Source organism: Lytechinus pictus, chromosome 10, assembly GCF_037042905.1.
Source record: "Lytechinus pictus isolate F3 Inbred chromosome 10, Lp3.0, whole genome shotgun sequence".
Classification (NCBI taxonomy): domain Eukaryota; kingdom Metazoa; phylum Echinodermata; class Echinoidea; order Temnopleuroida; family Toxopneustidae; genus Lytechinus; species Lytechinus pictus.
In genome coordinates this window covers 6,277,352-6,411,602 of record NC_087254.1, presented here as the reverse complement: position 1 = coordinate 6,411,602, position 134,251 = coordinate 6,277,352, and the positions used below count along the sequence as shown (strand labels likewise).

General features: G+C 36.5%; 6 protein-coding genes and 1 long non-coding RNA gene across 13 annotated transcripts in view; 3 read left to right on the top strand and 4 right to left on the bottom strand.

Moving 5' to 3' along the window:
• Positions 1-7,368, top strand: part of LOC129269785 (decapping and exoribonuclease protein-like) — a 15,646-nt gene extending 8,278 nt beyond the window's left edge. For both annotated transcript variants that reach the window (XM_064105201.1, XM_064105200.1), the window contains exons 6-7: positions 6,571-6,656; positions 7,177-7,368. In XM_064105201.1, the coding sequence (XP_063961271.1) occupies positions 6,571-6,656; positions 7,177-7,291 (201 nt within the window). In that variant the 3' untranslated portion in view covers positions 7,292-7,368. The remainder of the gene's footprint in view (positions 1-6,570; positions 6,657-7,176) is intronic.
• A 7,988-nt stretch (positions 7,369-15,356) lies between these two features.
• Positions 15,357-22,789, top strand: LOC129269783 (decapping and exoribonuclease protein-like). Its single transcript, XM_064106112.1, has 6 exons — positions 15,357-15,786; positions 17,655-17,863; positions 18,773-19,025; positions 19,969-20,107; positions 20,827-20,912; positions 21,895-22,789. The coding sequence occupies exons 1-6, from the start codon at positions 15,479-15,481 to the stop codon at positions 22,052-22,054; spliced, it is 1,155 nt and encodes a 384-aa protein (XP_063962182.1). The 5' UTR covers positions 15,357-15,478; the 3' UTR covers positions 22,055-22,789.
• A 1,084-nt stretch (positions 22,790-23,873) lies between these two features.
• LOC129269659 (kinesin-like protein KIF19) lies at positions 23,874-60,943 on the bottom strand. The gene is made up of 19 exons (XM_064105903.1): positions 60,836-60,943; positions 60,546-60,656; positions 55,256-55,343; positions 48,468-48,604; positions 46,890-47,015; positions 45,858-46,058; positions 45,121-45,378; positions 43,581-43,722; positions 42,719-42,893; positions 41,602-41,687; positions 40,457-40,650; positions 39,712-39,793; positions 38,732-38,863; positions 35,793-35,926; positions 34,819-34,967; positions 32,407-33,076; positions 31,240-31,384; positions 30,599-30,709; positions 23,874-29,065 (listed from the first exon to the last, which is right to left on the bottom strand). Exons 1-19 carry the CDS (start codon positions 60,941-60,943, stop codon positions 28,869-28,871), a joined length of 3,246 nt encoding a protein of 1,081 aa, XP_063961973.1. The 3' UTR covers positions 23,874-28,868.
• A 1,886-nt stretch (positions 60,944-62,829) lies between these two features.
• On the bottom strand, positions 62,830-68,032 carry LOC135155621 (uncharacterized protein K02A2.6-like). The gene is made up of 2 exons (XM_064105199.1): positions 63,678-68,032; positions 62,830-63,474 (listed from the first exon to the last, which is right to left on the bottom strand). Exons 1-2 carry the CDS (start codon positions 67,650-67,652, stop codon positions 63,463-63,465), a joined length of 3,987 nt encoding a protein of 1,328 aa, XP_063961269.1. The 5' UTR covers positions 67,653-68,032; the 3' UTR covers positions 62,830-63,462.
• Positions 68,033-73,790: 5,758 nt separating this feature from the next.
• On the bottom strand, positions 73,791-78,435 carry LOC129269782 (uncharacterized). The gene is made up of 4 exons (XR_008585436.2): positions 78,037-78,435; positions 76,843-77,226; positions 74,473-75,485; positions 73,791-74,431 (listed from the first exon to the last, which is right to left on the bottom strand). It is a non-coding gene; the product is annotated as an uncharacterized LOC129269782 (long non-coding RNA).
• Positions 78,436-86,106: 7,671 nt separating this feature from the next.
• Positions 86,107-106,834, top strand: LOC129269016 (protein Njmu-R1-like). 2 transcript variants are annotated; one of them, XM_064105197.1, is made up of 10 exons: positions 86,107-86,234; positions 90,983-91,087; positions 92,404-92,529; positions 93,030-93,190; positions 93,976-94,031; positions 94,321-94,437; positions 96,155-96,219; positions 98,152-98,345; positions 99,797-99,971; positions 101,669-106,834. In XM_064105197.1, exons 1-10 carry the CDS (start codon positions 86,125-86,127, stop codon positions 101,823-101,825), a joined length of 1,266 nt encoding a protein of 421 aa, XP_063961267.1. In that variant the 5' UTR covers positions 86,107-86,124; the 3' UTR covers positions 101,826-106,834. The 2 variants fall into 2 exon arrangements, with proteins under 2 accessions (XP_063961267.1, XP_063961268.1); XM_064105198.1 differs by lacking the exon at positions 90,983-91,087 and having other exon boundaries at positions 86,124-86,234.
• A 2,741-nt stretch (positions 106,835-109,575) lies between these two features.
• LOC129269014 (dynein intermediate chain 3, ciliary) lies at positions 109,576-123,496 on the bottom strand. 5 transcript variants are annotated; one of them, XM_064105196.1, is made up of 15 exons: positions 123,438-123,496; positions 120,598-120,815; positions 119,286-119,447; positions 118,539-118,657; positions 117,719-117,861; positions 116,800-116,913; positions 115,716-115,855; positions 114,449-114,571; positions 113,766-113,945; positions 112,653-112,696; positions 111,943-112,078; positions 111,271-111,513; positions 110,661-110,819; positions 110,268-110,330; positions 109,576-109,744 (listed from the first exon to the last, which is right to left on the bottom strand). In XM_064105196.1, exons 2-14 carry the CDS (start codon positions 120,778-120,780, stop codon positions 110,280-110,282), a joined length of 1,797 nt encoding a protein of 598 aa, XP_063961266.1. In that variant the 5' UTR covers positions 120,781-120,815; positions 123,438-123,496; the 3' UTR covers positions 109,576-109,744; positions 110,268-110,279. The 5 variants fall into 5 exon arrangements, with proteins under 5 accessions (XP_063961266.1, XP_063961262.1, XP_063961263.1 ...); XM_064105192.1 differs by having other exon boundaries at positions 123,400-123,489; XM_064105193.1 differs by having other exon boundaries at positions 120,598-120,836; positions 123,400-123,485.
• Between the last annotated feature and the right edge of the window lie 10,755 nt (positions 123,497-134,251).

Genomic DNA, 134,251 nt, shown 5'->3' with positions numbered 1-134,251 from the left:
GGCATTGATTGTAGTTTGAACATGAACTATGCACAATTGAATGACACAAGTTCACTTAGTGATAGCATTTTCAGACGAAGAAAAAACGGAGTACTTGGATGTCTATAATTAGAATTTGTTATAAGTCGTATTGCCCTTTTCTGCAATACTCTCAATTTATCAAGATAAGACTTGAAAGTGTTTCCCCAGGCAACATTACAACATGTCAAATAAGGTAGAACAATACTATTGTATATTGTTATCAGTATCATTTCAGGCAAAATTGATTTTAACTTATAAATAACACCTACACTGCGAGACACCTTTGTGCAGACAGCATCTAGATGATTTTTCCAGGATAGGTGCTCATCGATATATAACCCAAGAAACAAAATATTTGCACTTGGTTCAACATCATGACCCCTATATGAAGACGAGATAACCCAATGTGATGGCACAAGCCCATATCTTCACACTTTCATTGGAATACAAAGGAACAGGAAACCTTGCGACATTAAGTAATAAAGGAGATGGGAAACCAGTTACAGTAATAACACTTTTACTAACCCAACTTAGGGGCAAACCTCATTTACAGTGCGCGGCCATCGTAAGGGCCGATAAGACGTCATCCCTCGCAGAGGGCGACTTAACACAAAACACATCAAACACAATAACATACTGGCGCAACCACTTTTTCCTCCTATCTTTTCATTTGAATTATGTCGATCAAAAACCACTTGGCTGAGATAACAATTGCTTTCTAAACAAACATCAAATTACTCAGTAACAAAAGTAAAACAAGACTACATCTGTGGCTATCTTGCCAAACCGTGGATTCTGGAGAAAAATTACCAAAGCACATACTAGTAGGCCTGCGAGGATGGTATCACATATAAATCAAATGGAGTTAAGAGCTAAATCAGCATCGATACAAAGAGTAGGCCATTACCATGGTTACAACAAATCTAAGTGAAAAGTACAATGTATCTTTGAATTTTAGGCAATAAACATAAATGAATAAAACACCACCATCTCATCTACCCTTCAATCTGTAGTAAAAACCACACCAAATGATCTATCAACAGGACCTTTAATAAGCTAATGTAAAGATGGGGAAAAATATAGACAACCCTTAATACATTCCTATATGCTAAAAAGGCTTAACTCTGTAAAACAGTAACACATATGTAGCATGATTTAGTATGACATGACAAAGGATGAATACAAAACAGGCATTGCTATACCAAAAACATCCATACACACAATCATTGTGAACACCATAGATAATATGAAAGCGATAAAGGCATTGCTATACAAAATACATATATAATCACAATTATTGCAAACACATCAAATGCTATAAGCCTACGCAACAATAAATACATTAAATACCAATACTAAAAAATGTCACATGCATTATACAATTGTTAAATGTAAAATATAATGCACGAGTAAAAACACTGTCTGGCATACAAAAGACAAATAATCCTAGCACAGTTAGCACATAAACAATCTAATACTATGATTTCCTAAATTTGAGGACGTGTAAGAATATGGAGGCTCACAAAACCTGCCAAACAAAAGGTAGCCTTGACACATAATAACAAACACTATTTATAATCCAAACAAATAGATAAACAGGGGGCCAGTAAGATCAAATAAAACTGAAATAAAAATGGTCAAGTATAAAACACGAACATGTACAAATTTTTCCATTAGTAAAAAGGATAGGTAAAAATACAATGGGAAACCAGCCAGCCTCCATAGTACAGTTATGGAACATACAATGTCTAAAGGTAAACCTAAGTGCCACGAAAACTAAAAAAAATTAATAGCAGATTACTGGACTACAATAACTATGGAGAGTAAAAGATGTACTGATGAATCGTCGATAAATTACCAACATAAAATAGCTGATAGAAAAAGGGGCATTAAGGCTCCCACTATATTACACCCTCATACTAATATCCCAACATTAAATAAAAACCAGTATGACATTAAAACATGTGAATGAAAGATGAAAAGTAATTATAAATTTCGGGCTACCAACTCATCACTGAGATGGAAATTGGCAAAATAACCAATAACTTTATCCATAGCTATGTGAAATAAACAACAATCTAACACCTTAATAAATTTATGGTGCACAAGGATACAATTTATTAAACAATAATCAAAACAATGATATACATGGTCCATTAGTGCATTACATGTATATAGGTATAAGCAAAGACTGAAAACATACAACTAAAAAAAACAGTGTAAAGATCAAATGCATATAAAAATCACATCACACAAAGATGGCAAAAAAAAAACACAAACAAGAGTGGGACAGGGGAAGAAGAAAACAGAAGAATTGCAGTCTATACTGTCCATATCAGTATGATGCTAAAAACATAACATACAACATCAGGAATGAGTCCTCTGTTAAAGCTCATGTATTCGTGTCACAGAAAGAATGTGAAGAAACGTTGAAGCATAGTCCATGTCCAACATTTCCAACAAGGTCATTTCTCAGTCGGCAATCTAGCAATGGGTCCTGCACGATTTAAAGTCAAATATCCGGAGGACGTCCTGGGGGGAGTCCAATATGTTCTCCAACAGGGTGACATGGCCGACTCTGTGAAGCCATCATGAGGGCAGACGTGAAGGACACAATTGTGTCTGACCACCTGAACTGAGGATCCAACATCTCGAAGCACCAGGGATCACTGGTAGGACCTGAAGCATCATCAGGGACATCACCAGGAGAATCCGGGGGCCGACCAGGAGGGTCATCAATCCATAGGGTACAAGGTTGAGGAGTCATATGATGATGCTCGGCGACGGTGACATTGTGCATGGGAGGAACACAAGAACCCTTGACCACAGGAGTCGAAAGAGGAAGGGTATTCAGGTGACACCAACTGTTATCACACAATGTAAGGTCCAATGACTGACTACGATCAGGTTGAGATACAGCAACAATATCAGATGAGTCATGGACTGAACAGTTACTATGGTATAAAGATGCATGATCAGGAGCCGATGGCTGTTGAGGTGTTTTAAGTTCACTGATGGGCTCCGCGGCTATAGGATGTCTGTCTGACTCAACAACGGGTTCGATGTCTCCAAGGACTTCACTTGTAGATGACCGGTCTGCAACAGCAGGATGGGCTCGTTCACAATTACAGGATTCCGGAGTTGAAACACGATAAGATTGGTCGATGCCATCGGACGTAGAGTCAGGTAAGCCGGCAGCAAGCGCATCGGATAAAGGGATGGCCGAAGGACCGTACGGATACGATGGCCATCACCGAATGATACTGCGCGCTTAGCCGGGCGGATAAACACGTCATGCAATTCCATGAATGGAATTCCAGCCTGTACAGCAACATCCAAAGACTCTACCACTAATTCTTTGAAGAGAAACTGTCTGTTGTCCCTTGTAAATGTGAGACAGGTCTCACCTACAATCGCAAGAGGTGAGGAATTGTCAGTAGGTTGAAAGGATAGGGAAGTGGCGGTTATCTCGGCCCCAAGGTCTTGGACCACAGAACGTTGAATCAAATTCTCCGCAGAACCACAGACAATGCTCACACGGACACACCGATCACCATGGAACAGTTCCACGAAGGGAGTCACGGGGGCCTGATTAGGCACAACGAATGAACTAGCCACAGACCTATGTGGCGTACTGTGAGGACCTTGGACCTCATCTGACTCTGATGATCGTCCATTGCACCAGTGAGGGTCTCCCTGAATCGCTGACTCTGACTTCGAGTCATCAAAGCAACCAAGATGTAAACTAGGATCTATGGAGGAACGATCCACGGCATACGATGAACAGTCAACATATTCAGTAGGAATACAGCCTGGAACATGATCACAACCAGGGTCATGATCGACAATCAACTCATTGCAGGTATCACTACAAGTCTGGAAATTGGTGTAGCCGAGAATGCTAGCGGCCTTGCGAGCTCGAGTAATCATGTGCCTTTCATGGTCAGGCAAGAATGGACAGTCACCAATATGGTGGCGGTAACCATGCCGACTAGCATTAAGACAAAGTGGGCACACAACTTGGTTTACGTTAGGCCTATGATGAACTAAGGCGGGCTTAGGACTAGTCTGAATCGATGTAGGTGTAATGCTATAACTATTGGTATCCTGGATATGTTCAGGACTCGACCTATACTGATAGTAAGGTACATCACAACAGGCATCGCACTTGTGGTTATCATTTACGTCATTATAGGCAGATCTATCATACATCTCTTTACTAGACCTACTACCGATATCATCTCTCGATTCATGATCATCGTACACGACTTGATGATCGTTAAGCTTATGGCTTAAGTGTACGTGTAAAACTCTAATCTGATTCTGAGGATATTCGCTATGTAGATCTAGGCATGACTTTTGTCTGGAATCATCCAACTTATAAGTAACTCGATCACAATGAAAACTGTCATAATCTTCTGGTTCACTCTCATCAACATAATCATCTTCTGGGTCATTCTCATGATCATCTTCTGATTCATTCTCAACCTCATAGACATAATCATCTCCCGATTCTGGTTCATTCTCCTCATCATAATATTGTTCATTCTCATCACCATAATTATCTTCTGGTTCATTCTCCACTTCATAATCATCGTCTGGTTTATTCTCATTCACACAATTACGACCATTAGGACTGGCCCTGTCACCGACAGGTTCAACATCATCCACACAATGAAATCTACTAATTTTACTATGTCTAACTCTAATTTCTTGATTTACTGTGTAATTTCTTGATTTACTGATTGTGTAATTACTTGATTTACTAATTGCATGACTAGAAATGTTTTGAATCTCTGACAGAAAAGTACAAGAACCAACTTGACTGGGGCGGCCTCGCTCTCGGGCCTGGGGGCGAGGTCTTGACCTCGGTGAGGGAACAGCCATTTAAAGGACTGTATGTGGGACTACGGCACTGAGGTAGTAAAAAATTGTTACACCTATCACGACACATTTTTGCCGACCAACTGGTAGCTCGGATAGCATGAATCCCATCGGTGAGCGGAGCAGGCAAGGTTCAAATCCCAGCTGTCACCACGACATTAAGTAATAAAGGAGATGGGAAACCAGTTACAGTAATAACACTTTTACTAACCCAACTTAGGGGCAAACCTCATTTACAGTGCGCGGCCATCGTAAGGGCCGATAAGACGTCATCCCTCGCAGAGGGCGACTTAACACAAAACACATCAAACACAATAACATACTGGCGTTGGTTGGATGACCAATGGCAAAAAATCCTCAAGCTTTCACGCCAGTGATTAGACAATCAAGAACCAGCAAAGCTTCATGCAGGACCATGTTAATTTGGTGAGTCAATGGTGCATCTCAAATGACGTTACGCCTAAACCCGAAAAGTGCAAAGTCATGCAAGTGTCCTTCCTGAAGGTCCCTCCACCCCAGCTATACATCACAATCAAGGATTGTCACTTGGAACGTGTCAACTCGTTAACCCTTCTTAGTGTGATGATTCGTTCAGATCTCAAGTGGGATGATCAAGTCCAACACATGATTTCACGCTCTTCAAGAAGACTGTATATCCTCTGCATTCTAAAGAAATTTGGTGTTGATAAGCATGATCTCGTAAATATCTACAAAGTGTACATTCGTCCACTGTTGGAGTTTGGTGTTCCGGTTTGGGGATCTGCAATCACTAAAACACAAAGTGACGAAATTGAAAGACTCAAAAAACAAGCTCTTCGTATGATTTTGTATCCGTCATCTCTTTCATACTCTCAACAACTCACTCTTTTTGGCCTCCCTTTATTATGTGAACGCAGAAAGGATCTCATCTTGAGTTTTGGACTTGGTCTTCTCAAATCTCACCGCCATCGAGACATGTTACCCCCCACACGTCAATCTGTTTCGCAACACAGTTCGGCCCTGCGTAATGCGCATCTTCTGGACTTACCGCAATGCAGAACTCAGAGATACAAGAACTCAACTATCCCTCATGTCACAGCATTATTGAATGCTGCTCTGTGATATGTGCCTCTGTATATGCCATTGGACTCAATTTCAACCCTTGTTCATGTTTTTATATAATTTGTGTGTAGAAGTATGACATTGTTTTCTTCCCTTCACCCTTCACCTCCTTTTTCATAACTTACAAAAGTTCCCCCCCCCCCCTCAGTTTACATTGAAATCAATCAACATAATACATATCCCAATATTTTTGTGTGTTTTTATCGGTCATTCTATTTTCTCTTTATATAGCATTATCCCCTTAATTATATTTCTGTAATGTGTAGAACCTCGAGTGCAACATTTAATCTTACTATTATGTTCTTATTATATTTTGTTAATTCGTAGGTATATAATTTAATGTATTTTTCCTTTTTTTTCTGTTAACTTTGTATGTGTCAGTCTTCGGACTGTTTTACAATGTCTTTCATAATAAACCGAATTGAATTGAATTGAAATATAACTATTGAAAACAAAAATAAGTGAATACTTCTCTCTTACTCTCCTCAACAGAACACAATAAAATCCAGCCGGAGGAAATACAATATTTATCTTATGAAATTATTATTTTTATTTCTCGCACAGGGTATGTGGGATGGTGCCGTCTGCTTTAACTTTGCCAATCAGCTTCTGTTGTACATCAAGGAAATTGTGACAATAGATGATCCTAAGTGAGTTAGTTACCTTTAATTCCTTCTAATATTTTAAAGATGATTTTTAAATCAGTACATTTATTCTACAAGTATTCCCTTTTTGGGGTTTATTTTGTAATATTTTGTAGCTACAGTAGAGTTGCTACGTTTAATTAAAGGAATAAGAAATTGAATTGACATTTTTGTAACATTTAATGCAAAAGAACAAAATCACTGTAAACCACTAGAACTATGATAGTTATATAGATTTTTATGTAGGAAGTAAAATATTTTTTGACCATTGGCACTGTATGAATGCCTACTGTGAATTATCATTTATATGATTTTTTTTTCAATTAATTTCATATGAAATACAATGGGAGTATCAATTTGATCACAAACTCAAGTAGAAATAGTTATGAAATTATGAAAATGAATTTCACAAAACTTTCAAATGTAAATGTTTGATCGATAGAAATGATAATCAGGTATAGTTGAATAGATGCTCAATTAATATCTAATTATTTCTTTATTTTCTATCTCACTCTCACTATTGCAGGGTTGTATACATGCTAGAGAGAGCTCCGGGGTCATCAGAGGTCACTTGTAAACTACATGCAGAAGGAGATGAACAGTTTTTATCTAAAGAATATATTGATTCATTCAATAGTTAGTTTTATCAGGAAGTAAACTTACTGCATAATCTTTTTTTCCCAATTTTAAAAAAAAACCATATACATGTAATTGTCTTCCACAATGATATAACATGAATGTTTAAGGAAAATAAAAGGGGGGGTAATTTGATTGATTATTATTTTGGCTTAAGTAAACTAAGCGATGATATCCACTTTTATTTTTCTTGATGGTAGATATATATATATATATATATATATAATGTGAGAAAATCAATTGCCCAACATATGTATGAAATCCTTGTCGGGCAGTGTAATTTTCTCATCCTTTTTTTATTGACGTTTTTATTACATTAACTTAATACAATAAATTATCTATTCTCAAATGCCAAGATTTGGATCCCACAAAGTTACTTTTTGTCTACTTTTCCATTTTCTTTGATATTCAAAGATTTGGTGACCTGCACAACATTATGTATGATCCAATATGTAGGGGAAGGCGGGGTAAGTTGAGCATAGGGGCAAGTTGAGCCACCACCCCTAGGCCAATAATGAATGAGTCAGACATTGTGGTGGTGTCATGTATTGATGACCCATTACATAACCTTTAACCCCACCACATTGTTTTCAACTTTGAAACAAAAAGTAATTTTTTAGAGGGAAAAATACAAATTTCAGCAAAAAAAGTAAAAAAGGGTGTGAAATAGATAAGTGCTTTTTACCCGCACACATCTTTGAATATAATAAAGAAATAAGAACAATATTGTTTGTCCAGGTATGGATTCTCATTCTTGTCATAGTCTTTTAGATGATGGATGCATAAGAAATGTGTGGATGTGAAAATATCGCATTAAGTTCGGACTGGGGTAATTTGAGCCAGCCAACATGGGACAAGTTGAGCCATAGTAATTTTTATGGTAATGTATAATAATTAAAAAAAAAACTTAAAAAGCCATTGATATGCAGGCAGAAAGGAGCAAATTCACATGACAATTCTTTTACTTTTAGAGGATGTTAGTATTTATATATCTGGTAAACGCATTGATCAACGAAATACTGTTAAATATCTGGGAATGTACCTTGATCCAAAGTTAAAATGGAATATACATATTGACGAAATGTGCACTAAAATTAGTAAGGTAGTCAGCTTTCTGGCCCGTCTTAGACATTTTATATCAGAATCCAATCTTAAGATAGTTTACAATTCTATTATCCTTCCACTTTTTGATTATGCAGATATTGTTTATGATTCGGCAAGCAAAAAATACACTGACCGTTTGCAAAAATTACAAAATAGGGCCGGACGTCTCATTTTAAAAATAAATCCGTTTAATCACGTTTCAAACAATGATATTCATATCAAATTAGGATGGCAGTCTCTCAAATCAAGGCGTAAATCACATTTAAACATAATGGTATACAAATCCCTTCATAACTTAGCCCCACCTTATTTAGAAGAGTATTTCCAATATTGTAATTATTCGTATTCTCTCCGATCGCAAGGAAATATTAAAATTCCCAAACCCAAGAGTGAATGCTGTCGAAGAACGTTCTTATATAGAGGATCACGAGGATATAATGATCTACCATCTACAATAAAATTATCAAATAGCCTATTTACTTTTTATAAAAATTTAAATCAGATAATTCAGCCTTGCCCTGACCTTTAAAAGAAATACTAGCGACAAGTGGGTGGGTGGGGGGAGGGAGGGGGGTCGCGTTAGGGTATAGATGTATTCTTTTGCATTCTTTTTGTTGTTTTTCATTATTGTTTAGCTCAATTATTTCTAATGTATAATTCTATTTTATATAATATACACTAACTGTTGTTATGTTATGTTATGTACAGTAACTGTTGTTACGTATTCTCTGGACCCCAGGGAAGAACAGTTTTGTTATATTAACAAAGCTGAGTGGGTTTGTCCAGCCATCTCACTATACTTTTGATTTTATTATGTACATACATTTACCTTGTATTGTTTTTAACATTGTGATATGGAAAATAAATACCAATACCAAGACCAATACCAATAGAGAACTAACAAGTGAAAAGACTTAAAATGAAAAATTTACATTATGGCTCTTCCTGCAAACATTTTGTACATAGTTTTTGTGGCTCAACTAACCCCAGAAGGTGGCACAATTTACCCCATAGATGGGGCAAGTTGAGCCATTTGACATCGTGTTTTTCAAAGGTCACAATGACTTTCAGTGTGGGGGTAGAAAGTTATATATAGGTGAAAAATATTTCTCAAGAATCAAATCTAAAGGCTAGGTACTTATTTCTACAATATTATTAGTCATATCAATTCTAACATGTAAAATGCAATAAGTGTCACAACCTACCCCGCCTTCCCCTACATGTATTTTTATTTTATAACGTGTTTTTATTGTCTTCTCTCAAAATCAGATATACAATAACAATATCAGTCTTATAAACAAATTATACAATAAATGAAACAAGTATTATCACAGAATTATACATTTGTACAATGATAATTGAGAAAGGAAAATATAAATGATAATGAAGAATCTGAAATACGAGAGAAAAGCAATGATAAAAATAAACAGATGAAGTGAGTCCACCATCCCCACAAACCTTCTTTTCCTTTTTGAAAAATTATATTATAACTTCCTCATATATAGATAAATTAATTCAAATGACATATGTAGTTCATAAATCATTTTACTTGATTCTACTAATGTAAAAATAAACAAGACAGGCAAAAAATAAACAATGAATCAATTCTATTACCCTTAAACATAATCATTCATAATCTGAATGAAAGTATGTAAAACATAATCTTGATAGTGTAACAAACCTTAAATAATCACACATCACAAAATATACAGTTTTTATTTGTGCTGTTATATCTATGATATACCTATATAATACATACTTGTATATATACATATTCTATAGATAAATATTATTTTCTTTTGAGGAAGTTGAAAAAATAACAAATAAGCAAACAAAAACATAATAAACAAAACACAGAAGCAAACATAAACAAAACCCAGAAGGAAGACAAAAAAAATAAACACAAAAGCCCCTCCAAACAACCCATTGTATGTCGGTGCCCCCCTGCCCTCTACCCCTCCCCTATCCTCTTCGCCGTCACAACCTTCCCGTTCCCGTGTGTGGGGGCAGAAAACCTTTTTTCTCTAAATGGTAAGAAAGAAGTATATATACATTCACAAAATGCACACATACATTTATATACACATACATTTTCATGCTATGAATTAGCATTCATTGTAATTGTATTATTTTCTTTTTTATTTATTTTTTGTTGTTGCACATCTAGCTCTCCCTAAAATCCTCCCAACATTCTCATTTTCTTAAGTGAAGGGGGTATTTTTTTCTATTTAATGCCAACTTTCTTTCTTCAAATTCAACTTCTTTAAATTTACGTTTGATTTTATTTAAATTTATTTCTAAATTATTTTCTCTACCACCGAAAACCAAATACTTTTGATGCAATATTATTTATTGATACAATATTTTTACCTAATAAAAAAGCTATGTCAGGGTCATCAGGAATTGTAGATCTCTATCTTTTCTCATCTTTCTCTTCCAGCTGACCGGAAGTGTATCATAAATCTTACAAATCAATTTAAAAATCATTTTAATCCTCATCGTTGAAAGCATTCATATGATCTTAAATATCTATTACTATCCATTATATGGTTCAATTTGTATAATACTATGCATGGATTATGTTAACCTCAATATTCCAAAGTCTGTGGGGAAGCCAAAAACTTTGCCGACAGTGTTCTCTCTCTCCCCCCTCTCTCTCTTTCTCTCCCAAAATTGTGAGTCCACAATTGCAAAGATCTTGTACTTTTATTCGATATGATTGCTTCATGAAACAATTTGTCAGTGTGCTTACTCATTGAGCAGCAACTAATGTGCATGTATGTATATAATATTCACATTCTGAATAATAAATCGAAACTAGTTGAAAGGAATGATTAATTCGTTTATTATCTATATATATATCTATATATATATATATATATATATATATATATATATATATATATACTTTTTAGAATAAATTAAATAAAGTTGGTGCATATTGTTAAATATTCCAATTGCATTTACATCAAGAACTAAAATATAAGGCATTCTATTTTTCATCTTGTTGACATGTGTAATGTATCTGTTCTATTTTGAATAGTGTTCAAAATGTATATTCACATCCTAATTTGAATTATTGACACTGCCTACTTATTATCATGAAAGGAGAAGCAAGTCCAAATAAAATTTGTTTTAGAGGGAAAAAAAAAATCAAGACAGGAAGATGAAGGCGAAAGTTTTAACAATATCAGACAAAAGATCAGAAAGTTTTGATTTATTAACAAATTGTAAAAACTTATAATCATTATACCTATCGCCATTATATGATGTGTTATAGCGCCACCTTGTGACGCTAGCTAGTTCGGTACCAAAATATTATTCCTCACCCCTTTTCGGCGCCGTGTTGTAAAGACAATGTTTCCTCAATAAATGGTAGGACCAAATATAATTATTGTGATCGTTGTGTCATCCCTACTGTCGTATAGAAACTTCAAATTGACCAATTTTTTTTAATCTCAGGTAGGGACTACCATTCCATTTGCTCCAATAAAGATAGCTATTTTTTATTATTTTTTAATTTAATTCAAAATATATTTTTCTTTCGGATGAGGTGCTGCTGTTGCGACGAAATAGTAGGCTAGTTAGTATTCTACTAACTTTTAAGTTTTTTTTTCTCAAAAAATATTAGCATGCCTTTCTACACTAATTGATTTAGTCAGGCACCCGCGGGTTGTACACCAAATTTAAGATTTGTACATTGCAATAATCTTTTTGTGATGATGATCATTAAAGAGTCATTTATATTTTGGAAATGATATAGGCCTGCCTTTTCCCTGCATTGTTCATTCTAAGTACGTTTCATGTATTTCTATATTTCCATTATAGCCTCATTCAAAGTTCCCTATTTTTCATTCGTTTTCATTATCTTTCAATTTGCCACCTCTTTCTCTCTCCCTCTCTATCTTTCTTGGCTTCCAAATCTAAATAATTTTATTATTTTCCTTCTCTCATTATTACTGTTTTTTCTTCCCCATTTAACCAAGTATGCCTAATGCCCGACTTTTTACCTTTTTTTTTGAGGGGGGAGGTGGATGACATGAGTGGAAAATACCATACAAATTAACCATTTGAAATATAAAATATTTTTCAAATTATTCAAATCCTTTAAAACGAACTAAAAATATATGCCAAAAAGCTGCCATTAAATTTATTAAAACGGCACCGCTACATGAACTCATGAAGAGATTGAATAAATAATGGATGCACAGGTCGAGAATAAATTATAGAGAAAGAAATGAGTCGATAATAATGATGGTGGTAATTAGCGATTGCCCCAAGTAGCAGCCCCCCCCCCCCTGCTTCACCCACAAAACAAATGTTGCTTTAAGAGTGATTCAGTGTTACAGCCTTTTTTTAACAAATTTCGATTCATTGTAATGTATTGAAATAATACTTTAGGCCTATTTCTTATCTAATAAGTTCCATTCCCCTTAAATTCTCTTCTCTCTTAACATTCAATATTCTACTAGCCCTTTGCAGGACGAAACTGGGATTCCCCCCCCCTCTTCAACCTAATGGCAATGCAAAAGGGATAGAAAGATCTACCATAAATCCTTAATTAATTTTTGGGGTGGGTATAACAAACTGGGACCTATATATATATATTTAAAGCGATTTCTTCTCATTTATTTCCAAAAATGACTTCAATTACTTCACTTCGCAATACGTCTACCATGGCAGCCCCCCCCCCCCCCGAAACTCTTTTAAGCAGATGGTAATCTGGTAACCTTTGGAAAAGGATCATATTATAAAGGAGGAGTCGGAGAATATGGCGGTATTGCACATGCACCCAAAAATATTGTTTATTATTTTATTTTTGGAACATCGAAATTCATCTGATAGATATCCACCCCCCCCCCCCCCCCTTCCCCGGTTATTTCGCTAGGCCGCTAGCAATTTTCCGTCCATGCGTTCCCAAACATCAAAATTTTAAAGAACATCACAGTTTCAAACTTTACAACATAGTTTAGAGACTAATGCATCTCTATGAATATGCGTTATAACCAAAAACAATGTGTACACAAGTGCACGGTGCATGGAATCGTCATGCATAGACCACGTACCGGTACCGATATCTGTGTAAGATATGAAACCACCGATAGGTTCGGAAAACTCCCTAGTAACTAGTAGGCTAAGCCTATAGCTAGTATAGTACCGTACGACTCGAGGATTCTTGTGTATAAGTCAAAGATATCATTGAAAATACACGACTGGCCATGCTCAGGCTGCACTTGGAGCTTATTTTTCGAAAAGGATAGAATTGATTTATCAGATGTCGAATGATGTGCTGCTGACAGTGCTGTTGTGACGAAATGTAACGGTAGGCTAATTAATTAATAACTTTAACGTTATTACTTATTAGGGCCAACGTTCGTCTCTTTTTTTTCTCCAAAAATATACGGTAATACACTAATTTAATCGGACGCCCGGGTAGTACACCATGGCTAGACACTCGACAGTATCTAAAGTTAGACAGCTGGCAGCCGTCTGTTAATGTTTCGAGGAGGTTTTAAACTTTTTTAAAAAAATCTGTAATTGGTGAGTGAAGCCAACGGAGTTCAGCGGAACAACAGATACCGATATAGATTTTAACAGAGACCGAAGCTTTTGGTCTAGAGAGGATCTAGGATCGTAGACGTAGGCCTAGTTTAGCGGAAATTAATAATGGTACCAAAAGTTGATGGTAGATCTAGGTCCACATTTTATGAGACCAAAAGCTTCAGTCAGAAATTGTCAAATTATGTTAAATTGTTATTTGTGTCTCGTATATATATTAGAAGCTCTTGGACTGTCTAATAGTAAGACAAGTAACGGTCATGATTATAGGCTACCCGCTCATAGATCCGCCACTGCGATCTTCGTCGGGGGGGGGGGGGGGCCCGCGGGGCGGGGATGTTGGAGTTTTATCCCCCCCCCCCCTCTCCAGTCTCCTTTTTAGGGAGTCCAAGAGGGGGGGGGGGTTAAACAAACCCCTGAATTGCCCGGAGATCCATCACGGCCGGGATAGCCTACACAGGGGGAATGAAATCCTAATTTTTTTTAAGTGATTCTTAGTGGTGTAATTGTAAAAAAAAATAGGGTCAGTTATAAGTATAGATCTCTATATACCCTTTTTGGTTCACATGTGTGTTTTTAATACATATCTTTTTACTAGTATTTCTAATTTTTTTAAAGTCTTTCTTTTCATGTAATTTCTTTTCCAAGAATCTTTGAAAAAGCAACAGCAACACAAATTAATTAACAAACCGGGCCGGTGTCGGTTGAAAGAAACCCGGACATCATCTATGTAATGTTTTTATTACGAATTTTCCAGGTCCTATCGTAAAGCAATTTCTTATTTTGTACCAAATATGGAATCGTTCACGCATGGTAGATTACATGAAAAGGTCGACTTAGGCGTGGCAGAAACCATTTTAGCGCAATTAAATTCACAGGTGAATCTGAATCCACTCTCAAAACTAAACAATGAGTACAAAACAAATTACAATGATGATCGAGGCATTCATCGCTTATAAATTCTCCGTATATTTATCATTTATTTATTTATGTTTTCTTTATAAAAAGCAGGGTAGTCCTATTCAAGCCATCTATACTTGAATATATCATATTACGTATCAAAATAGAGAGGACAATCTTGATTTCATTTTAAATCATTTGCCAATACTGAAGGATTCCCTTTCTTTGGGGGGAGGGGTGGGGTGTTGTTGCTAGACGTACTGATCGAATACGAATAGCGACAGGTGCAAAGTTTACAATTGAATAACATCCACTTGACCGTTTTAACACGGATAGAACTTGGTTTAATTTTACGAGACTTCATCACAGACAGTGCATGCCCTTTGTGTCCCATCTATAGATGATCTGTAAATAACATTCCTCAATGTACTCCATGAATAGCTAGGCAACGTCGTCCATTGCATTCAGATTACATTGAGCTCTGCGATGTGTTTGTGATCTAATCATTCAAATGTGCGAGTATTAATAACCTTCAGATGAAACCGAATGTTGTCATGAATAGCAATAGCTATATTCACTGTTATTAGACTCAGTTCTTAGAGGAATGCAATAAGTAACCCCATGCAACAATGAGTGACAAGAAGTGGGGAAAGGACGCCATTGAAGGCTTCTCCAAACACGTCCACCTCGGGAACTTCTCTCTCGATGAAAATCGGAACTACTGCAACGATCACAGGAATCGTAGATTCTTCGTCGATCCGGGACCGTGGCCCAAGCTGGACCTTCTTCCAGGTCATTCGGACTTTGTTGACCGCGACCGTGGGGATGGTGGCGCCGAAGTGAAGTCGCTGGATGCCTTGATGAGATGGATGCGTGATCACCAAGATGAGCTGCAACGGAGGAAGATCTTGGAGACTCGGGAAGATGGTACAAAAAGGTATTGTGCTTTTAGAAACTTTCGGAAGAAGCTCGGTTGAGTCTAATTTGAATTCTCATAATATATTTATCTGATAATCGAATGCATTATAAGCTCAATTTTTTTAATTATTGTTAGCATTTTGTACTCTACTGATCATTATCTACTTACTACTTTGAATCGGAAGAACAAAAATTATGTAACTCTTACGTTGATTGATTGATTGATTGATTGATTGATTGATTGATTGATTGATTGATTGATTGATTGATTGATTGATTGATTGATTGATTGATTGATTGATTGATTGATTGATTGATTGATTGATTGATTGATTGATTGATTGATTGATTGGTTGGTTGGTTGATTGATTATTTCATTTCAAGTTAAAATAAGGCGAATTATAACACAACATAATGGAATGAAATGGGAACCTATTGGAAAGCATAGCTTATAAGTTGTTAATAATGGTTCCCTCGAATAAATAGTTTACTGTTGTGAATGTTGATCAATACAATATCTTTAAAGTGAATAGAAACATGGGTCTATATAGAAGTAGGCCTATAATTAGGGGCGGATGCATGATTTACCGAAAGAAAATCCACTTGAAATAAAAAATAATGAGCAAAAAAAGTTAGGCATAGCTATCACTCACGGGAAATATTTTTCGGTTAAAAAATGATAAGCAAGAGAGAAAAGGGGGTCTATATTGTTCTTCATATTTATGTACCTTTGTCAGACTTTGTTAGGGTCAATTTATATTAGGTTGAATGATCCATGATTTTCAAAGAAGACATCAAGGGCCCGTTTCATTAAGAGATACTTTGGTAACTGCTCTTTTGGCAATTTACAATCAAAATCAAGGTTTCCATGGAAGTTAAAATAATGGCAAATTTACAAATATAACTGTCAGTTTTTATGGAACGTGCCCCTGAAGTTGAACTAGTCTTTCACGCAGACTCAGAGGCTGCAGTTGCATAATTAAGCCCCCCCCCCCCCTCTACAATATCGCTTCTTTTAAATTTCTGTTTGTAAGATTACTGCATCTTTCTTATATTCCAAAAGATTATCATTTTCATTGATAACATTTCAGGGGCGGCGGAACATATTTTCGTGTGTTTTGGGTAAAACATATAGGCCTATGTCAAAATGGGCATTTTGGTGCAAACGGATGTTTTCACCATGGGATTATCATCTGCGTGAAGTTGAGTGTTTTGTAGTAATTAAGTTGAGCAAAGCCTTTTCGAAGTGATTTCTTTTGGACATTTCATGTTAAGACATGGAAATTGATCGTTCCGAGTAGTTTTTGTAATCATGAAACAGATCATCTGTTGTGTATCTAACTAAGGAATTACAGCGAGCGCGAAGCGCAAGCTGAAATTTATAATATACTGACGAGAAAAGGAACCTATAAAGAACTACATTTAGTCACACATGAATATGATTCATATCTCACCAATCGAGTAAATGCGAGCGCGAAACGCGAGCTGAAAATTTGATATTCTAGGCATTTTTTTGTAACCATGAACAGCATGAGTACCTTACTAAACATTAATTAATGCGAGTGCAACATGCGAGCAAAAAAATTTGATATTCCACCTGAAAACTGGACTCGCTAAGCATATTTGTACAATAATTGATGCGAGCGCGAGCCAAAAATTTGGTGATTTTCTAGCCTAACATATGTTATGTATTTTACTTCGAAAAGGGTACCGGTATTTCATTTTCAAAATGGGCATGTTTTATTTTGAAAAAAGGGCATTTTCCATTTTGAAAAATGGACATTTTGCATGGGACAAGTGCCACCTGCCCCCTCCCCCCAGTACCCCGCCCCTACCCCTTCTTCAAAATGGTATACAATTTCAACCTCACTCGTTATACCCAAATAGATTGGCCATGGATTTCGTCACCCGGAGGGGCGCGTTGCACGACCTCTTCAAGTCGCCCCATCTCAACGATCGCACAGAGTATCTTGTTACATTCTTCAATGGAACTTACTATCTGGAACAGCTCGAGCTGCCGGGTCGGCGAGACAATCCCAACGATCCAGATGGCACTCAAATGTACAGCGGGAAAAAGTTTGCCCAGTATTGCAGTGGTAAGTGTGTTATTGTAGGATCTTATTTTGGGCGGGTTTTACAAGAATATATTTGCAATGTTCATTGTTAATCTGCCATCATGGTCATAACTGTGTAGGCCAACTGTCTGAATGATTTTTATGAATATCATTTCCATTTTCCATATTGCAAGGAAATGTTTGCAATCAATTTGAATATTTCTGTTGCAATTTTACAATTTACAGATCAATTATCACAGATAAGTTTGGACTCCTTGTTTGCATGAAACAAATCGACAATCTATCACAAATTTGCAATTTATTGCAAGACATTATGATTGATTTGGGAACCTAAAATAGATTAGCAATTGATCGAAAGTTCATTACAACGCCCCCAACAAAGACGTAGGCCTTTCAATATTTACGGAAAGTGTTAATTCAAGCCATAATTTGCATTCTCTTATTATCCTTGTAATCTTTATAAAAAAAAATCGAAAGTATTGTTTGTGCATGCACGATTCTTTAAATAATAATAATAAAAGTTACATTCATGTAGCGCTTCATACGTTGGTTTCTAAGTGCTTTACATTGCAATTATTAATACCCCGGTAAAAGGATCTATCACTGTTCCACGCATACAGTGAACCATCTTCACTCCCTGGGGAGTATCCTGGCCAGGCAACCGTTTATTGGTGCTCGTGCCAATCTAATCACATTGACCTTCACATCCTACCTGGTACCCATTTAACACCTGGGTGGAGAGTGACCCGGAGAGTGACAAACGTAGATAAGTGCCTTGCCAAAGGACATTATTAGCGCCGGGTGGGATTCTAACCCCCGACCCTTGGTTTAAGAGCCAAGAGACTGAACCACTACACCGCACGACACCTCCACCAAGAAGAAACTCCACTAATTCTTTCTGTTAACAGTGCTAATTATTCTTTTCTCCAGTCCAAGAAAGTGAGGACACGCCAGAACCTACACAACCAATCAACGACAACCTCTCGTACGAGGCCGTCATGGCGGCACGATGCGGCGGCGACTTCAAAGTCCTCTTCGGCGTCGAGATCCACGCCGAACTCAAACACAATCCAGATATTTCATCAACATATCGTGGAATGCATCATCTCAATTATGTCAACATCAGAACGGCCAGAGACTTCAACGCATTGACCGACTTGCAATATTCAAAGGCTTTCTTCCGGTTAGAATTTTTCAGGATATGATTTGTATACAAGCTAACGCTTGTAAAATCTTCGTTAGTATATATGCATATGTTTAAATTGAGTTTGAAGTTTATTTCATTTTGAAGTGACAAGATTAATTTTTCAAAGTTTTTAAGTGTCGTTTGTATTTGTTTTATATGTTTTATGCTTTTCGTTTCATCTTGAATTTTTTTAGTAACAGATGATTTCGTAATTGTGCCTGGCTAAATTTGAAAAAAATTGGAGCAGAAGTCGTTAAATATTACTTACAACACTTGATTCTTATATCATAATGCGATGTGCGCTATATAAGGACTGTTAAATATTATTTGTAGTAGTATATTTATCATCATCATCATTATTATTATTATCGTCATCACTTTTATTATTATCATCTTTAATACCTTTTTTTTTTATCTGTTAGTTTTCCCCGCCCATATACATGTACATTTTCATCGGCCAAATTCATTCACCTAGATTTTCATCATTAAAAAAATGTTACCATCTTGAACTCTGTGTTTAGTTCTCGTAGACATAATTAATTTTGCTAATCATTTTCTTACTTTATCGTTTATTTTACCTTTGTGTCAGTTAATTGTGTGTTGATGTCATTATGTTGATTTGGTGAAACGGTATTCCCGCCCCTCCGAACAAATTTTGATAGGAATTTAATGTGTAGGAAATTACCTAGTAACTCTGACGCCATGTTAGTTAATCTTGGGTTATTTAATCATAAACAAATTGTCTTCTTTATGGCCAATGAATGTATTGATTTCGCTCAATTTTTAATAAAATAAATGTATTGGTCACAACGAATTAACTTTCGCTGCTGTTACAGTGTTCTGCTCGGAGTTAGTGAAATAAAAATATTCAAAATCGAATTAAAAACGTGTTAAAAGATGAATGAAATTAATCAGACTTTCTATGAATTTCATCAAAAAGGAAGAAGCTGTTTCAGTTTTGGTCTCAGAACCACATTGCTGGTATCCCACGTGTGATCCTGGGCTGGCGGGACGATGAACGTCACGTGATCACGAGAGTGGAAACATACAAGACTGAAGACATTCCTGACTTTCCCTTGGTAAATATCAGATAATATTTATAATCGACTGTTAAAAACGTATGATGGTCTATTTGCGTATGAAATGGTTTCGTTTGATAGCTATGCACTTCTTTATTTTCACAATTTTACATTTCCGAGGAATATAAATTAGATGACAAAGACTAATTTTCCCTACTGACAGAATAAATAGATCATACAGTCTTGGTAATACATTCTTGAAATTTTACTCATATTTTCGGAAATTCTTGAGGATTGTCGTTTATTGATCTTTTGTGTTTGGTTCCGTGAAATTCGACGTTTCATTGAATCGCGTTCTTCATATCCTAAGCAATAGCTAATGGTTTGGTTTTTGACGTTTTTAATGTTTTGAAGATGGACGCAAGACGAACAATTAGTTGTTGCTACACTCTTGGCGATACCACATTAATTCATAATAATTTTTTTTATATCGCATTCTTTATGAATTATGAATTAGAATTCATAAAGAATTCTATGTTTTTTCTTCTTCAGTTTATTTAAATTTCTGTGATTTTATATTTTTGACGGTATAATTTAGGAGTTTTTTTTTGTGAATTGATTAAAATGAAAAGCACTTTTTCAAACCGATTTTTTTCTTCAAATTAATGAAAATAGAAAAACAAATCATCAAAGCCATTGGTATTTGTTATCATCCTTACGTATCGATATCTTGTCTTTAACAGTTTCTATAATATGCCCTGTTTGATTTTATTTCTAAGTGTACATGGAAACCTGCTAAATACTACAGGACGATGCAGACGCTTCTATCTGAAATCACTCGGCTGGTGGCAGAAGACGACGCCGGGTAGGTAGATTGATTGCTTCGTCCGACTTTGTCTGACTTAATATCATTTGTTTGTTGATTATTTATTCATTCTAAGAACAACTCGTATTATGCGTAAACACAAAATGTGGAAACTTTTCATAGTATGCATATAGTATTCATATTTAACCAACGTACACGACACGTTTGATCGTGGATTGGAGTTTGGATGAAAGGGTTGTAGAAAATGGTAGAAATGGTAGTAATTCGGTATTAAAATTTCAAAAGTTCATAATTATCAATATTCCTCCGATAGTTAAAATCGGTGCCTTTTTATAGAACCCCTATTATCGTAATTTCTACCTCTTTTGGGTGTAACACTTTGAAATTTACCTAAACTCGGTAAAAGTGAAAAAAATTCTTAACCGCAGTGATATTGTAACAATTATGTGCAAGGCAACAATTTTTTTAATTTGAATTATTATATTTACTCTAATCTAAACACTGGTAGGTGACTGAAATTTCGTTTGGCGTTTTCTTGCTTTTATTCTGAACGGCAAATGAGATTATTCAACTTGTCTCGGCATTATATACAATTTTAAAATGTGTCAATTGTTCTAAGTTTTCTTTTCTATCTGTCATTCCTAATGCGAAATTAACATTTGTGTATTTTTTAATATATATTCCATCTATTTTTGTCTTCTCTCTGATCTCTTCTTCCTCTCCTAAATTGTTTCGTTAATGCATGTTTTTCTTTTTTAAGGAGTATATCGACACCCGCCCGACTTTAAACAAAATTATTCATTTTTCATTTACTATTCTACTTCCCTTTTCTTTTCCTTCTTCCTGATCTCTTCTCTTCCTTTCTTAAATTGTTTCGTTAATGCATGTTTTTCTTTTTTAAGGAGTATATCGACACCCGCCCGTCTTAAAAAAAATAATCTCTTTTCATTAACTATTCTACTTCCCTTTCAGGGAGTTTTCCTACGTCATAATTTCACCGTTTCTCTTTTCTATATTTCAGTGCCGTCTTTCATCTCGTGTTGGAAGAGGTCGAGAGCGCGCCATATCCAGTTTTGGCGGGAAAACTCTGCAGTCGGACATTCACGGTGAAGAGACTAGCACGTGGTTCCCACAGGATCGTGAAGGACTGGTTCATCAGGGAGGTACTCAATTTCAAGTAACCATCGTGGTGATTGCTATCGAACTTAACACAACTTCAAGATAAGGCTGCTTTTTTATTTCTAGTTAGAAACTGATCGGCTTTTCTATAGGGATAGGGGCCTACCTCGTATCTTAAAGGTGGAAGTTACTTTCACCACGTCCTGAAATATAAACACTGAATCGCATACACGATGGTTACATGCATGCACGATGGAGGGAAGACTGAAATATTTACAATACAACGAGAAACCTACAAGCAGTATGGTGCTGTTAATATAATATAAAATGTGACCTCATGGTTTCATGTGTTGCTAGAGTTACAAAATATAACTCTGAAGTATTTTTATTTGTTTTGTATAAACGTTACGCTCATATCCACAGCTTGTCTTCAATATTTAGACAATATGCCCTGCACTTTAATAGCGAATTGTTCGCATTTCTTCTATTCTTCATGCTCATAACTCATAACTTAATATTTGTCCTTACCACCATTTTCTCTCCGTATTTATCGTTTATGTGCAATTTATTTATTTACTTCAATGTTGTTGACATTTAGTGATGTAGCATATAACCTGTAAATTTATATGCAAGTATTTACTTTAGTTCTTTTGATGTTTGATGATGTAGCATAACCATGGGTATCTATTGCAAATGTTAACATAGTACCCATATTGTTTAATTTAATTTTGTTGATGCTTGGTGATATATCATAACCCATAATTTATGTGCAATTAATTTACTTTAATTTTTTTTAATGTTTGGTGATATATATATATATATATATATATATATATATATATATATATATATATATATAAATATACCATGGATATCTATAGTAGATGTTAACATAGTACCCATATTGTTTAATTTAATTTTGGTGATGTTTAGTGATATATATACCATCGATGTCTATAATAGATGTTGTTAACATAGTACCCATATTGGAGAGCTCGTGCCTTTTCTGCCACTCTCTCTCTCTCTCTACGTCATATGGCCCATATTATGAAAGGTGGTTTGACTAAGGACATGGTCTAACACTGTGCTACAATTATGGAAAGCCAAAAATGTCCAATCTTGTTTACATGGTATGTTTTCTATGTTTACTGTAGGCCTACCCTTTCTCAGTTATTTACAGTAGAGACAGGTCTCTCATGTACCCTTCCAAGACAGTTAAGAATGATTCGAGAGTTTAATGAGCTGATTTATTGAACCTCTACTGTTAAAGATTTATTTCACACTTGACTGAGTATCCATCACTGGCGTACAAATGGGGGACTCTTGCCCCCCCCCCTAAAAAAATTAAGACCAAGAAAAAAAAAGGAAAGGGATAAGGGTAAAATATGACATTTTCTGAATATTATGTCAAAATCTATCACAAACTTGGATTTTTTGATTTTTTTGCTCACTCACATCTTTTTATATCGAGCCCCCTCAAAGTGTTGGGCTCATTACGCCACTGCTACCCATAGTTAAACCACATCTTTAGACCAGAGTTTAAATCAATCCCGACTTCAGAATAAGAGCCTTTGTCTGCTTTCCCTCTCTCTCTCTCTCTCTTTTCTGTTTCAACACTCAATTCAATCATTCCCTCTCCTCTCTCGCTCTCTTTTGGTAAATTCTCAATTTTCTCCCCTCTCCTCTCTTTCACTCCTCTCTCTTCTCTCCCTATTTTCTATCTTAATCTAATTCACTCTCGAACTCTCCTCTCAAATTTATATCAAAATTGTTCTTCACCTCGAATCAATGTGCCAATAGAATTCTTAATACCATCATACCAACTATATCACCAAGTGAGATCTTGCAGGGCTGCTGAAAAAAAGTAACAAAGGAAAACAATTCCATGAAATGCTCTCTTTATTTCATTACTATTTACATTCTCACATCGAACATATGTATATTTCATTCATTTGATAAAAACTAACGAAAGTAGTTAGTGATTAATACTGATTAAGTACAGATCGATAGAGTACAGGTTTGTAGAGTTAGTTTTACATGAATATATTTCACACAGATTCAGCCTGATCTTGGGTTTTATCAAGACTGGGCTCCGTAACACAAAGGTTAGCGACGAAACGCCAATTTGAAAGAGCAATTCAGATTGGTTCCTATATAGCCAGTCTCCTGAGCAAAATGCGCATGCAAGGATGGTCTTGATAGGCCATTTCATTTAGCGATTAATCACCAACCTCTGTGTTACGGGGCCCAGATAAATAATAAATGAACAGAAAAATCATGATCGTTGCAGCATGATCACCTTTTAAAATACTTCAGTATAAAAAGTAAGTAAGCTACGAGTACGAATCTATTTAGTGTAGATTGCATTTAAGTGAAAGTGTTTTTTTTTTAATGTTTGTTGCAAATAAAGTTGAACTTTGCGCTTACCATTCAATCACCCCAATTTTATTATTCATTTACAATCTACAGTTTAACATTCACAGAATGTATGAAGTATCAATGCAAATTAGTGAGAGTAGAAGATAAAGAGTTAAGGGACAAAGAAAAGAGAGTGATGAGAGAAATATCTCTTACCTGAGTGAAATAAATTTGATGCAATAGAAAAAATAAAGAAAACAAGCAATACAATTTCTCGATCCATTATAGCATATAAAACAGGATCTATTACAAAAGTGAAAGTTTCCAATACAATGGAAGCCTCACACGAACTACTGTACTCACAAACCCAAATGAAATTCCCAAATCTTGCTATGTTTTCATCAGACACGTCACAAAGCAACCCCTTAAAAACATCACTTGCTATGAACAGACCTGTCATCCATTTGGCACTGAAAAAAAATGGGTCGATCAAACTTCACACGCTCCTGATAACTACGGTATGTGTGCTCAATTTTTATAATTTTATACAAATCTTACAACACATCTTGAAATCACAGAGAGGAAACCAAAGTATGGAAGTATTATATGAGAAGAAATAAGAGGCATAGTTTTAAGGCACCAGGAAAAAAATGCTGCTTATTTTAGATGGAAAAAACAAGATGGAACATATGAAAACAAAAGATATTCCAAGTAACTGCAAAAAAGATCAAATTAAATGCAAGAATTAATAAATTTATTGATGTTTTCTACTGAATTAGTATACAACATCCATAATATATTTACTAGGAGTTTCTGCTGTGTAATGTCACACTACGATTTCAAAGGCTGAATATAATGATAAGAGTTAAAGACGTTTCTACCCTGTTTTCCTACTGCTAATCTAAATGGTACATACTCTAGAGATAAGTTCAGTTGTGGCAGTAAATGAAAAATTGTCGTGAAAATGATTAATAATAGATTAGTACTATCATGAATTATCATTATCATGGATTACCATATATTATCATTATCACTTACATGAAAAGATCCAATCGAGAAATCATCTGATAGTCAATTCTTGTTTTCTGATGAATTTCAATAAACTTATTCAAGCGATCACATGTTAATCGGCACTTTCTTTGGAACCCCACAGACACTATCGACGGTACTTTTCTGCACATTATTTTACAAGACTTTGCATACATGTACATGCCAAATCAATTGAAATCCTATTGGTTTTTACAAATGAATGACTTTCAAAGGGTACAACTCCTGGCAAAACTAAAGGTTTGTCTTTGACAATGTGGACATTTCTGAACCAATTTCACTCACTAGAATGTTGCATTTGAAATTTATGAATTACACATCACAATATGAATATCAGCTTATTATCACTCTAACTGACATAGTTATAGTACTCAAAGATCTGGAACATGGTACTCGTCCACAACTGAAACTTATCTCTGAACACATTGAAATGTAGCCTGTGTATTTGCTCAAGGCTAACAAATTAACACACACACAAAGAATCTGGAATGTTGATACTAGTACTAGTTCAAGACCATTTTTTTAAAAGAAACAACTTCTTCTAAGCAACAATAATGCAGCAACATAGATGTACTTGAAGGTATAGTGTATGATTTCAATAAACATGAATTGGAATCACTGTTTTTTTTTTATAGAAAAAAAAAAGTCAAAGTGGGATGACAAGACTTAGAAGACACTTTAAAGACCATGATAAAGAACGGAAGCAGCAAAGAAAGAGAATGGCTAAAAATTACTGACATGAACATCTAATTATAGATACAAAAAGTTCATGCAGTCGTGTTCAATTAATTGTTTTAAATACAAATACAATCATGGTTTAAATCTTATTAATTCGTAAAAAAAGATTAAATCTACACAAATTTACAATGGAATCTTCATGATATAAAAGAGAAACTCTAACATCTAATCACTCCTAGAATCAGATTATATTATATCAATAGCGGAAGAATTATTGGAATAATTTGCTGTAGTACAATACTGGAAATGCCGTGCCGACAAGGATTGCGTTTCATTTTTTAATTTACATCTTAGAATTTTCGGGACAGAAAATCGTATTTAAACGTGATTTGCAACATTTTGGAAATCTGCTTGAAACTTGAAAGGATACAAAAGTATACCCTACTGACCAAATTAATATAATATAAAAGCCATTGGCCAAGTAATATAATAATAATAATAATAACTATCATCTTCGTGGAATTACATACCTATTTTTTTAAATCTAACATGAAATGAATTATTTCTTCACAACACATAAAATCTAATGGTGAAACAAATTATTTCTTCACTTTTTACCTGGAATAATGGTGAATTATTTCTTTATATCTTAAATGGAATCATGATTAATCATTACTTTACTTCTCACATGGAATAAAGGTGAATTATTTCTTTATGTCTTACATCGGATAATGGTGAATTACTTCTCCACATTACCTACATGGAAAAAACATGAATTATTTTTATATATCTCACATGGAATTATGAAATATATGTCTACATCTAGTTTGGAATAATGGTGAATTATTTCTATACATCTTATCTGGAACAATGGTGAATTATTTTTCCATATTACATGGACCAATAGTAAAAAAAAAATATCTACAATATGTTGTACTTGGCTGGCTCAAGAATTCTACAAACACAGACATACAGGCAAGACGAGACAGGAAGATTCCATTCAAAGACATTTACATTTCTAATCTTAAACCATTTCATTCAAATAAATTCTTATCTCTGGCAAGTGAATAAAAAGTCAATAGCATTTTTTGCATTACCTTCACAAGCCAAGGAATTCATACCTCGTATAATTTCATTCAGTATTAAGCAAGCAAAGTGAATATGATTAAATTACAAATCTTAATTAGATGCAAAGAAAAAAAAAAAGCACATTTGTTCTAAGCCACTGACAGGAAGGCGAAACGCCTTCATTTTTAGAGAAGAATTTTTCCTTGGAAAGTTTGAAAGACTCGTCTGCTAAATTACTTATACTGATCATTCAAAAAAAGAATGAAAATTATCAAACTGTACATTTTTACACACAATGATCATAAAAAAATCATGCTCATATATTTTTGTTCCGAGAGCAAGTCAAATAAATACTCCTATTATGAAATAAACGTTTAAATCAAAATGACATTCTATGTCATATTTTATTTTTACAAATAATCGCATTGAAGCATAAATATTGCTAGACTATAGATTTAAAGCCTCTAAGGCAATCATCAATATTTCATTTACATCATATCAATATATTTTAATACATTGAAATAGAAGTAATTATGAAACTAACCTCTTTCATTATCCTGGGTATTGATACAGATCAAAATTACTAATCCAGAAATAATTTATTCTAGTAGTGTTGTTCCATGATTAAAGTACATGCAATACTTGTACTATTGACAATTGAGGGATATCGATTGTGATCCGTAGCGACCATGTATGCTCCATGACTCCAAGAAATCATTTGTCTATCATGAATTATCATTGTCCTTATCAGCAGACCTGCCAACCTCTGGGAATGAAAAACTGTATTCTGTGATTAAAAAAAATGTATTTTTCCCCCAAAAAGTGTATTTCATAATAAAATGCTTGGCGCACTCGCTCATCGCGGCGCTCAAGCTGCATGCAAGCTAAAATGCGCACTGCTCTTGCAGATGAAAAAAAAAAACATTAAAACATGTGTATATCTTCACCCTGGTTTGAACAAAATGATTGAAAAAAAAAAAAAAGTTACCTGAAATTACATTGATCTAATAACCATATTTGTGCACGTTTTATGAAATAGAGACATATAGAGATCATTTTTCTCAATAAATTACGATTTATTAAAAAAAAAAAAAAAAACGTACTAAATACGGCTAAAACGTACTGGTTGGCAGGACTGTATCAGGTGCAGGTATAAAATGTAAAACAGCCAGATCAGAACATGTCTGATCTGATCCACTCATCTTCCGTAGAATATCAATGTCTGGGCAACATATTCGTCTTCAGGGAAAAATCTTTGTGTGGTCGTGGACAGGACTCGAAGACACTCTGTCCAATTATTTAATCTCAAACTGGGTAATCCTCAAGCTACGCACGTGATTTGTAAGGACAGTGGATCGATCCGTAACGAGCATAGGGCTCAATGTAGCAGTTTCTTTTTTATGAGTCTTGAATTATTCCGCTGCTTGGTTACGTAAAATGTGTTGGGTGAATCTTTGAGAGCATTGAAGGTATTGGCAGTGATGACATCATGTACAAAAATAAACTGTAAGGGCAGTGGAGTGATCTGTAATGACCATGGAGTGCATGTTTTATCTAGCCGTTTCTTTCTCATAAAACTTCATTCATTCCATTGCTTGGTTATGCGAAAATCAAATTGTTGGTTGAATACTAGACAGCCTTGAAGCTTTGGCAGTGACGACGTCATGAATATAATCAAACTAAGCTACAGATTTCAGCCTCTAAAGACACCACCCAGGACCCCGCTCACAGCTTCCTGCCGATGCCGACGGTCTTGCGTGGGACGGCCAGCCCCGACACCGAGAGACTTCCCTTGCGAACCTGGGATGGGATAGCGACGGGCTTGACGGGGGCGCCACCCCTAGCGGGTTTGGTTGCAGGGATGGGGGTGCTCCTGTCGGAGAGCGCGTCGTGGTTCGACATCACGCCGGATGGTTGGGCTCCTACAGTGGGGAAGAAGTTAACAGCAAACAGAAAAATACAGAATTAATTCTAATAATATATTTTATATATTCAGAGATAAAGCCTGAATAGCTTTCATTTTATGGATCATTTTGAGATTGTCAAACAAACCGAATGCAGGTTAAGAAAATATTAAACAAACATAATTGTTTTTCCTTGGTTTGAAAAAAAAACTCACAATATACTGTCCAAAGTACTTTTGACAATGACAGTAAAAATACTCGCCTGACCTCTAAATTTTTTTCAATTCTCATAATTGTGCTGTTATTCAATTGTTTTGTATCAACTAGCAGTACTTTTTAAAAGTAGCCTGATCAACAATTTATTTCTTTTGATCATGCCCTGGACAGGTGATCTACATTTCAAAGTTTTCATATCATTCAACTTTATTCTTTTGTGCAACCATCGGTCTAGTCTTCATTGTTAAATAACAGCAAAGAATTCATTCAACTCATACAGCCAAGGAATGCATAACTTCTGTTTCTCCTGCAGTTGTTCCCCCAATGTATTGCTCACCAAGCAACCAACAGCCAATTAAACTTAAGCAGAAAAAAATATCATTATAAACAACCATACTTCACTGCACTGATAAGGAAGACTTCATCTAGTGTGGAAATACAGGATTTTTACCAGCCCCTCAACTGAGCAAGAGACTCTTTACTGTGGATTATTACACATTGGATTTTCATCAGTTATATTCTTCATCATACTGAATTGAGAAACGGCTATTAGTTTCATCCTTCTGATATCTATTTTAAAATGTCCATCACTTGTGTTATCCAAGTGACAGTTGTGTAATATGAATTAGGAGAACACTTTGATAACCTTGATGACCTTGGTGAACCCCATATTCTGTAAATCAACATCGCACTTCTGTTAACGGACACCGTACCATCAGGATCTGGATGTGATTTGGATATTGAACCCCTTTTGCACATTTGGAGAACTACCATTTTCTGTATCAAGCACTTGAAGACAGGTGAGTGTATTCAGTTTTGTTCTGTGAGCTAGAGACCCAAATTATTACAGCTTCAGTTTATGGAAAAAAAAAATGCTCATACACACTTTTACTGTTGTGTAATCTTATCTGATTTAGACACCAACAATGCTCATTCTAATTGTGTTTCTTATTCCCAGAAAGTTATGAATAAAATGACAAATTGAACCTCTACTAGGCTAGGCACTGGCACTAGATTTGTGCTGTAGACATGTGACCAAAATCCTTATTTTTTACTAGTTAGGAAATTTTGAGGTAAGTTTTGAGCAATGTCTGTGATAATGCTGATAAGAATACATGTATATTAAGGTAGAGTCTAATGCTTTTTAGTAGAAATGCTGTTTCATTTCATTTTTTTTTTTTTAGTTCCTACCTCTACTGTTTGAGATTAGTGTAACAATTGGCTCTCCATATTTACTCCATAATTTTAGACCAGAGTTTTAATTAAACCAGAGTTAGGAAAATGGGTCATTGTAATGACTATCAAAAACCAATATCTTGGAAAGAGAGGACATACCTTTGTATCTTTTGACAACAGTTTGCCCCTTGCCCCTGTCTGCTCCGATCTGTCGTACTGTGGATGGGGGCGTGGTCTTCCGTACCATCAGCGTACCAATGTCTTGTTCTCCTGTTAACAGCAACGTTAAATGAATTATTTCAATAATCATCATATTTCTTAAAAACCTGACTTTCCACTCTGAAATCTCGAGCCAGAAACATATTTATTAAAATGATGCTGTTATTTTGTGAGTTTATGATCATGTTTAAAAAAATGATTGTGTAATCTTTAATAAAGAAACTAATGCCTGTAAATTCTTAAAGAATTATAAAGATGTAAATTAATATATAGATACAAATGCGAACTCACATAAATAAAATGCAGTAAGAAATAAAATAGAGTTGATACTATAAATTAACATAATCAATCTACACATTAATTTCAAATGATACATGTTAGAGAAAATAAATAAAATGTGTATGATTAATGTTTATAAATATCATGACACAAATTGAAACATTTAAATTTCTGGTCTTAATTTCCAGAATTTAATTTCTATCAAATGAGTTTCACCATGTCATCTTTTAAAAACACGTTTTAATTTTCGTCACTTTCTTCAGAAAGAATACAGAGCAATGCCTTTGTCTTGGTCTTCTTACCTGCTTGATTTACTTGATACCGTTTATTTGGTTTGCTGCCCTCGCCTGGGACGTTGAAAGACGTGGATTGTGGAACAATCCTCCGAGGGGATATCTGTGCGACAGCTCCACCTCGTCTAGCAGTAGGTTTCGGGATCAGGGATAACTGAATGCAAAAAATATAGAAAGAAAGTGATAAGGTTATATACACACAGTTGAGCATAAATTGATGCAAAAAGTATTGTTTGATGCAAATCTGTTTCAAAAGCAGATATCAACAGTTTCCCTTGATATGTCTTTGTAAAATGAAAATACATGCTTTGGAAAGAGACAAATGTTTACAAAGGTGACCCAATACATGTATCTATAGTTCTCCAGTGGAAAATTTGCAATCTTAGTTTTAAGACATGGTGCATGGTAATGGTTTTGATAGTGTTTTAAGCTCAGAGAATGATTACAGGGGGGGCGTTTCATCAACATTTTTCGCCGACAACTTGTCAGATCTGACAACTTTTCGTGATTTTGATTGGCTGAGAAGCACTGTTACTATAGTAACTGTCGGATAAAACAGAACTTGTTGGATAAAACGTCCGACAAGTCCTTTCATGAAATGCTCCCAAGGACAATTATTAGTAGTATTAAGTTTGCCATGTAATACTATCTTTTGGCTGAATTTAAAAACTTCCCATGGGAGCAATTGTCTCTGGAGGAAATGCCATTGAATCATGTACAAATGTCACAGATTTTACAGGGTTTTCAAGTTCCCCTGATTGTCGGGAAGACTTGCTGAAAAACTTACCCAATCTGAGAGTGAAAAACTGCAAATTTTCAATATCTCCCTAATCATAATTGAGCTCTTCCTTTGGATTATATGTTATGTAAAGATCTCCCTAGTCTAAGTAAATTCTCCCTAAAACGTAAATACGAAATACAGCTCTGCTTTTAAAAGAAAATGTGTGGAACATGTGCAAGAGAACATTTCGACAAGATACTTTGGATAGTATCTCCTGGGGCCAATCGTAGAAAGATCTACATTTAATCACAACTTGCGAAAAATCAAATGCAAATCCTAAATTGGTGCTCCAGATTGGTTGAAAATCAAGTTGCGTTTGATTGTATCTCTTTCTGCAACTGGCCCCTGAGGGGGTAGTGGTCGATGTAACATGCCGTGTAATAATCTTAACATACCTGGTCCAATGAGTCTCTCTTCTGTCGTTTCTCAGCCACACTCCTTGCGAACCTCGACGGTTGCTTGTTCTTCAAGGAAGTAGTATGGTTATCATGTGATCTCGTTTCATACGATCTCACCGACGACAGATCATCAAAGTCACTCACATGTGATTCAATCGGTGAGCTTGTATAGAGCGTCCTACTGATCTGGGAAAGTCGACTGTGCATAAGTCGGCTATCCTGATTCAGTCTGGGTTCCGCGACTTCCTCTAAGGCTCGCAAGGACGCGAACCCTCTGTCGTGGAGATTCATTTTCTCCAGTCTGGAGTATTTCTCACTCCCTTTCTGGGATGTCCGCTTGCGGGCGGCCACGGCGGCAATGTTCTTGGTCCTTTGCACGATTTCCTTGCGGTTGATGTCGGATTCAGACTCGCTGAGGTTGAGCTCCTTGAAGGACTTGATGGGGTGCGCCGAGATGCCGTTGGGCGGGGTGTAGGGGCGCTTGGTAGGGTGTTTGGTGGTCCCGTGAGAGCCGAGGTCAACCAGACTCTCGTGTTTGGTGATCGGAGGGGTGTAGGGTGACTCTACCATCACCCTTGGGATAGGTCCTGCTGCTCCGCTCTCTCTCAGCTGCCTGGTCCTCGGGCTGGGCTGGAACACCCGCGGCTGACCAGAGGCGGCAGGTTTACTGCAAATGGAAGACAATCAAAATCATTCTAATGCATTTTCATATCTTGAAAACTATCAATAATTTGAATATCAATGCAGCTTTGCATTGTTCATCATAATGCACTTCAGTCAATTTTTGCTGTTGTCTTTAACCCTAAATAGATGGGCTAATTCGATGCCTCAGAAGACAGGGGGGGGCTGATTCAGCCCCCTTATGATCTCAGCCGTTGATCAAGCGATCGGGACGAAAATAGGCACGCGCATTAACCATGGCATAAACTACAAAGCTACAAGACCAAATTCTGTGAAAAATCTCATTAGTAATTTATTATGTGAAAAATCACAAGTTTGCTCTTATTAACTAAATAATGCCCCTAAAATGCTAATTTTTGGTTCACAGACTTTTTATAGGAATCTCATCAAATGTACTTTTAAAAAATTTCAACATCACATTTATTTTCTCATGTACTATATTGTTTTCTAAATTTCTTAAGCATATCTTTGGTTTTTTTTATAACTTTTTTTGTTTCTATTGTTTTTCAAAGGAAATTGTCGATGACTTTATTTTGACCATAAACAAGATGAAATTAATTGATTTTAATCAGAAAAAGGAAAAATAATGATACATTTATGAAATCTGGCTAAATACACGTACACTATTTACATTGGATTTGTACACAAATTCACGTTTTTGAGCAATTTTGGGTCTGCATGCATTTACGACGTGTAATTTCGGAACCGCGTACACGGGGGTCGCAACTTTGGTCTCAAAAGTTGTGCGAGAGTTGAAGGTAAAAAGTCAGCGAGCGACGTTGTCAAAAAAATTTGCGCAACAAATATATTGCGAAAAAAATGGAGGGGGGCTAAATCAGCCCCCCCCCCGTCTTATTAGGGTTTATATTCTTATTTCTCAGTTACACTTCTGTCACAGATATAAAGATATCTATCTCCCCTCCCCTCTCTTGTGCTTTCTATTTCCTTTTTTTTTGGCCTCTGTCTACATTTAATGCTTCACCATCTTTCTGGTTTCCATGGCTTCATTCTTCCTTTCCTTTCCATTCCCCCTCCCCTACTTTCTCCATTACGTTACCCCCCCCCCCACCACTCCCGGGAAAGCATGGCTATAAATCTGACAAGGTACCTTGACCAGTTTACTACTGAATTCTGAAATTCCCATTTGCTTCATACAGGGACCACCTGGGCCCCATCTTACAAAGCGTTACGATCGATCTGATCAACCTCAAGTATATAGAAATCCATCTATGTCATAATTTTTTGTTCAGGAATTTTGCACAAGCTCCTTTGAAAACAAAGAGAAGCATACTGCATTGTCAAGAAAGCAGTGAATGTTTGAATATACATTCATATCCAGAATTTTTTTTGAACAAACATCCATTTCATATGTTGACTTTGCTGGCTTTCCATAGTTGCGATTGATCGAGTCGATCGCAACTCTTTGTAAGATGGGCCCGTGGGCCCCGTCTTACATAGAGTTACGATCGATCCGATCAACCTCAAGTATATGGAAATCCATCAATGTCATAATTTTTTGCTTACGAAATTTGCACAAGGTCCTTTGAAAACAAAGAGAAGCATACTGAATTGTCAAGAAAACAGTGCATGTATGATATACATCATATCTGGAAAATATTTTGAACAAACATGTACATTAGATGTTGACGTTGCTGGCTTTCCATAGTTGTGGTTGATCGGATCAATCGTAACTCTTCCAGTAGGCAAAGGGGTCAATTGCGATCTTACCTTTCAGAATGTGCATGCTGCCTCTTGGTGGCTGGTTTGCTTTGTTTGATCTCGACGGATTCCTTCTCCGGTGAGTTGCTTTCTTCTCTCTCTTCCTGCAGCTGTCTTGCCGTCTTCCTCAAGTTGTATGTCGACGATGCTTTTGTGACCTATTGCAATCAATCAAACAAGGTTATCCTTTATTAGTTTGATTTATTCAACATAGACAGACATAGACAGAGCAATATAAGAGTCACATGGAGTCATAAGGATGCCAGGAATGGAAAAGATTAGCTGAATAAATGTAACATCTAGGTCTTCCATTCTAATCCCTGAGACTTTACAGACCATGTGAAATAATAATAATAACATGTCCATTTATATAGCGCAGTTACTATGTGCATATACTCAACTGCGCTTTTGATACTTGGTATCATATCACTACCCCGGCTGTAGCTAAGCCGCCATATTAATAGGCGCTAAAGCGTTCAAGGAATAAATCCTACCGGGTACCCATTCGCCTCACCTGGGTCGAGTGCAGCACAATGTGGATAAATTTCTTGCCGAGGGAAATTACGCCATGGCTGGGATTCGAACCCACGACCCTCTGTTTCAAAGTTCGGAGACTAATCCACTGGGCCACAACGCTCCACATTAGAGATTATTGTGGAATTAGGGATTATATTCCGCATACCTACTAAGAATTTTGCTGTAGGATATAATCACCTCTTGATTTCATGTGACGAGGCAAACTATCACTTTTTCGGCAAGCTGGATGTACTCGCTATCTTTCCTCAGCTTTGCTTCGGAAAGATAGCGACATCCAGCTTGCCTTGTAAGTGATAGTTTGCCCATCACCTTCATTAACCGATTATATGCTTACTGAGAAGACCAATTGATGTTAGACCACAGTGGTTTAGTCCATGAGGTAAAAGACTTTCTGAAAAGTATTCCAACTGCTAGACCAAGTGAACGTGAACTAAATTTAAACTGACCTTCATGCCTTCCATGTTGAGATGTAGATGCATAGATGAGTGCGCTCTCATGTCTTCATATAGATCCTCGTTAACCCCCATAGCGTACTTATCATACAACTCTTCCAGCTCCATCGGCACTGGGAGACTGTGCTCTGTATTAGGGTGAAATAAATAACCTGGATCACCGCACTGAATTACAAGATAGCACGGTCCAAACTGATAACACTGGCTCCACTCAGATCCACTTAGCACTTAGAACTTTTAGCAAGCCGTTTATCACCATTACCAGAATTTGTCATTCACCACTATCGTCATTGCCATCATCATCACCAGGACCACCATCATCATCATTATCGTCGTCGTCACCATCATCATCCTCATCATCCTCACCATTATCATCATCATCATCACATTGTCATCATCGTCACCATCATCATCATCCACCATGACCATCATCGTCGTCATCATCTTCATCAACACCACCATCATCATCATCCTCCTCATTGTCAGCATCTTGCTCACCTGTTATGAGTCTTTGTTGTTCACTGAAGATCTGGGGCGGTATTCTGAAAACGTTCTTATCTTAATTTTGTTCTTATCTACGTCACGATCTCAAATTGGTATTCTGAAAACGTTCTTATCTTTTTCTTATCTTGCTAAACATCCTATGCTGAGCGCGTAAATGCATTACTCGCGCATATAATACAAAAGCGCGCTTAAAAGATAAGAACAAAATGAAGATAAGTGGTATTCTGAAAACGTTCTTATCTTTTCTCTTTCTTATCTTTCACGATATTTATGATGATATTTAAGATAGCTAGAGGGTTATCACATCTCACGATGTCCGCGTTCTTTCTTGCTCAAACTCGATGGTCACTAGTAGTAACAAGTACCCACAAGTATTCCTCCCACCCTTTCTTTCACTCACCCTTTATTTTCCCGTCTCTGTTTTCTATCCCTTTTTTCTTTCTTTCTTTCTTTATTTATTTTCTCTTTTTCTTCCTTTCTATGTGTCTGTCTTTTTTCCTTTCTTTAAGTTCATTCTTCTTTTATATTTTTTGTTTTATTCTTTTGAATCTTTTAATTTCTTAACTTTTCTTTTGCTTTGTTTCATTTATTCTTCATCGTTCTTCCTTTTTTATTTTCCCTTTTCATTTTATCCCTTTCTTTCTTTTCTTGAATAAGTCTTTATTTCTGCTTTTATTCTTTCCCCTTTCTCTCTTCCTTTCCTTTTCATTTTCTTTCTTCCGTCACATTTTTGTAATCTTTTAATTTCTTCCTTATTTTTTTCTTTCATTCTTTCGTCCTTATATGTGCTTTTCCTTTTTTTCCCCTTTTTCTTTCTTTCTTCCTTCCCTTAATATTATTTTTCCCCTTATTTTTTTTTCTTATTTTTTTCTTTTTCTTTTTGGGTTCTTTTTTTTTCTTTTTTCGTTCATTCGTTTGTTCTTTCTTTCATTTTTTTTCTTCAATTTCTGCTTCCTGACACTCTTGTGTCTTATTTACTTTCTTTTTTGTGTTTCATTCTTTATTCGCTCATTCTTTTTCGTTCATTCTTTATTTACTCTCTTTCTTTACTTTCCTCTCTGTGTCTTTCTTCTATCAATTAAAAAAAAATCTTTTTCTTAATTCTTTCCATTAATGTTTTTTCGTTTTCTTTTTTTATTCATTCTTCACTTTTCGTTCCTTTTCTTTATTTGAATTTACCTCTCTTTCTTTTTATCTTTCTGTAATCTTTATTTTTGGTTTAATTTTGCTTTCATTTTTTTCTCTCTCATCTTTATTTCTTTGTTTCATTTTCCTCTCTTCCTTCACTTTTTACATTTTTTTATTCTTTCGTTTTCTCTTTCTCTCACACTGTCTTTTTTTTTCAAACTTTTTTCTTTTTCGCTTCTTCATTACTTCATTTTATCCTTTTTAAATCTTTTTTATTTTGTCCTTTTACTTTTTTCCTTTAAGTTTCTTTCTTTTCTTTCTTTATTTTTTCTTCCTCACTTTATCATTGATAATCGTTCTATTTCTTTTTCCTTATTTTTTTTCATTTTTTTTTCTTAAGTCCTTTTTGATTGCTTACTTTCGTTTACTCTTTACTTCTTTCATTATTTTCTGCTTTGTTCATTTCATCTTTTTTTTTTAATTTCTGCTTCATTCTGACACCTTTCTGTCTACTTACTTTCTTTCTTCATATTTTATTCTTTATTCGTACCTGCTTTATTTACTTTTTTTCTTTCTTTATTTTGTGCACGTGTCTCGAAATAATAATCAGTCATTGCGTATAAAATGCCTATTTCGCGCAATGCGCCAGAAACAGTGTACGCACAGCGCCCATGATATTCTCTTGACATAAGGAACGCTTCTATTGGTTAAACTGCCAATATAAAGCGCATTTTGATTGGTAATATCCTAAAAATGGGCGTGTTGAAGATAAGAAGGAGGCAGTCCTTACAAAGATAAGAACGCGTTAAGAAGATTTTCAGAATACCGATTTACAATGATTTTAGCGTCTTCTTATCTCAATGAGATAAGATAAAAGATAAGAACAAAGATAAGAACGTTTTCAGAATACCACCCCAGATCACAGACCTGATTGTGTTTTTCATATCTTAGAATTATACTCTCTTTCTGTTCACAGACATGCCTGTCCATCAGAGCTTGTGATTTCAGTTCGGTATTTCAGTTTCGGTTCGGTATCTGAAGATCATCATCATCATCACTGTTGTCACCATCATCGTCATCATCACTATCACCATCATCATCGTCATCACCATCATCACCACCGCCATCATCATCATCGTCATCATCACTATCATCATCAACACCACCATCATCAACACCACCATCATCATCATCAACACCACCATCATCACCACCATCATCATCATCACCATCATCCTCACCATCATCATCATCAACACCACCATCATCATCCTCCTCCTCATCGTCAGCATCTTGCTCACCTGTTATGAGTCTGCGTTGTTCACTGATGATCTGATCACAGACCTGTTTGTGTTTTTCATATCTTAGAATGATACTCTCTTTCTGTTCACAGACATGCCTGTCCATCAGAGCTCGTGATTTCAGTTCGGTATCTGAAGATTGTGCAATCACCTGGCTCAGGAAAACAACTCAAACTCATTGCTTTTCAAATGGGCAATTCAATAAAATATATACATCTGCCCCTCAATATGTGGGACCTTCCAGAAATGATTTGTCTCTGTTTCTTGGTTCATATGAAGAAGTGAAACGCCATCAAAATTATGGTTAGATCAGTTAGTGAAATGAAATAAATATGGAGAAAAACCAGTGTTGAATGTACAAAAATTGCCTCAAAACACACGTCATTCTATTCATAAGATTCTTCTTTAATTGTATGAATCTGCAATAGATTTAATTCTATTAATTAGCTATTTGCTTTACTGGTATGGCTTGCTCTATCTGTGCATCGAAAAAATACTTTTTTATCCCTTGAATGATTGAAGAGTATTTTACAGGAAGGAAAGATAAATGTATAAGTCAACCTTAATCAAGTTGAATAGTTGCAAAACTCGAAGGCATTTGAAGTTATCTTTTCTTTATATTCTATAATTGTTTTTTATAATTCATAAATCAATTTTTTTAAATTCATTTCTCCAGTTCCAACAGATTTGGCTCAGGAAAGATTAGCTGTAAATAGGAATGATTAATAATAAGGTATTGTGTTACATCCCCACCAGGATGTAGCTGGGAATTTCCAGGATGATACTTGTAGTGACTCAAGATTTCTATTTATATCTAAGTAGCTGTTTGTAATGTACGTGTATATAATATTTGCTATCTAAAAGAACTGTTGCTGGCCTAGCGCCATGAGCGTCTCTGGACGGTGTGCGCGCTATATAAAATATCACTATTATTATTATTATTATTATTATTATTATTATTATTATTAAATAAAGGATACTCTCAATCTCCAACTCATGAACTTTACAGAGCATTTCTAACAGTTCTCTCTGCTCGCCACTGGTAATCTTCCTTGGAAGAACCTGGATAAAAACCAAAACAGCAAATTACTTCAAGATAAACAATCATGACAATGATTAAAGCTTACTTTATCAGATATATTAATCGGGATCAATCAATTATTTGCTTGAAATACTGTGAAGTTGTGAAATCTCCAACTTTTAAAGTATAATTGTCATGCCTAATTTTTAATTTTAAGAAGGTTGTTTAACTGTTAGGAACTAGATAAGCAAGTATAATTACTACATCTGGATTATTACTAATATATTACAATTCCAGGAATCTGGATCACATGAAAACAATTTGCATAAATTTCATTTCCCTTTCTCATCTGAAACCACAAAATTTATTAAACAAGACATTTTTCTTATCTAAAACATCATACCTGTTTTTAGGTTATACACATTCATATAATAGTTACATGCACTTTTAGGGGATTTCACAAAAACTTAATATAGGCTTTGATTGTATGTCAAGCTGATATATCTCACCAGACAAAAATTTGATTTCTTATTTTCGGGGGCTACATTTCATGACCAATTGCTGAAATCTCCAATGTTGGATAAGCTTTAGTATTACAACGAATGGCGAATTTCAGGGGCTCCTCATTTTGAGGGATCTTTTTGAGCATTTCGGAGGTGAAATTGTCCCGAGCAGCCATGTAATATTTTTTCCCTGTATCTCACCTCTTCAAGCTTGTTTGCAGCTACACGGACATTCTCCAGGTGTTTCTCAAGCTTCTTCCTCTCCGATTCCTTCTGCTTCCTGGCTAAGACAGATGTAGTAAGACTGTCCCTGGCCAACATGATCTCCTCAGGCTCGGCTTCAGGGGAGTATGAACCGTTGCTATCGGTCTCGAGGTCCTTCTCAAGGGCACGCTCTGTTCAGTGAAAATGGGGTCAGAAATATCCATTCATTTTACTAGTGAAATGTGCAATGTGGTTTCATGAAAGAGACATGGCAGGAGTGTTGTAGTCCGGTAGGTACTGTGGAGTTGTAAGGCCGGTACTTCCTAGTCACGAGGCAGTTGGAGAAAACCTCGCCCATAGACTTAGTACACATGACTCTGACCGAGGCCAAGTCCAAGGCCGGCTAAATGTGGCCTAAAGGGTCGCCTTGACTATATCCCTTAAACTAGTCAAGGCCGGTACTTCCAAGTCACGGGGCAGTTGGAGAAAACCATCTCCCATAGACTTTGTACACATGACTCGGACAGAGGCCGAGGACGACATTATGTAGCCTCGACTACATCCCTAAAACTTGGCTCATTCTGAAGATCTTGATCTTGATTGAATACATGGAAACAGAGTAATGGTCTCCATGGTGCCGTGGGATGCAGATGTTTTCAGAATCTTTTATTGAAATTGGTTACTTGTGTACAAAACTTGCGGTGCAATATTCATATTATATTGGATATATCATATTTTGACGTCATTGAGTGTCATTGTGCTCTATGCTGCGCATTGCATTGCTTTCATTGTTGTACGCGTTGTATATTTCACGCAGCACACTAGACTGTTGAATACGGTCTCATATTCAACGGCAAGCTTTGTACAGGAGCCTATGGGATATTCGTCAGATTTCGGTCCTTTTAGGGATATGCTCTGGTACTGCACGGGCAATTGATGCAGACCAAAAATTTGTGTTTTTAAATGTATCGCTAAAACACTCTATATAGATGATAATGTGCCGTATTGCAGGGTCCAATAAATATTGATCATGAAAGACAATGATTACATTGCATACGTCATAGCTTGGGATGCGAGGCATATTCCTCTTGTGAGAGCCAATATACGTGGGGTGGGGAAGTCTAGATTAAAATCCTCCTTACCTTTGTCCTTGTTATCCATGTCCAGACTACTAGTTACTCCCCTCAATTTACTGGGAGCATGTTGTCTCAGTCTATCCTGTTCGAAACTGCAATAAGAGGGGGAAAGGGAGGAAAAAATGAACATAATGTGATCTGATAAAAGCACCTTTCCCAGAGAATACAAATGGCTGTTTAGGGCATAAAGCCATTTACAAAGATTGGTTTTCAGATGCTTATTGAACATTATTTTCTTATTATTGTTATTATCTAGGTTTTTCTTGTTGTAGAATAGACTTCCTCAGCTAATTAGGATATCTCTCTACCTCTAAATACTCCTATAATGCCAGTTATATATTTACTCTTTTCTGTCTTGACATCATTTGGGTTTAGAAGTTACTTATCACTCTCCATTCTTGTCCCTTTTTTTGCCTCCCCACTCTCCCCCGCCCAAACCAACACAAAAAAAAGGACAGCAAATGACAATTTACTCAGCTAGAACAATTTGGTATCCACTCAGGCTCTATTGATAATTCGCATGTATCATCCATAAGTTTCTCTGTGTCATATCCATCTGAATTTCAAAGTTATGAATTACCCCACCATTCTCTTTCAATTCCCAATACCTTGAATAGTTTAATACTTCGCTGAGGCGGCTTGGTATCTATCAGCCTCTAAGGATAACTCCTGTAAAGTATCCTGTTCAACATCCATTAGTTTCTGCCTGAAGTCTATCTGAGTTTGGACATTCCCAATCGACCCAACGTTTTCCATATCTACCTCCCAAACTACGACTAGATTTACTTACTCAGCTACAGTAAGACGGCTTGGTATCTATCGGCCTCTAATGATACATGTAACTCCCACGTATCCTGTTCAATATCATAAGTTTCTGCCTGATGTCCATCTGAGTTTGGACATTACCAATCAACCCAACCATTTCGATATATACCTCTCAAACTATGACTAAATTTACTTACTCAGCTAAGACGGCTTGGTATCTATCGGCCTCTAATGATAACTCCCATGTATCTTGCTCAACATCCATAAGCTCTGTCTGATGTCCATCTGAGTTTGGACGTTACCAATCAACCCAACCTTTTCCATATATACCTCCCAAACTACGACTAGATTTACTTACTCGGCTAAGACGGCTTGGTATCTATCGGCCTCCAATGATAACTCCCATGTATCTTGCTCAACATCCATAAGCTTCTGTCTGATGTCCATCTGAGTTTGGAAGTTACTGATCAGCTGGTGCCTAAGATGGTCCATCTCCTCTCGGCTCTGCTGAGTAGAGGACAACTCTAGTCCAGCTAAACACAAAATGCACAACACAAATTGTCAGTTTTACATGAAACATAATATTTTACAAATGGTACCTTCCAGTGATAATTCATCGCAGTGCTACTAGAACCCTGTCTCGAATTTTAGAAGTTTGAGGGCATCTTAGAAAATGCTGTATTTTAAAAACTATGATTAGAAATTATGATAACATCATACTGTCAATGGGATGATCTACATAGCATTAAGGAGTGCAATATTCCAATGTTCATAATTTACTTATTATTCATTGATTTTTTATACTCAATTTTGTTGATCTTATTCTCTGGTTTTTCTGCTTTCACACAAGCTAACTTGTTCCGAAGGTTTCATTTTCCTTTTAAATTTTCTATGCACCTCAATCATTTTGCAGAGTGGATTTGGCACTTAATCATTATTATTACATGTACCAGGCACCAGGCCCCACCAGGATGTAGCTGGGAATTTCAATGGAGATGATGCAGGATGGTACTTGTAGTGATTTAAGATTTCTATTTATATCTTTATTTGTAGTTGTTTATAATATATACGTGTATGAAATAGTTGTATCCAAAGGACCTGTTGCTGCGCTAGCGCCATGAGCGTCTCCGGACGGTGGGTGCGCTCAAGAAGATATCACTATTATTATTATTATTTATAAAATGCCTTGTTAATTAGAAATCTAAGACACAATGACTTACAATGTGAGCTCTTCGCCTTGAGAGGATCGATCTGGTGGTCTGCTATCTTTCCTTTCAGTCTCTCAATCTCTTGCTTCAGCTCTGTGATGATGTTGGTATACTGGGCGATGTGGTAGTTCACATTCATCCGGTTTGGTTTCACCTGTGATTGGAATCAACATTACAATTACATTGAGAGCGTTGTTAGTCTGCACTCCCCCAATAGTTATATCTGGAGGAGAGACTTGCGGGTCATAGTGATTCAGTTCGCTTTTCGCCTCCTATGCACAGATGACGCCAAACCACTAATAATAATAATTTGCAATGAAATATTCTTTTTTATTCTGTTGAAGTAACCCCCGTAGGAACTGGTCGGCAAAGCTTTCCGCCAAGCTGGTTAGGTCTAAGTTAATCACACACAGTGGCCAACCTAACAGACGACAGAAATCACTCTCGGGCCTTTTCTATTCAAATGGAGATAATGGCTGAGCAGAGATTAAAACTCACAACCTCAAAATCAAGGGCCCAATGCCCTTGACCACTAGACTATATGATCCGTACGTAATTAATTGAAAGCTGTGAAGATCTCTGCTTGAAATACATGTGTTAATTCCTTGAACGCTTATTAAGCGCCTGATCAGAGTACTGTAAAATTGGAAATTTTTCGCGGATTTCGCGGCAAGATCGGCGAGCGGAATTGCGTGTATAGTTTTGGCAAAGAGACTGCATAATTTGACCTGTAGAGGGTGACATTTAAGCAAGCAAGCATGAGCTCCAAAATCACATGCATCGCGAGAATTTGTTCCAAAGCAATGCGATCATTTTTTTAACAGTCACAGATCGGTATTTAAATTATGATTTTGGTTGAAATATAAATTGTTTTTGCTGTTTGACTTTGATTGGTGAGTGTTTAGATCTGTTTAGTTTTTAAGACGTTGGGTCGATCGCCTAGCACAGTGCTCAGGTTTGATTGATCCCATGCATGCACTTTGAATAGCCTTAATCCCGCCAGTCATTACCCGGTGCTTGGCCGTCCATACCAGGCCAGCAGCGCCTCCGTTTTGCCTTCCCCGATGTCTGCCCCGCAAAGAAAAGTTGCGCTAAATGTCACAAAAGCTCATGATTGGATCAAAACAATGCTGAATTACGCCGCTTTAGAGCTAGAATTATGATCAGAAAATACAATTTTGTCGCTGAAATATTAATTAAAACCATTCACAGATGGGGAAGAAGGAAGTGACTTTTTGATTAAGGAGTGTGCAGCGCGAATTCAAGAACCCGCCAAGCGCGAAAAAATTAATCCCGCGAAAATAACAGCGTTTACAGTAGTCATGCTAAAGCTGGGGAAATAGTATGCAGCGCTTAGAAAAATTGAATTAAGCGCTATATACAAATCTTGCAAAATATAATTATCATTAAGAAAGTTTTTCAAGTGATAATTGAAACCGTGCCAAGACCTAAAGTGAAACTATCCAGGTCGTATTATGTAAGTCCTAGCATAAGCATCAAACCCTGTTTCAGTGCAGATTAATCCATGCATTGTACGACCGGTTGTAAATACCTTGAGTTTGATCTTCTTGGCCCTATCGGCATACAGCAAGGTGTTCTTGGACTCCTCAAAGAGGTAATCTGCAGGACTGATATTGGCTATCATGACGGTGTAGCAATTCCCACCCAGAGAGTCCTTGAGCAGTCTCGTCAGTTTGCTGTCGCGGTAGTTCACGTACTTGCCACCGAGGCACAGGGCGTTGATGCAGTTGCCCAGAGCCAGCAGCGAGCGGTTGATGTGAGCGCCCTCTATCATCCTTTTGCCACGATTCTGACAGGAATAGTGATGATGAAAATGATAATGATGATGATATAAATCACACCATCAGATTTAACATGGAAGATGTATCAGCATGCAAATTTCAAGTTCCTTGGACCTTGCGTCATTGAGATCACTAGCGAAGACCACCCAGGCCCAAAACCCCCCCAAAAAAAAATATATATATATATATAATTTTTAAAAAAAATTTCATGGACCAAATTAGCCCCCAGTAAGGCAGTATAGTTAGGGTTAAAGTTTTAAAAACATGCTTACAGCTATGTGGACTTTCTCTTATATTCCTTATCTCTTTAGTCTTTTTTCTCTGGCTTTAATGGCAGCAGATCATTTTCTTCTCTTTAATTCCTCACAAGGGTTAAGCAATATTTATACAAATCGAGATACCAAAGAAGAAAACAGACAGAATGAGACTCTGAACATTTCTGGACATAAATACCCCTTTTAGCATCCTATCCAAGGGACAAACTAACCTTTGTCTGCGAGGCCCTCTCAGACCCAGCCAGGTCAATCATGAAGAGCTTGCCAATCTTGACCTGCTGACCGATGCCTCGGACCCGGCTCCTCTCCTTGACCGTGACCTGGAGCACGGCGTGGGAGCGGGAGGAGGTCTTGTTCGCTGCCGTCGGCTCCTGGGTGCGCTCCTTGTTGCCTTGCATCAACAGGTTCATAATCTGTCAACCAATCACAAACAAGGCTTGATTATAAAGAAATCTTAAACAAATCATGCATCAAATTCTACATTAAATCATATGGGCAGGTCCCTCGGAGAGGACCTTAAGCCATCGGTCCTCTGGTTGCTTGCTTACAAGCATTCATGCTTTCTTAGCAGTCAGGTAAGACACAATGCCATTTCACTGTTCATATTGTTTGCACACAATGATGGGCCCGTCAAAATCATTGTCTAATCTCGTGAGATCCACCAATGGATAAAATAATTAAACAACGATAATCAATATAACTATTAAGCAAAAAAATTGGGCATTAGCTGATTTCAATCATAAAAATCATGATCCTAAAGCTGATGATCTGAATGACGAGTGAGTGTTGCTATGATACGGGCCAAGTTGTATCAAAAATTTTCTTGGCCTACAATTCTGATGCCATCTTACTGGTCAGAAGCCATACTCCAATATACTTATTTCACCATTACAGTCTCAACCATCAGAACCCATGCAGGAAAAAAAATCCTCAAATCATCATCTTATTTGTATGTCCGATCCCCGCTTTTCTCCTTTCTTACCTCAATTCAGGAACTGTGCGAGCCAAAATAATTGTAAAACTTTTTTTTCTTTTGGGGGGGGGGGGGCTTTTCATATGAAGAAGAAAACTTAGATGAATAATTTCAGGAGAGTCCCACATGTGGGATTGACATAATCATGGAATGCCAGCAGTAAAAAATCACAAAAGCTAAAATTGAGAAAATTCATATACACTGGCACAGATCCTAATCACGCAGAGCAAATATTTCCCAGTAATTGGTTTCAGTCAAGAGAGTCTCTCACCTCTGTGGTTGATGTGGTAGAGATCTGCTTGATCCCGGCTACTTGGACGTTGCCCGACGCATCCTCTCTGAGATCTAAGAATCCGGACGACGGAAAGAGGAGATCCCGGATCATCTCATTGTAGATCTACAGTGTAAAGACAAAGTGTAGGATATTTTATAAGTATTGAAGGAAGTCAGTCAGTTCGAGGGCAGGACAAGGCTTTAGCCTATGCCATCTCGGGAACCATGAATATAGAAGCGCTTCCAGACTTCTCTATCCAGCATGGATGTCCTCAGTTCGTTAATGCTATCAAGGCCCGAGTCTTCCTTCAGAGCACTGATATAAGTGGCCCGACTTCTCCCCTCTTCTCGCTGTGCCTTGTTTAGGCTCCCAGAGGATGAGAGGATTTGCAGATAGTTCAGCATGTCGGACACATTGGCCCGAATTCACAAAGGTGGTTTTTAAAACCATCGGTTGAACCCATGGTTTATGCAAATTTCCTGTATAAATTACGCTTATTTACTGCATATATTACAAAATGTCCCATGCTGATGCGCGCTTTTGTCAGTGTGCCAAATTGACGCCTGTTGCCATGGTTAAGTACGCTATTTTATTCATTAGTCCACTATTTGAAGAGTGGACTTGTTAATTCAAAACAGTGGACTCATGAATAAAATAGTGTACTTAACCATGGCAACAGGCGTCAATTTGGCGCACTGTGACAAAAGCGCGCATCAGCAATGGACATTTTTTAATATGCGCAGTAAACAAGCGTAATTTACCCTGGAAAATCTACATAAACCATGGGTTCAACCAATGGTTTTAAAAACCACCTTCGTGAGTTAGGGCCAATGACCTGCCAACCTTTTCTTTCTCGCCCGTACTTTGACAGATACTTCTGGCAAACCACCACACAGATTGAAAGAGGGGACTACAATTACATGTATACGCAATATAGCATTGAGTTAACAAAACAAGGAACTTTCATTTTATTTTCTGAATGAACCATTTTAAAAACATACAAAATGAATAATTTATTCAAAAGAAAAATACAAAAGCTTCAAGTCACTTTGGGTAGTATATATTAGAATTGACAGTCACAGAGTAGTATGCAAGAGTTTTGGAGCTCACTCTCTACCTGATTTTCTTTTTCTTAATAGTATGTGACATTGGTGTTTATTCCATAAATAAACACATTATCTATATTCAATATCAATAGCTTCATTTAGTCAAAAAGACTAGTGCAGTCAATAAAATCATTGCAGTTGCTTGATAACGTACCTTCCTGTGCATATTGCACGACCCCTGACCAAAAGAAATGGCCTCCAGGGTCCCATTTCACAAAGACTATTTATGATACCTAAAAAAAAACAATTTCTATCGCATATTTACAGTCAGCCAATCAAATGGAACAATTTCAGTAGCTTTTAACAGTTATTGCAAAATTGCTATTACAACAAGTTTTATGAAACAGGGCTGACATGCAGCATCTGCATCCTAATACCACGATTTCATTGCATAAATTCAAAGCGTGACTCCAATGAAAATGATGATTGAAAAGTAATGTTTCTTGAATAATCTCATCGTCTTGCTTACCTCCAGATATGACATGGTGACAGAGAATATTTTTTCTTCTTTCTTTGATTCCATCTCCGTGAAGAGGTCGTTGAGAGCTTGAGCCATGATCCCGGGTTCGTTGTCCGTGCCAAGCATAGTATACGTCTTACCAGCACCTGTGATTAGGATGAGAAAGAATTTCGAAGAAAATAACTTAAAGGAGAATGAAAACTTTAGAACAAGATAGCTTGTGTGCCACAGAAAAATCAAAGAAACAGATCAACGAAAGTTTGAGAAAAATTGGACAAATAATGAGAAGGTTATGAGCATTTGAATATTGCGATCACTAATGCTATGGAGATCCTCATATTGGCAATGCGACAAAGATGTGTGATGTCACCTATTAATAACTTCCCCCATTACTTTAGATGTATTTCACTTAAATTGCCTCTTTTATCACATTTATCAGTAGATCATGTGTTCTTTCTATAGGGGGGCATGTAATACAGATTTTTAAAGAGCACATCATGGATAAAGAGTTTGTATCACCATAAGAAAAAGCAAAAAGAGACATTTTGGGGGTATTTTATAGTCCATCAAAAGGAAAGTTGTTCACATGTGACATCACACATCCTTGTTGCATTGCCGATGGGAGGAACGCCATAGCATTAGTGATTGCAATATTCAAATGCTCATAACTTTCTCATTGTTTGTCCGATTTTTCTCAAACTTTCGTTGATCTGTTTCTTTGATTTTTCTGTTTCGACTATTAAAAGCCTTACTTATTCTGAAGGTTTCATTCCCCTTTAAATAAGTAACCAAATCATATTAAACAGAAAGACTAGTATTGTGAGAGATTGTGCTTTGGTTAGTTCGTCACCTGGGCCCCCCGTCTTACAAACAGTTGCGATTGATCCGATCAGCCACAACTATGGAAAGCCAGCAACATCAACATCTAAAATGCATCTTTGTTCAAAATATTTTCTAGTTATGAAGTATATTCATACATTCATCATTTTCTTGAAAATTCAGTGTGTTCCTCTTTGTTTACAAAGAGCATTATGCAAATTTCCTGAAGGAAAAATTATGACAATGATGGATTTCCATATACATGTAGTTGAAGTTGATTGGATCAATCACAGATCTTTCTTAATAATTAAAAAAAGTCTAGTGATAAAATGGAAACTACTTCTCACAACAAAGTACTAAATATGGTTCCTTTTCTCTCTCTCTCTGAGATATATTTTGCATATATTTTTTAAGGTAAAAAAATGGATAGATCCAACCCAAGGGAATTAAATCAGACAATATCAAGATTACAAACAAATACTATTTAAAAAAAAATAATTGCAACCATCACATTTTTTCAAGATATAAAAAGATTTTATTTGAAATAATTTACCACAAAGACATAGATGGAAGGAAAGAAAAGAGTAGGCTATGTCTTTGTCGTCACACTGATTTTCACAATTTCAATAATTACCACATAAACATTATTGCAAAGTGAAAATATATGAAATAGTTTCTTGTATTTTAGTATTTCTGGTTCTAAATATACTTTAGAAATTATATGCATGGTAAATAAACCTTAACCACTGTGACTTTTCTTGATGCAAGTTTCATCATATTTTTCAAAGCATTGCAAATTTATCTCTTGCTTTCGATTTCTTACCATTATTTCATATTTCAAGCTTCAGATTGTAAGTGATGTGTATCTAGGACAACCAGTCAACCTTTTTGTTAGTTACATGTTTATGACTTCATATGATTGTACGTCAGGGTTTTTACAGTGTAGGTGTGAGATTCAACAAGATGAAAACCACCTGTCTCTTTATAGACTTATACCGTGTTTACACTTAATCGGCAATTGGTTCTGAACCAAATGCCGATGCAGAATCGGCATTTGGATTGCGTTTACACGTTGTTACACGATGCAAAAACCTGAAATGATACGCATACCTACAATATACATCATAATAAAGACAACGCTGGATCAGTTCGCTTACAATTACGTCACAATGGTAAAGTAATTGAAATGCGCACAAATTGCCGGTGCAGAATCGGCTTTCTGTTTACACGTAGTAAAAAAGCCGATTCTGCATCGGCTCGCGGTTCAGAACCTACTACTTTGGTGGTGCAAATTGCCGGTTCTGAACCGCGAGCCGATTCAAGTTGCTCGCGTTTACACGCTATGAAAAAGCCGATGCTGAATCGGCTCGCGGTTCAGAACCGCGAACCGAAAATGCCGATTAAGTGTAAACACGGTAAATATCGATAAAAATATACATTCATTTCAAGATTTAAACAACTGAGAATGAATTCTAAACATGTAGGATAATTTCATTATCTTTATCAAGCTAAAGAATCGTAAAGGCATCATTAGGACAAGCCTGGATATTTTTTCTTTTGTGTGATTGTTCATACTTCCATAAAACGTGGAAATAAGGGTAGGTTTTCATGATTCATTAAATCTGAATGCTTCTTCAGATCCTGCAACGGTCTGACTGAGCGTAACAAAATCAATGATTTGATATGTTTCGATCGGGCAAAAAGACAAAGACAAAGCATGACACAACGTTTTTGTGATGAAGAGATTATTTGAGAGATTTACAGATAAAGTTGCTTTTTCATCAATTTCATATAGCAGTCATGAATAAAAGAAGCCATTCTCGAATATAATGAGCCATCGAATCTATTGATAACTAAAACATTAGCTACCACTACAAAATCAATGTGATAGCAAACATTTTCTTTGAATCCTTTATTATTTTCAAATCACAGCATGATAGATGATTATCTATATCATATCGTTGGAAAAATCTCATTTCTCAATATGTTGACATTTTTTAAAGCCAGCACAGAGTCGGCTTTTTTTTAATTATGGCGATGCATGGTAGCATATAGTGTCTGAAAAAAAGTTTCCTAATTCCTGTAGAAAACTTTTTTCATAGGAAAAACAAGGTTGCTATTTATGTCACAAATCTCAACAGGGCTTCTCCTTTAGAGGACCACATGTTTTCTTCTTTTTTTAAAAACTTTTAACATAAGGGCTTTTAAAGCTAAATGAACGTAGTTGCAGTAAAACACTGATTTCGTGAGAAAGTCTGTAAAACCAAGGTAAAGTATTAATATATCATCGTGGATCTAGATCTGGTACAGTTACATAAACTGAACTTTGTGAAATCATAATATCTAGCTAAAAAACGATCACACTGAAGATTGCCAGATAGGCACACGTGGGACAGTGTATTATTATTGCTGGAATAAAGACCCGACGGAAGTGACCAAATCCGCGCTTATTTTGCTTATTTCTCAGCAATTACACAATTTCTTCCAGAATCCTTTGGCACATATTTTTTATTCATACAAACAGACACTTCGGTGATCATTATATTAAATTCTGTAAAAAGTCATTTTGAGATCGTTCCCACAACTGGAATTTATCTTTAATAACCAACTGCCGACACATTTCCTACACATGTACATGTAGCTGCAGATGGGCCTTTGTATCAAAACCAACTACTTTCCTAGATCATGATTCCATGTTACAAAAAAATAAATCAATAGAAAAACAAGTAACGGGTAAACATGAAATGATTGAAAATTCTACTCATTGTTGAAACACGCATTCAAGTCCTGTTCAATGGGCATATAATGAAATAATTTGCCAATAATGCTGCAAGGACGATTATACTTCTCCACCTGCTTTGCAAGCGACGATCGGGAGAATGTTAAACTAGGTGCTTAGCAGGTGTTTTTTTGACGTATTGTACAAACGTGAGCAATACACCCACCCAACCCCCGCATAATCATAATACATGGAATGTGAGAGGGCAGAAGAGAAAATGGAGGAGTAATACAAGAAAAGGGAAAAAAGAACATGGGTAGCAAGACAATATTGATAGAGAGAATATAATGTTGCTATATTGGATTAGAATATTAAAGATATGGAATGACAAAATGAGAAATGTATCGAAAAAAGCAACCAAAAAAAAGAGCAATGAAACAGAATGGAGGGAAAAACAGAGAAGAGGATAAGGCAAGAGGACACAATAAGAGAAGGAAAGAGAGACACCTATCAACAGAAATAAAGGATTTGAAGTCAAGGATTGTGAAAGTGACAGTGTGTGACAAAGCAATGCAAACTTTAATAAAGAAAGGTGATGACACGACAAGAAAAAACACAACACAGAAAGTGATATACAGTACAATGTTTTAGTTTTAAAGTACAATACTGTATTTATAAGAAAGAAAACAGGAGAATGAGGCAAGGATAAATTGAAAAAAAAATGTATTTCAGGAGACAATGATATGCATACATGTACATGGATATTATATGTGTGTGTTTACAAAGAAATAGAAGCAGAGAGAGAGAGAGAGACATCTTTACAAAGAAATAAACGGCAGAGAGAGAAAGAGATACGATGATGGCTCAATGAGGAGACGATATATACACAGTGGCGAATCTAGCTTTTTGCTATAAAGAGAGAGGTTTGACAAGTTAGTTTGACCCAATAACGATGAACTGCGGTGTATTGCATCCTACTCCCCCCCCCCCCCATAGATCCACCACTGATCTGCATGCACGATTCCAGTAAACAGGGAAGGGGAGTTTGATCCCACACTCCTTTTTTCATTACTTTTATGGAGCCCGAGGTGGGGGTTCAAAACCCTAACCCCCCCCCTTATGCCCCTAGATCGGCCACTGATACAGTATGGATATCATATGTGTTTGTAAACATAGAAATAACATGCCGAAGGAAGGAAAGAGAAAGAGAGAGAGAGATAGATGACTGGACCAGGGCCCCGTCTTACAAAGAGTTACAATTGATCCAATCAATCGTAACTCTATGGAAATCCATCAGTGTCATAATCTTTTCTACAGGATATTTGCAAAATGTCCTTTGTAAACAAAGGAGAACACACCAAATTGTCAAGAAATCAATGAATTCATGGATATACATTCATATCTAGAAAATCTTTTGAACAAACATGCATTTTAATGTTGACTTTGCTGGCTTTCCGTAGTTGCGATTGATCGGATTAACGCAACTAATCTTTGGCAGATGGAGAGATGAATAGAGCGAATGACGATGGTCGGAAATGACAGCATGTGAAATTGGTGTGATTGGCCCGTGCCTTATTTGTGAAATCACACAGGAGCATGAAGACGAAGGCAACGGGGCGGCATTTATCGCATCATATCCCATCCATCCTTGGATCGATTTGTAACAGGTGATTTAACAGCCACCGAGGATAAATGTCACAAACATGCAAAGTCTTAGCGCGCACTGCCAAGCAAAAATTCTCCTTTAATTCAACCTCAAAAGGACATCTAAAGGATTTCTTCATTTTATCCATTTGACTGATGTTCGACTTTAGGGGTGTGTTCAGAAAAGTAGGTCAAAACAATCTGAATCACTACTGCTGTACAAATGTAATGATATTTATGAGGAGGGGAAAGGAAAACACATCAAATATTATTGTACATAATTGATTTCCCAGCAATTCCTTTGTAATTTGAATCAATCTACATGTTGTAAATACAGTATGTATGTCTGCCATAAAAACAAACCTACATGTACAAGCATTTGTTGACTCTTTGGAGGTTCTGGCTCATAATTTTCTACATCTTTGTGATTGTAAATGATTCTGATGCTTTTTAATGTTTCTGAATAAATTCAATGCATTATCTCTGAGATATATAGTCCTCTTTTTGTAGAAAAGAATTAATTAAGAAGCTATGAAGTTTACCTTGTTCATAAGTTGTGTTTTTGCAAAGGGAGTGGGGAGCAGAAGGTAAGTCATTCTACATGTAGGAAGTTATTTATTCATATGAGTTGGGTTTTTTTATCAAAGGGAGCAGGCATGGGTGGAAAGTAAATATTAAAGCGACCTTTAATTGACAAATCATGGGGAAATCAAGGCTAATCTCGGAACAGAGAAGGGATTCAAGTCTTTCACTAGGCCGCATGCCTGGGGGTGTTATGTAATAGACGCTGGCATGTCTGGGAGGTCTATAGGAGAGCAATTAGTAGACTAACCAACCAGAAGTAAACTGCGTGTTTTCACTTTTGAAACACTTCACAGAGGTTATTTATTTTGGTTTAGCAATCAAGAGACATGCTTTGAGTCTAGGAATTGGGATTGTTGGAAACTGGAACTGCGATGATCCGAAGTAAATAACCATCAAGAGTTCGGTCAAATTCGTGCTGTACGAACTTTTATCGCATTAGTCCGACCGGCGCTCATGACAGACAGATTATATTATGCAAGTCAATTGGCCTTTGGCAAATTTCGTATTGAATCAATTTCCCCATGATTTGTCAGTGGCTGGGCCCTTTAACTCAAATGCAAGAAATTATACAATGGAGCTCACTCTCATACTTATAGGACCCCAGATTCTTATATTGCATTTCATTCACTGAAGACTCATAACAGTGAAGACTGTTTTTTGGCAAGTCCAAATTCCAAACATGAAGACAGCAAATATTGATATAAAGTAATACAAACAAAACACTGTATATAATCATAAAAACAAATATAAGGAATTTATGCAGTTTTATCCAATTAGAAATTGCAAATCATTTATTCAGACATTTACTGACATTCATTCAGTATTAGATAGCAAAAACAAGTGGAAACTTCTCTTATCAAATCAAAAGCCTATATACTGTGTACATCACTTGATAACTTCTGCAGTGGCTATTTTTTCTTTGTAGAGAAATCCTACAAAATTGAGTGATAGAAGACTGAATTGCAAGTGCTCTGGCTATCAAGCATAAAGCACAATACATAATTTTTTCAATAAATTGCGAGAGGTATACCTGTCGCTCCATAAGCAAAGACAGTAGCATTGTATCCCTCAGTCACACGCTGTATAAGGCCCTTGGTTGTTATAGAATATACCTCCTCCTGAAAAACATAAAGAATAAGAATACATGTATATAAAATACCCTATTCTTATACAGTCTAGAGAATGAGAGTCTAGAAAGAGTAAATTAAAAATTCTTCATAATGACTTCACACTCAAGTGCCATCACAGTTGGCTCGTCACAATTTCAAGGTTTATATTTAATAATTTGTTTTTTTTTAGATGTAATTTAATTTTGTTAATATACAGGGTTCATGTGCATATATGTACAAATTACTCTTTCCCATTAACGATAATTGCCCAGACACTATTTATATCACTATTCGGGTCCGGTCATATTAATGAATAATTAAATTTCACTCTATCGCAGACAGGCTCCAATGGAGCGCTCAAACACTTTCAAATATTTCATCCTTGGGAATTGTCGGGGCTTTTTTTTTATCCAAACAGTAAAACCCAACCCTGAAACAATACCCATATACGGCAATATTTGCCGTGTTTCCATGGTAACAGAGCCACGCCAGACAAAATGCAATGCCATCGGGTTATCAACTTGATTAAAATTTGATCTTCGATGCCAGCAGATAATGAAATTCAGGGCTATGTGTTCCCAGCTATTAAAGCAATCAATGAAGAGAGCTGTATTTCACAAAGTTGTATTTCACAATTACTGGAAGTCAATAACCAATTTTTTTAAACAATAGACAGGAAGAAAATATAGATGTTTGATTCTCACAGATCGTATTGATCAACTGTTATCAATCAATATCAAATTCATGTGTTGGTCACACGTGATACAATGGCAAAATAATTGGTTGAGAAAATTGCATAAGATTTTATCTTGTTTTGGTTTCCTCTTTTAATATGAACATCTAAAGGATGTTCTGCTTTTAAAATGAAGTCCGTTTTCACCAAATTTTGCACGGAGTCACTTTGATGAAAGACAAATATGCAGAATATAATATAAATTTTATGTGTTTATTCTTTTTCTTTCTATAGGAATTTGAATTTGCCATAATTTGATAACGGGTTAACATGTTGTGCATGTACTGTAATCAAGAGATCTCGGCATCTCATGGTTTCACTGTAGAAAGTCTTTGTCATATTTATTTAAAAAAACTCTAGATTACCAAATTGTAAACTAAAAGTAAAGAAAGTATTCAAAGTGGGGGCCCATTTATTTGTTTAAATTATAATTAACAGTACCTTTTTGTGGGGGGAAAAAATCATTCTCCAAAATGTCCATGAGCTGGAAATTTGCATCAAAATGAAACAGAAAAATTATGTGTATTGCTGTATTAAAGAACCTTGTAATTTCCATTAAAATTTTCAAAGCTGAAGAAGGTATATTATCCTGGAAAAATTATTACGGAAAGAGGTTTCAAGTTTCAAGTTTACTTTTATTGATTTCAAATCCAAACAGAGGATTACAACCATAATAAAATTAACAATTTTTTTACAAATTATTGAACATAAGTTATAATGAGGTTTAAACTAAAAATACCAGCTTCATCATGTACATGTAGCTCCTGTACTCAACCCCTGCCCCGGGCCCCCACCCCCCCCCCCCAAAAAAAAGGCATGTCTTTCAAAATTAATATGAGAGGCTCATTACAGCACCCAAAACATGGCATTCATTTCCTTTTTAAAAAGAAATTCAGCCAAATTGAAAAAAGGGGGGAATACACCAAAAAGATGTCAAACAAGATGGGTATAATATGGAAAGAGACAAGTGATGATTTGCTAAATGTTTTTAAGATGAGAGTTAACGTGTAATCACTTATATTACATCCATCAATTCCTAAAGAGCCATCCACATTTGATGGGATTCCATGGTTACTATTAAAGTAAACAGAAAAGTCCTCCTCACTTTTCAATAAAACTGTGGTTAGAGTGAAAATAATGAATCATTCGCACTTAGATCATCATACTTTCATTGATCTCCTCCTGAATAAACATGGCGGAGGATGGTTGCTATGGACACAGCTGTCGAGATGAAGCTCCAGCTATTGCCATGATGGGATGATTTCTATTAATCACTTATTATGTAAAAGGCCCAAACCGCTCACTTCAAAAGAAGCGCTAAGAGCTTGGAGTACCGGTATTTCAAAAAAAGGCATATATCTGAGATTGATGGCAGTTATAAAAAAAAATCTGTAACAACAGGAAATTTTTTTTTTCATTTTCGGAAGGTATTTTTCACAACTGCCTACAGGTAAATCTGCAACATTAATGTTAGATAAGCTTTTACATTGCAGTGAATGAGGATTTTCTGGGACTCTTTTTTTTTTTTCAAACTATTTTCCAGGCCTCTTTTGAGAATTTCGCGGGCAAAATCACCCCGAGCACTCAACATAATTTTTCCCAGGTAGCAAATATGATTCTATCCCCTAGGGGATACTGAAATTAATTTTCATTGCTGAAACATGCCAGCTGTGATAAGGACAAAATTACATGGGGGGGGGGGCTGAGGCGAATAGCTCCCGAAAAGCTCAACAGAGCCCTGGAAATCCCCATTCAGGATTCCAAGCTTTCAAAAAAACCAAAAAAAATCGCTGATTTTTCCCTGATGAAGTTTAAAAATTCCCTGATAATTATTTAAACTCATTCCGAGTTTCGCATGTTTTCTAAGTTGTTGCAGTGTAATAACATGTTTTTTCAGTATAAAAACAATAATGTAAAACTAATTAGTACCACCATAACCAGTCATTCAATGGATGCTGTTTGGATATGCAACAAAGTATAACAGAGTCTGACTGACTACCGTGCTTTCAACTTTTGGGCTGATAAAAAAATCCCTGATTTTTCCCCTCATTTGATGCATTTTTTCCTGATTTGAGGTATTTTTTATCAAATTCCCTGATTTTTCCCTGACTGGAAAAAAGTAAAATAATTTTTCCCCGATTTCCCTGATGGGCTGGGAACCCTGCCATTCATCAAGGCTTATCCAATGTTGCAGATTTAGATAGCAAATGGGGAAAAGTCGCCCCTGAAAATTAAAAAAAAAAAATTTATTGCCTGGCTGTGATCGTTATCTGGCTAGCAGAAGGGTGGTGGTTTCGCATGAGCTCTGATTTGTCGATGCCTGTGCAGCTGGCAAAAGGTGTTAGCTCAAGCGCACGTCACACAAAATGTATAACGCACTAGAAAGTCAACACTTTCTACCAGCCAAAAACTCTAGAATCATGAAGTCTTTCTCTTTTTTTTTAATCAATGTATTTATTTTGTACATCGTACATGTATCACCTGCAAAAAAGTTAACTACTGTGAAGATGTAAATTGCTAAAGTTAACATTATTATTTCTTTCCTCCTTACTATAGGCAAACCCCTCGTCCTACTTTGGAGGGTTTTGTGCTATCATGACAAAATACATAAGGTGGTTTCAAACCGGTTTCAATCACAAGAATCCCCGTTAAATTACGAGAACATTTTTAGGCTAAAAAATACCCATTAATTATTCCTGCATTCACACCGCCCTGAAACATACCCTTCGGGATAAATTCCTGAAGTTAGGAGCATGCGCAGTATGGTCTAATAAGCAGGCAAGGCGCGAGATTCTAAACCACTAGCCCAGCAGCCACCCACGGCGCCCGCGCCCAACGACACGCTGGGCTAAAAGTTCCCGTAAATTGCTTTACATTGCCAAAATACCTGCGACCTTGGAAAAATCTCTGCGAAAGTTCTCGTAATTTCGCCAAGTACCTACTATTTAGCAGGTATTTTCTTTCGGGGAAATTACGCGTAGTTTGCTTTCACATTACCAAAATACCTGGTATTTTCTGATCGGGGTAAATTTCCCGATCAGAGAATACCTGGAACTGACGAACTTTGAGGCGGTCTGAAACCACCTTTAGTCTACCATAGCATCCAATCCATCTTCTTGCACATGTCTCAAGAAGGTTGTTGGCTTTTCTGCTGAAGTGGATTATTGCATTATGAATTGACGGAATTCATTAAGGTTCCCTCAATATCAATGTAAACGTTGAGACAGGCTGGCGGACAGATGAAAATAGGAAACCTCTATTTCAATGTTGACCCACTCTATCTATCACTAGATTACAATATGTACACATTGACGGCGTGACAAATGTAGATCAGGGCCCCATTTCACAAAGAGTTGCGATAGATACAAATCACACTCATATTGAGATTGATCTCAAATTCCTGTCCCGTAAGTACACAAAATTTAGATCAATCGCAAGATGAGACTGATTTGAATCTATTGTAACTCTTTGTAAGACATGGCCCAGTACTTTTCATTTGATTCACATCTTTATTACATGCCTTTATCCGCTATCCACTACCTCATTCACTCGTTTGTTCTATTAATTTGTTGAAATGATGGATGGATTGGATAGTTTGACACAGAAACTGAATTGAAATCTTCAAAAATGAATTGCTTGGTTTTAACTTCAAAAGTACAGGGTGTACAAGAAAGTATGAGACATTGATTCTTGTTCAATTAATTTGCAGACTATTTACTTACTGTAGAGTATTAAAGTCATAGCCAAAATGAATATTTGCTTTAAGCAAATTTTACCAATACCATTTAATTCACTTTTTAAAGAAAGTTCAATAAAACTACTCACTTGATGTTGTCAATAACTGGCGTTTTACAGGCAAAGGTTTGATTGGTTATAAAACATCTGTTACACTGTTCATATTTATTTATCTCCTCGGCCTTTATTTGTTAGGCATAATTATGAGAAATCGGAAGTACAAAGAGAAAACAAACTTTCTACACCAGCAAGGAGTTACCAGCAGCTTTTAAAAATCATTTTAACACAGGTATCCCCTGTGTCACTTACAGAAGAAACTTTGTTATGGTTAAATTCCATGGTCTGTGTCTGTAAAAGTAACATTTGTCAGTATAGGCCTACATAAATATAATAATAGCATTCATCCTGGTAATTAAATTTGTACGAATAGACTTTAATTAGATGCTTCAAGATGTAGAAAGTAGTATAATGGTCAATGGATCAGAGAAAACAAGGAAGAGAACTGGGTGATCTTTATAATTATGTACCCTTTCATACTCAATAACACAAATGAAAAGGCTGTTGGTATTATAATGTAAATAGGAGCTACAGTACATGTACATGTACATGTAGCACTGTCTTGTTCCTGGGCATACCTCCCCCCTATATTTACCTTTCAGACATTTTTCTTTTCTTTTATTGGGGATGCAGTGATAATAATATTGACAGAAGATAATTCTATGAGAAATGATGGTGCATCTTACCTGTGTACTGGTTTCATCAAATGCTCTATCAAAGACATAGTGTTTCTCTCTGGATCTCTTAGCTCTGAGGACATCATCAGGGTCATCTGTCGGATCCCTCAAGATAACAACCTGAGGAGCAGAAACAAAAAATAATTATAGCGCTTAAAACATAACTTTATCAGAAGTCTCTAAGTGCTCTACATTAATGCAGCGTAATTGCACTGGCTTTAGCAGAGCAGCTATTACATGTACTGTATGTGCACTGTGTTTCAAGGAAACAGATCCTACCAGGTACCCATTAACCTCACCTGACCTGGGTCGAGTGTAGCACAATGTGGGTAAATTTCTTTCTGAAGGAGAACATGCCATGGCTTGGAATCGAACCCACTTCCCTCAGATTGAAAGACAAGAGTCATAACCACAAGACCACGGCACCCCCACACATATACAAATGATACAGTACACAATATTAAAGAGTATTAGTAAAAAATATGCACAAGATACCTCTGGGACAGCTCTGAGTGACACACCTGAGGTGTAGCCGAGGGCACTTGGACTGTTTCATAGGTTACAACTGTAGAGAATTATTCAAATGCCCAAGCAGAATGATGTGCATTATTTGTTTTATATGATAGTGAATAAGTGATAGTGGATCCTTGTTATTTGATAAACCATCCTAATCCAAAAACCATGACAGGTCAATAGAACTAGTCGTCAGTACCAGTCAATGGCAAATTTCCCTATCGACTGGTCACATTGTATTTTTCAATTCAACCAGCCATTTGATGACAGCATTGTTCAAAAAAAAAAAGTGTTTTGCAAGACAATGTATACATGTGCATGTAGTACATGATTTCTAATTATTTTAAAAAGTGGTTGTTATCAATAAAACTATTTTTAGAAAAGAGAAAAAAAAAATCTGAAAAACAATTTTTACATTCGACTCATCTACATGTACAGGTCGTGATGACGTGATCTGACATGTTTCCTGAAAGCTCTGTAGAAGATATCACTGGCTCTCTTCCAGAAGAAAATGCCAGATCGACTTTGTTGAAACGAATCAATATTTCAGCCTGGACTACACTTGTAGTACTATATTAAGCACACATTAAAAATGGACATTAAAAGTGGAGCACTACTGCGAACATACAAACAGTACCAGATGTTCACGTATGCCAATTTTGACTTGCATGCAAACCCCCCCCCCCAATAATTACACATGAATTTACATTGTAATATCTATAATTTTCACAAGCTGGTACATGTACAAGTTTGTGTAGGTCTGTTATTTTCCCCAATGATGCTTCTCAATTTTTAATTTAGTTTTTAAAAAATAAATCACAATATTGATGCAAAATAAGACTTTAAAACATAAAATATCACATTTTCCTTATTACTAATAGTATGTAAATCATCTCACGTCATGAGATAGATAAATGTTCCCTTCACCCCCCTCACTGTTCCATCCCACAATATCCTATTATCTCTGATGTAAGGGTAATATATAGCATCTGAATTTTAATAATACATGTAGCATCTGAATATTGCATCAAATTTCAATTCAACCAATTGATTTCGTTTTTACGTATTTAATTCCGATATATTTATAGCTGTATTCTTTCCTTGAGTGAATTTCATCTAACAAATTAAACTGTCGGCTGATCAATCAATCATATACACACGTCATCTGTATGCTAAATACATTTTTTTCAATTATTAAATGGGAATTAGGAAAAGGATCCTCTTATGTGATTAAAATCTCAAACATCATATCATCCCACAAACAAATATCTTTGCAGTTGTGAGTGACAAGTCCCCTACTGCAACAAAAATGACAAATGAAAAGTGGTGAGAGTCATAAACTATTGATTATAGCAGAAAAATATTTAAAATGGGGGAAAAAATTGATAGATTTGTAAATCAAACTGACAGCAAGTAAATTACATACTGTACATGGTGTATTATAGAAATAGATTATGTAAAGATCTTTGCATTAGTTAGTAATATTTGTAATTTGTACAAAATAATGAAACACATATATTTCAATCATTCTCCATGACTTTCCACCCGTATTTTGTGTCTCTTCACATTAGGTATCATCTTCCTGATTATCATTTAAATTCCTGTTCTATATGTAGTTATTTTTAATAAAGAATAATACATTTGAGGAATGAAATACAGATTCTTGTCTTGATGTGGTTGTATACCAATAATCAAATATCAGCATGAACAGAAACTTTTAAGCGACCTTTAATTGACAAATGTAACATACTCAGAAGATCACGTCATGACACAAGCTCTGCCAGTTCAAGTGTGTTTAATGCGCAATGCGACTTCGCTAACGCTACACAGTAAATTCAATCATGCGGACACCTGTTGGTGCTATGTCGGTAACCATGACAATCACATACCTTACACTGCTTCCCCTTTTAACAAGTGGATTCTCCGACACTGTATAAATTCGCAATGTTTTGAAAATAACATAATATACCAGCAAGTAATCTGAACAGTAAATTTCACAATTCAATATCATGTTTCCCTTTTTTTTAAAGTAGGCTATGCATCTTATAGCTATTTGTTTTAGAAAATGTTTAACATGAAGAGCAATAGTTTCTTTTGGTTATTGAGGGTAATATGACTCAAAAGTAGCAAATATTATTCGTCTGATAAAGTAGTTTTGCAGATCAAATGGGTTTTCCAATTTCTCTATTATTTTAAAGTCTATAATATCCGCAATCTGACATTTCTTTATAAATGCTCATGAGTATCAAATAAATCATAATTTCATGTATAAATGCAATGTACTTCACGGTTGATTCTTTATAGTAATAATATACTGAATAAAACTTTTAACTTTTCAAACTCTCTATCCTTCCTTCTAATAGATCAATACATTTTAACAGAGATATAAGTCTGTTTATGTATTATAAAATAATCATACTGTTGTATATGCTTGAAATTAAATATTCCACATATAATTATCTCACCTTGCTTGCATGTCGTGTTATAAATTACACGTGTTAACACTTGTTAACTCATGCTTTATTTTGAATAAATTAACCTGTCAATTGGTTTACGGAGTCTATGTGATCTTCGAGGTGGATGTGGTGAAAGTTTTTGAGTAACCCCGGGTGTAGCCCCTGGCTGTACATCTGTACTTAGGCCGCTTGTACTTTTGACTGGGGATTTCTCTATTCCCACTTCAGAATTTAACTGCCGAGACTGTGCGGAGTCTGGCAATGAAATTAAATCAAAACTATCATCCAAATCTGCATGATCACTAGACTCTGGCAAACACTCTTGGTTATCACTTGCTTTTAACATGTGATTTACATGAACACTTCGAACTCTACCACTTATATCAACTAGATACCTTCTACTTCCACAAACAGTAACAACTTCTCCCAACTCCCATTTACCTTCTTTGTGTGGGGGAGCAAGGATACGAACGTTCTCACCAACATCAAATGAACGATACCTACGACTACCCTTGAAATATCTCTTTTGACTTGATTGTTTGTTTTCTACTTTTTGAGATAGATCTGGTAAAATCAAACTTAGTCTTGTTCTAAGCCTTCTCTTCATCAAAAGCTCAGCTGGTGTAAAACCAGTAGTTGATTGAGGAGTAGTACGATACTTCAACAGAAAATTGGCTAGTCTTCGCTTCATACTAAACTTAGAACTACCATCAAACACTTGCTTTTTCAAAGCTTCTTTCACTACTCTTACTGTTCTTTCTGCAGCTCCGTTAGATGCTGGATGGTAAGTGGGAACTAAAATATGCCTAATTCCATTTTGTTTCATGAAAGTTTGAAATGCTGCAGAACGAAATTGAGGCCCATTGTCTGAAACTAACTGTTCGGGTAAACCATGACAAGCAAAAATGGACCTGAGTTCATTCATTGTTTTCTCAGTTGTTGTATTAGTACCCATATGAATTACTTCTATCCACTTAGAGTGACTATCTATGAGAACAAGAAAATGCTCACTATCAAACTCACAAAAATCTACATGGACTCTCTGAAATGGTCTAGCTGGCCAACGCCATGTTTCTAACGGTACTCTTGGTGGTTTGCTTCTGACATTTTGACAAACAGAACATCTACTAGAAATTTGCTCAATTTCTTTGTCAATACCAGGCCAAAACATAAATCCTCTAGCAACAGCTTTCATCGCTACAACACCTGAGTGCTGAGAATGAAGTTCATCAAGTAACTTATGTCTCAATGACTTGGGTATTATCACTCTATGTCCCCATTTGACACAACCCTGATCACATGACAACTCAAACCTTCTACTGTGATATGGTTTCAACTCATCATTCATTGGTTCTGTTTCTGACCAACCATATAAAGTTTGTTCATACACTTGTTTCAAAACAGAGTCTTTCTGAGTTTCTGCAGCAATCTCTGTTGCTGTTACTGGAAAGTTACTGTCTACAACATCAGTAACATAGATACTACCTTCTGTACCATCTTCAGAATCTTCGTGAGGCAAACGAGATAACGCATCTGCGACAGCGTTCTCCTTAGAACTGAGATACTCTATGTTGTAGTCATACTGCGAAAGAAGTATTGCCCACCGCTGCATTCTTGATGCTGCCATTGTCGGAATCGATGACTTAGGACCCAACAAATGAAGTAGCGGCTTGTGATCAGTGATGAGCGTAAAGTTTCTACCTAGCAGATACTGATGAAACTTCTTGATACCGAAAATGATACCCAACGCTTCTTTCTCAATCTGAGCGTAATTACGCTCACTCTTCGTCAAGGTGCGTGATGCAAATGCGATTGGCTTTGTTTCTCCATTATCCATTACATGACTTATCACTGCTCCGACACCGTAGCTAGATGCATCACAAGACATCTTCAATTCACGCCTGTTATCATAGTGAACGAGAAGTGCATCACTGGTTAACATTCGCTTGCATTTCTCATATGCTTCCTGTTGGGCTTTCGACCATTCCCATTTCTGTTCCTTCTGTAGTAACTTATGGAGCGGTGCTAACACTGACGCAAGATCCGGTAGAAATCGCGAATAGAACTGAACCATCCCCAAAAATGATCTTAGCTCGGTCACATTCTTTGGCTTAGGAGCATTGATGATTGGCTCAATTTTCTCTTTGACTGGTTGAAGCCCCTGTGAGCTTACTTTCAACCCTAAGTACACCACTTCACTTTCCACAAAGGCACATTTGCTCCTTTTTAGCTTCACATTATGATCATTCAAACGCTTCAATACTTGCGCGAGCACATCAAGATTTTCATCCACTGTGGTTGTAGCTATCAATACATCATCTTGATTACACAAGCAATGGGGGATACCTTGAAGAATCTTATCCATTGTCGCTTGGAAGATCTTCGGTGAGGACTTAATTCCATATGGTAGTTTTGTGTAGGAATACAATCCCATATGCGTGTTGATAGTAAGATACTGCTGACTTTGCTGATCCAAGTTGAGTTGTGCATACGCGTGAGAAAGATCCAACTTCGAGAAAACTTTGGTACCTCCCAACTCTGCATACAAATCCTGCGATGTGGGAAGAGGATAACACTCGTCATCAACTGCTCGATTGACTGTGGTCTTATAATCTCCGCAAAGACGAACACCTCCATCGGCTTTCGGCACCACTACGATCGGAGTTGCCCAGTCGCTGTAGTCTGTCTTTACGATGACTTTGTTTTTCTCAAGGTTTCTTAACTCTTTCTCAACTTTTTCTTTCAGTGCGTACGGTACTGGTCGCGGTCTACAGTAGACTGGAGTTGAATTCTCCTTGATTCTTACGTGCGCTTCCACACCAGAAATCCCTTCATAGCTGTCTTCAAACATTCCGCTATACTGTCGGAGTAGACTCTGCAATTTTGAAGACTCAACATGGAACACGTTATTCCAATCTAACTTCAACTTAGTCAGCCAGTTCTTACCCATCAGTGTAGGACGATTCGTGTAGCTTGTTACCATCATGGGCAACAACAATGTATTCCCTTCATAGGTGACTTCACATTCAAATTCACCACACAAGTCCAACTGCTGACCAGAATATGTTCTGAGTTCTAATGAATTTGGTCTCAAAGGTACATCACTGAAGTTTCTCTCATATGTGTCCTTACTCATAATAGAACAATCTGCCTGGGTATCAATCCTCATAGTCAAGGATTTCTTGTTGATTACAACTTCTGTTTCAAACTTATTGATCGAATCTGTAGCATAAACACAATACAAATTCAAATTATGCTGCATAGAATTCTCTAGATCATCAGTTTCATCCAACGCATGAACTTCAGCATTGCCGCCAGATCGACGCGATTTACCTTTACTCGGTACACTAGACTTTCCTCTATTTGACTTACAAGCTTTAGCTATATGTCCCTTCATCTCGCACTTGAAACATTGTGAACCTTTAAATGGACATTCTTGAGGTGGATGATTTCTGGAATTACAGCGATAACAGTTTCCATGCTTTTTACTTTCAGCATTAGAGGGTTTGGGTTTACCTCCACGACTAGTTGGTTTAGCTTTACGGGTGTAACTTTTCTGACTATTCACACTTCCAGCATTATGAACAGAACGAAGTTCACGAGCATTTATTGATGCCATCTCCATCGACAACGCAATTTGGCAGGCTTTATCAAAATCTAAATCTTGAGTATTCAACAGTTTGTTCTGAATTCGTTCGTCAGCCAACCCGCAAACAAATCTGTCTCGCAAAGCTCTATTCAAGAAAGATCCATAGTTACAATGTAAGGATAAATTCTTTAAGGCAATGATGAACTCACCAACTGTTTCACCTTGTTTCTGATTTCTCGTTCCAAACTTGTAACTTTCAGCAATCTCTAACGGCTTAGGATCGAAATGATTCTTCAACTTATCGATGATGTCGTCAAATGTTGCATCTTTCGGCTTGCTGGGCGCTAACAAATTTGCGAGAGTTACGTAGATTTCTGTTCCAATTTCAGTTAGTAAAATTGCCTTTTTCCGTTCCTTCACGAATTCAGCATTCTGGGAAGTTTCAACGATGTTATTGGCCATGAAAAACAGTTCCATACGTTCGACATATGAAGTAAAAGGTTCGCGAGCCTTCTCAAAGCTCCCTAGCCGTCCGATATAGCCACTGGGCGTCGCCATGTTGTATCACGCATTGACTGAATACACGTGCGAATACCATGTGCGAATACACGAAGACTTACTTCCTAGTTCCATCAACAATACGACGGTAACTTTAACCAGAAAATGTCCCTTTATGACCTCAAAATTAGGATCAAACTTTCGTCTCACAGATTAGCAGTCCCTTAACCAGCAAAATTAAGACTTTAAGGCTTTCGTAGACTCTTTTCTGAGCATCCTCGTCGCCAATTTGTAACATACTCAGAAGATCACGTCATGACACAAGCTCTGCCAGTTCAAGTGTGTTTAATGCGCAATGCGACTTCGCTAACGCTACACAGTAAATTCAATCATGCGGACACCTGTTGGTGCTATGTCGGTAACCATGACAATCACATACCTTACAACAAATCATGGGGAAATCAAGGCTAATCTCGGAACAGAGAAAGGATTCAAGTCTTTCACTCGGCTGCATGCCTGGGGGTGTTATGTAATAGACGCTGGCATGTCTGTGGGGTCTATAGGAGAGCAATTATTAGTTAGTAGACTAACCAACTAACTTTTGAAACATGTAACTTCACAGAGGTTATTTATTTTGGTTTAGCAATCAAGAGACATGCTATGAGTCTAGGAATTGGGATTGTTGGAAACTGGAACTGCGATGATCCGAAGTAAATAACCATCAAGAGTTCGGTCAAATTCGTGCTTAACGAACTTTTATCGCATTACTCGACGGGCGCTCATGACGGACAGATTATATTATGCAAGTCAATTGGCCTTTTGCAAATTTCGTATTGAATCAATTTCCCCATGATTTGTCAGTGGCTGGGCCCTTTAATTTCAAGTAGAAAAAAATAAAATTGCATTCATTGACAATGATGACGATGATGAGACTCATGAGATATCGACTGACTAATAATCACTCACAGGTCTCCCTTGACTCGTGTGGTTCGTTAGTCACAGCTTAACAATACAACCATTCGAATTAACCTTATTGTTCATGAATAATAAAATATTGAATTATAAAAGCACTCAATTTTTCATCTCTACAGAATGCCCAAGGTCCTAATTATCACTATTATCCTGGTTGTAGCCATCTGCACTGTACCTGTATACCATGTCTAGGCCAATCAACTCCAATTAAGATTGAGCCTAAAGCAATGGATTTGTATTTTATAATGAAAAAACACAATTATGACTCATCTACCAATCATGTTTCTTATTTCTTGAATACAGTTTACATCCGTTGTTGATTGTGATAGAAAGTACGTCTACATCTACTCAAGACAGGAATACAATGCAAATAGTATATTACATGTAAGTATATCTACAGTGTATGTTGTTGTCATATTGTGTTATTATAAGTCTATACAGTCCATACAGGAACAAATGATATTAAAACAAATTTTCAAGAAATATGAACGTTCTTAAATTCCCTATTCTTAACAAAAAATGAACGTACATCAAGGGAAATGGTCTCGGGGTGATCTACATGTAGCCCCCGAAAAGGCCAAAATGCTCAATAAGAGCCCTGCATGGAAACTCAAAAAGGAGCCCTGGAAATCCTCATTCATTGCAATGTTAAAGCTTATTCAATGTTGCAGATTTACGTGTAGCATGGAAATTTTGCCAAGAACATGTGGGTCAAGATGGCAATTTTCCTTTCCCAAAATGGGAATATTCCCATTTTATTAGTTGGCAAATATGCATTACATATATATACAAATGTCATTCAATTCAATTCAATTAATGTAGGAAGACAACTACATGTGTGTATGTAAGTGCAAATTAAACATTCAGTACCATTTTCATGAGATAGCAAACAGTAAGTCATAATCTTTCTAAATTTTATAAAATAACACCTTAAATTACAAAATGTATACATGTACATGTAGACAAAATGATGCAAGTATGAGTAATAGGCCAGCAATGGCAAAACCATCACATTTCTATTAAAAGCATGTGAAAACTAACCAGTGCAATTATACCAACAACAAAATTGTTTTGTTCACGGTGATCTGTACTTGTTTTGTACATCTCCGTATTGAATCGACGTGGTAGCCTGGAGTTATTTCCATCCTTGATTATTAAAAAAACGCTGAAAGGGCCTGTGTCATTGTTACCTAGTGATCCACAATTGATTGGCTAACGGGCATCACTCATCCTACTGACCAGAACTGACCGGCCCAGGCAATACAAAACCTAGTGACTGATTATATGATTGATTTTCATAAATGATCATGTATTGTGGTCAATGCAATCAATCATTAAATTTGCCCTACGTTCAATTGCTTAGCTTTGTGTTACGGGGGAAGAGCTCTATGGTGCTAGTCTGCTAGACATGATGAGGATCCAGAAAAATCAATGATATTCAATTCAGCGGTTTGTAAGGACTTATTGACCGCCCAAAGCAAAATGGCCGACAATTCATTTTTGTGGTCAAGCAACTACATGTGGGATATTCTCTAAAGAATGGGCATTATATAGCATGATGTTATTCTCTCTATTATTTTCTATCAATTTACTATTTTTGTTCCAAATTCTTTTACTATTGGTTTTGGGGTATTCCCTTTGATTTTTTTTTGCCTCTTTATTTTTCTGTCACACTATTGACTGAGCATGATTCTTGCTCATGGTCATATACTTTCATCATTATTTTCTATCAATTCACTGTTTTACTTTGTCGATTTTCATTAAGCTTAAATTGTTTTTCCTTTTCTTTTGTTCTTTTTTTCTGTCACACCTACATGTATAAAAAAAAAAAAGTAGGCATTCAACACAACATGATATTTTTAAATGATAATATGGTGAAACCATGTTGGTTATCAAACATACTTTTTATTTTCATGTAACTCATATCTCACTAAGATTGAATACATCATGTTTATCTCAGTGATTTTTTTTTCTGAAACCTACATGTAAATAATGGGCAAACAAAATCAAATTGTGCTTATTTTCTTCAGTTTGTGATTACTTTTTGCAATAAAAAAAATGGCTTAAACTATTGCCATGCAAAAATTTCAAATATAATTTTTAAACCAAAGTTAACGTCCATGTGTGGAAAGTCCATAAATACCCCAGGCTCCCAAACTATACACCTGGACAAATTTCTTGTCACTAAAAAAGTTTATTCTGCTCTTACTGTATGCAATCAAGCTTTAATTTTGTTTTGAAAAAATGTGAATAATTTTTTATTGATTCAATGATTATGTTTGCCTATTTCAGTCAGACCGCAGGTCCCTATGCTAATGAGCAAAAAGGCCAGATTCATCCAAATCATCTCGTGGCTGAATCCTCCTCCTTGCAAAATCTCGTGATTCGTGAGATTTTCTTTCTCTAAGAATTTACCTGTTTTAACCTCAAGTTAAATGAAATATTATTGCACCATCAGATAGAGTAAAAGTTATTCTTTCATATTGGTCATTTATTTTGTATACAATATTTTGTTAAATAAGTAAATTTCTGGCCTGAAAATGTGCCTCAAAACTGAATTTTCTTCCTCTGTTTTCTTTTGCAAATTGTGCAAAACTTTTTATTTTGAGCCTCAATGATATTTATATCAACATAAAGCTGAACTTCTGTACTTTCTCACAATGCCACTCTTGATATGCAGCACCTTTTAATCGGGTCAAGATCACACTTTTCCCACCAAGGTACAAGACGAGATTTCTGAAATGTTGTACTTGCATGAAATCCAGAGTTCTGATTGGCTGGATAAGATTCACAGAACAACAGGCGCGGGGTATTTGAGGAGATTACCACATGGGAAGTGTGACCTTCCCACGAACCCAGGCACTGGAACCGTTGGAATTTGCCAGTGTGCGGTCTCTTTGACCAATCAGAGTGCAGTATTCTTGTTTTCAAGCTGCTTTATGTACTTGGCAAATGAAAAGTGTGATCTTGACCCGATTAAACCAATTCTTATTTTGAAACCTATATCATTTCAAAGCATACATATTCAGCTTTATCATGATATAAAAATCATTTGGGCTCAAACAAAAATAAAGTGTGAAAATAGCAGCTTTTGTCAGGTGAAAATATTTATTTTGTAGCATATTTTAGATCAAAATTTTAACCTATATTACAAAATCTTTGAATAAATCCAAACACATGACCTGAAAGAATGATTCTTCTTCTTTACAATGGTACCAAATTCATGAAATTCGATGCACAATTAGAGCAGCAATGGCCGAATAAAAAGAGGTGTTTTGGTCCGCATCAAGCTCATTAAATATGCAAAACATCTCAAGTCATGAATATCACTTGGATGAAAGAAGCCACTTTATTGGGACCTGCAGTCTGACTGATTTTTGGCTGATTGTTTTGATAAAAATGGCATTTGTATAACACCATCAATGCTGTTTGTTAATTCTATCGATCTATTATTTCCACCCTTAATTCAAAATTGACAAGTTTGAATGAGGAAACTCAGGAAAAGGACATTAATCAATATTCTAGTTACAACTTGATATTATAACAATTTTTGCCCAATAATCAGGTGTTTATAAAAAAAAAATCACACTGGGACATAATTCTACCAGAGATGGATTGTTTATCACACTGTCCAGTACTTTGTAATGATACAGCATACATTGCTTGGGAACATCAGGAAAATGGGAGTTTAATAGATTTTTAGATTTTGGCCAACTGACTGAACATGTCAAGTTAACCGTGCCAATGTGAATCCTACTTAAGTATGAATTATCCCATGTCCTTCAAGTGCGTGAAAGCATCCTTCTTAAATCTTAACCACAGGAATCCCAGCCAGCTAAGAGGATAAGATAATCCATTGTGCTTCTCTAGGATTAATCAGAACTTGTGAATTGAGACATGGGCTAGGTCAAACTTCAATGAGGCTTTCCTACTACCTGTTCAACATGAAAGCTTCATTGATCTCTATCCATAGGGGGTGGGTCAATAAGCCCAAGGACCTTATGTTTTGAGGATATAACACATTAAGAATGTAACACAAAGAGCTAAATCATCAAGGATGAGGGAAGGCAAGGGGGATAAGTGGATGATAAGTATTGTGTCCACTGGTGTAGAAATAAACATTATAGTCTTCATAGCATGTACATATGTATTTATGTCCACATAATAAACCACTAAATGCCATATGACAAAAATAAATAATAGGTTTCAGGAAACATTTCACTATTCTTCTTCCCTTGCTTCTTATCCTAAAGTATGAGAGTAAATTACACTTTCAGTTTCACCAACGTTATCTAGCCTTTGTTGGATATTTCCAATAGTCAACACTTTGTTGAAGAGTTATAACAATATCAATAAATACTGCATCTGCAAATTATAACAGTAATATGAAGCTACAAAAGAAGAATGAGAAAGGTAATGAAAAAAAAAGGACGGTGTATTATCACAAAATTCTACTTCTACCATAGCAAGTTTCATTTTATCTGAGTTTCAAATTCAATCATTACAAAAGTTTACAATAAAATGTAATAAAAAAGGGTTATTCCCTCTTTTTTGTGTAATTTCTCTCTTTTATAAATTCAGACACGACCTCTCAATCCCAAGTGCTTGTACAGACATGTGGCATTCTTGACATGAATAGAAAACTTCCATCAATCAACCTGTATTCTGTAAGCCTCTGACATTCCACTGTTCGTGTAAATGGTATCCATAGCGATCTCATGAGCATCAACTCTGTTCAATATCCAATATTTGATTGGAACAGCTCAAAGCGATGTTCAGAATACATGATGAGAGCGTTAATGACTACACTAGGATCGATGATAAACCAAACTTATTTGCTACTGCGTGGTTGGTTCTGTCATATATTATTTACCATGCAGAAAAAAAATATTGGATCATGGACTTGGAGGTACATGAACAGGTAGACACAAGTCTGGAAGTTCACAGATTTTATAAGGGTAATACACCAGCCAAGTAAATTTTTTTTCATAATGCAACCAATTGAGCGCCTTAATATTAAAATACAATTTAGTTTTTATAGTATTTAAATACAAACTCAAACATTACAAAGCAACAAAAAATTGCTTTATGTATTTTTTGTTATGTAATGTTCTTTAAACATTTTTTTTACTCCAGTCTGCACATCCATCTCTAAATGGTAGGCTAATAGCAAATCACACATGCTGGTGGTTAATATTGTACTCTTTTTATTTTTAAGTTTCTTTTGTCATATCCCCGGAAGAGTTTTCAGCGACATGCTTTCACAGACAAACATGTACATGTGTCTAACTATTAAAATGCACCATTTTGCACAGGAATTTTGTGTGGCTTCATTACTAAACACACCACGTAACCATTCTTGATTCTATACATTAAACCACAAAAAATGCATAAAGATTGAATATTGTGTTTACTGTTCACATGTACTTTAACATAATGTAGCTAAGATTAACCAACATGTATGTGCATTGATCTTTGAATTTTGAATCCAAAATAATTGTGGGTCATCTGTAACAGATGTTAATACTTCAAATAATGTATAAAAAAAAATCAAATCATATAAATCAAACCCAAATACATGTCAGTTTACTCCAGCATACAACTTCCCCTCCCTTTGAAATCAAATTAATGGGCTTTATTACCAGGGTAGAAAATTATTTTTATTTTTTAGGGGCTACCCTTTTTCCAAATTAGGGCGATTGCAGAATTTTGGGGGCTATTTCTTTATGTTGAGGGCTACTTAAGTGCAACAAGAAATTAAATGAATGCAGTAAAAACGAATAACATTATACTGCCATAGTTAAAATGTTGATTTTCTAAGATTATCTAAAGTTTGAATATTGTTTGCGAAAGATTTTGGGGCGACTCTAGAAAGAATGGTCGCCCCAAAACACGCATTTTAGGGGACTTTTTTTTTGGGGGGGGGGGGGCAATTTCAGCAGTCATGAGGACAAAATCGCCTGTCATCTTCATGTATTTCCAACGCTGTTTATTAGCCTTCACGGCTAAGATATGAATTATCATGTTTGCCTTTACAGTACATTTACAACTAAATATCTGTATCACACGATACAAATCTACACTGTACATCATACCATGGACCTACTCCATGATCATACAAAGCATAATCTTATCTTTCCATCTAAAAAAAACAACATATCTATAAATATTCTGTTCTTCTTTTTAAACTATCCATTCGTAGTTAAAATTGGCATTTAAGATGGCATTTAGGATTTATGTTATACTGTACAACTAATACATTATAGATTAAAAATTTCATCACATTCAAATGCAAATCAATGGAATTTTACATTTATGGCATTATTTCATGTATGATTCAAATGTGTAACATGATAAGAAGATACTGTATGTTATAAAGTGAATTCAAATCATTTCACTTCTAGACCAATGCCTTGTATCACAATAATTGAGGAAGAATGATTTTACAAAATCAATAAGAAACAAAATCATATTTTACATACATTCTTCAAACAGAAATTGAAATATATTGAGAATTTGCAATCTAATTCTAAAATCAAAATGAAAAAAAGTAGGTTTATGACATCATAATCCCCACTCACACACACACAACATTGTTCCCTGTTCTTGGAAACAATGGGAACCACAACATTCTGTAATTTTGACCCTGACTTTTAAAATTGCTTTTACTTGTTTAATTTCAAGGTGAAGTAGCCTTTTTGTTTGATTCAAAAGTGCAATGTAACACCCCCCCCCCAAGGAAATAATGGTACAAAATTACAATAAGACTTTTATTTGCAGGGATTTAGAATCACATAATGCACCATATGGGTAAAATCTCCATGGTTGAATATTACTTACGCTATCTTCCACTACATGAGCCACAACTTCAGAGCCTCTTTCAAGTTCCATGGGAGTCAATGGCCGGATCCGAAGGGCAACCTATGTCACACACAAAAAAAGACATCTTTCAGTAAAAGGCTACATACAGTACATGTGTGTGAATTTAAACAAATTCAAGTCCAAAAATATGATAGTAATGAAGTTTTTTCTAGACCAATTTACATGTAAAATTTGATGCCTTTTCAGTTTTCACAGATATTTCCTTTATCTCTCAAATAATGCAATTATGTATCAAGGTGATTTTTTTGGGGGGTTTCATAAATTCAGTGTTATTAAAACCTACCGTATTTAAATGTCCATAGACCTTTTAACTTTTGATGTATCCTTTATCATTTAATTCACAACTTTTCCATTCAATTTCATTTCACTCTCATTTTGAACTTCAAAATAAACACCCTATTAATGAACAGAAATTTAATATTAAGAAGGCTTCATAAAAAATTCATGAAAAATATGTTCAAATAATGGTGTTTATAAGATCAAATTAGGGGCCACTTTCAACCAAATTATCACATTTTTAAAAACAAATCTACATTTTCACCAAGCTCAACTTCTTCTACATGTATTCACTTTATGGCAAGCAGTCAAAATTTGCTATTTCTGCCAATAGTACTATTCATAGTTTAATTGCCAATTTGTCTACTGCCAACTCGTCCACTCACCAAATGGTCTACTTTCATTAATAGTATAATGCAATTCCGTCTAGTAACATTTCGTCCAACAACCATTTGGTCTAATCATCACTTCGTCTAATCACCATTTTGTCTATAGATGACCATTTCCTCTCATAACTAGATGGTCTTATATCTATTTCATTTTTCATTCATTTTGCACAATTAACACTTAGTTCAATTAGACCAAATGGTAAATGGACTAAATGGCTATTGGACCAACTGCTTATCAGAAGAAATGGTGATTGAACGAAAAGGCAATTAGACCATGTGAAAAGTGGACGAACCGACGGTAGACCAAATGATAGTAGACGAGTTGGCAATTGGACGAATTGGAATTAGACAATTGGAAATAAACTCTATAGATTCATTGATAGGCTTCAATCATACAGATTGGGGGCAAGGTTGGGGGCTGTTCTCTTCTCTTCTTTCCATCTTATTTTTTTTATTTCTTATACCTCTTTCTTTGCTTCTTCCTTTTTTCCTTTTTTCTTTTATATTCTTATTATTTTTCATTATTAATATGCATACTATACACTTTGTTGCACAAATTCCATTGTTTCTTTCCTTATCTTTTCTCTTTAATAATTTTCCTTTTCATTTAAGATTTTCCTTTGAGATAGGCTTTGAACAAGAAATGAAAAATAGACAAACAAAATAAAACGTTCAAACATGCAAGTGATGATAAATATAAAATAAATGAAGCCTAAATGCCTAATACTTACCATTAACTGGTTTTCCTTCCACTCAGATTTGCTAGCCATCTTGGTCAACTGGCCGAGTTGGCAAGCTTTCTCTGAAAGATTCTGATTCTTTAGTTTTCTATGGTAAATAAATAGTTCAGTCTCAAGTTATTAGTATTGAATGGAGCAACTCCAGGTTTGAAGTTGTACTCCATTTTCCATGCAATTGTAAAGCTCCTTTTTTGTACAATGCCAGCCATCATTGGGCAAGTTTATGCCTAGTACTTGTGCAGGTTGTAGCAATAGGGACATCTGGTGCTGCCACTCATAGTCATAGCGAGGATGGATGGCGACATTGTATCATATCTCCACTGCTTGGTCTACGCCATCATTCGCTTTTCTATGGTTCCCAACAGTCGACACACCCTGTGGAAAAGAAAACATGTTAAAGAATCACTGCATATTTTAAACATTCTACTTAAATTCGGAGACGAAGAACCATTGGCACATACAAGAATTCAATGGGAATACAGCGAGAAATTTAATTTTAGCAGTAGGGGGGCCTAACGTTTTTATCTCCTTTTGTAGGTTTTGACTTGTCTTCTTACATGGCATGCAGATGAACATGAAATTGGTCAAAGTTGCCTATTTTTGTCAATGAAAAGAGTGAACCTTTTTTTTTTACTTTATGTCTTTAGTTTTTCATAGGCAATTGCACAGATTCTTGGAAGAAAAAAAATAGCATGACTTGTCTTAACTGTTACTAGGGACTAGGTCTAAATTTAGTTACTCTTTGACTTGGTTATCAATGGGACTGTTTACTTTAGCTTTGTTGTATAAAATTTAAAAACTGTAAACTTGTAAAAAATATATTGAAAAATCTACTCAATCAATCAACATGATCACGATGATCAATATGGCCCACTTGCCATTGACATGGGGATGATGGTGGTTCATGGTTGGCCAATTATTAACACAACTAAAGTTGAAGCTCGAGTTTGAAAAGTTGGAGCTAGAATCTTGATTGATGACGTTTGCGTTTTCACCAGCCAGCGCCAGTTACTTTTTAGCCAGCGAGCCCACCCACCGGACAGTACCCTGAGTCCTCGGGGGGAGCTGCGGTACTTACTCGCTCGAGCTCCAGCCAGAACATGATCATCCAGGGCTAGTCTTTGCAAATAACATTTGATCAAACATATTTAAATTATGTGAATAGCAAAATTCGTCTAAACTTACCCAATCATTATCCTCAATTTTAAATAAAGAAAGGTAAAGAGTCTGCAGATGGTCAAATATCACGTTCTGTTTCCTCTGTTTCGTGAGCTGTTTTCTCTTCTGTGGTTTTTTCCGAACGTGCTGCGGTAATACACGCGCGCGGAGGTGTGCGTTTTTGGGACGAATTTGTTTACGTTTTTCAGATCCTCTGAGAATTTTGCTTGTTTAAAACGCTAATATCTCTCGTATTCTATAATTTGAATATGATTGATGGTTATTTCTACTATATTCGAATCATTATTTATATGATTGTTCTTAAAAGGAGCGATTTTATAATCGCAGTAAGCTCTTTATTTGCATTTAATTTGGGCATTACGTAATCTGTACTGTCATGACAACTGTATACAAATTTTCGTGCGTGCGTCGTATAGGCTACGCAGCATGGCGCTGCAAAGATACTACAATGCTGCATGCAAGATCTCGGAACAAAAATGGTCTAGTGCATATATATTTAAATTCAAAATATTTCAAAAAGCATGACCCGAAATAGTTCCTGGCATACAGTAGGGGCCTATGCGAAAAATATAAAATTCCATCCGGTACTACTGCATAAAGGATCAAATCCACCAAACAACAAGGGCAAGGGGGGCGCATGCAGACAGCAGACATGATCATTTTTCAAGTAGCCCGTTAATTAGGCCTACATAATTCTGTAATATAGGGAGTATGGGAAATTAATGAGGGGGGGGGGGGGGGCAGAGAAAAAAAAGCGAAAAGGGAAAAGTAGAATTTGGGATTAAGGGGTATACGTATACTCCAGCTAGACTGAAAAGAATATCTGAATAAATAAAGTAAATTCCCTATACTACAATTATGTTCCAGCTATATGGTTTGAACAATTCAACACAAAGTACGCCTAATAGGCCCCTAGGTGAAATTTGAAAATTGACCACGTCACTTGGCCCCCCCCCCAAAAAAAAAATAATAAAGAGAGAGAAAAAAACCTATAAGTGCCTTAAGTTTCCTCGATGTTGCATAGTGTTTAATTTTGCCGAAGAAGAAATGAATGTCCAAGTTTGAATTAAGGAGACTGCCGCAAGTCAAGGAAGAGGGTGAAAAGGGAGTTCATATTTATCGGATTGTTGGCTTTATCCAGGGGGGGGGGCTGGGTTGTATGAAATACCTAGGTGATAAAATATGCATGCTAGATGTGACCTTAAAGGGGAAGTTCACCCTGACAAAAAGTTTATTGTAAAAATAGCAGAAAAAAATAACAGATATTGCCGAAGGTTTGAGAAAAATCCATCAAAGAATTAAAAAGTTATCAGAAGTTTAATTGTTTGATTTGTGACGTCACATGTGATTAGCTTATCGTATGGTAAAAATCAATGAAATGTCATTTTCTCTGAAAATTGAAAATGGTTTTTACTGTACCTTCAGTATATCAATGTACAAATCATTTCACACCTGTGCCTATACAAAGAAAACAAAAATAAGTCATCACGAACCATCAAACATTTAAATTTGTGCATTTTATATTACATAACATATGGGGCATCTGCTCGTTTATGACGTCACAAATCCAAAACGGAAAATTGTAAATATAACTTCTTAATCCTTGATGGATTTTCCTCAAACCTTCACCAATATTTGGTATTATTATTATTATCAATCATCATTGCTATTTTTACAACAAACTTTTCTTCAGTGTGAACTTCCCTTTTACCTTTTTGATAATTATGTATAATAAAGGGGTATTTTTCTGCTTTGTGCTTGTTGATTTTTGTATGTATATGCGTGCTGGGGTCGTGGGGTGTGCGTGTGTGGATTGTGGGGGGATGTACTCGGGGGGGGGGCGGTAATCCCTATAATGTGCGATGAGCAATTGATAATTATTTACCATTTCTTTGTATTCTATTTATAAACCCTGATATTTGAATCCTGAATTATTGAAGGAGTTTATCACCACATGCATGAATTCAAAAAACGGGAATTTCAAAATGTCGGATTGCGCATGTGGATGCAAGGGGCTAAGACGGGTTCGAACCTCCACGCACTCGGGCGCGGGGAACGTACCCCATCAATTCCTATGGTATCACAAGTCAGTGTAATGAACGAAGTATCCACATTGCTGAGCCGACAGAGCGGAGCGTCAACAATGATAGTTATACCTTCGAATGATGTTGACTAGTCTATGCATTCATACCTTATTATTTTATAGGCATATATATATATATCTTTATATATATATATCTTTATATATATATATATATATATATATATATATATATATATATATATATATATATATATATATATATATATATATATATATATATATATATATATATATATATATATATATATATATATATATATATATATATATATATATATTCTGATTAACACGTGAGTTTCTGTGCAAATCGTTTCTGATAGGCCTCAATATTTATTGTTTGTAATCTGCCATGCGTGAATTCCGCTCTTACCATAACGTACATATTACACATGCCAAGATATTTGCAACGTGATGAAGCTGCCTCCCATAATACATGATAATGGAACACTGTACAGTAGAATATAGCCTTATAGGCAGTGGCGTAACAGGCGGGGGGCAGGGGGGGCAAGCTGCCCCCCTGGCGGAGCTCACCGGGAAAATAAAAAAAGGGAAAAAGAAAAAAAAAGGGGGGGAAGAAAGGGAAAGGAAAGAAAAAAGGGGAAAGGGGAAGCGGAAAAGGAAAGGAAAAGGGAAAAGAAAACTAAGTAAAAACATAAAAAAGGGAAAACGGAAAGATAACGGGAAAAGGAAGGAAAAAAGAACAAGTGAGAAAGAACAATTCGCCCCGATATACAAATACATTAGCATGATTAGTAAGACAGGGAAATAAATTAAAGATGACAAAAAGACAAACAAAAGCGGGAAATAAAGGCAGAATGGAATTAGCCAAAATCTAAATTGGAAAATAAAGAATAGGGACAAGATAACGTACACTACCGGGCTGCCGAGGATTGAGATAACGAGCGGGAAGAAAAATGGATGGTATATATAGCATAATGTCGTATGAAAGTCTATCATAAGCTTGCTAAATCTCCAAAGGCTCTGTCCAAGAGTCAAGACCCCGTCACGGTGCAGTGGGGGCTCTGTAATTACGGGCCCCTATATTAATAGATCCTTCATGCATTAAGCTTTACGTTGAAGTAGTGGCGTACCGGGGGGTGGTTCCACAGCCAAGGGGAAATAAAAGAAAATAAAGGAGGCAGCGAAATGAGATGAATGAAAAAAAAATAGATGACATGACATTTGCTATAATGATGTAAAAATCTGTCACATAATTAGAATTTCATTTTAACAGGCCTTATTTTTTCTGGCTCGCTTCGCTCGCTGGCGACTTTTTACAAATTTTCCCACATTTGATATGGTGTGTCCCTCACAATATTTGGATTATTACGATACACAACTGCATTGAATTTATGTGTTGAGTTAAAGCTATATAAAAATACACGCAATTTGATTAAAATAAGTGGCCATCTGTAAGGTTTAAAATGGCTTTGATATCAAGAGGTTCCAGGGCTCTGCCCTGGACCCCACCCATAAAGCACTGTTATATGGATGAGTTTGGACCACGGCCCCCAAAAGTTCTACAACCAAACAAAAAAAATGAGGAAAGAAAGGAAAGTGAATTATATTTTTCTGAATATCACGTTAAAATCTATCTTCATGTTAGATTCTCATGAAAAGGTGATTTTTTTTTATCTCGCTCGCTTCGCTCGCTCGGGACCTATAGGCCTATTAAGCTACTTCTTGCCAGAAGCGCCATACTCGGCCCCCTCGAGCATACAGAGCTTCGCCCTGATGCTCACAATCATAACAAAAATCCTGTTAAAAAAAAGAGAGAAAAAAGGAGAGGAGGGTGAATAAATTATGATTTCATCTTTTTAACATTATGTCAAAATCTATCACAAAATTTGATTTTTGCAATAAAAATGTCAATTTTTTTTTATATTTGCCCGATACGCCATATCGCCCCCTCAAAATTTTTGCCCTATGACGCCATTGCCTGTTCCATGATATGACCGGGAAATTTTTGGCTCTTGCCCCCCCTGGCCACCGACCCCTGTTACGCCGCTGCTTATAGGCCTATATGGAGAGAGGGTGTAAAGGTGTGTACGGGTGAATAATAAAATTATGATTACGTAATAATCTTATGAGGGGTCGTTGTTTATTATTCAAGCAATACAGGGTTGTGAAAATGGATTTCTGGGGCCCGTTTCATAAAGAGTTACAACTGTTGTAACTTTGCCATTATGGTAACTACCACGGTAATCTTGATTTCGATTGGCTGCTGAGCCCTGTTACCATGGTAGTTGCCATAATGTCAGAGTTACAACAGTTGTAACTCTTTGTGAAACGGGCCCCTGATTTTGAATCAGCATAAAACGCCTTTTCTTAAGCACATTTAAGCCCAGCATCACTCTATATACTCAACTTGTAACAAGATTCTTAAAACTTTTTAAACAACTTGTTGAATTGCAGTATAAGCCTATATATATTTCCATAAAATTGAGAAATATATTAATTCGGTCAATATAACATGAAAAAGTTACTAGATTGCAAAAATGATGAACTATCCTCTTTATACCGCCTGAAATCATCCCAGCCCTATACAGTGCGTAACAAAAAAAAGTTTACACTTTGAAAAAGCCCTGGGAATTATAAAACATACAACATGTGGGTAATTTTTTCACATATAATCTTAGGTTTGGGTCTCATCTATCCAATGCAAGTAAAAATTTTGACAGAATGTTACACTTGAGTGAGCACTGTCCATTTTTGTAAAGTTCACAGAAATATGTTTGCGCAGAAATGATCGTTTCCACGCTATGTCAAGGGCGAAATCAAACTTACCCTGCGAGCCTTTTCTTATACATTTCCCTTGCACTTTTAGTCAATTGAAATAAAACGGATACATTTTGTAACAATTTTGCCACCCAAATTGAATTTTCAACACTTAGTAAGCACAACCATTACCCTTTTTGTGCCAGCTGGATATGAGGACATAACTGCATTTTAAGAAAATTTTAAATCAGACATCTTCAGCATTTTTTCACTAAGTTTGTATCATTTAAAGTGGGTTTACATTTTATTTTTCATTTAATACTTGTTTCTTCACACTTTTCCCAAGCTTGACAATGATTAACAAAATGAAAATCAAGCCTAAGCCATTTCATGTAAATCACAGCTCAGTGTAAAGCAAATATCGTCACGATTGCCTCGGTGTGTGGGGGAGTTGGGTGGGGCGCAATGCACTCTTCGAAGTGTTTTGGGCAAGGAAACAAGTTAAAAAGGTAAAAGATATCTTCAAATCAAATTTCCTAGCTAAATTCCACGCGTTCTTCATGTTAAGGTCTACTTTTATTCGCATAACTATTCAAAGTTCTGCGCAAATAATTTTTCACTAACTTTTCAAAAGTAAGTGGTGCTCACTCAGCGGAAATATTTTTCGACAGTTATGTCGTCATTTGCTTAAATTGATCTGTACCAATGTTAAATTGTGGAAAAAATCTTCAGGATATTACAAATGTATAATTTTACAGGATTTTTTCTAAGTGTAAACTTTTTTTTGATACGCACTGTAGTTTGGACTTTGGAATAATAAATTATCGGTGACAAACAGCAGACTTTTGAATTAGAGGCAAACAAAATGATAGTATTAAGTTTCCATACTCATTGCTTGAGAGTGTATCAAGTTTGAAGGCAAGATGGTGTCACTGGCCCCAACCCCCCCCCCAAGAAAAAAAAGAGAAGAAAATAAATAAGTAAATATTACAAACCCTCCCAAAAGTATAATAGAAGGATGAAATAAAAGAAAGTGAAGGGAAAACGGATTATCGTTTTTTTTTCAACACTGTGTCAAAAACTGTCACAAAATTAGATTTTAGTTTTAAAAAGAATCAAAAGTTTCGTTCCCTCTCTTCGCTCGCTCGGAACTTTTAAGAGTTTTGCACAGGCGCCATGTGCCCCTCAACGTTTTTGGACACCACCAGCTGACCAGTACATGTATAAGTTACGCGCTCATTATATTCGCTCGACTGACTGAGAGATGCAATTTTCTTTTGCTCAATAACCTGTCTGGCCTAGCTGTCTTCGGGAGTGAATTTCCCATAACATAAATCAAATTTATTAATCGAGTTTATTTCTCAAATTGCATTCCAATGAAAGAATGATAATGCCTTTAAGGGGGTACTCCATGATGAAAATAATATTTGAATAGGAAAAGAAAAATCAGGAAAACTTCACAACACTGAAAATCTTATCAAAATCGGACAAGGAATAATGAAGTTATGAATATATATATTTTAAAGAATTACATTATTCCGGTTAAACTGTTCTATGCTTGTCTTCATAAATATCCAGCAACCAGGTTATATCTTATATCATATCTCCACCTATTCTTTTGTATTTTATTAAACGAAATTATGGCTCAAAAGTTTACCTCCAAGAACAAAAAATTAGGATTGACAACTAAATTGCTGCATTATTATGGATACTTAACTTATTCTATTATAAGGGAGACATGATAGGCCTAATGAAATTATTATACCACTTTATACCGCTTTATACCGCATCTACTGGAAAAAACACAGTTGTTCCTGTAGTCAAGTTTCCAGGTCTATCTTGTTGTCTTAACTTGGATAAATAATAAAACTGAGTCTGTGCTGTTTGTGCAATGTGCTGTGCCAATGTATTGAAATGAAAGAGGCACTATTCCCATGCGTGAACATAATGCCACGCAGACCAGAACTTTGTAGCTTTGTCTTGACGCCATTGATTGTTGATGCCATTATGATTTAATGGAATAACACTGAGATAAAGGACACTGACCAGCCCATCTCATGAATATTCATGACGATATTGCATATAACTAATTTCACAAAATATTGCTTAACTTTAAAATTCAATGGCCCGTATTCTGAAGTCAGGTTTAACTTAGACCACAGTCTAAATCTATGCTAAAATTATGGGGAGCGAAAATTTCAAATATTATGTTTATATTGTATATTTCTTATGTTTACAATTTTGTTTCCTTTTGCTTTCATAAGGAAGAAAAATACTTCAGTTATCATTCCCAGACAATTATGAACAATTTGGGTGTCATATGAATAAATAAATTGGATGTTTACTGTTCGGGATTTGTGCCCCAATTGGTTCTCTATAGTTAAACCACAACTTTAAACCAGGGTTTAATTTAAACCAGAGTTCAGAATACGGGCCAATAACTTTATTATTTGCTATCAGATTTTGATGAAATTCGCAGCAATTTGCTAAGTGAATTTTTCCAGCCCGAATTCCCCCTTTAATAGTTGTATTGTATTGTATTGTATTTATTTAATCACGGTAAAACTTACATTCAGTCATAACAGACTGCTTTTCAGCAAGTCCGTGAACATTAAAAACATGTAAAAGTGAGACAATACGAAAATATTCAAAAATATTACAGTAACACATAAAATAAAACATACATAATTAAAATGAAAAACAACGATAATTAAAACTACATAAAACCGCAGTGCGAAGAGATATTATAGAAATTATCTAGCCCCCCCCCCCCCCCCGGCAGATGAGTTAGAAGTCGATGGAATTAACTGATTTCATAAATAAAGAGAACTGATCCAATTGCCGTAAGATTGTTACATTATTTTCAAATGTACATTACAAGAATTCACGTGAGGGAGCATAAATGGTTTTATATTCAGTACATGAGTAGTTTTACGTATTTTTTTAAAGTTTCATTGTATAAAGGGCACACAGAAAATAAATTTTTGATTTGGAGGGGATCGAGGGGCAAATACATGTAGTCTAAGAGGGTTTGGGAATTAGGCTTGTATTAGCAAGCCTTTTGTGCCACGGCCAGACTCACACTGTGTGTGAGATGGCTAGCAAACTGTATTGGACGAGAAACGGAAAAAAAACTAAACAAAACTAATTAAACAAACAAAAATAATGTTTAACTCCTCGAATCCAAAAAGCAGTCTCGTGGAAAAGCTAAAGTTGCTCGGATCTTGCTTTTCGATTTCGCCCTCAGCGTTTAAAAACCATATAGTTTTGAGATGGCGACCTCGGGAAAAGTTTCGGAGTCTTCGGAAAAGACCAGCAAAAAGACCCAAAATGAAGCAGGATCATCAAGCCTATTTGCGATGTACACATATCATGCCAACAGGTAGTAATGCAGTATATGGATTTGTATTATTTCCCCCCATTTCGTCTTTAGTTCGCTTGGAAATATCAGTGCAGAGCAAGAATGCAAATTTTCCCTTTTGTATTACCCCACACGTTCATTTTGGTGTTAGAGACTTGTACAGTGTGTGAAATGATTAAGGGGGCGGGGCCACACCACTCTAGGCGACACCCCAATACTTACCCGTGCTAATAAACTGGGACTCCACTCACGCGCATTTGGGCCGCCCTAGCTTAGAACTAAGCTTTGTTTTACTAAAAAATAAATCTTGTAATGATTCAATAAATGTTACTTAATAAATTAGTACTGTTAAATCGGTACTCACCGGTTCTTTTCTTGAATTTTCTGGCAATTTCCCACGCTTCTGGCTTCAATTCTGCGGCTGTTCCTGTCGCGGTAGACAGCTACATATGCAACTTTATTTATAAATAGAGCGCCCCTTACGATAGTTTTTAAGAACGCGGCCAAATTGTTAGGTTTTTTGCACTGTGTCCAAGGCGTTTTTATTTTGTTTGATTTTTTATTTTTAATAAATATTTTGTTAAATAGCGATTTTTACATCAAATATTAAATTCATATCACAAAATATTTTTAATTGTAGAAATATATATAATATCATGCAATTATTCATTCTATATATATTTTATAATAAAATTTATAATTGTTGCGGTCTTTAAAAAAGGATAGTCGATTGATCAGGTGATGACCACACGTATCACGTGATCTGAAAATCAGCTTCATACCGCTTTGATCGCACTCGACGGTGACCGGACTGACTGCCAAAAAAAGATCGAAAAATGACTCAAATGTAAGTTTCCCTTTATTTTATTAAATTCAAATTAGGAATAGGAATATATTTAATGGGCAATCTTTTAATAAATGATAAACAAATGAGGACAAAACTCATATTTTGGGAGTAATATCATACTTGGGTGCAGGAAACAGTACGTTTAGAAGTTCTAACATGTTTTTAACGCATTGTCGCCTATGAGGTCCATACATGTTAATGTTTGGACCTCATTGGTACTAGGAGTGGGGCCACACCGTCTGAGATCGGCCTCATTAATATACCCAGTAGATCTACTACTAATAACTTAGTGTCACGATAGAGGAGGTTACCAGAGACAGGCCAATGGCAAAGTCAAAGTGGCAGATCATTAGATTTTTTTATCTTAGAAAGTTAGATTTTTCTTAGAATAAGATTAGAATGCTGCATGCTGAGCCTGAGTGACATCTGACTTTGATCTAGATTCTAGGCCTAATTCTAAAAATATAGATCTATTTCTTTCAAAATTTTATGGGATATTTGGTACACTTATAATGATATAAGGAAAATTATTATTTGAAAGATTTTGTGAAATAAAAAGAAATTCATGTTAAATCTTACCTAAAATTGTTAGGTGCGCAGACTTGGTGACCACCATCATACTTAGACCAAAAGCTTCAGTCTCTGTATTTTGGTTGTTCCGCTGAACTACGTTGGCTCCACTCACCATACATAGACTGAAGGGGATGGGGTCCCGTACCTACAGCCAACGTATAGTGAACTAGCGTTTTATAGATCGCGATTTAAAACTGTTTTTTAAGCAAAATTGAAAGTTTCATGGTTTCCATTATCAGGGAAATATAAATAATTCAAGTAATTGCATACCTTGGGCCGGAGTTATTGAAAAAAATCCTCTGGATGATTGAGAAATCTGTCATCTAAGACATTTTCACCTGACCTGACGGTTTTTCTTGCAAGTTGCCATCTTGAATGACGTCATTATCGTTATTAACTTAATGTCTCGAATCGATATATCGCGATTATAACTAGTACTAGTACTAGTATAACTAGTATCGTTTATCTTCGGTTTCATTCGCATATGGAGCAGATCGTATAATATCGAAAGCAATATCGATATCACATTCGTGATTGTTGACGTTCGTTTGTAAACATTTTATAGTTTGGCTACCATTTTGACCATTTTTATCGTGTTCAAACCAATTAAACATCGGTAAAGTATATTTTTCATGCCTTTTTCATCTATATCGTTTAAAGTATTTAAATATTGGAATATCAAGTTTTAAAAGTTTGTTGTTTATACATCCTTAGATAGTAAATTCGATGTGTGAAATTACATCAAACTTTGGACTGTGAATTGACAAAAGGGAGGGAATGAGAACACATGCGAGCCCACACGTACACCCTACCGTCGGTAAATGGGGATTACAGTAAAATGTCAGAAATTGTTGAATAAATCCCCAGAAACGACGGTTATTCCTGTCTACATCATACTATACTCGGTCACCCTTCTAATTTCTTTTTCACAGAAAACTGATCCAGAAAAAAATAGACCTAATTAACGTTAGATCTAGTAAAAATAGTTAATCTAATACAATAGTTAAACCCTATATCAAATATTTCCAACAATGTTTGTAAAATAATTATTTGTTTATTTTCAACTTATATCTCAATAGACCTTGTAATCACACGTTTCACGGCAGTGCATGATCATTTACTTTCTGTAAAATATAAGTGCAATCGTTGCAGGCCTTTTCACATCATTAGCTCACTGAACGAATCCTGCTCTCTTGCTCACTTCTCCCTCTCTGGATCCCTTCCCTTATTTCTCTTTCTCTTCCTAGGCTCCCTCCTGTTTTTGTTTGTATTCTAGATTGTATTAAAGGGGAATGAAACCCTTGGAACAAGTGGGTTTGTGTGGAAAGAGAAAAATCAATGAAACAGATCAAAGTTTGGGAAAAATTGGACAAATAATGAGAAAGTTATGAGCATTTGAATATTGCGATCACTAATGCTATGGAGATCCTCACATTGGCAATGTGACAGATATGTGTGATGTCACATGTGAACAATTTTCCCTTTGATGGACTATAAAATACCCCAAAATTTCTCTTTTTGCTCTTTCTTATGGTGATACAAAGTATCTTTGAAAATCTGTATTACAAGCCCTCCTATAGAAAGAATTAATGATTTACTGATAGATGTGATAAAAGAGGCATTTTAAGTGAAATATATACAAAAGCAATGGGAAAGTTGTTCACATGTGATATCACACATCTTTGTTGCATTGCCAATGGAAGGATCAACATTATAATAATGATCTCAACTTCAAACGCTCATAACTTTCTTATCATTCATAACATTTTTCTCAAACTTTCTTTGATCTGTTTCTTTAATTTTTCTGTTTTCACACATGCTATCTTGTTCCAAAGGTTTCATTTTCCTTTAAAGACATATTCCACCTAGCCTTGAGGACTCCATAATGATATTTAAAAATACTTTTACATATACTTTTACATCACGGAGCCTTGACAGGCTGCGCATACATGCCTAAGCAAGACATGTAAACACGGATGGATTTCCTTAGGAAATCCATCTTTAGAAGTAGAAATCGCTTTCTTTTGCTTGAGTTCATTTATCTATAAACCTTCATATGCCTAATGCGTATGAAGGTGTGAAAATCTCTAAGTATAAATATGAAAAAATGAAAGGTTTCTTACCAGACCGATCTCGTGTATCCATTCGTAAACCACCACAAATACAATAGACTTGAACCTTGAACAGCTCCGTTATGACGTAGCTTCGATGAGCGATATTACAAAATGCTGTTTTGAAGAACAATTTATAGATGAAAATTATTATTTAACATATAATAACATTTGAATTTTGATTGTAAATAATTATTATTATAATGATATAAATGTGATGTAAAAGTATATGTAAAAATATTTTAAAATATCACGGAGTCCTTTAGGCTATATTCCACCACCAGCTTGTGCTTTTATAGACTTGTGCTCTTTTCTATTAACACACCTAGAGCTACATGTAGAGTATGGGAAATATTCCTTTTTAACAAATTGATTAATTGCATTATTACATTGATGTTATATTATATTTTGTGAAAATGGAATAAATTAAATATTGATATGAATGAATGGATGGATGGATGAATGAATAAATGAATTGATCTGCTTTGAAGTTCTTGCCTTGAGGTTCGAGTTTTCTTGAAGTGTATAGTCTAGAATGCTCTTTCCATAGTAGTTAAATATAGCTTTGCTTAATATTACTATTCTCAGACTTTCCCTAAACATTGTCATTGCAGCATACCACATGTACTTGCATGTATATGCACAAACTACCCACTCAGTGGGTCAGCTCCCTCCCCCATTGAAGAAAATCTGAAAAATGTTGTAAAATACAGTGGAAATAATGTATTAATGTGCGTCCTTCTTCAATAGGGAGGGGTTATGATAAGAGAGATGACCTTTAACTTTTTTTTTCTACAGGAAAGTGAAAAAGGGTGATGACCTGAGAATATATAAAATATGTAAAATGCATCAAAATGTTGGAACCCCTCTCGCTGGCATCAAGGGAGAGGGGGGTTATGATTAGAGTGATGACCTTTATTTTTTTCTATGGGAAACTTAAAAAAATGGTGATGATCTTAGATCTCTCTATTAAAAAAAAAATTTGATTTGTGTTATTGTCGCAAACTTGTGAAGACGAATGACCCTTTGTGGAAACCCCCTCCCCTTGCACTGGACAGTCTTGGATCCCCAGCTATCATCGTCTAGATTAGACGTCGATGCATGGAAGCTCTTCTTTCCGAACGATATCATCAACGTCCAATCTAGACTACTGCTGACACTACTACCATCGCTTCTATCATATTTCCATTCTAATTCAGTTCATTTCTTCTCTCTGTCTCTCTCTCTGTTGCTCCTAGACCAAATAACAACCAGGACCTCGGTCCAGATGGAGATAGAGATCCGAGGAAAACTTCTGTGCCTGATTTTCTCCAGCGGGAGGCAACTTCTAACAGAGATTTCAGGTCATTATTCATCTTCACTCATTATGCTACAGACAGTCACACCTGTGAAACCGATTCCAGACCAACAAAAGCTTTTACATTGTTATGAATGGCATTTCTTCATTCAGTTTGGAATTATTTCATTGATGTGACTGGACCATAACTGTTTTCATTTTAGATGCTTTGTCAATCATCATACTACCGTACTTTCGCAAAAGGAAACAAGTTACAAAAGTATCTTTTGTTGAAAATGAGCAATGTGTGTTCGTCATTTACATAGGCGTCAATGCAATTTAACAGCATATTTTCTTCAATATCTTTCCATGGAAGTTCATTTCTTCCCCAAATTTTGCCTGAACGTGCAACATAACAAAGGGTGTTTCAGAAAGAACAATATCTCAAATTTGACTGATGTGTCACTTGCTTCCTTTTGCCAAAGTTGGGTAGCATAGGATGTAACTACGTAAATGATCATGCTGTTCTTATATCTTTTGGAAATGGATTGCATATATATTCCCTATTTCTATTCATTTCCCTCGTTCATTGCTTTTTGGTCTTCTGCATTGATTGATTAGACTTCATGAAGAAAGATATCTTTTTTGGTAATGATGTTCATGGGAGCTCATTATATAATCTTGAGCTCTTTCATATATGTTTGTAGACATGTATTCATAGATTGCTTCAACCATTCTAATCATTTATCCAAAGCAGCGAATCTTTCATTGCTGTTGCATATATAAATAGACACAATGGCCCATATTCTGAAGTCGGGTTTAATCTTAACTCTGGTATAAAGTTGTGTTTTTACAATAGCTAGCCAATTGTGACATAAATCTCCAACAAAAGAGGTTCAAAGTATCAACTAATTTAACTCTTAAATCATTCTTAACTGTCTGGGAAAGATTAATAATTGTCTTCACCTTAAAAGAATTACGGAAGAGCACAGTAAACACAAGAAATATGTAAATGTAAACAAATTTTTGGAATTTTTGGCTTCCCATGATTTTAGCACAATAGCCCATGGTCTAAGTTAAACCCAAATTCAGAATACGGGCCAATGTCATCTTGTTCTTTGGTACATGCTTATCAAGAGATTTTATATATTTTTCATGTCACCATATATGAATTACGGTAGATTCTACTTAAGTCAGCTTTCCATTTAGTCAAAGCATTTTTTAGACCAGAAAATGCAAACGTGTGATTACATCCTAGTCAACAAAATTTCTGTGGTCCCAAAAGATTTGACTTAATGGGCAGATTCACCTACGTATATTATAATCTAGTTTATATGTTCTATAAGTTATAATCTAAAGTGTCTTTAATTGTTCTTGGTTTAGTCTATCGGTGATAGCGACAGATTTGAATGCTGAGGATGAGACAGACCTGAGAGAGTTCATAGCAAGACGACTATCAAGGGGGACGGTCTATGGTGGATCGGGAAACGTTAACACAGTCGACATTGGGTAAGATAGATCAGCATAAATAGATTGATGGTAAAATGTTTGATCTCCAAATGAATTATTTTTATTTTTACCCCATCAAATTACTCAATTTGTTTTTCAATCTTTTTTATTGCCTTTTAGTTGATTAATCAACACTATTATACTATTATGAGTGTGTTGTGACGATGCAGTTCGCTCAAGGGTATATATTGTGAATTCCCAAGATGCATGCACCATCATTAATTACAATTTCAAAGTTAAAAAAGTACATTATTTGTTTTATAAAATGAAATAGCAGAAAGAATTTGTATTGGAATGATTGTGTGAATCGCTCCAAATTCTGCTTTTTATAATAACATCATACAGCGTATCCAGTATATGCGCCTAATTAAAGGCATCAAAATCCGTGCCGTAGCCTTTGAAAGAATGCATATTTCAGATGGCGTGTCAGTTTATAAGCTCTATGTTTCTTGCATTTCCCCATTCAAGTATAAATTCTCATTATGGTTTTAATCTTGCAGGAGTCGTGTGATGGCATGCTACTACTGCTTGCTTCGTCAGGGTGGAACCCAACCGGGTATTGAGAGAGAGATTGAGAGTGCCATGGATTCTAACTCGTTCTACACCTCTCAGGAATGCGTCATCTGCTTCCTCAGCACACCTACCAGTGCACTAGAACTATATCCTTCTCAAACACTCATAGGGGACATTGATTTAGTCTACGTCCACTTGGTCTAAACTCACTTTGTCTACATTCCCTTTTATATTCTTAGTTCTTCTACACCAATTCGTCTACTACTACCATTTACCCTACTCACCATTGAGCACATATACCATTTTATCTAACATCCACAGCTACAGGTTTCCTCAGTTCAGCTACCTGTAAGCTTCTCAAACTGTCATTTGGGGTAAAATTACCACTTTGTCTATGCCTGCTTGGTCACACCGACTTGGTCTCCACCCACTTTGCTTAGGTTATGGTTTAATCTTCTCCCGGGTGGTATAATCCTCGTGCATTCACAACCAGTTTGTCTACTAACCATTTGGTCTAAGTGCGTTCTAGCCCATTTACTGTTTTGACTAATATCTAGTTAAGCTATTCCCATTCCTTCTTTTGGTTTAACACCACTTTGACTGATGAGATGAACTGTGTATGAATCCAAATGATAAGTAAACAGAGTGGAAATTAGACTATCTGAGCATTAGACTAACTGACAGTTAGACCAATTTATGATGATCACTATATTCTGTACTTTTCCAAAATAGTCCAACAGCACTAACTAGTTATTTTCCAATCCACACATGAGCAGATCAAGTTGATCTTTCCTGAAGACCTAGATTGTCATTGTTATTGACAATCTAATGCATATTATAGAAGGTTGGTTAATTCAGACCAAATAGAATTGATATGAAGAAGTGTCTTGAACTAATTTCTCATGTCATTTCTCCTTAATGTAACATTCACATTCCGACCTGAATTAGATTTGATTAGCGAGGGAGTACTACCACTTCTTGAACAAAAGGTAAGCACAGTTTCGACCATTTTTACCCATGATTCATTACCATTTGTGGACAAATCGGTTCCTAGACCAGCTCTTATCTGGATTACTACTATTTTATGATATTTTAAAAATAATATGATTTGAAAGCAGGTACAGTTTGGGCCATTCTAATTCCAAGGGGGAGTTGAATTCTCTGGTACAATTTAAAAAAGAGAGAGAGAAAAAAATACACGTCTGAATCCTTTAACAAATCCTGCGTACGCTGTTGGTCCTTGGTTTAGCTCCAGGTTATGTTGTAAATCTTTGACAGGGAGGTGATTCCGCTGAGATTCAGAATCATTTAGAAGACTGGTACACCCAAGCATCAGGTTACGTATGTCGCTGTGTGGAAACACTCAAAGAAGACGTAGCTTATCTTATCAATGCTGTAAGTATGCATCACATCTTATTCAGCATCTTACGTGATCTGCAACCCCCAAACCTACAATTAGCCAACATAAATGAATTTCTAGATTTTTTTTACGTTAAAAAAGCACATCCCAACCTTTAAAATGTAACTCCTCCAAATTGAATCACAACAGTATCAATCTAACACAGGTACTTGACTGAGTGTAGAAGGAATTCGGTGAGAGCTCCAAAGAATAAGGAAAAAAACAAGGCTTGAAGTTTAGGGTTTACTAAAGCATGGGATGTGCGCACTGTGCAATCCCGATGGAACTTCCATGCAGTCTGGAAAGATGGTGTCAAAGAAACTTGTGTGTGTGTATCTCATCTTTTGTTTTATTTTACTATTTCTATGGCCCACAAGCTAAGCCTCTTAGTAGGTCACCACGTTTCATTTCCATCTGTTCTCATGGGTGTTACTAATGTTCCATAAAAAGTAGTGCATGTATTATGTATATTATCCTGTAATTATTTACTTTTGTTCTTTGCGATTTACTTGTCTCCCAATAATTTACTGTTGTTATTGTTGTTGTTTGATATCGGAATTGAAACGAAATAAAGATTCATTCATTCATTCATTTTGACAGTATAAAGAAGAAGAATTACTCTTTATGGTACAATAATTTTGTAATTTTTAGTTTTTGGGGACAGTACTACTGTTATGGCTATTTACAGAGAACCTGACCCGGCGAGTTATTGTTGGGCTTTGGGGTGGCAGGTCCATGGGTATAAATACATGACATCATATTATTCAAGGGGGGGGGGGGGGATGAAACAATAGTTTACCCCCCCCCCTTCCGAACAATAGGTTCTCTGCTTGGATTTACGCCAGTGGGCAGGTCACTTATAGATATTTTTAGTGTGTGATTTACATAACAATTATAATATAAACAATAATATAAACAATAATATAAACAATAATAATATAATATAATATAATAATGTAATATAATATAATATAATATAATATAATATAAACAAATAGTTTAGTGAACTTTGTATATGAGTAATGTTTCAACTGATCAGCAATATTTGATTTGATCTGTTATATCACTGTTTTGACAAATATATGATATTTAAAAATTTAGTTAAAAGAGGTAGTGCAGTGCAATCTTTGTATAGAACATAAATGAATTATCTTAGCTGATCAGTAATGTTGCAGAAAATATGTAGGTCGTAGCTTTTTGATGTGGAAATTTACTGAAATTATTTCTCTTCGCTTTCTGTTTCTTGAACTCTCAAATGATCATGACTTGTGCAGTTCTTGAAGTGAAGTGACAATGGAGAAAAATCGGGGTTGGAGGTACGAAAAGGTTTATAATTTTGTGGTATTGCCCCAAAATAAATACAAGAACTGATTGAAACATACATTACCCTGGTGGGTGTTTCATAAAGCTGCTTGTGAAGTTACGCACAACTTTACGAACGACTGGAACATGTTCTTATGTCCTAAATGAATGACATAGGGATGTATCATCTAGCACAAGAAGGGGTCACCAGTCGTGCGTAAAGTCATTCGTATCTTACGAACAGCTTTATGAAACACCCACCTGGTTTGGTGGGCTAACTAAATGGAGGGGCTTGTTGAAATAGCAGAACTTGTAATGGCACAATCCTTGAAGACATAGTTCCAGTTAAAAACCGGTATAATACTAATATATGAATGGCATCATTATTCTTTTCACTGTGTTTTATAACAGGCATTGCTTGAGATCCGAATGGAAGTAGTAGGTACTGAGACTGCAGTGAAGCAAGATGTAGAAAGGTGAGTTGAAACATTCAGATACTCTTCAGTCAAGATTTGATGCAATGATGGCGTTTATTAAGATGAAAATCTATCTCTGTCCTCAGTTTCTCCCTGTTTATGACCTTTGAAGGTTGAATGTTGGTACATTTAGAAGAAAAAACAAAGAAATACTGGAGAGGTATACAGTTGTCAGGTATGAGATGAGCTCTGAAGGTTGGCATGGTGGTACAGATACACATTGGAGAGGGTTATGGGTCACCATGTGGTTAGTCCTTTATATAATATTTTTGGGTGGTGGACTGATAGAGATGAAAATGAAAGGCGAGAAACAGAGAGATGAGATTGAGAAGTATCTTTCGTGACATAAGGTGTAATAGTCCTTAGAAGGACGGTTAACCAGATGAGATTGATTACTCGGACAAGATGAGATGAGAAGTCGTGACGATGAGTAGAAGATGAGTAGATGAGTCAAGATTAGTTGAGAAATTCTGGCGGTGATGAGTAGATGAGCAGTGGAGAGTAGGAGCGATAAGGCATCTCCGACGACGTTGCGTGCAGCTTGACCCTTCCATCAGGAGCGTATTACAGAAGATACCTTTCATTCTCATCATTCTCTTTCCGAGGGGAGGTTTATGGTTAACTTGAAAAGGACTGTTGGTTTGGTGGAATGAGAAAGGAAAATAAATAGATGGTGAGGAAATTGGGAAATCATTCACGATGACAGAAAGCAAAACCACCCAGGATGTCAATCATCCTATCGTCACTACGCCTGCTACATGCTCTCATAAAGTGATTAATTAAATGATCAATTTGGGAAGGTCTGGCAAATTCTTTTATTTCCTTTCACGAATGCACTCTCACACAGTTCAGACAGAGTACAAAAATAGTGTGGACTTTGTGGAAAATATTGCATAAATGAATTCAGAAAAAGTGTGCATTATAATTATATTTTACAAATGCAGGGACAAAATAGTCTGGATTTTCATGGTCACCGCTTCTGATAAAGTGTGCAGAAATTGCTGTTGATCAGTGTCCCGTTCCATGAAGACTTGTTATGATAACAAATACACATTTAATTTTATCAATTTACTATCAGCCAATCAAATCGAATGATTTCAGTAGCTTTAAACTGTTCTTGCAAATTTGTTATTATGGTTAAGTTTTATGAAACGCCTCCCCCCCCCCTCAGGAAGTATGCCATGATGCGCAGGGAGCAAGTGACATTTGACCATAGAAGCCACATTATTTGAGAATCCCATTCATGAAGTGATGATGAGATTGGGTCTGGATCAAGTCCTTTTAAAGCAGATACGAACCAATAGCGCCATCTCGAGTCCTCAACTACTCATCCCTGGCCAGTTTCCTGACCCATAATGCTAGTGTAGTCTAGTAATATAGACCCACTTGAATGATAACATGTCAATTAAGTACTCAATACAATGATACCGCAATAATTATGTTACCAAGTTGCAAAACAATTACTTTTCCTCTCAAAACATTTTAGTTTCTCTGTACAAAAACAATTATACGTCAATTTATTCTCTGTAGTATTAGTACATATCTGAAAATGTACTATATTTCAAGACTATGTATTTATAACACACAGTCAATGAGATACCACGCACAGTTCACTCCCCCTTTAACAGCAGCAACTCAATAGTCCAAATTATTCTATTCCTCGACCTTTCATGAATAGAAATGATCTGCTTTCCATCCAAATCCACAATTCGTAAAAGGGATGCATTATTACAATGCTTGGAATAATTTTGCTTATTGAATTTAGCATTGTCAGTCATTGGAGAAAACCTCTCACTAAGTTCTGTCCAGCCCTATGTAAAAATCTGCTACACATAAGACTTTTTGTGTACAGTAGTCTTTGAAAACGTGAAGCAAACTGCGATGCGCTACCAGGAAATATTCCCTGCAATGATTCTGGAATTCATTTTCCAGGTTCATGAAAGCGTGTAGCCTATCGGACCTCTTACAGTCATCGCAAGAGAGCTCATCACAGGTCCCTTCCGATCCTATCCTCATCGACATTGATGAAGCAGGCAACGCACAAGCCAACGTCAGATCGCCGTCCAGGGGACCATCGAAGAGTCGGCTGGTCTTTGAGGGTGATTCGTACCGTTTTGAAAATGCAGGTGAGTGTATTGGGTTATACTGGAGGTGTGATAGCTCAGTTGGTCAATCGGGGGTTTCAGATTTTAGGTGACCTGGGTTCGATTCCCACGTAGTTTGCTAGTGCCATTTGGTAAGCAGAGCTGCCAAGTAGTACTGATTTTTAGTAATCATTTTGCCCAATGAACACCTAGTCTAATTAGACCAAATGGTATATGGACTAAATGGCGATTGGACCTACTGGTTATTAGACGAAATGGTGAGTGGACGAAATGGCAATTAGACCATGTGGATATTGGACGAACTGATGGTAGACCAAATGATAGTAGACGAGTTGGCAACTGGATGAAATGGCATTGGACCTAATAAAAATGAACCGACCAAGTAGCAATTTACCAATTCATAAAACATAGTAGTGAGATTGACAGCAAGTATACATTGAAATGACAAACTACAGTCCCTCTAGTGATGCTGGTGGTTTGTTTATTTTACCTGATGCATTGTGGGAAATTATATATAAACAATTGAAATAATAGCCATATTGAAATACCCTGTTAAGCACCTTGTTAAAAGTCAGAGCAGCGCCTTTCCTGCAGGAAACTGGCAAGTGTCTCTTTTGCCACCAATCCTCACATTTCATCATAAACAAAACAATGTGGAAAGCAGGAAAGCCGCAATGAAAAGATGCAATGCACCCCAATAGTGAGTCTCCTGCCACGAGACAAGGCAAAGACCTTTGAAAAGTTGCCTTGCAGGCCTGGGCCCCGTCTTACAAAGAGTTACGATTGATCAGATCAATCATAAGTCTATGGAAATCCATCAGTGTCATAATTTTTTTCTACGAAAAATATGCACAATGACCGTTTTGTATGTAAAGAGAAGCGCAGTGAATTTTCTCAAACAATGAATGCATGAATATACATCATAGCTAGAAAATATTTTGAACAAACATGCATAATAGATATTGACGTTGCTGGCCGTCCATAGTTGCGATTGAGCTGATCAATCGTAACTCTTTGTAAGATGGGGCCCAGATATCAGAATAATCAGGGGGGGGTGTTTCATAAAGATTTTAGATTTAAGTATGACTTAGAAGTTAGAGTCGCACTTACCTACCGAAGCATACATGATATGCAACATGCAATCTTATCGATCAATACGCAGTATTGCGCGTCCTCTTGGCATGATCTGACCAATGCGCCATGCCTTTTATAACGCACACAAATAGGCATCGATCTAAGTGCGACTTTACGTGATACTTAAATCTTTGTGAAACACTTCCCCTGGAGTAGTTTGAATTGCTTAGGAGACAGTACTTGGCACTAACTCAATAAGTTTGATTGAAGAAAATTAATGATTGGTCTTTTCTTTTTCATGAAATTAGCATTATTGTATTTTTTTATTAAAGGGGGAAAGTGACAGCCTTTCGGTTGTACTCTTGATTATCTTTTGTATTCCCTTCCTTGTTGTGCAGAGAAATCCTGGTTTTGTGAGGAGTGGTCGAGCACAATGTTGAAAGGAGGCGAGACCCTCAACCCGGCATTCCTTCGTCAGGTTATAGAAGACTACAAGCTGCACACCATACAAGACCTGAATACTCTCAAGAGACTCATCCGACAAGCAGAGACAGACCACTACGCCCTCTATAGGTAAGATTTGATCAGGGAATAACTATTATATTTCATCTTATGATTATGATAATCCCATCACCTCTCATTTAAGGCCTGGGGGCCGTTTCATAAAGCTGTTCGTAAGTTAAGAGCGACTTAAAGAACGACTGGTGACCCTTTCTTACACGCTAAACCATCGCCAATGAATATACCATTTACAACAAGAAGGGATCACCAGTCATTCTTAAAGTCGCTCTTAACTTACGAACAGCTCTATGAAACACCCACCAGGTCCCACTGGCCGACGGACACAAAGCATATTCATATCAAATACAGGGGACAAGAAAATTTTGGGTGGCTCCATCCACTTTCATCTGCTCCAGACAATGGGTAAACTAGGCAAACAATGAAATCACAGGGGACGGATGCTAGATGGATATAGAGCGTATGAAACACATATGCAAATAGTACACAACGGATACATAACGTTTTCCAATGGATGGCAAGATTCTGTTCCGTTTTATAATTTCTCTGCATCCGTAAATGCAGTGGGACCAAGCCTTCATGAGATGAGCGCTCTACCACTGAGCCACCATTACCGATGTAATTATAGATAACTACATCCTTTGACTCCCACATGATCCATGATACCTTTGATGTGGCATCCACTTTGGTGAATTACTACTTTTTCTAATCCCACAATCATAGTAATGATAATAATAGGCATTTGTATAGCGCCATCTATCTAGAAACAATCTATTCCATGGCGCAGTGTGGAAGAGCCGTGGTGTAGTGGTTCTGACTCTCGCCTTGTAAACAGAGGGTCGTGTGTTCGAATCCCACCGCGGTCTAGCGTCCTTTGGCAAGGCGTTAATCCACACTTTGCCACTCTCGACCCAGGTGCTAAATGGGTACCCGGTAGGATGCGAAAGATATTGTATGTTTGATTTTGCCAGCGCCATAATGAGGCTGCGATGAATGCAAGGAATGCTCCCCAGGGAGTGGATATTGTGCACTTTTCGTGCGGGATTGAAATGAATCCAATGACCGGGGTAATAATATGCTGTAACGCGCTTTGAGCCATTCAGGGAAAAGCGCTTTATAAAAATTGGCTATTATTATTATTATTATTATTATTATTGTTATTATTGTTATTATCCTGGTGTTAGCTCTAGGCTGGTGTGAGTCGGCGAGTAGAGTGGAAGCAGGAGCAGGAGAGTAGACTCAACATTTCAGGCAGGTTGACTGTTTGTCTTCTGGAGTGGATAGAATTGGAAAGGCGAGAAAGTGGACAGTCAACCTGCCCGAAACGTCGAGTCTTTTCTCTTGCTCCTGCTATCACTCTACTTGCCGACTCAAGCCAGCCTTCATTCACCTACTCAAGCCTGCCTACTACTCAGCTTTCCTCTCCTGGTTTACAGTCCTTTTAAGGACTACGCTCATTTCGAAAAGAATACTCTACCTTCAAACCTCCATTTTCTCGCCTTTCCAATTCACCTCCAATTCTATCCACTTTTCTTATCTCTGTCCCTCCATGACTTTTCACATGGTGTACCCTAAACCTCTTCCGCGATTGCTCATACCGCCATGCAAACCTTCAAACATCATCCAATCCACTTTTTTTTACCACTTCATGATTGTATCTTCTAAGTCCATCCTTTACATCATTTTGTAAAATAAAAAATTGCTTCTCGTGTTGCACAATCATTTATTTATTTCCATTATTTCCTTCACAGAGCGTACGCTTTCCTGCGAGACTGTGGCTGTGGGGCCATTTTATTACGTCACATCTGGAAGGATGAGAACACGATATCGGCCAAGGACACCCAGAATGTCCTCAATGTTTTGGAGGAATTCATCTCAGAGACCGACAGCTCCAATCTTGCCGCTTGAACGACCGGTGCTCATGTACAAATGCATCAGTATTTATTTACTTTTAATGTAAAAAGAGTACTTACGAATGTTGTCATTTATCCTTTTAGACCAATCCATCCGGGTGGTATTGTTTCGCCAGTCCCATGACATTTTCTCCGGCGACAAATGCTCCGCTGTAAAATCCACATACCTGTGGAATGACTAACTTTTTCCCTGGACTTAACATTACACCCTACCCTCAAGCTTACCCTGACTTAAAGGACAAGTCCACCCCAACAAAAACTTGATTTGAATAAAAAGAGAAAAATTCAACAAGCATAACACTGAAAATTTCATCAAAATCAGATGTAAAATAAGAAAGTTATGACATTTTGAAGTTTCGCTTCATTTCACAAAACAGTTATATGCACATCTCGGTCGGTATGCAAATGAGGGAACTGATGACATCACTCACTCACTATTTCTTTTGTATTTTATTATATGAAATATGAAATATTTTGATTTTCTCGTCATTGTCATGTGAAATGAAGTTTCATTCCTCCCTGAACACGTGGAATTCCATCATTTTAACATTTTGTGCTTCAGGCAAGGAGGTCCTAATCATCAAATAGGTAAAAATTGAAATATTGTATAATTAAAACAATAAAAAACAAAAGAAATAGTGAGTGAGTGACATCATCGACTCTCTCATTTGGATGTAACTGGCTCGTTCATATAACTATTTTGTTAATAATAAGCGAAACTTTGAAATGTCATAACTATCTTATTTTACATCCGATTTTGATGAAATTTTCAGCATTGTGCTTGTCTGATTTTTCTCTATTGATACAAATCAACATTTTTCTGAGGTGGACTTGACCTTTAAACCCCTATTGCAGTCCTTACTCTGCATCTTTCATAGATGAAATAAAGCCTGAAGCAGTTGTCGCAGGAGCAAATGCTTTGTCACCGTTTTGCCACACAAATTTGCAAGAATGCGCCCACCACGGATTGGATGTGATAATATTGATAGTAGCTGGGTCTATATAGTGCTTTTTGACAGAGGATATAAAGCGCAGCTATTATTTCCCCCGGCTTTAGCTTGAGCTTTCACTGTATCTAGTGCTCAGTGCATTCAAGGGATTTATCCCACCGGGTACCCATTCACCTCACCTGGGTCTAGTGCAGCACAATGAGGATTAACTCTTTGTTTGCTAGGCTATGAAGCCCTCTGTGCCGAATTATTTTTAGGGAGGGAAACAATGCATTGTTTGTTTGAGCGTGAAATGCGAAGTTCGTGCGGCACCGAGTGTGCATTGATGCAAGGTACGCTTTGAAAGGGTTAGTGTCAAGACTTTCCATTAGGGCAGGGGTGACTTCTGATAAAAAGCTGTATGAAACTTTAAATTCTAATATTTATTTATTTTTGGAGGGGGGAGGGCATTCTGACATAATATGGATATTTCTTTTAATAGAAATAGTTTTAGGGGAAAGTGCTTCCGGAAATGGCTTTGTTCTTTGACCTATTATTGTTAGAAATGTTTTGCCCCTCCTGTTAGACCCCTTTATGGGGGGAGATGAAATACAGCCCAATTGTTTCACATGGCTTAATGCACTTCTTTTAATCACCTTGGGAAATATTGAAAATTAGAATTTATTTTATTTCTCTTAATTTGTGAATCAGGAATCATGTATCCCTGGGCCCCGTCTTACAAAGAGTTGCGATTGAATTGATCAACCACAACTATGGACGGCCAGCAACGTCAACATCTTGAATGCATGTGTTTTCCAAGTGATTTTTAGTTATGATGTATAACTCATAAATTCATTGTTTTCTGGATAGTTTGGTGTGTTTCCTTTGTTTACAAAGGACGTTGTGCAAATTTCCTAAAGAAAAAAATATGACTTTGATGGATTTCCATATACTTGAGGTTGATCGGATCGGTCGTAACTCTTTGTAAGACGGGGCCCATAATCTTGTATCTCTCTATACTGGACTTGGTCTATAACATGATCTATAGATGGTTTTTTTCTTGGGAGGAGAGACCTGCTGGTCACAGTTCTGTGTGCGCGCCCTTCTAGGCGACCCAGATTGGCTGGCTCCTCGAAAAATGCGCCTTTGAATGTCTTTGACAGATATATGGCGCTATACAAATGCTGTGCCTCATCATCATCATCACAATCACCACCATCACTATCACCATCATCACCATCATCACCATCATCATCATTATCACCATCATCATTATCATCATCATCCTCATCATCATCATCAACATCATCATCATCACCATCATCATCACCACCATCATCACCACCATCATCACCACCATCATCATCTTCTTCATAAATTCACATGTTACCAGAGCTGCCATTTGTTACTCTTCTGGAAGCATTTTGTAACATCAAAACACAAACCGTGTAAATTTTACATTTCTATCGCAGGAAAATTAAAAATTACAATTTTTTTCTTCAAAAACCTTCCTTAATACTCATCTGATTACTGCAATGCTGCATGCAGCCTTAGTTTCCCTTTTAAATCATGGAAGCAAAATCTATACTTTTATTTTTTTTCAGTTGTGTCGCAGTTAGTTGCCAAGTTCTTTTTATGATTATTGTAAATAATTTTACAAGTCCATATATTGATATATTTATGTACAATTATATATGTATGATAAACTCTAAGTTATAGTATCCTTTTTTATCTTATTTGAAATATGTATGTTTGAAGGTACATTCAAATCTGTGTTAGCAGCCACTTGCCTTTAGTGGAAGAAGATTGTGTGTATTAGAAAATGACTAGGAACATAACATATCAGTAACCTTTCTGTAATGGCCACATTTCTTGTTTCCTATGGACGGTCACCATAAACAGCTTTCAAGTTTAAAAATTCATATTTCAGTGAGACAAAAAAAAATTCTGCTTTGTTTTTTTAAGACCAATTCATAAATTTCCATTCAAATTGTTTGCATTCTCCGTTTTAGGTTGTTCTCTTCAAACTTGTACCAATGTGATATCTTGGTTGACAAATTTAATTTACTTCATGTATCATGAGTTTCCCATTAGGAAAATGAAAGAAAGAAAAAAAAAATAGTTTCAAATTTTCCATTGATTGGAACTTACTTGATACTTGATAACTTGTATTTCATATCTTGCCATCATTACGAAAATACACCGTTTGGGGTTTCACCGCTGTTGGGGTCGCAAACTGCGGTAATAGACCCCATTTTTCGTTTGAAACTCTCATTTCTCATTTGAACATTTCCAAGCCCCGATAAACCCATCTTGGCCAGGTAATCCCCGTTGTCTCAATTTCATCTCCACTGGCCAGTAAAGCCAAGGACGAAATGATAAACAACAGCTGTGCTATTACGTAAGACTTCTCTGCCTGAAGAAGGAACTTCGGAATTAAATTATTGTCTTCGATATTTAATCACGTTTTCAAAGGCATATTGTATTCAGACATCCAATATTAGTCCTTTTTCAATTTCGAACGAAGAAAATCGACCTCGAAATAAGGAAAATAAGCGAATAAAAATTAGGTTATGCTTTGCATGCAGGGACTGCCCTTAAAGCGCTGCGCACACGATGCATTCACCGCGTGTATACACGGAACTCCATAGCAGGCTCTTAGACACGTTGCAATCCATCGTGTGTGACCCCCTGCTGTGCTGGGCTGTCGCGTTATCTTCAGACCGAGGTCAAGAAACAGGTGTTTTGATACTTAAATTTCTTGCTTGGGGGCAGTTCGGGATTATAGTGGTTGGAGAAGAGAATTGGTGAAAACGATCTGGGGTATAGCCTTCTCAAACGGAGGTATTTCGTCATGATAATCATGAATGTTAAGCATCAAACTCCGCAAGAGATGCATAGCATTTCTTTTTAGTCCACATGACTTCTGCATTCAAGATGTCCTTGTCCATGTATTCTTCCTTCCTCTAGTGTGACATTTGCGCGTTTGTCACTGCTTTGACTAATTTGAAGACTGAATAAGTTGAATAAAGAAGAGAGTGGAGCGAGTCTTTTATCTTCTTGGCCCATTGTTTTTGTTTCTTGTCAACATGTCATGATTATGGTAGCGACAGTGGGCTGCTAAAAGCTTATTTGTTAAAATTTTATAGTTTGAGGCAGCTCAAAATAAGCTCTATTTATAAGTCACGATATACATGACAACCTTAAAATTAGGAATCTTGTTCTGAAGACAATATGGGGTTGCCACTGCATATTTTTTCATAATTCTAACAAAAATCTGAGCTGTTCTAGAAAAATTGTAAGTATTATGAGATGCAAGATTTTCAGAGCCCGCCGACCAACTGTATCATGGATTGTCGTTGCATGTGTCCATGTACGCCTTTGCTCAGGTAAGATTGGCACTTAGTTCTGGACCCTGTTGCATAAAAGTATTAGAGTAACTAACTTTGCCATCTAATGGTAACTTGATGTTGATTGGCTGATTAGCATTGTTACTATGGTAGTTACGATTAGATGGCAAAGTTACCATTACAGTAACTTTTATGCTACACGGCCCCGGAATCCAATTTCTATTTGAATTAGGTTGTTAAAGAGGATGTTATCATTTTTTTTTTATTCCTTACAAAGAGGCATCAATCTTTCCTTTTTATCAGTATTGGAAAATGAAGTGATGAAATGCAGTATACACAAACATGCATGAGTATGAAATTTATCTTTATGCCAAAAATATTTTCAAAGGGTCCAAGCATGTCATGAGCTCAATGTATTGTGTTTCTTTTTCAATTCATTCGCAGTATTAGATATTTAAAGTTACACTTGAAACGAGGAGGAGAGAAAGAACATTTAAAAAAGATAAATATATTTTCAAGTATTTTGATACATGATGTCATGTACCTTCTTTTATTTAAATTTCAGGTTATTTTTTGGTCAGTGTTACCATAAATAATTTTGTTAAACAATGTAAATAGACATGGACAATAACTAAAATGTGCAATTTACATAGTGATTTAGTGGAGTGTGTGTAATCCATTTCCAATGTATTTAATGCATTAAATTTTATGTCCTATAAAAACAATCACCTGGATCGTATTTGGTCTTATTTTGCTTAATCATTTTTACATTGCTATAGTGTGCTGGGAATTGCATTGTTAATGTAAATATAGCTGCAAAAGATTCAGAGAAGCTGTATATTATGTACACGCTAAAAATAAGAGTGGAAGTAGAAGAAAAAAAGGAAAATTTATATGGACAAATTTTTATACATGTATTGGGTCAAAGGTCATCTAGTGATCAAAAGTTTCAAATTGCTCTCATTTCTTTATTTCTGCAATCAATTATTTTTACACTTGGTAGAAATGATCGTTTGGGTAATACCACATGTGTGTTCACAGGTAAGGTCAAACGTCATCAAGCGGACAAAAGATCATATTGCATATTTCATTGAGCGTGAAATCAGGCAAGACTCCTATACATACGAATGGCTATTGAAAATGATGGCCCTATTGTCCATTATATGACACCTAGATAAATCCTTGTGATTTGATTGGTTGTTTGATATTGTTCATTCAGCCCATTTTGCAATGACGTCATTAACCGTGCAATTTTGGATCCATATACGATTTTGTCCATTGCACTCGCGCACCGCGACTGCAGCTATCAAGCACCAGCAGTGCGCATGGTGTAATGACGTAACAATCAACAGACCAAACTCGCTGCTGCATGAGCATGTTTTGCATCGAAATTCATGAATTTCATATGAAAAAAAACAAACATTTTTTAGGTGTCATATAAACCAAATAATGAATGTTTTTCATTCGTGCAATGGACAGAATACTTCATTCGGTGAAAGATGAAATAATGATCCATTCAACTCCGCTACGCCTCATTGAATGGATCATTTTTCACCTCATGAAGTATTCTGTCCATTGCACTAAAAAACATTCATTATTTTGTATACTGCTTATCATTTATAACTTTGCTGTCAAGAAGCTATTTTGTGATTATCTCTAGAGCAACTTTTCTGACATGAGCTGTCCTTTTTTTCAATTGGATAGGTACTCAATTAAGTTTTTATAAAATGTGATAAGGTATACATGCACTAAACTAACCTGCGATATTCAAATCTAACTGAAGCACTGCATAGACCGTCTGACACAATTTCATTTTGCAGGTCACATTAATTAAAAATTGGGAAAGCTTGTATAACATTGTGCGCTTTAACCTTATTGGCTATCATCTGACTTGTTGCCAAATACCAAACACATTTTTATAGAACATGAATAATTGTGCTCTTCTTGGTGATTTAAGAAGCACTGTTCCATTTACCATCCAATCCAATATTCATCTGATATAGCGCCTTATACTTTCGGTTATAAAGCACCTCACATACACTTCTCCATGTAGGCCAATAAACCTTAGTCTAGTTAACTGCTAATTGTAATTACAAAATATAGCTCATTCTGACTACGGCATTATTCTAATGTTAAAATGGATATGGATTAACAATGATGGTTAAGTTATCATCGATAGCTTAGTGAAATTAATGCCCAGATTGGAAAAAAGAACAAAAGACATTTGTGTAATTTATAAAACACATTTATTTAGAACAAATATACAAATGTACAATTCAAATTGAGTACATCGAATTGCGATACCATTTCAATCTATACAGTTATAAATATAATGCTGTACAATGACACAGGCACAGCTCTCAATATAAACTCCAATATTTTCATAGGATTCATTTACAATAATTGGGGAATATTCCCTTCACTGCATATCTTTTTTAGTTTTTTCCCCCGTTATTTAGACTTCACTGTTTTGACTTGGAAATGAATTGCTGTAAACATGTTTTGTTTTTTTCAGATTATTGGGTTATATTTAAGGTAAATTTGATACCTTTTATTCTTTTATTTATGGAAAAGATTACCCCCTCCTCAAAAAATTCTGAACTTTAACTTTGTTTACACTGAATGGAAAATAATAAAAAATATCAATCTTTAAAGAATCATTGAATAGTGTTTTCTTAAATAATCCACAAACATTTTCAAAATGAAAGTGTTTGGTGTCCTTTTTCACCAAATGGCCAACATTTACTGCCTGAATTAAATATTTTTGAACAGTAAGACAAAAAAAAAAAAACCTGAATATTAAGCTTATGGGGTTTTTCATGCATAGCCTGGTTAGGAGTACTGCAAATTCATATTACCAATATATTCATAGTGATACAGTTGACTTAAATGCACAAAAATATATCAAGATAAAGTTTACCTTAATGGTAGTTCTCCTCGAAATGATGTGTGAACCTTGTGATTTCCTCACAATTAATGATAAATTTCGTATTATGGTGTGTGTTTTTTTAATTCATTTTCAACAGATATACTTGGCCTACTAAGCACATCTACAAAATCTGTATAAATTCACAATGTGGTGTGTGTTTTTTAAATTATTTTTTTTCTTCAAAAGATGTACTTGATCCACTAAGCACATCTACAAAATCTGAATAAGTTATTTGTTGAACTTTTTTTAATCAAACTATATGAGTAAATTTCACCCATGAATTCAGAAATGAAATTCCACATTTTCTCAAGCAAAGGTTGAAATATCAGACAACTTTTTAAAAAAAATCTAAGATTTGTGTTGTAAACCAATTGATGGAAATAACTTTCTTTGTAGGTTATAAAACGCTCAAAAGATAGTTTTATTTCTTTTACCAACAATTAATCTCTTCTTCCCAATATAAAATAAAGGTAGGAATGTTGCAATCATCCCTTTCCATTGCTGTATATTCTATCGTCTACTCTGTCAAACCCTCTGCTGAGTTCACTTTGTATCCATGCTTTCTACGCTTTTTTCACCATCTTGATGACTTTCCGAAATGGTTGAACCACAAGTTCATCAGAGCTACGCCCTGGTAGCAAGTCACTGAGGGAATGGCGTAACAAACAAAGCCATCTCGAGATTGTTATACTTGCAGTAATGGGATCTGAGAAGAGATACGAAACAAAACAATAGTGAGTTTAGGAGGAACGTATTGTTTCATGACTCTAAATCATCGTTAAAAAATGGGGTTTTTTTTCTCTTTTTTTTTCATAACGAAATATAAAAAAAAAGTTCAGTGTGTAGGTTTTACTGGTCTGGAATATTTGGAATAGTCTCCCCATTAGCATGCATTCATACATTTCAGTAAAATTAATCCCCCCCCCAAAAAAAAAAAAATCAGAACCCATTCATTTTGTCTCTGATCTACTCTTTGAATATTATTATATGGACTTGGAGAGCAGAATATAATTTTGTTGAAGTGAAGTGTTTCTGCAATATTAAACATTTGTCTTGGGTCTAAAGGAGGTTATATTTCAATATGGGATTAAAGTACCAATTAATGCATAGTGTGTTCTTTTGCCTCCCCTTTCAGAGCTTAAAAAGTACTGAAAAATCTTGCTTGATTGGTTAAAATCCTCTTAGGTTTAGAATTATAGTAATAAAACATTATTAATTGTAGTTTGTACCTTGCATTGTATTTAGTTGTCCTCTTTCTCTCCATTTTCTGTGTCCTTCTTTTCACTTCCATTCTGTAACCAAAAAAAAGAAAAGAAAAGAATTGTAAACTTGAATCTTTGCTATGTTCTCACATCATCCTGGGCATTATCACTTCATAACAATTATAATTATTTTCATTATCACTTTCATGATCAACATCACCTCCATCATCGCCATCACCACATTATCAGCATCTTAATCACAACTTTATCACCATCATATTCACAATCACTGTCAACATCACCATCGTCATCATCACCACCACCACCACCATCATCATCCCCATCATCATCATCACCATCACCACCACCATCATCACAAGTCAAGCACCAATACTATCAAATCTTTCATCTCTTTCTTACATTCTCATCTTCCTCTTCAATGATCTTATTATCTTGCTCTGAAAGCTTGGCCTGTTGAGCAGCAAACTTCTTCTTGTCCGCCTGTACGATCGAGAAGAACTCCTTCTCAGCGGCTTCCACCAAATCCTCCTCGTCTTCAGGTGCTGCTTCTTCATCATCCTATAAATATCAATACGAAAATAATCATAAGAATTATTAAACAGAGCTGTCTATCTCATTGGCATACTAAAAGCCACATCAGTTTTCTTTAAAGAAATCAGTTACATTAAGGACAGTTTTCTTTCTTTCTAAATATAGTTAATAAACAAAGAACAGAGTAAATTTTTTTGTAAAATTGATGTAAAGTAGGGGGATTAAACTTTAAATTCAAATATTGGTGAAAATTACTTCTTTCCATAACTTCTTGGCTAGAAACTTTCTTAATTAAGCGATAAAAATACGAGAGCATTACAAATATTAAAATGACCTTAAAAAACACACAAATGTAAATCCTATCATGAAGGTTGCAAACAGAGCCTCTAAGGGGTCAGATGTAAACATTTTACAGAATTGCCCATCATGATAAATAGACCTCTGACCTTCAACAGGAAGGTAACTGGGGTGAACCTACCTCATTGCCTTGAGCACTAGCTCCTTGTCGCTTCAGCCTAAGCTCCCTCTGTCTCGACTCCAGGATCTTTTCTCTCTTGGTTTCCCTCTCAAACATGGCCGTCACCAGGGCTTTCTCGTTGCGCTGCATGGTGCAGAGCCCACTGGACAGCTCCAGGAGCGTGGTGGTTCCGCTCTTAGATCCGGTGGCAATCAATCGACCCTGGTCCTGGACCCGGAGGCTGTGCAGAGCATCATCACTGACCTATTAGTGAGTAACGATCAATTTAAAAAACAGGATATTTCGTATTGATAAATAATGCTAATAGTGATTTTGTGTGCGTGATAAAAAATTGAAAGTTCACAGATGTGTGTTAACTAGGGAGCCATTTCATAAATATTGTTATAATTCCAATAACAGTTTTAAGCTCGTGAAATCATTCGCTATGATTAGCCGATAGCGAACTTGCTACAGAAATTGTGTATTTATTATTATTTCAAGTCTTTATGAAACGGTACTCTGATATGAATGTATACCTCTGCGACCGACCTGTTAACATCAGATATTGCAAGAATGGCAAAGTTACCAAAGTTGTAACTTTAGATAGAAATAGGCCCCTGCATGAAGCCCTAAAATATAATAACAATAAAAGCGAATTAACAATAAAATAAATGATTTAAGAGTTGAGTTTACCTGCAGACTGAGAGTCGGGTCTTTCTGCTTGAAGAGATAGTCCCACACATCAAGAGAGCCGTCCATCTTCGTCGTGAAGAATACGGCCGGCCTGACGGGACTCCAACAACTATCGGTCAAGTACGACATGTGATTTCTAGAATTAAAGATAGAAGAATGCAGTTAGGATTTATTATCGGTCATGAAATATGTTGTGGTTTATTCACAGCACTCATCAAGGACTACTGCTGTTAAAATATGAAGCATGTGAGACATATTGCTTGCAAGTCATCATATGATTGAATGCATGCACATGATGACCAATGCAAATTATTGTGAGAATCATTCCTAGAAAGATTTTTTTTCTTCTCAAAATTCATTTACTTAATTATTTACCTTATCTTACTTATTTAATCATCCTAATTTCGTATTATTCATTGGTTTATTATTATCCATTCATTCATTCACTCATTCATTCATTCATTCGTTTGTTCATTCAATTACTTTCTTAGTTTTTTTTATTTTCACTTTTGAAATTCATTTATTGCTCATAAATATGAAATCTTAATATTTTAAAACCATTCTTAGATATTTGAGCACTAAGACCTGATGCCAAACTATTACAGCGACATTTGTTTTGCAGACATGTTTATCACGATGATACTCGCTAATCTCTCTCTCTGCTTGATGCTTTACCAACGAAGTGAAGAATGACGATTTAAATAACTTACTTGGTCCACATAATTGATGATTCCCTGATGTCTTCTGACCAAATCTGCAAAGGAATCATGAAAGATCATATCATTATGTGCATTCACTAACTAGTCAAATTTAAAATTGTTACTAAATGCTAAATGACACATCTCTAGTTCTAATGACACCAAATGAATATGTCTATTAATTTTGAAGACTAGCATTCCCTCTTCCCATGCATGCCAATCATTGTTAAACTAAATTAAGTATTTGTGGGGCGATTCCATAGAATATGCATTGTCCAACTCCATACAGAGGAGAATTTGTTTGGGTACTGTATTTTTATAGTAATTTCAAACATCTATGTGTGGGGCGTTCCTGAATGAAATGATTTCTCTCTGTTTTCTAGTTTATACGTATGAATGTTGTAAAATATCATGGCTGAAGCCATTAGCAGTCCATGAAATAAATTACGAATTAAAAAATATTGGGGTTGAGCATAAAAAGTGGTGCATTTATTTTAGGAATTCCCCTGCCCTGTGGGGAACATTTGTAGTGATACCAGTGAATATTGATGGGTACACTGCCTGGACATCCACTATGTAATCAATGTTTTAAGGGGGGGGGGGGGGTCAACTGAGTATGGTCTCTCATTGAATGCGTGTAATAAATAGCTAGTCTTGAAGTATACCTTTTAACATTAATAATACAGAGAGTTAATTAGTCTGTATTTCTATTCATATTTTTTATTTATATAAAGGGAAAAAATACTTCAAGAGGAATTTTTTTTGTTAATTCAATTGGTAACAATTGTTGCAGTATGGATTTATGAGTAATGAATTAGCACGCTCTCATTCAACTGGGCCTATATTACAAAACTACACCGTTCAGAATTTTGCATTATGGGTAAGCAAAATGGCTGGACTTGAGTAGCAGAGGACTTGAGATTGCTTCAGGGCCCTGTTGCATAAATGATACTATTATGGTAACTTTGCCATCCAATGGTAACTACCATGGTAACAATGCTCATCATCCAATCAAAATCAAGGATTCCATGAAAGATACCATTGCATGGCAATGCTACCATTATGGTAACTTTTATGCAACGGGGCCCTGGTTCATATCGACTCAAAATTTAAAAGTGCACTCACCCTTGCTGTCCAATCACCAACGGTCAAGTAGTTCTTGGGGAAGAATGGATTCCTCTGCAGCGAGTAGACGGGACCGATGTGCTCCTTGTAGATGGCAACGATCTTCTCGGGAGGCGTCTTGGCCTTCCTGTTGCACGAGATTATCGTACCCTGCTCGGTTCCCACCATGAATTTGGTTGGCTGCAGGTTGAAAAGAGAAAGACGGAGACGTATGAGCCGAGGACATGATACAAGGATTGACCTTATCTCAAGAGCCTTGAGGAGCAATAGCTTAGTTAGCAGAGGATTGGTCTCATGATCTGGTGACCCAGGTTTGAAAGCAAGTGGGAGCAGACTTGTCGAAATAACAAATTAACAGTTTCTACAAAAAGCTATTACTATCAGCCAATCAGATTGAAGGATTTTAGTAGCTATTAACTGTTATTACAAAATTCATGAAACGGACCCCAGGACCTCCAGAGAGTTGCTTACGAACAAGGATTCAATCTTTCTTTTTAGAAGTCAGGTAAACTAACAATCACTTACCACATCAGTGATCCTGGGCGGATAATAGATACTGGATATATGCAAGAGAAATATCAATCAATGATCATTTCATCAATTACGTTTTGGCAGTAACATGAAAATTTCACAGTGAGGCTAAAACCACTAGAATAACTGCCACCATATCTGAGAGGACTTACGATGGTTGGTTCGTATTCTAATGAGATGACTCCTTGTGCATTCTCCATCTTGCCTTTCTTGGAAGGATCCATGATGAGTTTTTCTGTCGGTTCTCCCAGCTTCCTCATGTCCCACCATAGAACCTGCGGGTGACAATGACAGTAGCATACAACATGATTTCAATATGAATGGCATTCAGACCAGACCTGCCAACCTCTGGGAATGAAAAACTGTATTCTGTGAGAAAAAAAAACTGTATTTTTCCCCAAAAAAGTGTATTTCATAATAAAATGCTTGGCGCACTCGCTCATCGCGGCACTCAAGCTGCATGCAAGCTAAAATGCGCACTGCTCTTGCAGATGAAAATAAAAACATTGAAACATGTGTATATCTCATCCTGGTTTTAACAAATGATTGAAAAAAAAAACAAGTAACCTGAAATTACATTGATCTTATAACCATATTTGTGTACGTTTTATGAAATACAGACATATAGAGATGATTTTTCTCAATAAATTACGATTTTGTAAAAAAAAACAAAAAAAAAAACGTATTTTTAAAAGAAAAACGTACTGCCGTATTTTGGTTGCAAAAACGTACTAAATACGACTAAAACATACTGGTTGGCAGGTCTGTTCAAACCACAGAAATAATACTGTTTGACTTAATTGAGCCATAATTCATTCCATTCAAATCAATGCAAGTAAATAATAATAATAGCTGGATTTATAAAGCGCTTTTTGCCTGATACAAAGCGCTGCTATAAATTTCTTGCTGAAGGAAAACATGCCATGGCTAGGATTCGAACCCACGACCCTCTGTTTCAAAGGCGAGAGTCAGAACCACTAGACCACGATGCACCCACAAAAATGATTATGATTACCAGTAAACTGGTAATCATAATCATCAAGATATTATACATCTGTAATTTGTGTATAAGAATAAACAAAAATGTTCTTTTTGTTGTGTTTTGTCACATTTGATATTATTTTCCAAATACAATTTGACACCATAGTGCTTCTTGGTAAGAATTTGAGTTTGATCTTGTTATACACAAGCGAAATTCAAACTAATGAATTCAATAAAACTTGAGTAAACTTTCTATCTATGCAAAAATTACTGTTGTTCTTTATCCACATGAGCCTGTAATGTTACTTGCAGGATTCTAAAATATCAAAATTAAAAAGATAATGTCAGACGGCCATTACGGCCGAGGTAGTCATTTTATGACTTGTGAAGTTACAGCTTTGTTGCCCTGCTGACTAGGTATCATCCTAGTTGTCCTACCTGTCCGTCTGTGGAGGCTGAGAAGCATTCTGTTCCCGTCTTCGATTGAAGCCAGATTGTCTTGTAGACTGGATCGTGGTGACTGTGTTCTACCGGTGACATCTCTACCGCTTGTGAACCTTTTCTTGTGTCCCAGAAAGCTGAAAAAAAGTGTGGAGAAATATAACATTATTCTTTATAATATATAGTGCTTTAAATTCAGATCTTAGTGCTTCACAGATATTATGTTAGTCCAGTCGTTAGATTCCACATATACAGTGCACTATCTCCACTCCCTGGGGAGCATTCTAGCCAGGTGCCATTTTCATAAGCTGGACTGAGCATGTAAATTGTGTACTGGCAAGCTAAGATCCAACGACTGGGGCTGTATCTGCAAAGCATTTCCAGATGTTGTTCAGTTGTACTAAGCACTATATAGTGGCAGACTATAGTAAACAAATATATAAGGCTATGAGAAAGTATAGTGGAATTATTTATCCGAGGTTGGTCTGGCAATTACTATTTTCCCCGAGGGAAATATATTAATTTTGCCAGTCCAACCGAAGATTGATAATTCCCACTATGCTTTCGAATGAAACGCCTGGTATATGTGTTTCATATCCTACTTGATTTTTTAATCTGAACCGAGATAACCTGTAGGGCTGACTGACCTACTTTTCCTGGAGCCATGCTCTCAGCGCGCGGAATGCGTATTAGTGCTTGCGCTGTCATGATATGTGACGTCAATGATGGAATAGTGCACTATTCCATCATTGACATCATGGAATGGCAATTTTTCTTCAGTGGGCGTTTCATTTTCAACATCATCACAAGATAGTGAGAATATGTTTGGTCACATGATGCTAATTAAACCAATCAGCATACATGATTTAATTTATGTAGGATATAATATTATTTACATTAATCAAAAATCAAATCAGTTAAAACCAGGGAAACACATTGCATGATACATCTTATCGGTGGTTTCCCCCGACGAACATGCTGTGAGCCAATCAGATGCAAGGATTTCAGTAGCTTAAAACACTTTACAGTAAACAAAAAGTTTCATGAAATGCTTTCCTGATTATTATACAAAAGAACTCACCAACTTGTCCATTATAACAGCCACCCAGAAGGATATGGACGTCTTTAGGGTTGTATTCAAGACAGACTAGGGGCGATACTGGCTTCAGCACAAACTCTGGTTTGTTGGGGTTTTCTGTTGATGAGATGGTAGGAAAAGTTAAGACTATTTGGGTGAGAAAAGCTATTAAAACAATCATAAATCTAAGGACATCAACATGAAGTTTCCTCTAATGAAAATTATTGAATAATGTTACTTTAGTAATGATACATCAACATGGACACCATATGCCATCAATATCATCAAACTGGAAATATTCGTCATGATTGAACCAATAACTTTGAAAAAATATGTTAGAGGGACTAGAAACGGAACAAGGATGGTCTTTATTGCTAAATAAGATGATTGACATGACATTTATTGTACAAAAATGTATGTCCTTGTAGCCTAACTTCAATGGAAGAATTTATATATGCATTTACGACTTGTGATTTTACAAAAATTGCTGTTTGTTTTAAGTGTGTAGTGCAGCATTCAATATACATTTCTGAAAATGACAAACTCATATATCTTCTAAACAAGAAGGTCAGTGGTTTGTTTATGTTAATTTCCAGGGGGGGGGGCGTTTCATAAAGCAGTTCGTAAGTTAAGAGCAACTTTCAGAACGACTGGTGATCCTTTCTTGTGGTAAATGATGTTTACCATTATATGTTCATTGGTGATTATTTAGCGCGTGCGAAAGGTTCACCAGTCGTTCTTAAAGTCGCCCTTATCTTACAAACAGCTTTATGAAACACCCACCATGAACATATGACAATGTATGACATGACAAAAGTTTTCAGAGGAAAAAAAACATACATACATACATACAACACAAACAACCAAAGCTTGATGATATCCTAAAAGAAATCATTGTTTCTGTGGTTCAAGCGCTTCTTACCTATGTCCCAGATATATGAATCCATGCTGGTCTCTGGTGATGATTTCTGGAACTCTAGACTTGAGTATGCTACAGCAAGTTTCTTTGGCCCATCAGGATACCATGACAAGTGAGTGGCGGGTCTCTTGATCTCATTTGGATCTCTGCAAGGAAAAAAACAAACACCATTAGAGGCCTGTTTCAAGTGCAAGACAGTAGCAATAATAATGGCATATTTACCCAGGGTAGCACTTCAGTGGCCCTGCTATTATTATTACCCGGCTAACCTAGGCTACCGATTCAGGTACACACAGCTTTTTGAGGAATCATTTCCTGCCAGTAACCATTTACCTCACCTGGGTTGAGTGCAGCACAGTGTGGATAAATTTCAGGCTGAAGGAAAACACACCACGGCTAGGATTCGAGCCCACGACCCTCTGTTTGAAAGGCGAGGGTCAGAACCACTAGACCACGACGCGCCCACAATAATGATCCTGATCATAAATATACCATTAAAAAAATAGGGTACACAAAGCTTCATTAGTGACTATATTATAAAGGCCAATTGTTAATAAGGGCCATAGTTATTGTTTCTATTAAAAATGGTTTCACATAGAGCCTAGATGCAAAATTAACCTGACCATTTAGCAACATTTCTGCACTTCTGCACAAATACAATACAATTCCCGTCTCTAGCAGTCTGTATGTACATCTCACTGTATTGCTTATCTTCCAATGGGAAGTAAATTTAAAATTTCTCCAATAATATATCTAATTTTTACATTTTGCCCTTGATCTGCAGAACTGCCAAATTCATCAAGCATGCCAAAGATTCACCTACCTGAATACATTGATGGTTTTCGCTGACGGCGTTTCCTCCACCTCCTCTATTTCCAAGTCTGCAAAGTAGTCTTCATAGATGTCAATCGCATTGTTTTGTTTGATCGTATGTTCCATCAACTGCAGAAAAGTAATGAAAATTGTTCATTTGATATCTCTTCACTTCATATCACAAATCAGTACTCAAAAGAACTGATTTGGATTCTGAAGAAAGTTTGTCAAAATACCATCTGTTTTAAATATTTTGTTAGAACCTTTTTTACCCTCATTAAAGCTGTTTGTTTACCCTTTTCAAAGCTGTGTGTATACATATAAATTTGTCTTTTAATATTATAATGCGAATTTTTCTGAAATGATAAACACTACACAGCAAAATCATAAACTGAAAGATGTGAGAAAGGGATCCACGGCCTATTGAAATAAATTGGCTATGTACCGGTATACCACATATCATATCATACCTCGATAAAACATAACAATTGTTAATTCATTTAAATATAAAATGTATAGAATTTCATGCCCAATCATATAAATAATAATCTTTTATTCAGATCAATCGCAACTTTGATTAAATCTGACTCCTATTACTTACGCTCAAAGTTAACAATAAAAATCAATCTCAAATTTGCCACTAATACAACTGAAAGATGTTCATAATTTTTCATATACAAATACTCAAATTGAATTAGAAAAATTTCTCTTTAAAAAATTATTAAAAGCAAAACATAGTCAAGGATGCGGTACGTACACTGGACAGATTCTGGACGGCTGTGACGTACGACTCGTCTTTCTCCACTTTTTTCCTGAACCTTAGAACCTGCTCCACCTCCTGTGGGTTGATATCCTTGGGCCAGCCTCCTTCAATGTGATTGATACCTCTACTGTCTGTTTCAAAACGCTCTGTATTTATCTGTGAGGAGGGATGGGGAGAGATAATAATAATAATTGCCATTTATATAGCGCTTTATCAATCTATGACTGCTCAAAGCGCTTCACAATTATTATTACCCAGTCACAAGATTCATAGCATTTCACCAGCCTGCGCACACTTGCTAAACCAACCACAATGACGGTTGTTTCCTACCGGTACCCAATTAGCACCTGGGTGAGAGTGGCAAAGTGTGGATTGACGCCTTGCCAAAGGACGCTAGGCCATGGTGGGATTCGAACACACGACCCTCTGATTGCAAGGCAAGAGTCAGAACCGCTACACCACGGCGCTTCCACATTGAGGGGTAATGAGAGAGGTTAAGCACAACATATGATACAGGAAGAGCTGATATTATAAGCTGCTATCTTGGACCGGACAACAAAACAATGATACAATACAATACTATCCCGGGTGAACTGGAAATGGATATTTGGTAGGTTTGTTGCTTTTTGTGTGCTAGTATATTTCAGTCTATTCTTTTTAAATTTCTGTTGTGTCATTTTTTTTCTCTGAGTTGTGCTTCTATTTTTTTTTTAGTTGTTTCAGTCTATTTTCTTGCTGTTACTTGTTTCTGTCTAATCAGCATCTTTAAGTAATTTGGAAACTAGTTAGGTCTCTAATTTTGTTAAGATCCTCAACATTGAGTAGACAATATCCATTCACACAAGTCATTATGTTTCACTTTTCACTAAACTAATAGTTGAACTCCTGCAAGTGATTCATCATATAATATATAACACAGTAAATGCTTACGAACTATTATAAAATGGGCATTTGTTGATTCATATAAATAGTATCTATGAATGCCTATGTTTATATCATATAGGATGGCTCAGAATTGGATACCAGAAATATTCCACGAGTTACAGCCAATTTTGCATGAATCATAGATGAGTGCAATAATGGGCCTAAAGAAAGGATTCAGAGGGATTTCTCTGCTGATCTACAAAGCTAACTGAGGAAGAACAAGAAGAAGAACGGAGTATTTACTGGTATTCAATTGCAAAGCATTGGTATGATATGGATGAGAGGGAAAAAAAAGGATAGAATGGAAAACATACATGCAGATAAGTAGACATCAAAAAGGAAATCTAGAAAGAAAATGAATGAAATGAAATAAATTACTCACCTCATGCTCTGACATCTCCTGTACACATTGTATCCCCCTGTCTACCGGATTCTTTTCTATGAAATTCGACACAAGGCTCTCATCTGGAAGGATGTCAACATGGAGCTCGGCAGGACGATCAGAGAAGTTGCACTGACGCCCAAACTCGCTCCTCTTCTTTGTGTACACGTACACAATCTCCATGGCGACTGACGATTTACTCTACTCCTGTACCAGAACTTCAGAAGATACAAGGTATACTGAGAAATGAGAAGGCATCACAAGTGAGTCAGTGACCCATCTACATGTGTAAATCTAACTTTCAAGTAAAACGTGACCCAAATAAACAAGTCCATGCTTATCAGCTAAACAGCCTAGAATAAAGACACAAAATTAATAATTTATATCAGACTACAGAATATACAATCCACTTGATTTGTAAGATAATTGTTCAAAATGTCCTTTAAGAAGGAAAAATATCAAAATTTAGAGAGGAAAAAATAGTTTTAGTACCAAGAATGGGGGCTAGATTTTTTTCACAAATCATAGTCAACAGAAAAAAATCATTGGCCACTATACTTTTGTGGGAAAGGAGTTAGATTATACTTGTGATGACAGGCTGGCCCCGGAAGCTGGCCATTTTTAATCAGGTGTTCATCAAACAATTGAAAGTACTATAGGTGCCTAAGTCTAAGATCTAAATCTGCACTTTCCCAAAATATCTGCCAATTCTAATTAGATCTAGGCCTATCAAACTCATTTGCGCCCTCTCCTAACCCGGTGCATTATACCTAACGGTCCTGCACTGTATTACATCCAGATCCAGAGACAGATTTGTATGTAGAGTGTGGCTACTTTTTGCAACCCACATTGTACTGCCTTGCTCTGTAACATCAGTTAAGCTTTAACATTATTTGTAGAGAATGGGGATTTTTCAGGGCTGTTTTGTTTTTCCATGGCTCTTTTGAGCATAATTTCCGAGTGATATCGCCCCAAGACCCTGTGTAAATTTTCCCTGGACACTATCTGAGTAACTGGTGAAAACTGTTACAACAAAAATTCAAAATGCATTCTTCCTCATCAAAATGAGATTTTAGCACAATTCAGTCTACCAGTGGCAGTATACCCAGTTGTTGTGTGTCCGGACGATCAATTTTATTTTTAACGTTAGAAAGTCATTTGAAAAAATTATGAGCGAAGTTTCAATTTTTATTTTACTTTTAGTACAAAATCTGAGGAAATATTATAGAGAACAAGATAGGGCGCTAGTGTACTTTCGCACCTCCCCGTTTAATGGTTTTCAAACATGTACAATCTCACCCTAAATAATTCACAACCTAAAATACTTGCATCTGAGCCTCCAAAGTCCAGTAGAAGTTGAATATATGCCGTTTTGACACTTTTTTACAAAGTTTTACACTTATTTCGGGATCACTCGGTCGCTTGATCAAGCTCAGCGCTGCACATAAGCAGTCGGTACGCGTACAGTACGTACCACCTAGTGAAGTGCAAGAAGAGCGAGTTTTTCTATGGTATCTTCAAAAAGATTTTTTCCCCTCTTTCAGCTTGCACAAAATTGTTCCCAGGGCCTTGGCTCTCTCTGCCACTTTTTATTGTTTTTCCATCCGACTGCACAAACATAAATATTCATTTGTATATAATCAACCAATCATAGATGAACATAAGCATGGATGAGTATAAGGAACCAATCAGAAATCATCAAAGTTATACGAAGGGTAAACCTAAATGGATATCAGGTGCAGTTAGTGTGCGAGACTGAGAGTAATGACGTACACGTAATATGATCACCTCCCTGCATGTAGTGAGTGTATGCGCATGCAAACAAAAGGATGAAATGTACATTGCATGTCCCAGGTGGTATGGATGGAGATGGTACAGCGGCGTGTGAAAAATTGAAAAATGTAATCTACTACTACTAGCATGAAATCAACATAGCATACAATCAACATAGCATACAATTGTAAACTGAAGGAAAGTTCTCTGACCTAGAGTTCAAAACAAGGCTCTACATTATTATTTCTTATTTCATCGCTTAATCTACGTGTATTCACATTTTTCACATTTCTTATTTCATTCAAAAAATCACACACACGCACACCCCACACACATACCTTCACACAACAAACATCAACCACTCTGCACAACCACTACCGTAATACTTGGTGCAAGCTGAAAGAGGGGAAAAAATCTTTTTGAAGATACCATAGAAAAACTCGCTCTTCTTGCACTTCACTGGGTGGTACGTACTGTACGCGTACCGACTGCTTATGTGCAGCTCTGAGCTTGATCAAGCGACCGAGTGATTCCGAAATAGGTGTCAAACTTTGTAAAAAAGTGTCAAAACGGCAAATATTCAACTTCTACTGGACTTTGGAGGCTCAGATGCAAGTACCGGTATTTTAGGTTGTGAATTATTTAGGGTGAGATTGTAGTTTTGTACATGTTTAAAAACCATTAAACGGGGAGGTGCGAAACTACACTAGCGCCCAAGATAGAACTTACAACTATTGAATTTATATTTTTAGTGTAATCCAGAGACAAAAAAAGAAGGCTTCAAACATATAAAGTGTCCGGACACCCGACCCCCACCCGGCTAAGCTGGGCCTCGGCCTCGGCTGGGCCAACGCTCCCGACGTCAGACCGTCGACCGCCGGCGCGCGCGGCCGGGCCTGAAAAGTCAGTTTTTAGCTCTCGATCAGAACAAAATATCAACTGAAAAAACATGAAAACAATATGAAAAGATACGTTATTAAAGTAAGAATTGTTCTAGAGTATTATGAAAGACGAGATTTGAAGCTTTACCTTAAATAATACCATTTAATATCACTCCCAAAACTTACGAAGTTGTAAGCTAGCTGTTGCCAAGATACTTCGATCAGACGTTGTGCGCACGCGCAATAGTGTATTTTTTAGTTGGGTATTATTATTTCATTATTAAAAAAATATTGTAATTTAATTGTAATTTAAAAATAAAAATATTAATTTAGATAATTTTTTACATTATTTAATTTGTCAATCGATTTATTTATTATCCTTTTTATTCATCTTTTATAGGTTTCGTAAAGTTGGCATAATGAAAATGGCCGCGCCCATCGATGGAAAATCTGTACGTTTTCTCTTGACGAAGGAAAGGTAATGATTCATTTTTGTAGATTTGTGCTTTAATTTTGAAGTAAATTACATTATTTATCGATATATTGGCCAAATATTTGTTTTATTATGTAAACAACTAATAGACAATTTGTTATTGCAGTGAGTAATTGCCGGTCGTCTACTGTACTGACATCTGCAAACTATTTTTAATTTTACTAGTCCCACATGTTGTTTCTTGTGTTGTGAATCTTGTGAAAGCCTCGCATAAGATGTTCAGCATTGGCATTCATGAGTCAGCTCAGGAAGTCAAGGTCTCGGGAATCTGCATCAAACTGTTTTCAGAAGACATGCTTCCACAAATGATCAAGTCACTGGATGATCTGCCTCAGGGAGGCCTTTCTCGTGCAATGTCCCGCTTTCTTACCCAAGACATCCCTGAAGCCATAGAAAAGAATTATGAAGTCCTACCACCAATCTACAAAGGCACATGCTACTGTGAACCAGATGACAAAGCAGCTATCTGCCCTAAATGCTCAGTTCATGCATGTCAAGACACGATAGAATGCTGTGACTGCAATGGTACCACTTTCCATGTACTGGACTCAAGGCACTAGAACTAGAAGAGGCAATTGGAAATAACTTAAAACCGTACTCCTGTCCAAAGTGCAGGCCGAAACCTGGAACTATGTTTCTCAATATCTCTACGGACACTAATGATACCTGTAACTCCAATGTTTGTCCGGTCTGTAGTGAAGACACAGCAGGAAACCCTGTCATCTGTCGGGTGTGCGAAATAGCATTTCACAGTCAGTGCTGCAACAGAGACCCAAGCTTGGATGCTGATGAGTCATTTACATGTTTCTCATGTGCTGCTTTATGGAAAGATAGTGAGAGCAAGGAACCAAGTACTCAAGACTATGGAACGCCGATGTCATCTAATGGAGACGATACAAGTGAAAGCGATCTGAACGCTGTGCCAACTGTGATTGATATCCCGTCTACTGCTAACAGTGAAATTGGGATTCTGCCTGAAGTAAAGATGAAAGAAAAAGATCTCGTCACAACAGATATATTCACATTGCCTGAAGTCCAGTGTGCCGCATTGCCTGAAGTTCAGTCTGCCAGCGATAAAAGAAGCTTAATGGATAGTCAGACACAGACTGAGCAGGAGAATCCAGAATGCACACTCTGCAAGAAGAAAAGCTCTGAAATTAGTAAGCTGAAAGCTGAAATCAAGAGACAGTCTGCTTCCAATGATGTGATGATCTCTGAAAGTGAAAAACTAAGACAGGACTTAAAGCAAGCACAGCTGGAAGTTGAAATGATGCAGAAGAAGCAAACAAGCCAGGCTGATATCCTCAATAGCAAGGAGTTGGATCTTATACGTGTAAAATCTAAGTCACTAAAACAGGAATCTGAATTCAGAAATTTACTGGCTGATAATGACTACCTTCATGAGCAATTATTGAAGAATGGTATAACCACAAACTTGCCGAAACATCACAAATCTCAAGCTGATACACTCAGGTCTCCTAACAGAGTTCATTCTTTGGAAGTAGACAAGACCCTGAATGACAACACTTTGGATCGCAATGCATATAACATCCCAACAAGTAATAGCTTTGATCTTCTCGGGAATATTGCACCACATAGCCAAAGTTCTACACATATTAATGGGTCAGGTGATGTGAATAACTATACAGCACAGCATGCGGGCAATAGTGGATCTAGAACAAGTGATCAGCACTTACCTAAAAGACATCCACCCCAGAACAGTGTAAACAGAATTACGACAACCTTAACTTCCAAACAACAGCAAAGCCCACAAAAGCAGCATGGAGCTAGAAGAAAAGGGTCACCAATCAAGAACACCAATTCAAGAGGAGGACTATTCCCTCAGCAGTTTGTGCCTGCTAGCTCCCATCCGTCTACAGTGGATCATGTGTCTATCCCCAGTTTGACTTTTGTAGGAAGAAAAGGACCCCAAGGGTCAAATGTACGGCGTAGCCCGGAAAGGAGAACTGAAACCCACAACCGCCTACCACGTACCAGGAATTTACAGGCATCTTATCCACCTGTCAATCTGCAATCAATGTCCCAATTCCCACCTCTACAGTCAAACAATACAGGTGATATACAAAAGGAGAATTCTGATAATTCATGGGTGAACCATCTAAAGGATCCCAATCAGCATGCTACCTATGAGCTACAGGCAAAACCACACCCTCATCAATCATGGTCTATTTCTAATTCGCATGAACCCCAAAGTTATCATCCAGACCCGAGGATCCAGCAAAAGCAGACAGGAGACATCTCTGGAGCACAATCTCATATCAGTTCAAGAATCTCCCCACAGGAGCCTGTAACCTGCCCTCATGAACCACCTCATATCAACCCACCAGCATCGTTGTCTAACTACCCCATTCAGCGCAAGCCTAGTGAAGTTCATAAAAACTTTTCATCGTCACTTCCAAATGTGAATCATAGGGAAGAAGAGATGTTCACCAGTTCTTTTCATCAAAACTCAAGACCTGTTCTGCAGTCTCCCTCATCGAAACAGGTTTTTTACCCAGGCCGAGCATCAACATCGACTCATATGACAATACTAGATGCGGCTTATCACTCACTGATATCTTCAATCCAGTTACTAGCAGTACCAGATGTACTGAATCAACCACATCTGACACAGATGCTTGCCAATTATCACTACCAGATACTAAATCTCACCCACACCAGCCTTCAGCTCCTCCATCAATAGTACCGCTTGAGACTATACGCCTTGGGACATTTAACGTACGGGGGTACAGAAGCATTGCTCCAATGCTTAGGAGGGAATTACAGAATGTCGACATTTTATGCATACAGGAACACTGGCTTAGGGAACACGATGTGCATAGTCTCCAAGAAGCTAGTAGCTATCACCATGCACTAAGCAAGACCTCAGAATGCCTTACCAACCTTAATATTATTCATGGGGGAAGAGGAAAAGGTGGAGTGGCCATATACATCAGAAAGAGTCTCGTATCAGATTTTAAAGAAATTCCGTGTCAATCTCCAAGAATTCTGGCAGCTGAGTTTAAACTTGCTGTGTCAGGGAAAGCAATACTGCTTATCAACTGCTATCTCCCTTGTGGCACCAGCTCATCAGAGCTTACTGAATACCAGTTATGTATGGCCAACATTGTCCACTTACTGGATACTTCTCTCTCATCAGCTGAAGAAACAGTCACAATTATTGCAGGAGACCTGAATGTAGATACAGTTAATTGCAATACAAAGAAGTCCCTTGAGTATCTCAGACTTCTAATGTCTTCTCATCATCTCCTGAGTGTCACAGAAGCATTTTGCACAGGAGAACAATACACCTACCAATCAGACAATGGAAAGAAGAAATCCAGTATTGACGGATTTCTCATACCTGAGTCAACACTCTCGCAATTCCAGAACCTCAGGATAAGTGAGGAAGATCCCCTGAATACTTCGGACCACTTCCTAGTGACTGTCGAATATCATGTACAGCAAATCCTTGCTACAGAAGAAGCCTCCAAGAGTGCTTTAGCTCAAGCAATTAGGATCTCTCGCACCAAAGTCAAGTGGGATCAGGTCAGCAGGGACAGTTTACTTGATTTGTACACCAATCCGATGGAACAAATAGCAACTGATCTTTTCTGCCAGACCTCTGATGGAGATGTCGACACTAGCTTGGCCGAGTCACTCCTTCAGGAACTTGTCCATGCGATGCTGAGAACTTCGCTTGAACTACCTCATAGTAATCCATCTCGTAGGAAAAGGGGGAGGTCAGAATGGACTGAGGAAGTTTCAGAAGCCTAACAAGCAGCTCTTAAAGGATGGAGGCAGTGGAAGAAGGCAGGAAAACCAATGACCACTGAGATCCATGAGATGTACCTGAGATACAAGAAAGCATTCAGGAGTAAATTCCGCCAGTCAAGAGCTCAGCAGCATAGAAGGCTTCTTAATAGTATTGAGCATGCATCTAAAGCCAATACAAAGCTCTTTCACCACCTGATAAAGAAGCAGCGCCCTGAGAAGAGCAAACAACTTCAAACTGACAAGCTTCAGTATGATGGAAAGGCATTCCAAGGGGACGCGATGCTTGATGGATGGAAACAGTACTTCATGGATCTGGCTCAAGCACCCCAGGAAAACAGCGTAGATCCGCATTCCCTTGAAACTGGTCAACATGAAAACAAAGAGTATTTGTCATCTATGCCAGCCCTCGTCATCACATCAGATGAGCTGGATGAGGCTATAAGTAGTCTCAAAAAGGGGAAAGCAAGTGGGCTAGATGAAATAACCCCAGAGCATATACAGAACCTTGGGGAAACTGCTAGGAGACTACTACTCTTAATCTTCAATGTGTTCCTAACAAATGCACACACCCCACTTAGTCTTAAGAGTGGTATTGTGATCCCAATCCATAAGGGCAAAGGCAAGAGCATCCAGGACCCCAAGAACTACAGGGGAATAACCATAACCTCTTCACTCTGCAAGCTACTGGAATTGGTATTGAAGCCTCATCTTGAGCTTTCACTTCAACTGAGTGACATCCCGGATGAACTGCAGTTTGGTTTTCGGAAACAACACTCTTGCATCCTCACATCACTCTGCCTGGAACTGATCATTGAGATTAACAGCAACAACAACCAGCCTACCTTTGTGGCATTATTAGACGCAGAGAAAGCTTTTGATAAAGTTTGGCATGAGGGATTATTCCAGAAACTAGATGCATCATACATCCATCCACTGTATGTTCACATGATCAGGTCTTTATACAATGATCTTCACAGCCAGGTCCTTTGGGATGGGTTCATTAGCGAGCCATTCCAGATAGAGCAGGGAGTCAGACAAGGGGGAGTCCTATCTCCGCTCCTCTACTCAGTATTCATCGATGACCTGATGAAAGTCCTCCGGGAAAAGAACTTGGGATGCAAACTTCTGGATAGGTATTCCGGCCTCCTCGTCCTAGCAGATGACGTCGCACTGATCAGCTCATCACCAAGTGAACTACAGGAGATGTTGAACGTTACCAACAGCTACGCCAAAAGTTGGAGGTACAAGATCAACCCTAATAAAAGCTGTGTAGTACCTTTCAACAATAAGGGTAAACATGCAATTCAGCTCCCGTCATGGAATCTCGGAAGTGACACAGTACCAACATCTTCCCGTCATCCACATCTTGGCATCATAAAATCAAGTGACAAGAGAGACCCAACAGAAAAGATCATCTCGAAAGGCATACAAACTTTCTATGCGCTTACAGGAAGTGGAGCATACACAGGAGGCCTTCTACCACAACACTGTGCATCCCTGTGGAAGGTCTATTGCATCCCTCGTATGCTCTATGGAGCAGCAGTATTACACCTCACGAAAGGGATGGAGAAAAGACTTGATCAGGCACAACATCAGCTGTTCAAGCAAATCCTTGGTCTGCCCAGAACAGCAGCAGATGAGGTTGTCTTTCTCCTCACTGGGCTCATTCCTCTTCGTTCTCAAGTTGACCTTGAGAAGCTCCTCTTGATTGGACAAGCACTGGATCTCCCCCACACCAGATTTGAGTATAGGACTCTTCTGCATGCTGTAGCCAAGACTACCCCCACTATCAAGTCCTGGCAGCTCATCTTGGACAAGTATAATCTCCCTGACATTCACTCTCTTCTGCTCAAACCCATCTCCTACACTACTTGGAAGAAGATCTCAAATAGGGCAGTTACAAACAAGGTTAAAGATGAGGTACTGGCTGCTATTCAATCAAAATCTACTCTTTCGCTGTGGAGGAACATAGATATACCAGCATCAAACGCACTATACCCCAGCTCCAGTAGCTCCCAGTTTCTTAGACGAGCTGTTGTCATCAGGTCACAGCTAGTGAGTCAGACCTATCCAACTCAGTGCAGGCTAGTTCTGATCAAGAAGGCTACTTCTCCAACTTGTCGCCTATGTCATCAAGGTGATGAAGACACCATCCACTTCATAGCTAGCTGTCATGTGTTTGACACTCAGCGTGATGAACTCCAAGTGGAAGTGAGAAAACTAGGCCTTCCTGCATCGATCTGCTCCTTATTTTGCCAAGACTGCTGTGAAGACTATGCCAAGTCCATTCTATTACCTGTCCATCCAAAACTATCTTTTTCCATGCAAGACAAGCTGACTACTAAACTCTTACTCTTCCTGCACAAAATCCACATCTTTCGTACCTCCTTTCTCTCTTCTCTGTTGAATGTGTAAATGCATTATATCACTGATATCTATTCTACTCTGAGGAAGTGCTTTGTGCTCTTTGATTATTTATACAACAATACAGCAACCAGCTGTAGATCTCCGGGATCAGCGGAGGAAGAAGAAGAAGAAGAAGAAGAAGTTGACACCACTCATGGGTACATTACCGCCGCCGTGCACAGGATAACCGCTGGCACGGCACTTGCAATAATTTTTTTATTCTTTTGTAAAAATTAGAAATTTATCTACATTTTACATGAAGTAAGCTTTGGTCTTTGCCTTTGGATATGATTGAAACTTACCAAACGATAAGAAGCCAATTTCAATTCCTCTCTCAGACTCGGTCTCTGTCTTTCTCAGTTTCTGGTACTTTATATCGATGATTTTACTTGATAAAAAGTTGATTGATGTCGAAGCAGGCATGCGGCCAATTGAATGAGTGGTTTTCTCTATATGCACAGAGAGGGCGCGCAATATTATTTAATAAACTTGTTTGTTTACGTCGTTTACGTCAGATCAGCTGTACTGCTGGTTGCGTTCTAGGCGCTCCGCATTTTTTTCGCTGTTCAGCATTATTTTATGATGTAGCGCCATCAGCGATTATACGTGAGATGCCTGTTGATTTTTTGGGTACAATTTCCTATTATGCGCCGGCGACTTGAATCTAGACTGTTTGATAAGAAAAATTCGCATTTCGATTGTTATTTGCGTAATTTCCACCGCAGTATTAAGGATCGGACGGAGTATCTTGGCTGAGATTTGAAGGTAAGCGTTTAAAATCCCTTTTTATGAATATTTTGGAGCATATTTTAAAAATTAATTCAATGAACAGATTTTCTGTTTTCTGTTTGTGGTAACTCCCGTAGGAACTCGGCAAGACAGCATTTTTTGCTGGTAAACGCCAAGCTGTATATAACCAATTACCTTGGAAACATTTTACGTCTAGGTTAATCAGTCATAGTGGCTGACGTAATAGACGACAGATATCACTCTTGGGCCTTTTTATCAAAGTGGAGACAATGGCAGAGTTGGGATTCGAACTCACATCCTTGCGATTATGAGTCCAATGTTCTAACCACTGGACCACACGACCCGGGATTTAGATGAATAAATTTAGTATATTGTGAAGATTTTGGCGTGTGTCATTCTCTCACATTCGTGTGATGAATGAAAACGTCAAAATTCATTATGAAATGACATGCGTTGTGCGAGGTTAGTACAACTAACCTCGCATGCTTGTGTGAGTGGTTGACACTAGAACAAAAAGTTCTCTCCTTCTACCCCAGTCTCAATCGGCCATTTTGTAATGATTCATAACAAAAATGGCCGATCGAGACGGGGGTAGAAGGAGAGAACTTTTCATTTTTTTGAAGTTCCAGTCTGTGCCTCGATGTCAGGAAACTGCCACTCGTTAGACCTTCATCCGTATAATCGTGGTAAGTGCATAATTTCTGTTTTCACAATTCATTTGGAGAAATATTTAGACCATAAATCACGCTAGTCCAGTGAGTATGGTCAAATACACGGTAAGCCCCTGGGCTCCGGCCCGCTGCGCGGGCCGGAGCTCCCTGGGTTACAGTAGTATATGATTATGAATCAAAAATGTGTATTTGAATGAATTCCAACAGAAATGAGGTTCATATAGGTATGTGCGAATGCGGCCGCATCGCGAGCGCTGGTTTTGGCTGCACCGGTTTTGCGTTGGTTTTGCTGCAAGTGGCATCGCCTCTGTCTGGGCGGCTCCTCGAAAATGGGGTTTATTTATTTTAATACATACATTTTGTCACAAAAATATTTTTTCTTCCCAAGTCAAGGTGGTTGATGATTGTTCAATCATGTTTCATCATTTGGAAACTGGATTCTTTTGGAAGTGGAATATGTTGACTTTTTAAATTGAAATGCAAAATCTATAGTGTTTATTTTTTTTCTTAAATTGTAGGAAAAAAATATATTTGGAAACTTTTTGATCATGTTTCATTATTTTGAGACGGGATTTGCTGTAGAAAGGGAATATCATAAATGTTGACTTTTTAATTAAAATGCAAAAATTATGTTGTTTATTTATTTTTTGTTTATTTATTTTTTATTGCTTCTTTTTTATTTTTTTTGTTTATTTTTTTTTAATCATGTTTCATTATTTGGAGACTGGAATTGCTTTTGAATGGGGAATATCTTAAATGTTGATTTTTTTTTTAAATGCAAGAACTATGTTGTTTATTTTAAATTTTTTTTTACTCTTGTAAGAAAATACATGAAAACTCAGAGGAAAGAATATTTTATTTCCAGATGGGTCTAAGTCCTGTATTTATGATTTTTTTTTCTATTTTATTAATCTAATTATTTTTTTTCCTTTTTTTTTTCGTTAGGGGTGCAGGTTGGGGTTTTGTGTTTTAAACTGGAAAATGGGGATGGGATTGGTACAAGTTTTTGTGTCACTTTTGTTTGTGTCTTGTTTTGAGTGTTTGTTTGGAGCTTTGATGTCTGTTTTTGTAGCTTTGATATATGTTTTTGTAGCTTTGATATCTGTTTTTTCCTGGTTGTTTTGAAAGAAATAGACCACTCTTTTCCTTTTCTTTTTGCTTGAACTAATAATTTGGTGCCTTTTAAGTCTATCCACGGGGAGATTGGTTAGTTTGGATTGTTAAGTTCTTTTCAACAAATTCTTGCAAATTTTTTTGTTTTGTTTCATAATAATATGGAAGTACTATGTGTAAAAATTTGTGTACATTTATGTGCAGTGATTTCACTCTAGAATCTGAATTTATTTATTTTTCTTTAAAAAAGAGAGCTCAAACAGGGCCTTTGTTATACAATGTATGAATACAAATCTAAGAAATGCATTGGAAACTGATAGAATATATGAAAGCTTAATTTTTATACTTCTTGATACTTGTAATAATTTGCATACAATGCTACATACATATTTTACACTCAGCTGCTCATCCCTCCAAAAAAAATTGTAAACAAATGTCCATTGTCTCTAAAATCAAAAGCTACATATCATACATGTATAACAAATTGTTGAAACAATAGAATACATAAGGAATTGGTGAAACAATCAAATACATCTGAAAATAGCACACTTGTATTTTTATTTGGTTATACAAAGTACGAAAGAATGATAATTTTCATATGTAAAAAAAGTCCCCATACATACATGTATACAATACTAAATTTGAAAAAGAGCTTGTAATTTATATCGGAAAAACAAAGAAATACATTAGAAATTACAAAAAGAATACTTTAAACAAATTCATTTAGGAAATTATCTACATGATGCTTTTGATGCCAACTAAATTATGTAAATTATCTATCATGATCACCTTCATTTGGCAAAAAAAGAGGCGAGTAATTGTTATTTTGCGTAATTTGCATAATTAAAATTGATTAGAAGAAATTATTTTACACATATTAAGAAGAAAAATTACAAAGTGACATGATTACACATCAATTGAGCTTTCTTACACCTTTCCATTGATACCTAAATTACTTAAAGGGCTAAAAAACAAAGGAGTTAGAGCCTGTTGAAGACTTGGGTTCAAAATGGTCACAAAATTGGTTTGTACTCCGTGACTTTACATTAAAGACAACGACCACAAATTTGGGTGAATATGCGCGACTTAAACTGGAATAACTTTAGAATTTCTTGATGAAAATTAGAGTTCTTGGTATCATTTGAAAGGTCTTTTAAAGACCTTTCAAATGATACAAAATTTATTGATATTTGATGATTTTCATTTTTTTGTCACATACATGTACACCCTGCACCTAGTTCATACATGCCTGCATTTGTTTCAAAGAAAAAGAGAAAATAAGTCAAACATTACCAACCTTATTTTGCCACACATGGAGTACAAACAGGGAACAAGGTTATATCATATTCATAACCTTGGCTTGTTCATTGAATGAGTGGGACAAATGCTTGATTTTTTTACACTTTCAGTTTCCATTACAGCTATTCATCATATAACTTGGCTCTTAAGTAAATTTGATTCTTTAAATTATTTTTTCTTAGTTAAAAATAGAGATTGAAAAATGAAAATTTTCTTGCCTTATTACTTTCCACCAAAAGAGGGCGTACATAAAAATATGCCCAAAATCAGTGCGTGACACTGGCACTGGTCCGACGGTCCCAGACCAGTAAAACTTGCTGTCGGGCCAGTAGTTTTTCAGAAATAGCCAGATTTACTGGTCCGACATGACCAGTAAAAAATACATCAAACTGATACAAATGATATTTTCTCCCCTGACTTTAGTAAATTATAAAAATGGCTCTCCAAAATTGAGAAATGGCTCTCTTGAATTATGTTGTGGTGGGCAATAA

Coding starts and splice junctions, on each gene's coding strand:
- LOC129269783 (XM_064106112.1), top strand. CDS start 15,479: ATGAGTGACAAGAAGTGGGGAAAGGACGCCATTGAAGGCTTCTCCAAA. Junction 19,026..19,968: donor TATTCAAAGGCTTTCTTCCG/GTTAGAATTTTT, acceptor TTCATCAAAAAG/GAAGAAGCTGTTTCAGTTTT. Junction 20,108..20,826: donor ACATTCCTGACTTTCCCTTG/GTAAATATCAGA, acceptor TTTATTTCTAAG/TGTACATGGAAACCTGCTAA.
- LOC129269659 (XM_064105903.1), bottom strand. CDS start 60,943: ATGACTCTTGTCTTTCAATCTGAGGGAAGTGGGTTCGATTCCAAGCCA. Junction 45,379..45,857: donor AGAGGGCCTCGCAGACAAAG/GTTAGTTTGTCC, acceptor TATTCCTGTCAG/AATCGTGGCAAAAGGATGAT. Junction 31,385..32,406: donor AGAGAGACTCATTGGACCAG/GTATGTTAAGAT, acceptor TTTTGCATTCAG/TTATCCCTGATCCCGAAACC.
- LOC135155621 (XM_064105199.1), bottom strand. CDS start 67,652: ATGGCGACGCCCAGTGGCTATATCGGACGGCTAGGGAGCTTTGAGAAG.
- LOC129269016 (XM_064105197.1), top strand. CDS start 86,125: ATGGCGACCTCGGGAAAAGTTTCGGAGTCTTCGGAAAAGACCAGCAAA. Junction 91,088..92,403: donor ACTTCTAACAGAGATTTCAG/GTCATTATTCAT, acceptor TTCTTGGTTTAG/TCTATCGGTGATAGCGACAG. Junction 94,438..96,154: donor TAGCTTATCTTATCAATGCT/GTAAGTATGCAT, acceptor GTTTTATAACAG/GCATTGCTTGAGATCCGAAT.
- LOC129269014 (XM_064105196.1), bottom strand. CDS start 120,780: ATGGAGATTGTGTACGTGTACACAAAGAAGAGGAGCGAGTTTGGGCGT. Junction 112,079..112,652: donor TCATCAATTATGTGGACCAA/GTAAGTTATTTA, acceptor CTTTAATTCTAG/AAATCACATGTCGTACTTGA. Junction 110,331..110,660: donor TTGAAGAGGAAGATGAGAAT/GTAAGAAAGAGA, acceptor TTTTGGTTACAG/AATGGAAGTGAAAAGAAGGA.